This window comes from Lactuca serriola, chromosome 1 (assembly GCF_051521515.1).
Source record: "Lactuca serriola cultivar US96UC23 chromosome 1, Lser_US96UC23_V15, whole genome shotgun sequence".
Classification (NCBI taxonomy): domain Eukaryota; kingdom Viridiplantae; phylum Streptophyta; class Magnoliopsida; order Asterales; family Asteraceae; genus Lactuca; species Lactuca serriola.
Window position 1 is genome coordinate 77,217,228 of NC_136408.1, and position 144,179 is coordinate 77,361,406.

The following is a 144,179-nucleotide window of genomic DNA, read 5'->3' on the forward strand; positions in this document are numbered from 1 at the left end:
CGAAAACAACTGCCTCTAACTCCAAATCATGTGTCGGATAGTTTGCCTCATGAGGCTTCAGCTGCCTCGACGCGTAGGCGATAACATGCCCGCTCTGCATCAATATCGTGCCCAGTCCCGAGATGGACACATTGCAATACACTACAAAATCCTCCACACCCTCTAGCAGGGCTAGGATTAGCGCCTTACACAATCTCTGTATCTCAAATGCGGTCTGCTGCTCAGACCCCCAACGACAGACCAGGACTTTCCTTGTCAACAGGGTCAAGGGCACGACTATCTTGGAGAAGTCCTGAATGAATCTCCGATAATAACCTGCCAATCCCAGGAAGCTCCGAATATCAGATGGAGACCTCAGAACCCCCCACCACATCACGGCCTCTGCCTTGGCCGGGTCAACCGAAATCCCGTTCTGGTTGACAAGGTGCCCAAGAAACTGCACCTCGCGCAAATAGAACTCGCACTTAGAGAACTTGGCATACATTCTCTCCCTCCTCAGAGTATCCAACACCTCTCGTAAGAGCTCCTCATGCTGCTCCTGTGTCTTGGAATAAACCAAGATGTCATCAATGAAAACTATCACAGACCGATCCAACATCGGTCTGCACACGCGGTTCAAGAGATCCATGAACACGACAGGAGCATTGGAGAGCCCGAAAGACATCACCACGAACTCATAGTGACCATATCGCGTCCAAAGGTAGTCTTCTGAACATCCTCCTCTCTGTCCCTCATCTGATGATAACCTTAATGCAGATCGATCTTGGAGAACCAAGATGCTCCCTGAAGTTGGTCAAAGAGATCATCAATCCTCGGGAGTGGGTAACGGTTCTTCACTGTTATGTTATTTAACTGCCGGTAATCTATACACATCCGATGCGACCCATCCTTCTTCTTCACAAATAGAATCGGGGCTCCCCAAGGTGAACTGCTCAGTCTAATGAATCCCTTGTCTAACTGATCCTGCAGCTGTGTAGACAACTCCAGCATCTCAGGAGGATCCATCCGATACGGTGCTTGGCTATCGGAGCTGCACCAGGGACTAGGTCGATCCTGAACTCTACCTGCCTCTCCGGAGGTATTCCAGGCAGCTCCTCTGGAAATACATCTGCGTACTCTCGTACCACCGGCACGCCACTCACCGTCGCCTCGACCGTCTCCCGGGTAACCAAGACATAGGCGACATACCATGTGCACCCCTGTTGGAAGTAGTCTCTAGCTCTCGCTGCTGAATATAAAGCTGGTGCACGTTGTGGCCTTTCGCCCTGAATCCCCAGCTCTCCCCCACTTGGGGTCCTGACCCGGACCAACTGCTGCGAACAATCGATCACCGCCCCATTGGGACTCAACCAATCCATGCCTATAATAACCTTTTCCCCCGCAATGGTATGGGAACCAAGTCTACCAAGTAGCGCTCCTCGAACAACATAAAAACGCAATCCCTGAAAACTTCGGATGCTCGCACTGATTGGTCGTCCGCTATCTCGACCTCTAGATGGCAATCTAACATGGCCGAAGATTCAGGGCTAAGTAGTTAATATCGGTGATTTCCAAGTGGGATATCGGTTATCGGTACTTTTCAAAATAGCGGTGTCAAATATCGGTCCAAAATATCGGACCGCAAATATCAGTGATATTTACCGATATTTACCAATATTTCTAGGCGATTTCCAGGTGGGATATCGGTTAAGTAATTTTACTTGCTTTTTTTAGTGTTAAGTCATGGCTTTAAGTCTTATGGACTTAACTTAACTGAACCTGCTACTATGTTAAGTACTTAATTGTTAGTTTTAGGTCATAGAATCATGTTTTAGGTATTATCCAATCTTATTGTTATGTTAATTGTTACATACTTAAGTGTTAACTTGCTAGTTTCTATAGATTTGATCATGTTGATGTGTTAAGTACATAATTCTTAAATGATGATGATATTAGAGTTGATGTGGATGATCTAGATAAAATAATTGGATGCCTTTATTGATGTGGACTTGGAGGAAGATTCCATGGCTTACATAAGATTATGTTTCAAACACTGACAGTTTTGATTTTTGACTTTTTATATTACTTTTATATATGTTTTATGTTTATATATATTAATTATGCATGATATAAAAATACCGATATCCCACCACGATAACCTATATCCCAAATATTGGCTCTTGACTGATTTTTGATTTTGGACCACTATAACTGCCTAGATTCAGGGAACCTCTTGCTAAGCGCAAGAGAGACAAATGATCAGGTAGCATCCGAATCAAACAACACCTGAACTGGGATACCATTCACATGGAACGTTCCTAAACCATACCCATCACCACATCGGGTAAGGTGCGTGCCTCCTCTGCTGGCAACTGGAAGGCTCGGCTCCTCACCACTGGAGCCTCTGACTTGACCTTCCGGCCATCCGTAACCCGCGTAGTCGCTGGATTTGGCGCCACCACCGGTGCTCCTGCTGCTGCTGTCAACCTGGGGAAGTTGGCCCTTTTATGGCCCCTCTGACTACAATGTAAGCAAATCAGGTATGACATCTGAACAGTGGGACAGGAGTAGTATAATCCCTGCCAAAGTGCCCCGTCTTTCCACACTTGTAGCAGCCTGATGATCCCGCTCTACAAGCTCCCTCATGTGGCCTGACGCATTTCCTGCAACGACTCTGGCCTGGCTAGCCCTTCGAGCTAGTGTTGGATCCTTTAGGTTTCTTCCCCGAAACCCCAGTAACCTGCTCTTCCTCTGCCTTCCTCTTACTAAGGTGCTCCAAATCAATCTCCCTCTCCCTCCCCTGGCAATCATGGACTCTTGGGTCGGGTAGGCTGAGTAGCTGACAAGCTCTCGAATGTCAGCCCTCAACATGTCATGATAGCGGGTCTTCTGCATCTCCTCATCCCCTGCATACTGAGGTATCAACAAATCCCTCCCTCGAAACTTAGCGGCGATCTCTATAGTCTGTCTCATATCAAGAAACTCCTTGGCCAGCTGCTGAAGCTCCACAGCTGGTGTAAACTCAGCCCTGAACCTAGTCACAAAATCCGACCAGGTCATGTCCTCGATAGCTGGGGCTCCTAGTGAGTTACCAACCGACTCCCACCAATCCCTAGCCATGTCTCTCAAACATCCCGCAGCAAAGTGGACCTTTGACCCCTCCGGGCAGAAGCTCGTCAACTACGCAGACTCGATGTCTGCGATCCATCTCCTAGAAGCAATGGGGTGGTTCGCCCCATGAAATTCTGGCGCACCACTCCCCCTGAAGTCCTTAAAGGACAGTGTGCGTGTACCCGACTGGCTAGACGCCACGTCACTCCTGAATGTCTAGAGGCGATCCTCCATCAGCTCAATAATCCCCTCCTTGATCGATCCGAAATGACCGGGGTTGCCTCAAGGATACCTCTCTTGATCTCAGACGCGATGAACTCACATATCCCATCATCAACCTGCTGGGATCCTGCACCCGAGCCTGATCCTGATCCTGATCCAGACCCTAAACCTCCTGCTCCATGTCGCATAATCGCCATACTGAAATAAAACATGTAAACATCAGGGTCATACATACTCTCGAGAGGTCTCACACTCTCTCCAAGTTTCCTGGTTCTATTTAGCCCTCCTTGATTCGAGTACAGATCCTTTGCTTCTAGTAGTACGTGCCCATACTACCTTCCACATCTATCCGTACTTTCCTCAAGGATTTCTTCGACTTTACCAAGTCCCTTCTACTAATACTGCTTTCCAAACTAATCTCATCCTAGGCTTGTCCTAGGGCACTCTCCAACCTACTCTCCACCATCAACTGCACAAGGAGTCCCTACCATCTTTCCATAACTAGCTTGCGAATACTATTACATTTTCGCTTACTAGTTAGTTAAAGCTAGCTGGAACCCCTATAAGCACAAAGCAAGCAACATTCGTGCATTGAGTAACCGTAACCAAGCATAACCTAAGCAGGCTTTCATACTGCTGACTAACCAACCCTAACATATAGCTCAATAAGTTCATATAATAGGCATATAAGGCATCCTTCCTAGATCCTTAGCCCTAACCTAGCATGCAGTTCTCATAATAACATAACAGGCATACAAGGCATCCTCCCTAGATCCTTAGCCCTAGTCTAGCATGCAGATCTCATAATCATATCATATGAAATAACATAACATGTATGGGTATCTTGGGGAAAACTTACTTGAGCTCGGCCGGTCGCACGCATCACACACCTTGTTCTTTCTTAAAACTCCTTATTTTCAAATTTTAGAAAACCATTTTTCTTGTAAAAATCCTTCAAGCCCTCAATTTGAGTCCAGACACCCCCGAGGGTGTGCCTGAATCCCTCAAACCAAGGATCTGATACCAACTTGTAACATCCCAAAAATCAAGACCAAATTTTTTTGTTTTTAATTATAATACTTGTAAAACTAGTTGAGTAAAACATTACCGATATCACATCAAACCACATAACATAGTTACATGTTTCCAAAAATCATAGTGTCAAATAGTATAATGCCAGAGTACAATCCCAGGGTTCTCAAATGCGGAATCATGTGTGTGCGATGCACTGCTACCCTGCCGGCTCCTTCCCCTTAGATGAAGAGGTACCTGAAACCAAAACTGAAAACAATAAGCACAAATCTTAGTAAGTTCCCCCATCATACAAAATACCATACAATCATACATATTGCCAGGCAATTATAGGGTGCCCGACCTACCCATGTCAAGCTATTATGGGGGGACTTACCCATGTCAAGCCATTCTGGGGTGTTGATTTACCCATTTCAGGCCGTTCTGGGGTGCCTGCCTACCCTCAGGTCTATCTCACCCGGTCACGGGGACTATTTCACCCCTACCACTATCACATAATAACATATCATAATCATGATGTCAGACATATCTACGGTGTCCGACCTACCCTTCGGTCCTAACGACCGAATCAAGGGACTATTCCCCTCTTACTACCACTAACACCTATAGCATATCATACATGCATATAGAACACATTAGGTAGTAGCAAACCAGACAATTATCACAAATACAATCATCTCAACTATAATCAACTACTAGTGGGTCGGCCTTGGTGCCTTAGACCCACTTCTACTAGAAGGCAACTCACCTCGACGTCGGGTAGTGTCTGCACCGTTCTCGGTATGGAACCAACTCTCCTGGACTCCTCAATCCCTACACGACAACTTTTCTAAGTTATCAATTCATACTCATAACCCTTAATAGGGTCACTCAAGTCCAAGTCAAAGTAAAGGTCAAAACCTTGGTCAAAGTCAACATCTGGTTGACTCAACTCGCGGAGTTGGTCCACCAACTCGTCGATTCCCCACTTCCACGAAATGCTACAGCCTCGTCCCTACTCATCGAGTCTAGAAAGAGCTCGACGAGTTCTCCTTCAACAAAACATCGAGACCTTCTTCAACTGACTCGCCGAGTTCTTCCTTGAACTTGTCGAGTCCATCTTCATCCGTATGAAGGTGTTCAGTCTATGACTCGCCGAGTTTGTCCTTGAACTCCTCGAGTCCGTCTTCATGTGGTTGGGATATTTCCTTGAACTCACTACTAGAAAAAAGACCTTTAATGACGCGCTTTTTACGACACGCACTGATTAATGATAAGCAAAAGGACGTGCCCTTAAAATAGTGTCATCTCTCCAAAAAAATTAAGGATTTACGTCACGCATTATTACGTGCCCTTAATTTAGTGTCTCAAGAAAAAAAATTAAAAGCACGGAGGGCACTTTATCTTAAACGCACGTCGTCTGTACCTGTCGCTTTATAATTTTAATGAAACGCGCTTTTAGTAGACAAGGGGGGAAACGGAATCCCTAAAATTTTGAAAACCCGCCTCGTTTTTTCTATCTTCTATCCATCTTTCATCCTTACATTCGACTCTCCCCTCTCTGATACTCTCTCCTCTAGATCTCCCTTCATTCTCTACCTCCTGTCTCTCTGTAAACCCTAAGCCATCACCACCTCCTCTCTAGCACGTGCTAGGGTTTTATTTTCTTCCTAGCTTCCGCTTCTCTTGTTTTCTCTGAACCCAGTACGTGTGAGGGTTATGAAATAAAGAAAACCCCCAATGCTCCACAAAGACTCCTTTCTAAAAAAATATCATGTAAAGTCGTAGAGACGGAGTCTGAAATTATCAAGAGGAGAACAAGAAGATAAAGCGAAGGTGAATCATAATTGATCTGCGAGGTCTCCTCATCAATGGCGTCGACCAAATCTAAAACCTCGAATTCTAAAAAATTAGATGGCCGACCTTAACGCATCTGAGAATTTCAACAACAGTAACAACATGGATCTCTTCTCTCGTAGTCGCACTAATCTCCAGCCGCCTCTTCCGACGAATCGGACTGTACGTTTACCCTTTTTTTGTTTTCTAAGTTCTAGTACTAAGACTTGATTCGTATGCTTCGTGTCTTCTATATGATTTCCTACCGGAGTTGTATAAGCAGGATATGGTTTTGTGTTTGTGACGAGAAAGCGTAATTTGAAAACGATAGCTAGAGTATTTTGGGGATGAATCTGGTCTTTTGTAAGATTCTCTACCACGTTCGCTACATCAACTCTCCTCCTGAAGGCGACCTTCAATAACATTCTCTACCTCCAATCACCTCCTGCCGACGACCTCACCTCATCTTTTTCTGCCGGCGACCTTGGGTTCACCTCACATCCCTTCACCTGTACCAACGATGGATAGGTGAGTCCTAAAAGCTTGATGACGAACCCTAGGTCCGATTTCACTAAGGTATTAAAACAATGCTTCTACCCTGCCATATTTCTTCAATTGTTCAACAAATGCACCTATCAAGTAATCTATCTCATACTTATCACAGAAGAACGACAACGAATCTTTCACTGTCAGTACATCAGATATCGACTCCTCTGGCTCACCGGTCCACTTCCCTTCTACCCTACTCCATCTCTCGAGTTCATCATCTCAATCAAGAAAAAAGGCTTATGATTTCAATGCATCTCTTTCATCTCTTCTGTGATTCACCTGGTGTTATCGATCTTTCCTTTGTGAAGTATTTATATACATATTTAACTTTGGTGGATTTTGTCATTAATGGTATTCATGGAACTTAAATGGCAGAAAGTAGCCTTCCTTAGGTTTGTGTTTTGACCTGGACGAAGATGACTTGATTGAATGATTGTTTTTTTGTTGAGTTTTATCATCATATATATTTTGTTGTAAAATCATATCTCATTTTTCGTTGCCTTATTTTATGGTCATTTAGCATGTGTTTAATGTAGGATGTAGAGTATTGGGTATGTCAGCCACGTAACCCATTCTCTCGTGGTATGTTTTTTGTGGGGTGATAGAACAGGGGCACACCAGGTGTTCGACATATGACATATAAACTAATCTTATAAATTTGTGCATGTTTTTGAAAGGAAATTCATTTACTTTGCAACATAAATAGACAAGTGAAAATATGTGTATCTTGATTTAGCTCCAACCCATATAGCACCTGCCAAACAGTAACTGAAAAAGATCAAGAAAAGGATAAAAAAGAAACTGAAAGGAAATGCCATGAGAAAAAGAAAGAAACTGAAAGAAACAAGAAAGGGTTCATGGATCGTGCTCAAAGCTTGAGGTTAAGGTCCAACAACACTTGAAACAGGTCACAGGTCAAAGGGTATAACAGTAAATAGCCATAACAACAAGGGAGCTGTTGGTGGAAGGTATTTGGATCGAATGAGGAGCAACTTCTTTTCATCTTCAAGAACACTTGGCACTGGTGGTTTTTTGGGCAAGGGACAAATTAATGCAAATGTTGGAAACACAAGAGAAAATAGATACATTTCTTATTCGGATCATTCCCAAAATACCCCCAACAAGAGAGATTTTGTGTAGAATGATCGTGGATTTGGGAAATCAAATCCACATCCAGATAATCATAACCATATTCGTCCTATAAGTTTTCTTGTTACCCATTTTTTCTCTAACTCTATAAATTAGACAAATTTAAAACACCATATTTGATTTTTCACTATTTTATTAATCTGACATTTCATTTATTTGCAGGCAGTTTTTGAACTCCAACCTTGTCCTCCTCCTAAAATATCAAATCACTCAAATATTGATGGTTTTACCACCGTGAGATGCCCTACAACACGTAAATAAGATATTACCCAAAAAGATTTTCTAAAAATTTACAAGTAAAAAAAGTAAACAAATTACTTAAATTACATGGACCAATTGTGTAATTATATTCTCAATTCACAAAACAAACAGAAGGAATGATGCATCGACCAATTTAAAATTGAGAACATGCACTAGTTAAAAAGAATTAAATGTCACATATAGTTGTATATAATATTCATATATTCTTTTAAGATTAATTTAAATCAATATCAACGTGAAGAAAGGAGAATATTAAATTGCTTAAATCGCCTTATGAAGACAACAAAAAGTATTACTGGAACAAATGGCTTTCATATATGTATTTTTCTATATCAGGTATTCGGGTATACCCGAACGCCAATAAACATACCTTATACCTAAACTGATATAAAATCGGGTTAACCAAATACCCAAAATTATGATAGGAGAAGCTTCAATGGAAAAGAAACACATTTGCAGCCTCAAAGAGGTTATCCCATTGGTTATATATGTACTTCCACCATATTATTATGTATTCATCCACAAATGTATTTTGGTGAATAATTAATAGTGTTTATCCTCTTAATTTGTGGATTAATTACATAAAACAGTGAGCATCTTAATTTTTATCCTAGAAAAATAAAAATAAATAGAGATATAAGGTCATAATTAGATCTTATTTAAAGATATGTGAGTATGTGTAAGTATGTAAGTGTGTGCAAGTGTTTGTGTATATTTTTGGACTGATTATTCTATTAGTATAGGTTTTGTCTATTAACTTTAGGCATATTTCATCCCTTCTATCATATGCATCAAGGCTAAACCAAGGTATTCACTAAAATACCCCTTATGTTAAATTTGACCAAAATACCTCTCTTTATGACTTAATGTCTAATCTTGTGAAGTTATGTTTATGTCTTTGACTTAATATCTATTTCAGCCATTACATCTCATATACATCATGGCTAAATCAAGGTTTTGACCAAAATACCCGGTATGTTATTTTTTTTCTGTATTACCAATAAATGCTAATTTTTTTTGTAATAGTGTTAACTCATCATTTAAAGTGTTTATATGGAAATTATCTTATGGTGTGTCCAATTTTTCTTACCAATAAATGCTAATTTTTTGTAATAGTGTTAACTCATCATGTTTATATGAATCTAAAGGTTGCATGATTCAAATTTGCAGGTTTTGGGGTGGCATATCCATCTTACAATACAAAACAAAACCACAACAGAGGCTAGAATAATGTTTTAGTGTGTAAATGCATGCAGATCAATGTTGTGTTACATTACATGATATCTTTGTTGTTGTAACCTGTTTACAATTGGCTTTCTTCCACATGATGAAATAGTAACAGTTAAGAGAGGGTTTTTATTTTTATTTTTGAAAATTTGATCATCAACAAGAACAAGGCTGTCTTGTAAGTGTTATTTCATCAAATTGTAGAAACTAGCAACGTACTTGAAATATGGAGCTTGAAACTTAAAAAAGCTTACAAGTTTTGATTGGTGGATTGATTCTTTTTGAGGCTTATTCTACATGAAGTGGTTATCAGGATATATCTCACTTGATAAGGTTTGTTCAAAGTTTTATAGGATTAAAGTACACTAAAAATGTCAAAGGCTAACTTTTTAGGATTTTTCCGTTAAAAATGTGCATAAGCTTATCTTATGCTGCAGTTGCTGCTCATGCAGATCAGACTAGCAGGAGGAAATTAGCACTTTTCCAGGTTCCTTTGTTACTAGGCATTGGGGAAGAAGATATAGCCCTGACTAAGGCAACTGAAAGTGGCGAAACCGATCTTGTTTATCTTGTTCTCTTTCATATATGGTAGAAGGTATTTATTGTTTTCTTATTTGATTAGTTATAAAATAATGGTAAAATTAAGTTCTCAAATTATTGGCTTGTATAGAGACCAACATTGGAATTATTTGGAATGATACAAGCTAGACCTATTGTGCGTGATCTATTCATATAAGACTCAAGATATCATATTTTGGCATGGCTAGAAGCTTTGGAGGAAACGAGACTCTAGCAAAAGTAAACACACAGAGAGTTGTTGGCACATAGTAAGCTAGATGATGCAATTGTATATAAATGAGTTCATTTTTTTATAACATTTACTCACTTTTGGAACAATTATTTGTATTTGACATATTAGTGAAATGAATTATCTTTGTTATTTATGGTATTTTATTTTGTATTATGAGATTTTTAATGTATTATTTAATTTGAAAATTAGTAAATCTATAAATAATATTTTTTTAAAACATTTAAATTTACGATACGCAAAAATATGTGTCATCTTCATTTATGACATGGCCTTTCTTGACAGGGGCTTTCTTGATACGCATTGCATGTCATTAACACGCGTGTCGTAAGGTTACGACACACGAATGCGTGTCATCTTCCTTTATGACAGGGTCTTCCTTGATACGCATTGCGTGTCGTAAACGCGCGTCGTAAATGAGCGTCGTAAATGCGCGTCGTCTCTCTTTATGACAGGGCCTTCCTTGACGCGCATTTGCGCGTCGTCTGAGCCTTTGCTGTTTTTCTAGTAGTGACTCGTCGAGTTCCTCCTTGAACTCGTCGAGTCCTTCGATCTTCAAGTCCATAACAAACCCGAACAGGTTGAATGCCCTTTCCAGTCAACCAAAGACCATTACCAGAAGATATTTGGGGGAAAATGCGACCCGACTCGCTGAGTTTCCCAAGCGACTCGTCAACTCGCAGAGTCCCAGAGCAAAACATGAGTTTACTTTAACTAAAATACATACCAGGAACCGTGTGTTACACTCGACTCCTCCTATTCTTGAGTCCGCCCTTCGACTGTTGAGAGTGATGACCCACCTCCACCAGCCCTCACGAGGTCTACTCGTCCTATCAAGTCCATCAAGCTTCCATATTTTGCTTACTCTACATACACAGGATCATTTGATTCATTTATAGTTAGCATGCACTATCTGCCTAAACCTAAATTGCATAGAGAAGTTGTAATAGATCCTCTTTGGACGAATGTTATAGCTAAGGAACTCATTTCTCTTCAACAGACTCATACATGAGATTTGGTTTCCCTTCCTCTTAGGAAACATATGATTGGTTTTCATTGGGTGTACAAGATAAAAAAAATTGATGGATCTGTTGAGCAGTATAAGGCTATACTTGTAGCAAAAGGATATTCCCAACAATACGGTTTTGACTATGAGGATACCTTTTTCCCAGTGGCAAAGATGATGACAGTCTGTACTATGATTGCGGCTGCATCTGTTAGACAGTGGAAGATATTTCAAATGGATGTCAATAATGTTTTTCTGAATGGTAACCTCCATAAAGAGGTTGTTGAATCTATATGCCCAAGAATCATCATGGAGTGATATTGCTAATAATATATGATCCTATAGGGTCACACCTTTATCAAGTTGGAACATTTTGTATATTTATTATTAATGTGATTATTAATAAATAATATCGATTCTTGTATTTTAATTAGAGAATAATTATTGTTTTATGAAAATAATAATTATAAGAGAGTATAACTAGTTATTATTTCTTATGGTATCAATTAATAAGTCATGCACAGTATTTTGGACTAGTTGGATTCTTTTGTCTTTTACCTAAAGACAAAGTTTATATTTAATAAACTTGAAGTTTATGAAAAATAAAGAATTCATCCTCTTATGAGAGGTATGGCCTATATATATATATATATATATATATATATATATATATATATATATAATATTATGGAGGTTGCTTGTCAACCTCCATGCTTGACCATGCTTCTTGAAAATAAGAGATTTACTTTATATTATTATAATGTAAAGCCCTTACCTTCCATGGTCTATATAAGAGATGCATGATGCTTGCTTTTTGGCCAATTGAAACACTCTCTTCTTCTCCTTTTCTTCTCACCAAAACCATAAGTAACATGGAGCTACTGCTCTTGTTTTTCTTTTGAAGATCATTCAAGTATTTGGTGGTTTAAAGTTCTTCTCCTTTAGTGTTTATTTAAGTTAAGCATTTAAAGGTTTAAGAAGTACTTTATACAAGAAGGAACTAGCATTCCAAGTGCCTTAATCTTGATGGTGGATACTTGTAGAGAAGATTATGTTCTTTGATCTTTACATCTTCATCAACACCCCAAAACGAAGTGGGTTTAAAGGCTTCAAAGGTTATCTCTAAAACATCCTATGGTTTTTTATATTTCATTCTTACCTCTATAAAAGGATCCATGATGGTTTGGTTTTGTTTTGAACTAAAAATAAACTTGTTATTCTTAAAGTCTTCCGTTGCCGGTTTTTGTGAAAAACAAACTTATATTTCGTATCAAAACCCAACACTGGTGTCAGAGCCATCTTTTATATGTTAAAATGATTTTTTATTTTTGATAATCTTTGGTTTTTGGAAAACAAGCATGGATTTCTTTTGGTTAAGAAAAATCCATATTTGTCTTCTTTGGCAACTTCTTTATTAAAATTTTTTATTTTTATATATAACCATTTTTCATGCATTTTGGTTATATAAAAGTTTCCTTAGAAAAAACAAAGAGTTGTTTGTTGTAATATTTGATATGTGGTTTTGTATAAACAAGCCATTTGGACCTTTTGTGTTGTGTTTGCTTGATATTTATTTATTCATAAGATGTAATAGATAAATTGGTATTTTTTTTCATTTGTTGACTTGTTGTAATAAATTAGATAGACTAGTTGTATTTCTTTTTAAATGTAACAGGATGAAGAAATGACATCCTTGAAGATGACTTAACCATTTAATACCATAATCCCAACCACAAGTGTAACACCCTGTTTTGAAAGTATCCGTTATTGGATTTCAGAGGCCCAGGCTTGGGGCATTTTGGTCTTTTATGGGTCTTGAAGTTTTTATTCGAGAGGTTTGGGGTCGGGGTATGTAGCTAAAAGCGTAGGGTTTCTCGCCACCTTTTCGTGGATATTAAGTTCGTCGGAAACAGACTTAGAACGAAGGAGTTATAGCACTTTTAAGTTATTGGAAATATTGGCCCTTAATGGAGAAAGATGGCAAGAAAGGACCATGCATGCAAGGTGGCCTGCACATGAGTATGCCTAGTGTAAGCTGGGGTACGCTCAGTGTAGAGGGGATGAGGAGTCGTGGGTGTTGGAGACGTACGCCCAGAGTCCTTAAACCCTAATTTTTAGGGTGTGTTACTATATAAAGAACATTATACCCTCAAGGGTCAGCCTCCTTCTCACCCTTAGATAGTTTTGACGAAACCATAATCCTCTTTGAGTGTTCTTGGAGATTGGAAGGCTTGGTGAGAGCATTTTGGTGTTTTGGATCCACTCTTCAAGGAAGAAAAGGTCAAGGAAAGGTGTTGGTGCAAAAGAGAAAGTTCAGATCTTGGATTGTTGCTTCACTTCAGACCTTTTTTAAGGTATAAACTCATAAGCTTGATGATTAATCCTTTAGATCTCTTTAGGGTGGGTTTATGGACTCTTTTAGTCCAAAGGATGATTCTTTGTGATGAAATCTCGTTGTGAGCTTAGAGTTGCCACCCTCAGAGCTAAAAGGGTCCCTTAAGCAGTAAAGTTGCCATCTTTGAGGTCTTAATGGGGTTCATGCATGAGTTAAGACCATTTCCATCGAAGTAGAAAGTCATTTTTGGAGTTTGGACTTGTTTGGGGCATGCAAAGTCACCAAGTCAGTGACTTTATGGATTAAGATGTTAAAAAGGACTTAGATTTGTGATTGTAGCTTCTGGATCGGAGTATTAAGCACTTAAATAGAAAAAGGCTTATCAAGGGGGTTATGCTGAGCGTACGTGTAGGTATGCCGAACTTACTCACCATTTACCTAGTACGCTTAGCGTACGTGAGTGTACGCCCCGCGTACTCTGTCAGTTTGGGCTTTGAGTTATTGGGCCTCGGATTGGGCCATGCTTTGAACTTTGGGCCTTAGTGGGCTAGTAGAATTTAGATGATGTGGGCAAAGTAGATGTTTGGGCTTAGGATACAGCCCATTAGAGAGATTGGGCCCGATTTAGCAAATTGGGCCAGTAGTGGGCTTGGGAAGCTTACCTAGTATTGGGCCTTAGTTTTGAGCCTTAGATTTGGACCAAGTTGGACTAGGGTAGACTGGTCATTTTACCCTAAAAAGGATTATTGTATTGGACTAAGTGATGTTTGATATTGGTAGTTCGGGAAGCTGAAGGGTCAGCAGTTCGGGAATTTGCCAGTCAGCAGCCAGAGGAGTATCAGCATGGTTCAACAGTGCGAGGTGAGTCTCCTCACTGTGTGAATGGGTCTACGGCCAAAATGCCAGCCCATGTAGTTTATGAGTAGGAAGAACCGGGGATTCGCCCTAGGCACTGTATGCTAGTATGTGATTCCGGATCAAGGTCCGATGTTGGGCGGGTGCCCGAGGAATGTGTGTATGATAGTTTATACTTATGGTCTGTATGATACTCGTATGTGTCTGGTAGGGAGGTGAGTGTGGGCGAGGTCACGTATCTCACCATTAGCAGAGTATGGACGGGGTTCCGTATCTCATTAGTAGCAGAGCAGGGGTGAGGCCTGAGATCGGAGAGAAGTGAGGGTGGGCGAGGGCCCGTATCTCACTACCAGCAGGAGCATGGACGGGGCTCCATGACTCACCGGTAGCAGGACAAGGGCGGGGCCCAAGATAAGCAAGGCCTTAGTACAAGAATACAGTAGAGTGTGTTTAGCTTAGGTGTTATCGGTTATGTTTTATGTTTGTATGTGTTTAGCGGGAGAGGCCCAGAGACACGCGGGGCTAAGAGAAAAAGATCTGTATATCGGGCGGGGCTCGAAGCCAGGTGGGGCCTGGATCAGGCGAGGCCTAATGCCGGACTCATCCGGAGCCTGGCGGGGCCCGACGTAGCGAGCGAGGCCCAGTGCTTGTAGTATGTAATTAAGTTTGGTATGTGGTAGGTTGGGGAACTCACTAAGCTTCGTGCTTACAGTTTTCAGTTTTGGTTTCAGGTACTTCCGGTAGCGGAGGGAGGAGCTCGGGGTAATCGCATGACACACACCATTGTTTGTTTAGCCTGGGATGTTTTACTCTGATAAAATAAAATAATGTTTTAGACATGATACTCTAATGTGATATGTTTTGAATGAATGGTTGACACTTGTGGTTTTATTCTTAAATTAAAAACGATATTTTTGGTCATGATTTTTGGGATGTTACAACAAGCTTCCACTTTTGGTTTTGGGCTTAATTATAGTCTTAATGGTTTAAGTGTAGCAACTTTCACAACATGAAGATTTGAAGTCCTTTAACAAGCAAGAGCTGACTTGGCAAGTGGGATCTTGAAGACCTTTTGAAGTGTCCCTTAAGTTCTTTAGTAAAGACTTAATAGTTCTTGTGATGGCTCACAAAAATTATTACTAGACATGGCTTAGTTTATACACATTATAATGCATGCTTGTAATGTTTATTTTATGTTAAATATATGTTATGTTTTATGTATAAAAATGGTTTTTACATGTCAAATAACATTTTTTTCATAAGTTAATATCACTTGGAGTTTGAGTAGAAAATATTTAAAAGATAACATAATATGTTTAAAAATGGATATTTATAAAAACGTTTTACTGGTTACCGGTTAAAAGTCAATTTTTTGTTGAAAATAGTTTTATTGTAAAACTTAGAAATACCCAACTTTAAAATATTTGAAATGGTTTAAAATATGTTTAAACATTATATAAACTCCACGTCTTTATAATAAATAAGGAGTTTTTTTATTAAAAAGACTAAAATCGGTTTATAGTCTTATAACGACAAATAATAAAACTAGTGATTATTTTTGCGTCGAAACTTAATATATGATATTGGTGTTTTAAACATAATGTGACATGTTGATATTATGTTTTATGCATGCTAAATGTGATTTAAAACATAAGTATCACCACGCAAGTTTTGGTTAATCAAAATACGACTTTTACCATAAGATGCATAAAATTGAGTTTATAAAATAAAATGAATTTATTCTACAAATTCATGAAGTCATAAGTTTTTTTTATTGTTAAAAGGAAATTTAAAATAGTCATTTTATAACCCGTCCAAAACTCCAAGTCTTAAGTATACAATAAAGTTTTATTAAGACTACTACAGGTTCTTAAAACCGATTTACAACTAAACTTTAAAATACCGGATTTTAGTTTATAATTTATTGCAGTTAATGGAAAATAAAATGAGATTTTATTTGACACCAACATAACCACATAACAAGTGATATGAATTTTACACAAGGGTGCATGAATTTGTTGGATGCATGCAATATTCATGAGACCATGTTTTTATAAACTATAAGGGAAATTGTCAGAAAAGTCCCAATATTTTCAAGAATGTTACACTTTAGTCCCAAGATTTTTTTTGAACATAAAACTCCCAATTATTTGTAAAAGAACGATAATATGTTATTTCCTATTAAAAGAAAAAAAAGATTTTTTTTTGTAAACTTGAGCTAAAATGAAAAAATTGGGACTTTGATGTTCAAAAAAAAAATCTTGGGACTAAAGTGTAACTTTTGTGAAAACATTGGAAATTTTTTGAAAATTTCCCAAACTATAATTATAAAACATATATAAAACCTTTTCTAAAAATGTAAGTCATTGCCGTCCATTTGAAGAACAGTCGTTATCATTTGACGGTCTTAGTGTCACGGGGTCACCTGGTCACTAGGATTGGATTTTGATGTTCGGGGTAGTTTTGTAGTTTTTGGTTTCTAAAGGGTCACCTTGTTACTGGTTAGTTACAATGCTATACGTTGTTTCAAGTAGGATGACTTGATTGAAATCTTATGTGATAAAGGTCACCTAAGCATGAGAGATCTGAGGCATAGATTGGATAAACATGCCAAACTAAGCAATTGTTGTTTAGGATCCCATAATCTATGAGTTACATATCGTATGCAATTGGTAATCGCTACCTGCCGAGTTTGATTAAGTTTATGGGATAAAGGTCACCTAACTATTTACTTGTTTTGTTACTTGGATCCTAGACTTTAATAAATTAATGTTTTAAGAAACAATAAAATGTATTAATTTTTAAAGACTAAATATTGAAAATACTAAGTTAAACTTTGTTAAATTTTGTTAATAACTGTTAAAAATTTTACGCCCTGAAAAACCTCTCTCTTATTGAGTTTCAAGAGACAGTAAATTTTGATGGTTATAACTGGTATAATACCTTGAGGTTCTACCTTTAAGATAAATAGAAATTATATATACTGAAAGATCCCATACCTGTGTAACCTCTACAACCAGTTAGTCTGATCATGATACTTTGATGGAAGTATTATTGTGATGATATTGATGTGTCTCACATCATATTGAAGAAATTAACCATGACTTGCAGAAAGTCTTGGATAATTATGAAACATATCAGATGTCTCGTCAAGTAAAGCAAATATTCAATCAGAACACTAGAAATAGCCTCAAGTCTGTTCAAGCATTGAATAAAAGAAAGTCTAAGAGATTGTGCACTCATATAGATTTATAGTTTAGTTAAGGGAAATACAACATAAACCTAGAAATCAAAAAAGGACCAAATGATTAGTATTGTTTCTATTGTGGAAAAAACTGGACACTAAAGGAGGAATTGCTCCTCTCATCTCATCAAGCTGAAAAGTCTGACTTGGACAAGACTTCAGATATCTATATGATAGAACTATTTATTTTTCCATCAGTCAGTTGAGTATGTAATACTTCATGTGACACTAATAATTGATATTATGTGTTGATGATTGGAAGAAATAATCAACTGATTACAAACGAATGATATTTCATGTTGAAGATATAACATGTGTTGTTATAGTCTTTTATTTAAACAATGGATGTAATGTACCTATCCTTATAGTGACATGTAACAGTTTTAATTTATAAATAAATCTAGATTTACTTATAATTTAATGGATGTTCACATTCATGTTCTGAAACGATGTATTATGTGTTAAAGAATATTTTCTCATAATGTTATTTATGAAGTAAATCTATAATCATTTAATAAATCAATAGTTCTGATCATAATACCTATATAATCAAATGATATTTGATTGGAACTTATCTATGTCATAATCATCATAACAATGTAAACAAGAAATATATATATATATATATATATATATATATATATATATATATATATATATATATATATATATACTAACTTCAAAAAGATGGAATTTTTGAAGGCAAATGAGCTTGATTCATTTGATATATATGAATCCTATTTATATGGGAAGATGATTCACAAGTGTCTTTATCTATTAGTAGTTAAAGAACAAAATGTTTGACAAAGAGTTATACATAATTGATGTATGTGATCTTTTTCAATCCATGAGTAGATTTGGTGATAGATGTTTAGTCAATTTCACTGACAACTTTTATTCATTATTATTGAAACCTTTGATTTGCTCAAATTGTTTCATAGTGAAGATTGAAATACGACTTAATGAGACCATCATTAACGTTTCGTTGTGATAAAGAAAATGAGTTTTGTAAACCAAGTCTTCTTGGAACATCTTAACGTCGTGGAATCGATTCACAACTCATTCCAACAAAAACACTCACTCCTCATTTGTATGTTCCTTGTGGCACATGATCACCTGGTCCCTTGAATCTATCTTTTGTATTCGAAGTAGCCTTCGTATTCTCTAGTGGGATAAGGTCACATGGCCACTAGCTGAATGTCGATAGTACACGTTTTAAAGATGATAAAACATAGACCTTGCAGTCTATAATATAATGTTTTAAAAGAACTATTTACTTTATAAAATTTTGGTATGGAGTCATTGAAATGGTTTATCCTTATCTAAAAGGTATGGAGTCATTTAGCTTATGTTAGACAATAAGATTAACCACTCTATCATCTACTAACTGCATTCATGTAGAATATCCTAAATGATTGTTTAGGATGAAGTTTCTACTAATCCCACTAATTGTCATTCCATAAGACAAGTGATTAGAAAGTGTTTTTTCTAAGTGGGAGCAATTTGGAGATTTAAGAGTTAAAGATCCATAAGCTACATGCATCATAGTTTGGAACTAGCAAGTTTTCAACTGTTGTTGAATCTGCTCAATAGTTGATCAGAAACTAATAAAACACATAGAGATGCATTCATGTATGATTATCAAGTATGTTCTTGATTAATCTTCCTCGATATAGTTTGACTATAAAGAGTAGGTGAGTTTTCAAGGGAGAAAACGTACATGAATGAAAATCATTCCGAGATTTAAGCTAACATCTCAAAGTAAGAATCTTCTTTCTTATAAGTTAATTACATAGTGTGATTTAATTAGGAATCTAGATGACTCTTTTGTTATCTACAAAGCTAGTGGAGCACAGTAACATTCCTAGTCTTATATGTAGTCGACATACTAATTCTTGGAATAAATATCTATATAGATAGACCATGGAAACTTAAAGGATTAAGTAAAATTGCATTAATTGTCAAGGATCTTAAATGAGCTTAAGATAAAGGACTTTGAGAGAGTTATCTTGTCAAATACAACATGACACGATTTTGAGCATTCCTTAAAATCCTAGTACAATGTTTTCAACTACATAGTATGATTGTATTCCATATGTTGCTGTAATTGAATTAATCATCACTACTAGAAAAATAACCTTTTACGACGCACATTTAATGACACACACTGATAGAGGATGCGGATTTGAGCGTGTGTGCCCTAAAAATTAATGCTAGTTTTCCAAAATTTGAAGGATAGAGGACATGCATTTTTGCGTACCCTAAAATTAGTGTCAGAAAAGAAAAAAAAAAGAAATACGGAGGGCACCTATCAAAAAATGCGTGTTGTGTAACTGTGTCGCTTTATGTTTTTTTGGAAAAACGCCTTTTTAGTGGGAAAATAAAATACAAAAAATTAACCCCCGCCTATTCATCCCAAAAATTCCCCGCCTCTTCGAATTAGGGCCTTCGTCTTCATCCACAACTTCCTCAATTCCTCGATCCATCACCTCCACCAAAAACCTAATTCTCGGTTCCAACAAGTTCTTACACTCTTAATTCAACCCTAATGAGCTGAGGATTTAGGGTTCTTACCTCCCAGTTATCAATTTGAGCCGATGATTTAAGGTTCCTAAATCCGACCCTAATTTTTTCTATCTCACTCTCGTATTTCCATCTCATCCCTCTCGCTTGGTTCAAAACACGTAAGGGGCGACGAACACACTATTTCTTTGCGTATTTTGGTCTTCACGAAGATCTCGTTTCCATGTAAGCTTTACGTTTCGAGCCCAAACCATCCTCACGCGATGTCATCAGCTTCTCTTACTTACGCATCTGCACTCGGTGGTTCTTTGTCTAGAAGCACCACTCCCGAACCTCAAATCGTGGCTAGGTTAACTAATCCTCGCATTCCTGCCGCCGGAGGCAGGGTTAACTCTAATCCATCTGAACCATCCAACCTAGCAGCAAGCATGAGTCTATCAGCAGATGGTCTGACAAATCAAGAAAATGAGATTGACGACCAGAACACCCATATCAAACATCCATACTTGACCAACAAAGGTTTGTATCAATTTTAATGTCATGGTACATATATCTTTTCATCCATAGTTACCTAATTCGCTCATAAGGCCACGAACTGCGTACCAAATCGTTTCGTACCCAATCGGGTACGAAAGTGTTCCAAACGTGACCTGGATCGCAAACCGGTACGGTGTCGAGATAGTTCCCAATTGGAATCTAGAACAAGTTTGATTCGGTAATCTAATAGTTCCAAAACACAATTTTAGGTTCAATTTCTGAAATTGGTATTTCGATTTCTGATATTGGTACGCCGATTTTATGGAATGGCGGGAAACTGCCGACTGTTTCCACATCGATTCTTAGACTCGTAATTCTTCTAATTCACTGAACCATCTTACACACTAATGTTCAATTTCTTATTCTGAGTACTATAATTTTGTATATAATACTCAATTTGAAATCATCTTTTAGAATGATTGTTTGTGTAGTCGATTTTTACAAAGTTTATACAGAGTCTATATGTGTCAGACTAGCTATTCAAGTTCTTGTTCAGTGGGATTATTGATCCTGAGCTTGCTATTCAAGTTCTTGTTCAGTTTGATAAGGTCTCTTAACTCTTTAGAGCTTCTTCTTCTTCTTTTTTAACTATGTGTTAATTCAGTGTGAAGGTAGTATGTGTTTTGATGATTATTTAATCTGTGAGATATCATTATCATTTCATGTTTCATTGGTTGTAGTCAATGGATGAAGCTCTGGACAATCAGGTTAAGACCAAGGTCTCTATTAAGGTAAATAATTTACATCTCTTCAATTCTGGTGTGGAGAGAAAATGACCATTATACCCTTTACATTCCAGTTAACAAATTTCATAATATCATGAATTTGAACATGATATAAGTTACATAAGGTAAAGAGTTAATGACTTGATACATTCAGTCTTAGGCTTTGGCTTAAGCATGTAAGAGTTAAATGACAATTATACCCTTGGTGTATGGATGCTGATGATTTGGTTTATATAGTGAGGTGAGGTTTGTATACTCAGATCTGAAACACTAAAATCCATAAGCTTTTTAACAACTGGAAGCTATCCTACCCTAAGTTCTATTTAAACTTTCACACACACACACACACACACATATATATATATATATATATGCATATTTAGTTATTCTATAAGCTGACATGGCATATTTCAGGCGCTTTTGGCTAAACTATGTGAAGGAACAGCAGAAGTGAATGCAAACAATGGCACCATCAGTGGTGTTCTTGTAACTGTGGGATATCTTGCTAGAGTGGTAGGAGATTGTTACATTTTTTTTGTTCTCTTAAGTGTAAAATGTTTGATTTGTTGAGTCTTACTTGTATATGTGTAGGGTGCTTTTGTTATGAGATAATATATCCCTGAACTTATGCCAAGAACTGTTGAAGCTTTGTTGGATGGAGCTACTGCTACTAAACGTGAGGTTTCTGTTGCAACTGTTGGTCAGGTTGTACAGAGCACAGGGTATGTATTCATCTTTACCAATATTACAAGTGACACTACAATGTAGTTCTTTTGCTGGGCTTACTTTTAGTAGTGTGTGATGTCATCGGATTTTGCCATGGCTCAATTCCGTTTTCTGGTCCCTATTTTTTTAGTCCCCGGACACTAGAATTACCAAAGAAAGGGTTACATGATCCTCTATAATTTCTACAGAAACACACTTTTTGTCCTCGTTTTATTCTGGTAACTTCTTCTCTTCATCTCCCTCCAATCAAAAAAACATTCGTTTTCTAATTTCTACAACTCTATACAGGTATGTTTTATTTACGGCATTCACTTAATCAACCGCCATTATTCAATATCTACCTTACAATTGATAATTTAATGGATGTCTTTCACTCTTTTGTTTGATAGACACATTTAGATTCATCAATTGTTCGACATAAGGCTCATATAATGAAGCTAGAGTTGAGGGCTTCATTGATGACTATGTGGAACGACATCAGGTCATCATATACTTTTTTCCCTTTCACATTTTCTCAGTAGTTTCTTTAAGGTTCTCTCCACTATGTGGAACGAAATAAGGACTTCATTGATGATAAAAGAATCTTGGGTTTTCACTTTTCACAAAGCATCTAAAACCACCACAAACCATTTCATCTGCAGGAAGATTTTGATGAGTTTAAGGATGTTGATATGTTATACAACACCTTATCACTACACAAAGTAGAAGCTCTAAAATATCTTGTTATCATTGGTCCACCTGGCCTCGTTAAGGTGACAACATATCTATTGTTCAAAACCCTACTTGCTGAATTTATATTCCATTCATCATCTAGAAACTAGTTCCAATTAGAAACCATGTCAACTTAGTCAAGTTAGTTTGCTTAATTGCCCTATGTAGAAGGAATTCATATGAAGAAAAAATTTCATGAAAATAGTGGTCATCATTTTTATTGTTTTGGCAGGGCGTTGGTGCTACTGTTTATGTCTAATTTCAAATTTAGTATTGATCAAAAGGACTAAAGATCATAAATGGTATAGGCATGACATTTTGTCATCCAATTGATATGCATAATATTTTATCAGATATTGATCCATATGGGTCGTGTGGCAAACCATTATGTCCACCAATTTTGGAACAGGCAGACAAAAAACCATGCATTACTTAAGATGTAATGCTAATTTAGTTCTAAGTCTTTTTACAAGATATTTCATTATATGTTCTCTAAAAGAAAAAAAACTACACTTCTAATGGTATCAATAAAATTGTAACTGGAAATGTGGAAAAGTAAAAAAGAAAACACCTGATGTTGATAATAAGATTGAACTATCAGCAGGATACCTTACAACAGGTGAATGCTCACATTCAGTGACTGAAACAAAAAAACAAATAATAAGCCAACCCATTAGCTTATAAAAATATTACCTTATTAGAATAGTAGAAATCTGGTGGCATTCAAATATAACATAAGCAAAAAGGTTTTTCATATTTTTTTTATCCATTGGACTATAACTTGGTCTTAGAATTACCTTATGTATATCTTCTTGTTGTTCTTGCTGAATCTCCTTGCCAAAATCTTGCAACCTTATACATGAAGTAGACATCATCAATTTCACATCAGGGCTGAATGAGATTAGTGTTCCATGTATCAAAGTGTCAAAGTTCTGTAAAAAATTACCTTATGTTGATTGTCTCCCTGCTCAACTTCTGATCCATTTTACATCAATTTTACCACTTCCTTCTTGTAAACAACATCAAATTGAAACAATAAACTTTTTGACTACCTATAAGCTTTTGATGACTGTAAACAAAAAATGAAAACTTAATTGGATTGTAGAATTCAACAATCTTTTTGATCACCTATAAATTTGCTTACAATAAAATTTAGGGAAAGTAGAAAAAAATGAAACAATGAATAAACGAATCCAACAAAATTGTCACCACAAGATTTTATTTTTATGATTAAATAACCAAACTCGCTTCCTATCTCTTTTTTTTTCTTTTAATCAGAAAATAGCGATGGTCAAAAAATGTTAGCTTCTACTTTAATCCCTCAGCCTATGTCAATAACCAATGCCGGATTCGAAGAGGACACAAAAGTGTCATTTGGAAGGTATTATATATATATATATATATATATATATATATATATTCATTTCTTATAAAAAATCCTCTCATATCATTCTTTATGAACTTTTGTTTTATGTTGCAGCATGCTATTGCATGGCCTTGCCATGAGTGAACATGATGCTGACCTTGAGGTATAATATAAATTGTAACATATGGTTTCATCTTTGAGTAGCAGAATGATGTTGCAAAATGATGACAAGGTATTTCCCAACTCCCCTTTTGTCCCATTTTATAAATTCTTAATTTAGTAAGTAAATCTTTCTTTTGTATTTTAGGTAATTTCTTGCTGTGTTCCTGGGATCCTTGAGGATACGAAGAAATGATCTTTACAAGAATTCTTAGCATAATGAAAAACCACAGGGAGCTATGGCTGTTATGGTAAGGGTTTAGGTGTTTTGGTTGAAATTTAATGGTAAATAATTTTCAAGTTTTGTTAAAATTGTTTCTTTTGTTTTGCGTAGGTTAAACTGAATGATTCTTTACTAAAAGATATTAGTGATGATATTGACTTCTGTTTCAAGCTAGACAAATAGGAATCCATGATTCTTCTTCCAGGCGATTACAATCCTTTTGTAACATTTTGTTGAATTTTATAATGACCTAATAAATATCTTTCTTTTTGGGTGTTGTAGGACTTACTGTAGGTTTGAAAAACTGGATTCGTGTAACTTTTGTTGCATTCTCATCTTCTCTTGAAAAAGCTCTCGATAGAGTGAAGTCTTTTTGCCAAAAGCATTCTCTCATCAGCAAAAGGTTCATATTGATTTAGTATAACATAATTCAAGCAATACATATTTTTTTACTACATAGTCAGTCAATGTAATTACTTTTGCTCACTTGATGTTATCCAATCATGGTTTATATTTGTTTTATCTTTCCATGGAACGATTATTTGTATGACATTAAATTTATGCAATGGATTCTATTTTTTGTATATGATATTTTATTTTCTATTATGAAACATTAAATACAAATTTAATGTGAAAATAAGTAAATCTACAAATTATATTTTTTTAAGCATTTAAAATTATGATACGCAAAAATGTGTGTCATCTTCATTTATGACATGGCCTTTCTTGAAAGGGGCTTTCTTGATATGCATTGCGTTTCATTAACACGCGCAACGTAAGGTTACGACACACGAATGTGTGTCGTCTTCCTTAATGACAGAGCCTTCCTTGATACACATTGCGTGTCGTAAATGCGCGTCGTAATTGCGCGTCGTAAATGAGAGTCGTAATTGCGTTTCATCTATAGACGACGCGTAAAAGCGCGTCGTCTCTCTTTATGATAGGGTCTTCCTTGACGCGCATGTGCGCGTCGTCTGAGCCTTTTACGATGCGCAATGAGCGTCGTAAAAGGCTGTTTTTCTAGTAGTGCATATATGTCATGATTATGTATAAAGGCCAAATGAGTCGTATGCTTAGAGCATGTCAAATGATACCAATATAATCCGAAAACAAGTCACTATTTGACTTATAGAACATTCTAAAGTACTTGCGAGAACTAGACAAATATTCCTAATATGCAGAGTATTTGAAAGAAAGCTATGTTTAAAGTTGTTATATATGTACTAAATTTTCAAATAGATTAAGATGATTAGTAATCACAATCGGGGGTGTCTTCATTATGAATTAAGAGAAAGATATATGGATAGTGTTGTTGGATATAGTGTCTAAGTCCCTAACTTTAATTGGTATGTACTTGACCCGACCCGGCATGGTCCATTTGGGTTGCATGGCATTGCAATACTTGGATAGACTAAATGAGAGAAAGGATACTTTTGATTATTAATATATTATAAGTTCTAATATATTAATAATAGTATTATTTAATTATTATTGATCAAGTATTAATTTGGTGATCAAAGTGAGACTAATTAAATATATAGGGTTGATTATGACAATCATCTAATCTTTTATGGTGGATTAATGATCCATGGTTCATGGATTTGGGTTATAACCATTTGGAGCTCCATGGATAGTTCATGGGAGTTACAAACCCATGGATCATTAGAAATGAAGAGTCATAACAGTTAAGGGCATTCATGTGTAAACCCTAATTGTGACAACACTATAAAAGGAACCCTATAGCTAGCAAAATCGACACTAGTGATATAAGAGGGCATAACCGATTTTTTGAGTGCAATTAAGTGTGTTCTCTCTAGTTATTCCAAGTCTTGTAGTGTTGTGTGAAGCATTTGAGGCACACCATTTTGGGTGCTAGGCTCACAAAGTCTTCAAGGAATCCAAGCAACAGTAAAGGTATGTATTTCTACTAGTTTTTACATTACATATTCCCCATGCCATGCTAGTTAGGAAGTAAACCTTGAAAAATCAAATTTGCATGTATAATAGAGAAAACATAGATTCAAGGTTTATAGGGTTGCATGTACACCATAGGAGTGTTAGAATGCTCAAACCCATCAGTGGTATCAGAGCCTAGGATTGTTTTCTATATGTTTGATGCAAACTGCTTGAAAAATTGAAAAACTGTTCACTGTTCGACTGGACTCACCGAGTGCAAGGGGAGAACTCGACAAGTCTAAGGAAAATTCATCCTACTTGTCGAGTAGGATCATGCACTCGACGAGTAGGTGCGTGTTGGGCAGTTTTCCAAGTTTTGTTGCTGGAAATGGGCTAGAATCATTATCCCAAACTGTTTTTGACTTGTAAATTATGTTTTTCAAAGTGGTAATGATTATGTTAACCCATTTCAAATGACTATTATCGATTTTCAAGTTTTATATGTGTTAATATGATTTCTTGAAATTTTTTGATTTGAATATTTGTTCTTATGAGTTTTAGAAGATCATAGGAATTGTGTGTAACCTACATGCTTGTTTAATTCATGATCTTAATGCTAATGATGGTGTCCATAACTTGTCCTCAAGTTACAGATAACCAAAGGTCACTTTTTTAAAAGTTGTCATTAAAGAACAGGAGGTTTCATAAAATGAAGAGTCTTCAACTTTATGAACCATTAAAACTCATAAGTTACAAATTGAAGAGTCTTGAAATAATTTCAAACCTTGCCCTCAAGTTTTGGAATTTGTAAAGTCTTACACTTTAATACTTTAATTCCAAATTAAACGTTAGTTTTCTAAAAAAGTTTAAAAAACAACACTTATATTAATATTATAATCTTATTTATATAGATATGTATAACAATAAGTCAATCTTACCACAAGTAGGCCTCATTCACGAAGTCGGTCTATAAGGGGGTATAAGGTTGTTGCCTATAAAATGGCAGCTTAATGGGTGTCCGCTCTTACCCACTGCTTCCTTGACTGGTGGAGGGTCGTTAGCCGAACGGGTAGGATAAGATTTTAACTCTCATTAAAAGTATAATGAATTATAAAGTAACTATACATTATTAATTCCCAATCTTAGTTACTTTAGGAAAATGTGAAATAGGTGCTAGCCCATAAATTACACTTTGTACCTTACCAAGTCGTTAGTGGAGCGTGTGTGGTTAACCGGCACACTAACAAGGACTAGTAAGTGTTGCAAAGGGTAACTTGACTTTATTATAGATCGGTGGAGCGTGTGTGGTTAACCGGCACATCGATTAGGTAATATAGTTAAGGGTACAAAGTCAATTTGTATGGTTATTCACACCTTGTTTGTAATCCTCGGCATCCCAGTCACAAACTTGAGAGGGCACAATCGAGATTCAAACATGCCATTGAAAAGTTAGATGTATCTCAAAAGATCTAGGAGTTTCAAATCCAATAAAACCTAATAATAAAATATTTCGTTCTTATGGTGGAAATTGGTAAATCGTCATTTACCTACCTTCAAATATTTTATAGTATGGATTACGGCGTCCCTCTTCCAACTATAAATAGTTTGTTGGATCCTAGCCTTAATATTTCATTTGGGTGACTTATTAAGGATTCTTCATCTAATTAAACTTGTCCTTCTTCATTTCAGATGTCTTCCAACACTACTACTGGCTCAAACCCTATAGGCTCCTTTTCCCTCATGAACTTGTGTGGGAAAGTCACTTTTGGTGGGTCTAATTTCAATGAATGGATTAGAAACATCAAAATGATTACCCGCAATGAGAACAAGGAATATGTCCTTGATAAGGAGCTTAGGGTTATCAATGAGTCCACTGCTACTCCTGAGGAGCTTGCGGAGTACACTACACATGATAGGGATGCTACCAAAGTCTCCTGCATCATGTTGGCTACCATGACTCCCGAATGTTGGATAATTATGGGACCACTTCATAAATATGTACGATATATCATTAAATCAAATTATTATGGTAATAATATAAATTGTTGTTGGACCAATTTATACAATATTTACTTACCATGTGGGTTGAGTTCCCGGTTTGACTCAAGATCCCTTCCATCTCTCACATTAGGGTTTATATCCATCTATAAATACATGTGATGAGCAGCAAATCAAGACACACGAAAATATACTAAGAAATTTGTATGGTTCATTGCTGAGGGATTTTAGAGAGAACTCTTGAGATCAACTGGAAAACTCTTCCTAGTCTCTAGATCCAAAAATCTCAATGGAACAATGTATGTAATCATTCTTTAATGTTTAAGTTTTCTTTTAATCAGATTCGAGATTAAAGATCCAAAATTATGCTTCCGCGTTTTATGTTTTGGTTATGAAAATAACCAACAATTGGTATCAGAGCTTACTTGAATCTGTTACAAGAAAATGTTTGTTTAAGATTTCAGGAACATAAACATACATGTTTCCACTCTCTACGTCAAGATTGCATTTTTCTTCGTTTCAATATATGCTATAGTTTATTGACCGACGTAGAGTTAAAGTAAGCAAGATAAATATGTTTTTTGTTCCGTTCTTGAGGTCTGGATTAATTTACACGGTTTTTTTTACACAAATATATGTTTATCCGGTGATAAGGTTGTTAATTGATCTTACCCTTTGGTTGCTTCATTTGTATATATATTTTTAATTCTTCAATTAGTACCAAAAGGTACATGTTAGGTCGAAGCATTTGTCCACACTGCCTATTAAACTTTTGCATGCGTAGGTTTTGTTGGATAAAAAGAATGTAAACTGCTTCTATTCTATTACTCACAAGATTTTGGCATTTTATTAACCTCTATAGAGATGTAATTCTCTTGTCTTATTGATTATTATTTTTTTTAAGACGTGCCACATAACCTTTCATCTGGTATTTTTTTTAAACCATGTTATGTAGATAAAGTTGAAGATTCAATTGTTTATGCAATTTAAGCGAAAAAAAAAATCATTTAAGTTTTAATAAGGTTAATAAAATTTTCTGGTTGATGAAAGGTGTATCTTTGTGTTTATTATAACCTTATTATATATATGGTCATAATTTTGGGTTTCAAATTGTGGGGATTAAATAATTTTGGGTTGACAATGAAATTGAATTTCATTTTGAGTATAAAATAAGATGAACTTCGAATTTTTTTTTTTTTATTTTCGTTTGCAATTTAATTTAAGTCTAGCAAACGTTGTATGGAACCGTTTTAATATGGTAAACTTGTTTGATAATGTTTTTCATTATATTATCAAATTTTGGTTTCATGAAAACATGCGATAACATTTATGGAAAATTTTAAACGTATTTTGGGTTATTGATAAATTTTATTTATGACATATTATTTATTTTAAGGGTAAATTAATTGACACAATATATCGCCAAAGCGATCTCTTTTGTGAAATTAATTTACAAAGAACTTAAATTTTATGGTTTGTGTTTATTAATGCGGATATTAATCGATCCAAAGGTAGGTTAATATTTGGTCGGATAAACACATGTTTGATGATAAATATGTGACAATTTTTTTGGTTACATGTCATTAATAAGTCAATCCAAAGAGGGACTTATTAGTTGACATGATATATTGTCAATTCTTATTATCAAAATTTTATAGTTTATGTGTTTATTAATGCGGGTATTAGTCGACCCAAAGGTAGACTAATATTTGGTCGAATTAACACATATGTGGTGATAAACATGTGACAATTTTTTGGTTCCATGTGATTAATAAGTCAATCCAAAGAGGGGCTTGTTAATTGACATGATTTATTGTCAATGTTTATCTCTAAAATAAGGATATCTCTTGCAAGTTAGTATTACTGTCCAAAGACTTGATATTAATGTTGTGTTGATACCTTGTAAAGATGTCATAAATTGAAATTATTGATTACGGTTTATGGATTAATGAGCATAAAAGTAGATTTGCCTATATTCTCAAAACAGAAATTTGAATTATGGTATTATACCTGTTAACATTGATCACATTTATGATTCTTACTCAATGATATTAACTTTAAGGAATGCAATGAGGACATTATGTTAGTTCTTAATTGCATGGATATTGACCATTCATTTTGGATAGAGCAATATTAATTGAGGATGTTGAGTTTGGGGGAGAAAGAAGGTTAAAACATTATCCTTAAGAAGGAATCAATCTTGATTCCTATTATTACTTTCGATACTATGCGGATTATAAATCAGTGATCGACAATGTTATTATGTCTCCTATTTAGAATACACAAACTCAACAACCTCAACTTTGGATATCCTATGTGTGGTACCACATTTTCATCAATTTATTATCTCTTTTGGTTTTGAGATAAATACATTAGATGATTTTGTGTGTCACAGATTAAGTGGGAATAAATTTATCTTTCTGGTTTTAGGCAGATATCTACGCAACTCAAGTTTGGATCATAAGAAATCAACCAAATGGATTTGAGATATCTATATATAACAAAAGTCTATATGCTCAACTATAGGAAATATAGATGTTTTGGAGATCATTTTTATTAAGAATCTGATTTTATTAGATGCCAAAATGGTTACTTATCCATATCAGGATACTTTTACATTTTAGCATGATGAGTCACTTCATGGAGTAGACTTCGGTAGTATCTTCCGTAATGGCATCATAATTTATAGCATGGAATATGGTTGCGAAAATTTGTCACGAGGCTACACATTATTGGTATTGAAAGACCATTAAAGTTGTGATATTAAATCAGCAATTAATGTTATATTCCAATAATAGAAGTTCTATTAAGTCAAAGCATATTGACATCAAGTTTCCTTCTGTTAACACAATAGTGCAAAATGGAAATATATAGCACATATGAACAAACTCCATGAAAGCGGATCCGCTCATAAAGGGATTACCTCCCTAGGTCTTTCATGAGCATACTACACACGTTGGTGTGATATTTGGTTTTAGTGGGAGTTTTATGGTGCGTTATGTCTTGTTTAAGAATATGTTTTTCTGTACATAATTAAGAATTTGGTTAACTCCATTATTAGTTGCACTTATTTGAAGTTTGATCTCACTTCAAGTTAAAAAGGAACTCGTTGGAAATCTATTTAGATTTTAAAACCACACTTCATGTTTAATCTATGTCGTTAGTTATATATGTATATGTGACCATTGATAGGTTTAGTTACATAAATTGTAACGAAGGCCGCTTTGATCCTATACTATTATGATTAGCAGACGAGATTGTTTAAGGGTACCAATGTTATAATAACATTAATTAAAGCGCTTATACAGTTATACGTACATTTATATATTCATGGTCCAGTGGGAGATTGTTGGATAATTATGGGACCACTTCATAAATATGTACGATATATCATTAAATCCAATTATTATGGTAATAATATAAATTGTTGATGGACCGATTTATACAATATTTACTTACCATGTGGGTTGAGTTCCCGGTTTGACTCAAGATCCCTTCCATCTCTCACATTAGGGTTTATATCCATCTATAAATACATGTGATGAGGAGCAAATCAAGACACACGAAATATACTAAGAAATTCGTATGGTTCATTGCTGAGGGATTTTAGAGAGAACTCTTGAGATCAACTGGAAAACTCTTCCTAGTCTCTAGATCCAAAAATCTCAATGGAACAAGGTATGTAATCATTCTTTAATGTTTAAGTTTTCTTTTAATCAGATTCGAGATTAAAGATCCAAAATTATGCTTCCGCGTTTTATGTTTTGGTTATGAAAATAACCAACACCAAACTCCAGAAATCCTATGAATATTTCTACCCTTATGAGATGCACCTGGATCTGATGGACAGGTACCATCAGAGCGCGTGTCAAGAGAGGGATGAAATCATCTCCTCCATGATAACGGCTAGGATGAAGGATGGTGAACCCATCACCGGTCACTTGCAGAAATTGCAAAGGTTCGTGGACCGGTTATTGAAGTTGAATGTAGACTTCCCTGAGGACTTGGCGATTGATATCATTCTCCATTCCTTACCTCCTAGTTATGATCAGTTTCATATGACTTATCATATGAACAAGGAGGAAGTTACACTTAGCAAACTTCAAGGACTTTTAAGGACCGTTGAAAGTGGCCTTAAAGGTAAGTCGGCTGTTACTTCTACTCCTACTCCTACAGCAGCCCCTGTTCTTGCAATTGGGCAGGGAAAGGGTAAGAAGAGTAAAATCCCTTCGAAGGGTACCAAAGGTAATCCCTTAGATGGTTCCTCTTCAAGTGGGATAAAGAAAGGTCCCATTACTCCTTCCTCAAACCCAAAGGAAGCACAATGCTTTTATTGCTAGGAAAAGGGGCACTGGAAGCGAAGCTGCCCCAAATACTTGCAAGATGGAAAGGATGGGAAAGTTAAACCCACCCATGCAGGTATTTACACAATATTGTCTAATAACTCATCTAATGCTAATTATTGGGGTACTTGATACAGGTTGTGGTATTCACATTTGTACTGATTTACAAGGCCTAAGAAGAAGTGAGCAAGTAGAGCATGGGAAGATAAACTTAGTCATGGGCAACAGGAAAGCATCACCTGTCACCAAGATAGGAGTTTTTTCTTTATTGCTTAGTAATGGGTTAATGTTAGATTTAAATAAATGTTGTTACTCGCCTGAAATGACGAGAAATGTAATTTCCTTTCATGGCTTTTACAAACAACGGTTTACTTTTTCATTTGATAATAATAATGGTGCTATTAATGTTTATTACAATGATGTATTTTACTTTAAAGCATTACCTTGTGATGGTGTATATGAAGCTGTGAATCTTGTAGATAATCTAGGAAATAATGTGTTGTATATTGATTCTTCAAATAGCTTGGATAAAGCATCCTTGTGGCATTGTCGTCTTGGACATGTCAACAAGAAGCGCATAGGCCAACTCCAAAAGGCTGGAGTCTTGGAATCATTTGACCTAAAGTCAGATGATAGTTGCGAGTCTTGTTTACTTGGAAAAATGACAAAGTCACCCTTCACTGGTACTTGTGAGAGGGGTGAGGGTTTGTTGGACCTCATACACACAGATGTTTGTGGACCCTTCAAATCAGTCACAAGGGATGCTAATCCTTATTATTTGACTTTTACCGATGACTATAGTAGATATGGATATGTCTATTTAATCAAGCATAAGTCAGAGACTTTCGAGAGGTGTAAAGAGTTTAAACAGGAAGTCGAGAATCAATTGGGCAGGAACATCAAGATGCTTCGATCCGATCGTGGGGGTGAGTATCTTAGTACATAGTTCCTCGACTATCTCAAGGAATGTGGAATCATCCCACAATTGAAACCTCCCAGGACACCACAGTTGAATGGTGTGGCTGAGAGGCGTAATCGAACCTTGTTGGATATAGTTTGTTCCATGATGAGTCGAGCTTCGTTACCAATCTCATTCTAGGGTTATGCCTTAGAGACTGCCGCCCATATCCTCAATCTAGTCCCTACTAAAAAGGTTGCCAAAACACCTCACAAGATGTGGACTAGGAAAGTTCCCAATCTAGACCATATCAAGATTTGGGGTTGTGAAGCTTTTGTGAGGAGCGAGTCTCATGACAAGCTTGAACCTCGAAGTGAGAGGTTTATTTTCATCGGCTACCCATAGAGATCCTATGGTTACCTCTTCTACAGACCCAGTGATAATGTGGTCTTTGTAGCAAGAAGAGGAGTCTTTTGTGAGAGAGAATTTATAAGCCAAGGGGACAGTGGGAGGCAAATTGACCTTGAAGAGCTTCAAGAGTCAAGTGGTGAAGGAACCTCAAATACTACCGACTAACTTAAGGAGGAAACTCCTGTTGATCCAATAGATGAGTCCGTACCTCCGAGGCGTTCCACTAGAGTTAGGAACACACCTGAATTTTATTATGGTTATCACATCACCACTGAAGGTGATACATTTATTAGTGATAGTACATTAATAGATTTGGATGAACCTAATAATTACAGGGAAGCCATGGCAGGCTCTGAGTCTGCTAAATGAAAGGAGGCTATGGATAACGAGATTCAGTCCATGTATGACAATCAAGTGTGGGACTTGGTTGACAATGTACCAGGTCGTAAGACAGTTGGGTGCAAATGGATCTTCAAAAAGAAGAGAGACATGGATGGGAAGGTACACACCTATAAAGCAAGACTGGTGGCAAAGGGCTTTACTCAAACTCCGGAAGTTGACTATGATGAGACCTTTCCACCAGTAGCAAAGATTAAGTCTATTAAAGTTTTGCTAGCCATAGCTGCATTTCATGATTATGAAATATGGCAAATGGATGTCAAAACCGCTTTCCTTAATGGAAAGTTGGCTGAGGATGTTTACATGTCTCAGCAAGAGGGTTTTTTCGATGCAAAGTACCATAATAGGGTGTGTAAGCTTGAAAAATCCATTTATGGATTGAAACAAGCATCTCGTAGATGGAATCTTTGCTTCGATGAGAAAGTCAAAGAGTTTGGCTTTTTGAGGAGCGAAGATGAGTCCTGTGTGTATGTTAGGGCTAGTGGGAGTATAGTCAGCTTTCTGGTGTTGTATGTGGATGACATGCTACTCATAGGAAATGACATCCCAACTTTGCAGGAGGTTAAGTCCTGGCTTGGGAAGTGTTTCGCTATGAAGGATCTTGGAGAAGCTGCCTATATACTAGGGATAAGGATAATGAGAGACAAGAGTAAGAGACTAATTGGACTTAGTCAAAGTACCTACTTGGATAAAGTGTTGAAGAGTTTCAGAATGCAAGAATCCAAGAAAGGGGAATTACCTATCCAGAGTAATGCTAAGCTAAGTAAGACTCAGAGTCCGAGTACAGATGCTGAGATAGCTGAGATGAGTTATATACCATATGCTTCCGTTGTAGGCTCTATCATGTATGCTATGACTTGTACTCGCCCTGATGTGGCCTTTGCCTTGAGCATGGTCAGTAGATATCAAGGGAACCCTGGCAAGGCTCACTGGACTGCGGTAAAGAACATTCTCAAGTATCCGCGGAGGACTAAGGACTGGGTCCTTACCCTCGGTGGCTGTGATGAATTGAGAGTGGAAGGATATAGCGATGCTAGCTTTCAGACTGATAGGGATAATTTCCGCTCTCAGTCAGGCTGGGTCTTTATCCTAAATGGAGGGGCAATTACTTGGAAAAGTTCCAAGCAGGAGACGTAGCTGATTCTACTTGTGAATCAGAGTACATAGCAGCGAGTGAAGCGAAAAAGGAGGCGATATGGCTAAGGAACTTCATCGGAGACCTTGGAGTTGTACCAGCTATAAAGGAGCCAATGGAAATTTTCTGTGACAGCGAAAGTGCGGTTGCTTTGGCTAAGGAACCAAGAGATCACGGGAGATCTAGGCACATTGACAGAAAATACCATTTCATCAGACATCGAATAGAAGAAGGACTCCTCATGGAAAAAAGGGTGTCATCAGATGAGAACCCAACATATCCCCTCACGAAGGGACTGAGTAGGGTTAAGAATTTACAGCATGCGAGGCGCATCGGGCTGAAGGATGATATTAGTTTTAATAATCAGATTTCTGAAACTTGTAAATTTTAATTGAGATTCTGATGATTAAATAAAAGTTGTTATTTATTTATGAGTAAAGTGTTACTATCTTATGTTAATTGTTTACTATGGTTTCAATTTTGCATGTTTTGACTTCCAGAATAATTATTTTATTCGAACTCTCCACAGTCGGTCATATGTCTGAAGTAGATATGAATCAAGACTGTCATGAATTTGGTTTGTATGATATGTCTAAAGGGTATTAGACATAGAAATAGTTGCTGCAACATTCATGAGTGCTCATAAGTCCTGAGTATTGGATTCAATCCACGCTCACTTGCATCACTTCATGGAATTTATCTCGAGTGATCGTGAGATGGTAATATCATACAAATCTTTCAAAGTCTCAGTTTCGAGAGACTTTGAAAGAGCTACGATTGCTGGTCGGATCCTAAAGTCATATATGCAAATATAATTATTAGACTTATCCAAGTGAGAGACTGTTGGATATAGTGTCTAAGTCCATAACTTTATTTGGTATGTACTTGACCCAACCCGGCATGGTCCATTTGGGTTGCATGGCATTGCAATACTTGGATAGACTAAATGAGAGAAAGGAAACTTGTGATTATTAATATATTATAAGTTCTAATATATTAATAATAGTATTATTTAATTAGTATTGATCAAGTATTAATTTGGTGATCAAAGTGAGACTAATTAAATATATAGGGTTGATTATGACAATCATCTAATCTTTTATGGTGGATTAATGATCCATGGTTCATGGAGTTGGGTTATAACCATTTGGAGCTCCATGGATAGTTCATGGGAGTTACAAACCCATGGATCATTAGAAAGGAAGAGTCATGACAATTAAGGGCATTCATGTGTAAACCCTAATTGTGACAACACTATAAAAGGAACCCTATAGCTAGCAAAATCGGCACTAGTGATATAAGAGGGCATAACCGATTTTTTGAGTGCAAGTGTGTTCTCTCTAGTTATTCCAGGTCTTGTAGTGTTGTGTGAAGCATTTGAGGCACAACATTTGGGGTTCTAGGCTCACAAAGTCTTCAAGGAATCCAAGCAACAGTAAAGGTATGTATTTCTACTAGTTTTTATATTACATATTCCCCATGCCATGCTAGTTAGGAAGTAAACCTTGAAAAATCAAATTTGCATGTATAATAGAGAAAACATAGATTCAAGGTTTATAGGGTTGCATGTATACCATAAGAGTGTTATAATGCTCAAAACCCATGAAGTGTTTCCATGTAAATTTAATTACAGTTACACATCAGAGTTAGAGTACATTGTGGTTTGGAGAACCACATGCTATGAAGCTTAATGTATGGTTCATTATGACTATTAGTAATCCCATTACGCAAGTATTGGTATCTAAGTCATATTTAAGCATCTAATACATTTTTCATTAGTTTTCTTTTTATATGAGTTGTATATATAAAACTGAAAATGTTTGTGTTCACAAATTTTATACAAATAAAGTTTGTCAAATCTACTTGATAAAGCTCCACCATTAGCTAAAGCATGAAAGTCAAGATGGTGTTATAGGGCCTTGTCGATATAAGTAGATATATTGATTGAAATTTAGTATTTGGATATTGGAACAATAAAGACAACATATATTGTAATGAGTTAAGATATTGGATATGAATCATTCAATATTTGTTGTGTTCTATGTTAGCATGTTTAAATCCTTGAATAACTAGGTTATTCTAAACGTCCATAGTCATTCATAGTTGTAGGATCATCTATGTGGTAAGACTAATATGAGTGGATTATTGGATTCTCATGGAGATGAGAATAGCAAGAGCTGCTACCAACTTCATAGATACTTGATTAGGAGAATAAGTATTGGACTTGACTCGCATCAAAACCACTTTATGGATCGTAGTCAAGAGTGATGTTTTGATCAAGGTTATATCTTTGTATTCTTAGACCTGGGATACATACTTAGGACTTGAAGTGTATGAATTATTGTGCTTTGACATGGTTTAACGTTGTTCTGTAAAAGGGCAGTCATAAGGGCCATCATTAGGTATGACATGAACTAAATTAATGGGCGTATGTAGTTGAGATGGGATTTTTCCCTCTTATTCGTTGAGAGCTAGACATCTAAGGCCTTACTTAAAGTTGAACAGTAAATGAGATTGATGACGATCGATATCTCATGTTTAACATGTTGTCTGAGACAAAGGAATAATTGATACCACACCTTTAGTAACAATTGTAGCTTAGAGCTCCTGGAATTGGTTGTTAATGAGATGACACCTTTCATATATTATTAGGGGCAGTAACCCGTTGCTAGACGTCGGTTATTGTCTATGTCCGTCTATAATGAATCTTGTGCAAGTGGGAGATTGTTGAATCTATATGCCCAAGAATCATTATGGAGTGACATTGCTAATAATATATGATCTTATAGGGTCTCTCCTTTATCAAGTTGACACATTTTGTATATTTATTATTAATGTGATTATTAATAAATAATATTGATTCTTGTATTTTAATTATGGAATAATTATTGTTTTATGAAAATAATAATTATAAGAGAGTATAATTAGTTATTATTTCATATGGTATGAATTAATAAGTCATGCACAATATTTTGGACTAGTTGAATTCTTTTTTCTTTTACCTAAAGACAAAGTTTATATTTTATAAACTTGGAGTTTATAAACAATAAAGAATTCATCCTCTTATGAGAGGTATGGCCTAAACATATATAATATTATGGAGGTTGCTTGTCAACCTCCATGCTTGACAATGCTTCTTGAAAATAGGAGATTTACTTTATATTATTATAATGTAAAGCCCTTACCTTCCATGGCCTATATAAGAGATGCATGAGGCTTGCATTTTGGACAAGTGAAACACTCTCTTTTTCTCCTTTTCTTCTCACCAAAACCGTAAGTAGCATGGAGCTACTTCTCTTGTTTTTCTTCTAAAGATCATTCAAGTCTTTGGTGGTTCAAAGTGCTTCTGTTTTAGTGCTTATTTAAGTTAAGCACATACAGGTTTAAGAAGTACTTTATACACGAAGGAACTAGCATTCCAAGTGCCTTAATCTTGATGGTGGATACTTGTAGAGAAGATCATGTTCTTTGATCTTTACATCTTCATCAACACCCCAAAACCAAGTGGGTTCAAAGGCTTCAAAGGTTATCTCTAAAACATCCTATGGTTGTTTTTATTTCATTCTAACCTCTATAAAAGGATCCATGATGGTTTGGTTTTGTTATGAAATAAAAATAAACTTGTTATTTTTAAAGTCTTCAATTTCCGGTTTTTGTGAAAAACAAACTTATATTTCGTATCAAAACCCAACAGAGGTTTATATGTCTCATCCCCCAGGAATTCAGCACTAGCTGGGTGAGATTTGTCAGCTTTGCAAAATTTATATGGTCTTAAGCAAGCACCTCATGCTTGGTTTGAGAAATTCTCCACAGTGATTACCTATCCTGGATTTGTCCAGAGTATCATGATTCGGCTTTGTTTGTTAGATGCTTGAGGACAAGACAAATTCTTTTGTCCTTATATGTGGATGACATGATTATTACGGGTGATGACCATGGTGGTATTGAGTCTTTGAAGTAAGATCTAGCTCGTTGATTTGCTATGAAGGATTCGGGTTTGTTTCATTATTTCCTGGGTATTGAGGTAGCTCGGTTTAAGAAAGGGTGTCTTTTTTCTCAGACTAAATATATATCTTACTTGTTTACACGTGCAGGAGTCTCGGACAATCGGACTATAGATCCTTCTCTTGAAACCAATGCATGGTACTCTCCTACTGATGGTGTTCCTTTTTCTGATCTGAATCTTTACCGAACAGTTGTGGGAAGCTTGGTTTATATCACAGTTATTTGTCCGTATATTGCTCATGTTGTTCATGTTGTCAGTCGGTTTGTTACTACCCCTATCTCTATTTATTGGGGAGTTGTACTCCGTATTCTGAGATATCTTCGTGTCGCTCAGTTTTAGACGCTCTTGTTTCCCTCGACGTCTTCTCTTGAGTTACGTGCCTATAATGATGCTAATTGGGATGACGATTGTCATGATCATGAAATCACAAACCGAATTTTGCATATTTCTGGGAGAGTCTCTCATTTCATGGAAGAGCAAGAAAAAAGATGTTGTCTCTAGATCTTCCACGAAGGCTGAGTATTGTGTTATGGTTGTGACTACATGTGAGGTTATCTGGTTATGGTGGCTTTTTGCTGATATGTGGGGTTCACATTTCTTTACGTACTCCTCTGCATTGTGATAACAAAAATGCGATACAAATTGCGAAGAGTTTTGTTTTCTATAAGCGGACGAAGCACATTGAGATTGATTGTCACTTCACGCGTCGCTTTAGTTTGTTTTATCAACCTTGCAGCTTGCATATATTTTTACGATGACTCTATTGGCATCTCAGTTTCGTTTTTTGTGTGACAAACTCTCAATACTTATTGATGTGACATTGTGAGTTTAAAGGGAGATGATAGCCTATGTGTTGTTAGCCCACATGTTTATTGGCCCTTTAGGATTTAATCTATTAGGGTTTGGTCTTAGCTAGTATTTAATTTTCTTTTTCTTCTTTGTAGCCTTTATTCTTTTCATTTAGAATACTTATAACTTTTTTTCTCTTTCAATAAGAATATGACTCTATTATCACCAACAATGCAAAAAATTAAAACCATACGAACCAAGAGCATAGACGGCTTCATAATTATACTTAATCAGCTTGTTTTGGTAAGCCACATAAACCAATCTTGTAATTTTGTTTAATTTTTATTATGATATGCAAATTCTCATTTTGTTTTTGTTGGATTATTGGAAACCCTTTAATTAGGGTTGCGTGTATGTATTCGTACTCAATATTCCAATATATAATAAAACAGTTTACAAATGAGTCCATATACTATATATACAAAGTGTATAAACAAAGAACAAATAAATACATAGTTGTCTAACACACCCCTATAGTTGGACTAGAAGGTTTTTAATTGTTTAAACTATCTCTTAAATCTAGAGAGGCTAGTATGAACGACAGTTTTAAAACAGTTCATTCGAAGACCATTTGTACCAATATGATCTGGCCATGAAAAGATGTTAGTGACAACATAAATATTGGGGGGGATAAAAAGAACACCACAAGGCAATATGAATATTATAGAGATTGAGAGACAACCACAAAGCCACATGTTTTCAAATCGCCAAGCCAAGTCACATTTAATAAAAAGATGGTCTTGTGGTTCTCGAACAAAATCACTATCCGGTTTCATGAGGGAATCAATATCCAGACTTCGCTTATACAAATTGTCTCTAGTGGGAAACGATCAAGTGAATTAGCCAAATCAAAATATTGATCACTTCAATAACTTATCTAATAAGTGCATGTATGTTTAGATAAGTTGAAACAAACAATCCTCATATCACTTCCTAAAATGAAACCGTCAATCATTAAGTTTATTATTACATGCATAATAAACCTATCGGGTTAAAAGTCATTTATAAACCCTCTTCTCTAAAAAAATGTTACAATATTTATTAAGTTGTTAAAAGATATTTATAAAGGATGCCATAAGTATGATGAATTACTTTATATGGTTGAGTCACTCATCACATATGTTTGCTTAGCAAGGTGGGCTGTCCCCTCCCTCACTAATATTTAGCGAATTGCCCATAATACCCCTTCAGTACCTTTTTTTTTTTCTGTAAAGAAAGAATCATTTAAACCAAAAAGGTTATAATTAGTTGGGTTACTAGCTCAAATATACTCAAAGCGGTATTTATCTAGGACCAAACATTCTGTAAAATAATATTATATAGTAATAATATAAATATTAACTAAATACTACATAATAGGGTTGTCCATTTGAGTCTAGAGAGCGTTTACTCATGTCTCCCTCTTTTAAGAGGTCAGTCTAGAGGATGTTTATAAATGTCTCCTTCTTTAAAAATTCTTAAATTTAAAGTTTATTTAAAATTTTTTATTTAAATTATTTGTTTAAATTTAAAAGATAAAAACATTTTCATTATAATAATTCATTATTAAAACTTATTTTCTTATAAATTTAAAGTTCTTAAATATTTTGACATTTATATTTAATCATTTTTGCTTAAATTAACCCATATAATACATGAGTCTCACAACTAATAAATAATATTTAAAAAATGTATGTGTTACCGTTTCAAAACAACTAATTTATGATTAATGTTAAAGTAAAATTATGTTATTGGAATTTAAAAAATACAAAAAAAAAGGTGTGTGCCTATGTATATGGATAATTCTTGTTTGTTAGAAAAAGACAAAACTTCAAAAATGGTCCGGTTTTCGAAAATCTGAAGTTTAGTCCCTAAACTTTAAAAACCTCACAGATGGTCCATGTGGTTTCAAAACTTTTAACAAATGGTCATTTTCGCTAACTCCGTTAACTTTTGACCGTTAAGTGAAGAACATTTATGTCTTTACACTACCGAACACTACCAACCATTTATGAAGTTTTGCCCTAATTTAAAAAATAATAATAATAATAATAATTTAATATTAAAGATCTCTCTCTCTCTCTCTCTCTCTCTCTCTCTCTCTCCACCTGCAATTCAAACCCATCTTATTTGTGTGACTATCGACTTCCCTTTTTGCTTCTACTCTCTTCTCCCCTTTCTTGATTAAGCTTTTTGACAACAATAACTAAACCGGTTCCATGATTAGTAGTTTCATCGATGTATTTTCTTGATTAAGCTTTTTGACAACAATAACTAAACCGGTTCCAGGATTAGTAGTTTCATCGATCCAAACCCTTGAAAACCGATTCAAAATCGCCTTCATCCAGGTACACTATCCGTCCGGATTAGGTCGACTTCATCGCCTTCTAAATGGTGTAGATCTGAATCAATTTTTTTTTATCTGAAACCGATGTCTAAACTTGATCTCAATCAATTTCTAATATGCAAATTCATTTTGGAGGAAAGAGGAATAAAAAAATAACCAAGAACATCTTCATAAACTGAAGAACACTCAACAACATCTTTGTATACATGTGTTGATTTCTAATCTACAAATTCATTTTGGAAGGGAAGACGAATAAAAAAAATAACCAAGAACACCTTCATAAACTCAAGAACATCTATGTATACATGTATCACTCGGATTTTCCTTCGATACCCTCAATAAATCTTGTATTCCCAGATGTTAGACTGTGTAGTAGTTTTGCCATTGCAGCAGTCCTGAAAGAAAACTTGCAGAAAATACATCTGATGGAGAAGAAGATGACTCAGAAAAGCTTAATCAAGAAAATACATCGATGAAACTACTAATCCTGGAACCGGTTTAGTAATTGTTGTCAAAAAGCTTAATCAAGAAAGGGGAGAAGAGAGTAGAAGCAAAAAGGGAAGTCGATAGTCACACAAATAAGATGGGTTTGAATTGCAGGTGGAGAGAGAGAGAGAGAGAGAGAGAGAGAGAGAGATCTTTAATATTAAATTATTATTATTATTTTTTTTTAAATAAGAGCAAAACTTCATAAATGGTCCCTGTGGTTGTGAAAAGACGGAAATGCCCTTCACTTTTTTAACGCCAAAAGCTAAGGGAGTTAGCAAAAATGTCCACTTTTTAAAAGTTTTTAAACCACAGGGACCATTTATGAGGTTTTTGAAGTTTAGGGACGAAACTTCAGATTTTCAGAAACCATAGGGACCATTTTTGAAGTTTTGTCTTAGATAAACCAAGACCAAGACATTTAAAAGGCAAAAGTAGTGAGTTCATATGGTGGATTGGCTTTGGCTTTATTAAAAGAAACAAAATAGAAAGCAAAAAATAATTGTTACCACATTGCTTCCTTGTTTCCGTAAGGATGCCCTCTTAAAAAGGGCAGAACTCAACTTTTTCCCTTTCTTATTGTTTTTAATTTTTATGGTTCAAATGACCTTTGAATTGCTTAGCTTGTACGATGACATACATACATGATACATTAATACACACGCATCTAGATGTTGGGAAATTATTTAATTTAATAGGTTGCACTTATTTCGGTGTGCAAATATACACAACAAATACAACTACAAGGGAAAAATATATACAAATAAATAGAAAGATAGGAAAACCCGAAAAAGTAGATAAAATGGTCCAGGATTGTATTGGACGCGATTCCCTCAAAACATGTTCACTCTTTTGCATCTATTTTCAAGGACACAACAATCAGAGATTATGTATATATAGAACCAACTTTGCTTGTCCTTATGCGGTTTTTTGAACAAGTCCGTTTTTTTAAATTGTAAAGATAACAATCCGAGCATTTTTTATTTGATTTTGGTTTTGTCGCTAGCAAACATGAAGTGCTTGAATTACCTTAAAAAGTAACACATTCCTCAACCAAAGCCACTGCTATTTCCGACCATCTTCTCATATGTCACTTTCTCCGGCCAATCATTTTTGGCCAAACAAACTTATTTTTTATTTAACAAAATATGAAAAAATTAGTTTACTGTGCAACATTCAATTCCTCTCTAAGAATTTCATAAGCTTCTCATCATAGTCCTTCATCCCTATATCCACCATTAACAACACATAAGAAACTCTCTTCAAGTAGCATACACCAAATACCATAGCCAAAACATCCACCTATACTCATTAGTTGACACGGCCAAAATGTTTTCCTTACATTCATGCATCTAATGTGTTAACATTTGAGGATTCAAAGAAGCAATGAGGGTTTTAGGAGATTCATGGTGTATCTTTGATAACAATTGGATAACTACCATAACATAATATATTTTCACACGTGTACCTTAATTAACCACATGAGAACCATAATCGAACCTTTTCAATGATTAAAACTCGGGTTACTACTTACTAGTATACATGTTTAGTATGGTACCATATAATACAAGTTGGGTCACTTGCAACTAATCAAATACGTCACAATATCAATGATATTTGAGTATTTTATGGCTACACAAACAATGACAATAACAATCCATACCCATAAAGATAGCAACACCCATTTCCATAAGACTAAATTACACGAATGGTCCCTATGGTTTGGGGTAATTTGCACGCTTGGTCCCTAACTTATTTTTTTAACTCGTAAGGTCCCTATTGTTTGTTTTTGTTACACATTTGGTCCCTACAGTTTGTTTTTGTTACGCGCTTGGTCCATAGCTTACATAAAAAGACTATTATTTAAATAGAGAAAAATGATGAGATAGGTAAGGTAAGATGAAGGGGTGGGGTTGGAGGTGTGTTATTTAAATAAATTAAAAAATCATAGGCAAAATAATCTTTTTAGGTAAGACAGGGACGAAAAGTGTAACAAAAACAAACAGTAGGGACCTTCCAAGTTAAAAATTAAGTTAGGGACAAAACGTGCAAATTACCTAAACTATAATGACCATTCATGTAATTTACACTTTCCATAAAGATAGGGTATAAGATCATCTCCAATCCACCCCCAAATGCCATTTTTTCCTCCATTTTCTCCTTCATTCTTCTCCAACCCTACCCCATTTCTTCCCCCATATTTGGAGATATGAATAGTATCACCCCGTATATGGGGTAATACTATTCATATCTCCAAATATGGGGATGAAGTTTCAGTTGTCGGGTTTAGTCCCTAAGTTTATATATTTATACATTTGTAGTTTATTTTATCTATTAGATTTAATTTAAATATAATGTTTAATATTTATAATATTATGAAATATAATAAATTATATTAATTAATCAAAAATATAAAATTTATTTTTATTTGTTAAAACTAAATTAGTAGAGGTGTGTGTTTGACAATCTATCTAAGTTGGAATAATAGAATATACTTGAAATATACTTTTTGGGGTTAAAAATAAGATAAAAAATAAAGTAGGGTTGGAAATAAAACATTATTTACCCCATTTTTTATTTCATTTTTAAAAGGAAAAAATAAGGATGGATCAGAGATGGTCTAAGGAATAAATTTCATAAAGATAGGTATAGGAGAGGAGGATGGTGGGTAGCGTTAATTGTTTCCATATATAGATGACGTTCGGTATATAAATAAAATAAAACAAAATAATAAAAAGAGTAAATTACAGCAACAATCATTGGGTTTGTTAAAATTCACAGTTATGGTCAAACCTCTAAAAAATTTACAGATCGTGTCCTCGTAGTTTCCAAAAACTTCAACAATCACTGAAAGACTATATTACTCTTAAATACTATGTTTTTCTTTTTTCTTTTCCTTATTTCCAAATTTAAATATTATCAACTACAAAATAAAAAAACATATCTCACATAGCATTCATGTTTCCCTTTGTGTTTGTTTCCCTTTGTGTTTGTTTTTCCCTATTCTCGTAATAACACATCGATTCCCCTAGTTCTCTATTATCATCGTTCATCTCTGCATTATGTTTGTCATTTATTTTTGTCGCATGTCTATGTTTTCTCTTAATACATAAATATTTTCGTTTATGGCCACCATCGTGCACTCCACACCTTTATCGTCAACATGTGGAAGTGGTGGAAATTAACACTCCCAATACCAAATTCCCTAAAATCTAATAAAAGTTAAGGATTTTTGGCTTGTTTTTTCCATCACTGATATTGTTTTGAGAAATTTGATTGATCTTGTCATCTTGGGTTTTTGGTACTTTTCTTCTTTCATCGTTAGAACTAAAAATTTCTAAATATAAATCTCCACTTTCTTCAATTGATAGTCAGTAGATCAATGTAATTGGTTGTAGATTGAAGATTAAATTAACGACATTCTAAAATAGACTCATGTTGTTTTCATTATGTTTACGAACTTTCATTTTTTGTGATTGATGTAATCACAACAAACAACTGGAGATAGATGTCTGGAGATCGATTTCAATTTCAGTTCTAGAGATTTATTTTAATAAGTTTTTCTTTATCCAAAACAAAATTAACCAAATATATAGAGATCATTTTCAAACATCGTGTAACGCCTGGTTTTCCAAATATGTTTATTTGGTGATGTTAACGGAATAGGGTAAGAGAGTTCTTGGAAAAAACTTAAATTGCAACGCGTTCAATGGAAGGTTGCGTCATGTGTCCCGTACTAAGTAGCGATGCAACCAAGTGTAGGTCACGATGCGAATTCGTTTAAAGCCCAAACCCTAATTCCCGGGCGTTTATCCCTATATAAGAACACTAACTTCTAGCGTTTGTCATTTTCTCCAGCCTCTCTCTCAAGAAAAAACCCTAAAGTAAAAACCTAGCCCCCATTGTACTGTTCCCGTGAAGATTCGTACTTTTGATGGTTATTTCCAAGAGTTGGATTGATATAGTGAAGTGGAAAAAGAAAAACATGGTTAGAAATCGGCAAGAAATATGAATAATTATGAGGTTGTAACATGCAATGCTATTGCTACTTCTATGATGTGTTTTGTCATTGATGATGGTCATGTACAAAGAAGAAGCGTATGAGAGGAAAGAAAAAAATGAGATAGGGGTTGCCAATAGGGGTGTATGTGGGATATAGGGTGAGGTGGATCATTTTCTTATTTTTCTACAATTAAATTTATAAACGGATAAAAGAAAAAGAAAAAGAAATATTAGTATGTGTAAAGTAGTCTTTTTATATGGACAGACGGACGGAGACTATAATTTGTTAAAAGCTCATGGATGCAACCTATCAATTTTTGAACTTAGGGACCAAATCTACGAATTTGATCAAACCATAAGGACTAAAACTATAATTTAATCTGATAAAAATATAAAATCAAACAAAAATATTAAAAGATAGATAAACTCTTATTATAAAGACATTATCTAGCCTTGTGTGAACTCGTCCATGATAATCTCTTGCATCTAAAATGTCAGCCCATAATGAAGAGTGGAGGAAATATACAATAGTGGATTGTTAGTAAAATAGAACAATAAATAACCATTAAAATAAAATTCAATGACTAGAATGAGTAAATTGACAAATATTATATGAATGTTATAAGGTTGAATGTAGAAGTAAATATGGACCATATACTAGGAAATAAAAATTGAGAGCAAAGAGGAAAATACACATATGATGGCATAGTCTAAGCAACTGACACACACAATGGGGAAAAGAAACCAACTCCGAGTGTACTCAAATACTACACCACTACCTATTGTACTTAAATTGTAAGAACCTATATTTTTGAGCATATGTATTTTAGAATGTTGTTTTGTGTTGAAGGGCATTTTGGTCCTTTTTGTCATGATTAGATTTGTAGAATGTTAAATGATGCATCTTATGTATTTATTTGATGTTCTGAAGTAATGAAATATGTTATAATGTTGGGAGAATGGATTGGAATTTATAGATATATTTTTGGAGTTGAAATGATTTGAAAAGGCAATGAAAAAGCTAATTTCACTTCTACCACGACGCGGTAAGAGGCTTGCCACAACGTGGTGGCTGATTCGATGATTTGAGAGAGTTTATGTCGTAACTCATAGGCAACGTACTTTGCACCACGACACGACATATGGGTATCTTCGGCATGGTGGTGAAAGTAGGTTTCTATGGAGAAAAGGTCGCCATGGCATGGAGAAGGTCAAACCGCAAGTTCATTTAAGCCACCACAAAATGTTAAGGGTAATACCGCATCTTGGTTTTGATGGGATTTTAGGTTATAAACACAAATTACATGTGGCGGAATAAAACACTTCAATCCTTAAGTTCACATGCAACCTAGAATGGATCTATCTTTTCTCTGTTGATAGCAACTAACTATGAATATCAAGAAAACCCTAGGAGAGAGGCTATGAAATCGAAATTCATACATAAAATTAGGGTTACATACATTTTAATTATTATTATAAATAATTAAAATAGAATCCTTCTTCCAGATCTTGGAAAGCTAGCACCAAAAGAATGGATGCCTTTAATGGCTTGTATCCAAAACTCTAGTAGCAAGAAGACTTGAGGAGAGAGGAGACTAGAGCATAAATTCGGCTCTATGAAAACAAGTAAAGGTGTGCAGAAAATATGGCATCCATGTTGTCCTATTTATACTTGCTTATGGAAACTCCCATGGAAACCAAAGAGTCCTTTGAATGATTAGTTCTAAATAATCTTAGAATTAAATCCAAATTAATTCTAATTAATCAATTAATCATTACTATTTTCAATTAATATTTTAATCATATAATATATTAATAAATCATATATTTCAATTTCCAATTAGTTTATTATTCCTATAATAAACTAACAAATTATCCTCTATCTCCAATTGCCTCGGTCCTGAAGAAGGAAGCTTTAGATATTCCTTGATAACTTTTCTTTCAGCAGAGACACACCGATACATCGATTTAGGAATATAACCAACAAATTCGAACTTGGTTAGATCTGATACAATAATCTTGGTGGTATGAAAAGTGCTGATCGACGATCTGAGTGCATCAGCCATGACAGGAACACTAAACTTCTCAATTGCCCGGTGAGTAATAAGAGTCCAAAATCTGCCACACGATATTTCAGAGTGCCTGGAGGAGGAGTTGAGGCTTTGTACCAATTGCGACCATAAAATCACTCCATAATCCAGATTGATGTCGTAGTAATTCCCATAGAGTAAGGTCATGAGAGATTTGCTAGCCCTGTCTGACCCAACAACTCTTTCAGCAAAGGCCTTGAAGATAAGGGTAATAACCCATTCCACTATGGTGGGAGGTATGACTTCTTGAACTTGGTTACTGTTGTGAGAAAATCAGTATACCCCATGTCATAAAACATCGTGAATAGATGAGATGTAGAAATAGAATCAGGATTCATCAATGAATCATCAGATGCCCGCTTCAACAAGGAACAAAATCGGACTTTAGAAACAGAAGTTTTGTGATTGAAGATCTTGAATAAAATACGTTCCTTGGTTTGTCATAGGAGGCTGTTGTATATACTTGGGATAGCAAGGACATTGGAACAGATTCAACTTAAGTCATGGCGATTACACGTGGTGAATATTTGAGGCATTCAACCACTTGGAGCATATAAGCATCGTAAAGGAAGGGATTCAAATCGATGATGATGTTTTGGTTGGGTTTGATGGTTAACAAAGAAGATGAGGCAATTTGTTCGTGAACAGATGAAGATTCAACCATTGTTGTAGAAATGAAGAAGATGATGAACAATAAAAATTCACCTGAGTGTGCTTGAGAAAATTTAGAAGTGGTAAAGTGGTACAAGAGATGTGAGAGAACCTTATATACCGTTCCCAGGAGAGAGAAAGAATCATGAGTAAAGATGATACGATCTTCTGAATCGGCACCTGTAAAAGCGTGATTTGACAGTTGTGTTTCCCTAGGAAGATGTCATCAAGCGAAATGTCAGGAATCGTTTCAAATTCACGCGCCCTTTGCAATTCTTATCCATTGACTCGGTTTGAAATCTTATCTTATTACCGCCGTTTCAACTTCGAAAACGATTCAAATTCGTTTGCAAACTGTGACTCATCCTTTCGCTTCATATAGAACTATTAGTGTTCGTGCCTTAACATAATGCATCAATTCTGAAAAAATTGCCATTAGTACCATGAACAAGAATTGGGAAAATCATAAAGATTTTCATGCAAGAGTGTGCCAAATGAAAATAAATAAAGCAAACTATTTGTGAGATTTAAGTGATTTCTATATAGACACGAAACTATAAATCCCGGGCACGAATCGCTTCCTTCAAAGTCAAGAGAGACTTAGAGGTGTCTGTGTGGTTTTCTGTTGAAATATGATCAAATGTTTATTAAGAAACATTGAAATGCATCTTTTCATATGTAAGCTATAATGGGTGGCTCCGCTTCAACCGAACTTCAGGACTTGACATAAGACCGAAAGTTGGATGAAGTACTTGTGAGACAGAAGAGTCCTATTGAACAAGTAGGTGAGATAATATATGTAGTGACTCGGTGAGAGAGATGTTGAAATCTTAAAAATAAAAACTGGATCTTTTGAGAAGAAAAGTCTTGGTGTTATACAATTCATAAAGTCGCACAAAAATAAAAAAAAAATTTCAAATTGTAGACCGTCAATTCATTTAAGGCATTGGTTTTTGGGTCTCACTTAGCACGTGGTTGTAACGCCCGCAAATCCGAGCTAGTCAATTTAGAGAAAATAAACATCAAAAATGAGTTTTTGATGAAAGATTATGTAGAAGGTTTAATCTTAACCAAGTTATAGTATATGTTACAAGGGTTCAATACATATAAAGAACGCCGAAATCCGAGTTATAACAAAGAAGTTATGACCCGTCGAAGTTTTTCGGCAAAACCAGCACGGCAACGGGAGACGTAAATAGTGAATTTATGATAGAGGACTTTTTAGCCTTAGAAATATAAACAAAAATTTTAGTATACATTAAACCAAGAAAATACAAAAAAAGAACGCCCAAATCTGACTTCGTATGAGGAGGTTATGAATTTTCTAAGATTTGGCTTAGCAGTGCACAACCCGAAACTCAAATTTTAAATCGAACGGTTTTTGGCCTGCGCGACCTAAATGATAATTGAAGATCTCATTAATAGGAACTCAACGGTAAAAATACAGACGAAAACAGAGTCCGTATGTAGAAGTTATGAATTTTACGCGGACATTTAACAGTATAATCTTCTCGTACTATTAAATTTAAGATCGCTCGATAATTAGCCGACAGAGTCAAAAATGAAAGTTGTAGATCTTATTTTTACCTACACGTGGATATAAAGAACGTCGAAAACGGGGCTCGTATGTGAAAGTTACGGATTTTAGAAGTTGGAAGTATGTTGTGCCAAAATGGGTGACGTGACACAATCTTGGCCATTGCTTTCTCCCCAAGTCTTGCCACCAGATGGTGACATGTGGCACCAAGTTCAACAATATTTCACCCTATAAATAGAACCTCTCCCACCCTCATTTTTTCACATATTTCCCATTTGTTCTTCTCTTTACTCTCTCTCTAGAACCAAAACCCCCCCGAAAAGCCTAGGGAACCTCCCTAGCACGAGGCGGAAGCCCCGGAGTGCTTGACAGCTCCGAGAAGAAGAGTTTTTCAGCTCGGGAACTCTGCTCCAATCAAAACCCGATTTTCTATAAAACCCGCTGTAAGTGAGCTACGCCTATGCTATTTTTAATATAGCTTTTATTTAGTTATAGTAACGTTATTAGGAACTTATAATAAGTACTTGGGCTATTATTATGGGTTATATAAGTATTGTTTAATACTTATATAATAATAATAATAGCTAGACTATTAATTAGTCACGGCGAATAATAGACTAAACTCTAGTGGTAATAATACTAGGTTTCGTCGAATGAAATTATTTTTAAGAAGCGAAGCACTGTCTGAGTTCGGATTCACCACCTTTTCAAGTGAGTGCATGGTCCCTTTCATCTTACACATAGATATGAAGTATTTTATATAAATTACGTGCTATGTGTGCATATTATCTGAATACTTGCTATCTATGATGGATGAATGATTTTATACATGTTTTAAATGATTTAAATATATATTTTATATCTACGAATATGTTGGGATAAAACATGGGTAGATGAAATAGTTGATGTGTGATGAAATAAAATGATGAGAGATAGGTGATGATAATTAGGTGATGGATAGGTGATGATGAATCGGTGATGTAGGATGAAAGATACTATAACCTTGTCCGGCAATTTGGAGATGTAGTCATCTACTAGAGTATAGATGGCGACCACGGACTATTCTAGACAACCCGTGGAAACACCAGCAGAGTTATAACCTGTAGGTGATGAATTACGAGTCTAGGTGATGTTGTGACTGTATATTCATGTGATGATACTCTAACCCTTACTATGAATTACAAGTTCAGGCGACGTTGTAACTACGTATTCATGCCTTAGGAACGAGCATATAAGGAAATGTAAGGTAAAAAGATGAGAGGTAAATATGATATAGGAGATGACCCTTAAGATAATTCTTTAAGGAATATTAAAGAGGATAACGGGGATGGGTAATCGGGTTGATTGTTTGATGTTTAAATATAATAATTATATTATTGTGGGTTGAAAACCCTATGTACTCACCAAGTTTCCCAATCTGACCCACTCCAGCTTATTTGTATCACAGGTGTCGATACGAAGATACTTTGCACTGAGAGATTTAAAAGAGATGTAGATCACTAGTGTAAATGAATGTAAGTTCTGTTTATGCTTATGTTTCTATATTGACAATGACATCCAAAATGTTTTAAATGAATAAAAATACATTTCTTCGGAAATGCTTTGATAACGTATTTATCATGTTTTTCTGGGAACAAATTCCGCAACATTTTTATTAAAATAAGTACTCTGATTTTTATAAAGCATAAACAAAATCAGTCTTTTCTGGCTGTGAAAATGGGGATGTCACAGTGGTGAAACGAAACTAAGATCATCAACACAGATGTTGAGTAACCATAAACCTCAGTGGTAAATGCTGAGAGTCTTAAGGGTTACGATTATGAGCCGAAATGAGATGGAGAAATAGTAATAGGTGGTTAAAGAACCGAAAGTACCTCTGCTAAAAATAGACTAAGCAGATAACTCTTAACCCGATGTGAGAAGAGTAAGGTAGCTCATGACATGAGTGATATTATCAGTCTAATTGGGAAGAGACGATTGGTATAAATCGAATCATTAAGGCTTCACTCAAAGTCTTGGAGGCTTCGGTCGATATGCAACAATACGTTTCTAGGGACACTTATCTAGTACATAGTTAGAGAGTTTATACCGGCCCCAGCTCCATCATGAGATTGCTTCTGTGATATGAAATTAAAAAATATATATATTTTGGATTTTAAGAGTTTTCTGAAAAAGAAATAAAAACAGAAAAAAAAATATTTTTGTGTTTTTGGAATTTTCTGAAAAAGAAATAAAAACAGAAAAAAAATATTTTATTGTTTTTGGAATTTTTTGAAAAAGAAATAAAAACAGAATTTTTTTTTTTTGAGTTGTATGACTTTAAAGATATAAAGATATAACATAATATACAAAGGATATGAGAGTTCCAAACCAGACGATAAAACAATCGCTCGCTTTAAAGAAAAATTATAATAAGTGAAATAGACCGAGCCTTTGGTTCATTTCGGTTCCTGAAAATTAGGAGCCAAAATAGACTAAGCGTTCGGCTCATTTTGGCTATAAAAAAAACTTAAAGAAAGTGAAAGTGAAAGTTATACTTAATGAAACGAATGTGGTTTTGGAACCGACTCAGCTTCCATCATTCCTAAGCCTTGTAGTATTTTATTAAATGATGCTTCAAGAAAGGCCTTAGTAAAGATGTCAGCCAATTGATCAGAGGACTGAACGAAGTGAATTTCAACATTCTCGTCTTCTACACGATCCTTGATAAAGTGATATCGCAGTGCTATGTGTTTCATCTTGGAGTGTTGCACTGGATTATGACAGATCCTAATGGCGCTTTCAGAGTCGCAATAAAGTGGAATCTTCTTCATGTTAAGACCATAATCCCTTAGTTCTCTTTGGATCCAAATGACCTGAGAAGTGTAAGATGCTACAACGATATATTCAGCTTCGGCTGTAGAGAGAGAAACACATGTTTGTTTCTTGGACTGCCAACTGACAAGTTTACCATCGAGAAATTGGCATCCGCCTGTAGTACTCTTTCGGTCCAGACCGCATCCTCCAAGATCAGCATCAGAGAATGCTTGTACAAAAAATCCTGATTTAGCAGGATACCACAAACCGAGAGAAGAGGCTCGCTTCAAATATCTGAAGATATTTTTAACAGCCACCATATGAGGTTCGTCTGGATTAGCTTGGAACCTAGCACAATAATAGACAAAAAACGTTATGTCTCGTCGACTAGCTGTTAGATACATAAGTGAGCCTATCATTTGACGATAAAGAGTCATATCAAGAACCAGTTTCTCCAAAGATGGTGTTAACTTCTTTCCAAACGCCATGGGCACCTTTACTTTGGAATCACCCATCATGCCAAACTTCGCTAGCAGTGTCTTCGTGTAGGCCTCCTGGTTGATAAATATTCCTTCTGGTCCCTGTCTAATATTCAAGCCAAGAAAAAAGTTAATTGGACCCATTGAGCTCATCTCAAACTTAGTCTCCATCAACTTCCTGAATTTAGCTGTTAGGCTGGGATTCGTGGAACCAAAGATGATGTCATCGACGTAAATTTGAACGATCATTAAATGGTCACCCTCTTTCTTACGAAAGAATGTTGGGTCAACCGAATCTTGTTTAAACTTTGACATTTTTAGAAAACGAGTAAGGGTTTCATACCAGGCTCTAGGAGCTTGTTTCAACCCATAGACGGCTTTATCTAGAATATAGCAGTGATCAGGGAACCTTTTGTTCACGAAACTTGGTGGTTTCTCAACATATACGGTCTCCTCTAGTTCACCATTCAGGAATGCGCACTTGACATCCATTTGAAACACCTCAAAGTTTTTATGTGCCGAATATGCCAGAAAGATTCGCACGGATTCTAACCTTGCCACTAGAGCAAAGGTTTCTTCATAGTCGATACTTTCTTCCTGACAATATCCCTTCACAACCAGCCTCGCTTTATTACGAATCACATTCCCTTATTTGTCCATTTTATTTCTGAACACCCATTTTAGGCCAATGACAGATGCATCCTTTGGTGTGGGAATAAGTCTCCAAACTCGATTTCGTTCGAACTCATGGAGTTTGTCTTGCATTGCCTGTACCCAATCTGAGTGATCGAGTGCAATGTTAACCGTTTTTGGTTCTATCTTTGAGACAAATGAGTTAAACATGTAAAATTCAACCTTAGAGAACAGAGCAGTTCGCGTCGCTTTTATTTAAGTCCGAGTAAGGACTCCTTCAGATGCTTCACCAATTACTTGCGATTTAGGATGATCTCTTGTCCATTTTACGAGAGGAGGGTAGTTCGGATCACAGGCTGGATCCAATTCAGCATTAATTTCGTCTTCCAATTCTGATTGAAAATCCGAATCATCATTCGTTATGATTCTCCCCCTCGAATGATGAGACGACTTCAACATCAGGATCAGAATGCTCCCCCTCGAAAGATACGTCTTGAGTCTTTGTTGGTGATGAATTTTCGTCTTGGAAAGACGAGTCAGTGTTATCTAATGTCGATGAACTCCCCCTGGATTATAGAACTTTCTTTTGGAGGTTCGCTTGGACCTAGTTGTTCGATTGGTTCGTGATGTTCTCTTTCCATTTCTTTTGCTGCTTCATCTATAACTTTCTTTAAGTTGTCGATCTTATTGTCAGTTGCCTTTGTCTCAAAATTTGTTGCTCTCTCTGGTTCATCAAATAGCAACATATATTCGTCAAATAGATTGGAAATAGGGACCGAGACTTGACCTGAAGCTGAAATGATTTCCTCTGTTGGTCCGTTGCTGGATTGAAGTTTCTTCACATAATCATCATCAAAGGTGACATAATAGGTTTCTTCAATTTTCTTTGAATGCTTGTTCAGAACCCTATATCCCTTTGAAGTTAGTAAGTAACCGAGGAAGATCCCTTTATCTGCCTTTACGTCAAACTTGTTTCGGTTCTCCTTAGAATTGAAAATAAAGCATCTTGAAATGAACACATGGAAGAATTTGACATTTGGTTTGCGATTATTCAAGATCTCATATGGAGTGATGGAAAAGTGCTTGTTGAGGAAGGATCGGTTCTGGGTATATAGCATCAGCCCAGAAGTACAAAGGTAATGAAGCGAAGCTAAGCATGGTTTGGGCTGCCTCACACAAAGAGCGGTTTCGCCTTTCAACAATTCCTTTCTGTTGTGGAGTGTAGGGAGTTGAGAAATTGTGAGTTACTCCCTTATCAACCAAAAATTCTACGAATTCTTGATTCTTGAATTCCAGCCCGTTGTCACTTCTGATGTTTCTAACCATCTTTCGCAGTTGAAGCTCCACTTGCTTTATAAACGCTTTGAGCTTAAGAGTCGCCTCTGATTTCTATTTAAGAAAGAACACCCAAGTGAAACGTGAAAAGTCATCTACAATAACTAGGATGTACTTACTTCCACCGATGCTTTCGATTGCTAAAGGACCGCACAAGTCAATGTGTAGTAGTTCAAGTGGTTCAATAATATTTGTATTAACACGTGTAGGATGACTCTTTCGGCTTTGCTTTCCCATTTCGCATGCAGCACACAAGTATTCCTTATCAAATTTGAGAAGAGGAAGTCCTCATACATGATCAACGATAACCAACTTATTGATATCCTTAAAGTTGAGATGTGAGAGCCTTCGGTGCCAGAGCCAACTTTCGTCAGAGTTTGCTTTTAACAAAAGACAAATGTCTGGCTTTCCTCAAATAGGGTTGAGATTTAAAGGATACATCTCTCCTTTTCGCTTGGATTTCAATAGGACAGTCTTCGTCTTCTTTTCGACAATCTTAGAACCTTCATCATCGAATGAAACTTTTAATCCAGTTCTCATGACTAGTTGAGAAACACTCATGAGATTGTGCTACAGCCCTTCAACGTATGCAACCTTCCTGATTGAGAATTCTCCGTTTGTTATCATTCCACAGCCTTTGATTGTGCCATATAAATTATTCCCGTATTTGACACATCCACCATCCTTGAGGGACCGAAACTCCCTTAGCTCTTCCTTCCTTCTTGTCATGTGACGTGAGCAACCACTATCAATGTACCATTCGTCGACGAACTGCTCGTTACTTATAACCTGCAAAAAATTAAGCAGATTTAGGAACCCAAAGTTTCTTGGGTCCTCGTGAGCCTTTTACTGGATAAGGAATTGCAACAGAAAGATCAACCATATAAGTTCTCTTTATTTACGTGGTTTTATCTTTTCTTTTAATGGTGAAGACTTTGATTTTGTTATTTTCTTGATTTGATTAACCCAAAACGAACTATTTGTTTTTGCTTAGATTTGCAATTGAGCTTGTTTTTGGATTCCTAGGGTTAGCTAACATCTTCTTGACATGAATTTCAGGATGTGAGACTAGCTTTCCCTTTCCTTTGATGTCCTTGACGGAATTAGGCTTCGGTTGTTGATTGACTTTAGGACTGAAGCTGCATTTTTGGTTCATATTCCTGCTTGATTCAGCTCCGAAACTATCTCTTTGGTTTGTTGGTTTCCAAGACTGACAGTGAGTGCATGGAACTTTGTTCGTCTGAGGAATTGTTTTTGCCTGTGGACTCGATACTTTGGGAATGTAATTAGCATTTTGGGAATTCCATAACCGTTTTCTCTCTTTGAGATTCTTCTTATACCTTCTGTTCCTTTGTCGTGCTTGCTCAGCAAGTTGCTTTTGAGATTTGTGAATATATGCCCTTGGTTTCGGTTTGTCTTCACAAGCTTCGCTTGGATATGATTCTTCAGATGCTTTTTCCTTTTCGCTTGGAATTTATTTAGTGTCACTTGTACTTGGCTTATCAAAGCTTGAAGGCTTGTTGAGAGGTTCAGCCACATATCTACCTTTGACTCTCCTCGAGGTTTGATCTGACAGACCAACTATTCTTCTGCATTGTCAATGGGAGCTGACCAGAAAAAGTTGTCACACCCATCAACATTGTCTTCATCAACCAAGGAAGTCAGTTCAGCTGTTTGCTTTTTGGTAACTCCGGTGGTGGTATAAACTTGATTAGGTACCGTTTGCACCTTTTTGAATACCACTGTTTTTTCTTTAAGGACTTTGGACTTGTCCTTTGACATACGAGCGAAAGCAACTAAGTTTTCAGATATGAGTGGTTTTGCTTGTTTGGGTTCGCTTTTGAGGAATTCAGAGCAGTCAACCTCATCCTCAACAGAAATTTAACTCATATCGGTGTCCTCATCAAATTCAGAAGAATTTTCCACATTTATTTTGTTTTCTGAACCTAATTTGGTACTCAGCGAGTCAAATTTTTGCATGGTTTCAGTCTTTATGTTTAATTTGTCATTTTCGTCCAACAAATTCCTAAGCATGTCCTTATGGTATTTGGACTTTATAAAGGACTCAATTTTGTCCAGACCTATCCTGTAAGCATTTGAAACCTCATCTGATGATATAATTGATTCACAACTGTAGCAATCCACATCCGCTTCATCCTCTTTAAATTCAAGAAATGGCAAGATCATTTTGTGAACCATTTTGCCAATATCACAATTTAAGTGCAACTGAGTAATATTAGAGTAAAGACGTTTAGCTATTAAACAAAAAATATTCCATTGTTTTAAAAACTTTGAATAGTCTCACTGTAAGTAAATCAACTCATCTCTCGACCTAATTAACTCTAACTCCTTCTTCTTGATCCACATCCTTCGCTCCTCACTCTTGGATGTCGCCCTGCTAAGTTGATCGGTTAAGTTAGCATTTGTGAGGCGAGTTTGCATTAGGCTTCTACTTAAACTAGAAAAATTAAAATTTAATTCGTTTAATTCCTTTTCATAGTTTGTTAAAGGTATTTTAAGTGATTCGAGAATAGATTGTACCTTCTTGATCAACTGATCGCAGTCGTTGATCCTTTCACTCACAGGCTTGGCCACGAAACACTTGTCCTCCTTTTGATTCGCCTCGTCATGCTTACCTTCGGTTGTATATCCCCTCATCTGTGACACTTTAGCTGTCACCATCAAGCATCTTCCAGCGAACTCAGTACCACCTTCTTTCGCCACAAACGCCTTGCCATGTGAGGTTTTACGTACCTCTTCATCTTCTGAGTCTGTAGACCAAACTTCTACGCCACCGAACTTTTCATCCATGACATTCTCCTGCACAACCAAAGCATTCATGGAATTTTTAGTAGCTTTCTTCTTCTTTATTTCCTCCAGGTTTTGCATATGATAGGCTTCATCATCTTCACTCTCCTTCTTCTATGATAGCTTTCTTAACATGCAGTCTTTGGCAAAGTGGTTTTTGCCATGGCAGAAATTACAATCATATCCTGAGTCTCCCACCAGTTTACTCTCCTTCTTCTCTTATTCTTTTGGAGGACTGCTTTTGTTATCCTCTTTCGCCTTATCTGAGTTGTAGCTTCCCTGCCAGCTTCGGTTTTTGGAAATAGGGAACTTTTTGCGAGCAAACCTCTTTGGGTTGGAAACCATCATAACATATTCTTTGCTTGTCATATCGCATTCTGACATCTCTGATTCCTCTTCATCTTTTGCCACATTCTTCGCCTTAGAGAGAAGGGCCACGGATCCCATACCAGACACCACTTTTGCTTCTTTTGTCACAACACTTTCGTGAGATTTGAGAATACCCATTCGGGTCATGAGCTTTCACGGTTGACGCCATGAGCTTTCACAGTTGACGCCAAAGCCATCCATTCGGGTCTTAAACCGTTTAAAAATGTGACTTTTGTTCGATCAATTCTCTTCTAATGTCATGCTTGATCATTTTTCTCAGAAGATGGTTGAAACGATCGAAAGTATGAATTAGTTTTTCATCCGGCTTTTGTTGGAAGGAACCGAACTCCGAAAGTAATAGAGTTTGGATGGAGTGCTCCAGGTCTTCATCAGTTGAATATAACTCTTTGAGTCTCATCTAGATCTCTTTTGCTGTGGTGCACGTGCTTACCAGTCGAAAGGTATCAGACTGCAACGCGAACCTTATCATTCTCATGACTTTTACGTTGCACAATAACTTTTCTTTTTCGTCTTGAGGAATCTTCTCCACGTCAGTTAAGAGTTGATTGTACTCCTTTTGAGTATTTATTATTCTATTTGTTCCAGAATGAACAAAAGAACCCAATGTTATTGCATCCCATATAAGATAGCCATTGTCTTCAGAACCGACGACGTAGTCTTCAAAGTGATGCGTCCAAACTTCATAATCTTGAGTGTAAATAATAGGAATTCTAGTTGTGGATCCAATGCATTTGGAGATATTGATCGAATTGGTTTGAGAATCGTCAAGAGACATGATGACCTTTTTAGATATCTGATAAGAATCAGACTTGCAAAAGATGAATTAGGGTTTTATCAAAGTCAAGAAACAATGTCAATGAAGATACGACGGCTCCTATAGATTCAATAAAAGCGGAAACCATAGAATCGTTCTTCCAACATAAGAGATGTGTATTTATTACACAGTCTCCTGCTCTGATACCAATTGATGAGAATAATATTCTCTTATATCGATAGATTGATCAGATAAATGAAGAATAACGACAGGAATGCAAAACAATGAACACAATAATAAATCAAACGAGTGTCGAATGATTAATATGCTCTATCTTAGAAGAAATCAATGTGAATTGCTACTGTGGAGATAGGCTAGGGTTACAATACGATAAGCGAAGTAACTATCAAAAGTGTTATCAATATAATGCATGCATGCACTATATATATATACTAAACCCTAAGTTGAAAACACGGTTGGACAGGCCCAGACCGAGAATACTAATGGACCGAACTACAAAGCCCAATGACGCAATCACTTGGAATCAACAATGATCAACTTTATAATGGAGCTCAAGGGGCCTATTTATCGGCGTTGGAAAAGCCCATGACATGGTTTGAACAATCAGGTGTTGACATGCCATCATGACTTTGTCATTAGTTGACAACTTTTCCCTACTTAACAGAGAATGGATGGAATATTCCAATTTTGTTAGTATTCCCTTAGGGTTCCATCCAAGTTTTGAGTCTTCATATTTATTGAGCCTTGTTGATCAACATTGAAAGTATGATGAACATCATGAGCATTATGTTTCTCCATTATCTTTTAAGATGTCATCAACTTCTAGAATTTTAATTGATCAAGTTGAGTTGTTTATCGAATGTTGGAATTTGTCTTGAACATGAAGATGTAAAAACATGAAACATGTGTCATGTGTAATCTTGTTTATCCATCAACATCTTAATGATGTTCCGTTGACTTGAGATGAGCCACAAATATTCATGTCAGCCATTAACATCTTGACGCTCCACATATGGTCTTGATGTGCCATCTGAGATCATGATGGTCCAACTTGCTTTTAGCAAGTGCTCCATGTAAGCTGCAAGTGCTCCGTGTTCAGCAAGTGCTCCATGTCAACTACAAGTGTTCCATGTTCGACAAGTGCTCCATGTAAAATTCAAGTGCTCCAACATCAGATTCTTCAAACACTTATTGAATTTTCAGGATCTTCTTGACCTAAGACATTCTGATAATGTTTATTAGAAAATGTAAATCAATACTCAAGTGATTTCAAGTGACAAACACATAAAAACATTTCCAACAATTCGCTCAGGACAACTTAATGGTTTAAGCTCTTAATCCTTCAAGCCAAGCAACAAAACTTTCTAGAAGGATTTCTCTATTTCAAAATACCATAAAAATTATAGTTGTTTAGACATGTATGTCTAATGCATATCTTACAAAAAAGCTAGGTCAAAATGAAGGGAAAATGAGATCAAACCCTGTAACATCCCGACTCCGAAAAGTTGAAGGTTGAGAAGCTTGGAACGGGAAGGAGCTTGTAGATCCAACATCTACAACTTTCGGGCATCCATTTGAAGGTAACAAGATGTTACCTTGATCATTCTAGCATTAGATCCCCTTTTTCTTAGGTTTAAGGCCATTTTTATTATATTTGTGGAGCATTTCGGGTGTTGGGTAAGATCTGGAGTGGTAACTTCAGATTTGGGCTCCTTAAAGTCCCTATAGTCATAAAGTTATCAGATTTAGTAAGCCTTGGCCTTTCTCTTTGGTTTAAACCTTTCCCTAAGCTTGGTTTTGGCATTTAGGACCATGCATGTACGTAAAGTTTGCAACTTTACGTGGAAACCATGTGCTAGGAGGTTAGATCTAAAATTTGGAGCTTTGGGGTAGCTTAAAAACGTCTGAATGAGAAATAGGCTGAAGGGACTCGATGAGTTACAAGGTCAACTCGACGATTCAGATGAAGATTGGCCGTTATGGGTTTCTGCATGGACTCGGCGAGTCAGTGAGACGACTCGACGAGTTAGTTTGGGTTTTCTCGACATTTGGACACACATGGACTTAACAAGTTCTCTGGAAACTCGATGAGTCAACTAGGGTTTTTCATGATTTCTCAAGTTCTGGAAGGACTCGACGAGTCAGTGAGTTGCACTCGACTAGTTGGGTCAACATGGACTGTTGACCTTGACCGTTGAGTTTGACTTTGACTAAGGGTTGATCAATTTGACTTCTGGGGGTATTTTAGTAAATTGGGAATTTATGGAAGTGGTTCTATGGTGAATATAGGTGGTGGAGTACGTGGCTGTGATTCGAGAGTTTGATCTTATCACTATAGTTCGATAGTTGTGAGGTGAGTTTTGCTCACTATACTCAAGGGTCTAAGGCAACAAGGCTGGCCCTTTTGGATTGTTATCCTGATATGTTATATGATCGAGTATGGTATAATCTGTTAGATTAGTATATTGGTAGATAGGATGGTATTATGCTGTTATGATCTGTTAGATCAGTTTCCTGGTAGATAGGATGGTATTATGCTGTTATGATCTGTTAGATCGGTATCCTGGTAGATAGGATGCTACGATGCTGTTATGATCTGTTAGATCGGGTTGTCTGTATATAGAGTGTTATGTGGTTATCTGACGTATGTGTACATGTTTGATTTGTGGTTGAGGCTTATCTGCTTTTTGTGAGAGCCAACAGACCTGGGCATTCCAACCCGATGGTTGTGGGTCATGAGTATTCCATCCCGAGGATTATTAGACTCGTAGTATGTGGGCATTCCAACCCGATGGTTGTGGGCCAATGGTATTCCATCCTGAGGATGACTAGACCCATAGTATGTTGGCATTCCAACCCAGAGGTTGAGGGCCTGGGGTATTCCAACCCGATGGTTGATTGGACCCATAATATGTTGTTTATGATTATATGTATATTGTTGTGTGTGTGGATATTTTGGGGGAAACTCACTAAGCTTCGGGATTACAGTTTTGGATTTTGTTTCAGGTACTTCAGATGACCGCGGGAAGGCAAAGGCATGATCATAAACCTCCTCACATTTTTATGATCTGGATTTCTAGGATACTCTGATGCTTAAACTATTTTGAAAACACTTTGTAATAACTTAATGGTATTGAATGGTTGAAAAAGTTTTAAATTGGCTTGATTTTAAAGAGTGTTACTAATGGGTTTGAGCATTTTAACACTTCCTAAGTGTACATGCAACCCTAATAACCTTGAATCTATGTTTTCTCTATATACATGCAAATTTCTTTTCAAGGTTATTTCCTAACTAGCATGGCATGGGGAATATATAAAACATAAAACTAGTAGAAATACATACCTTGTTGTTGCTTGGATTCCTTCAAGACTTTGTGAGCCTAGCACCCCAAATGTTGTGCCTCAAATGCTTCACACAACACTACAAACTTGGAATAACTTGAGATAATGTTACTTAGCCTCAAAATTCGGTTATGCCCTCTTATGAATACCCTAGTCCCTATTTTGCATGCCATAGGGTTTCTTTTATAGTGTGTCATAATTAGGAGTTACAAATGTAAACCCTAATTGTCATGACTCTTCATTTCTCATGACCCATGGGTTTGTAACTACCATGGATTATCCATGGAGCTCCATATGGTTATAACCAAACCCATAAACCATGGATCATTAATCCACCATAAAAGAATTGATGATTGTCATAATCAACCCTATATATTTAATTAGTCTCACTTTGATCACCAAATTAATACTAGATTAATACTTGATTAATACTAATTAAATAATACTATTATTAATATATTAGAACTTATAATATATTAATAATCACAAGTGTACTTTCTCTCATTTTGTCTATCCAAGTATTGCAATGCCATGCAACCCAAATGGACCATGTCGGGTCAGTTCAAGTACATACCAAATAAAGTTATGGACTTAGACACTATATCCAACAATCTCCCACTTGGATAAGTCTAATAACTATATTTGCAAATATGACTTCAAAATCCGACTAGCAATCGTAGCTCTTTCAAAGTCCCTCAGAACTGAGATGATGATGATACGCCATTTAAGATAAGTGATCATATAATCATCTGTTCTCATGATATCAGCCGGACAAACACATGGAACATGGACTTACTTATTCTCCAGCATTTGTTTCTCGATCTCTGATTTGTTTCGACATAGAACTAAATTTAACACATCAATTAGGTTCTCACCGGGTCCGGTACATAGGTCAAAACCAAATCATCGAGGGGGCCAGATATCGCTTCTATTTCTAGAAGGAATAGACAAACTTCAACTGATATGCTTGTACTAACTACTTGTTGAATTATTCACAAAGGCATGTTTTATAACATCGAGTTACCAATGCGTTTTCGTACAATCAATGAATAACCAACTCATAGTCAACAACTCATATCTCTAGGCTTGAAGATTTATATGATATTACCGTCTCACGATCACTCGAGATAAATTCCATGAAGTGATGCAAGTGAGCGTGGGTTGAATCTAATACTCAACCCTTATGAGTACTCATGAATGTTGTAGCAACCATTGCATTGTCTAAAGCACTTTAGACAAATCATACAAGCCAAATTCATGACAGTCTTGATTCATATCTACTTCCAACATATGACTGACTGTGGATGGTTTGAATAAGTTAGTCATTCAGGAAGAACGACCTAGTTATTCTGGAAGTCAAAACATGCAAAGTGAAACACAAGAAAAATACTTAATCCTATATGGCCCCAACACTTGGGTGTAAATAAAACAACTTTTATCTAAGCACCATATTGATTAGTCATTATTTATGTTTTGATTTATCAACTTAATACTTGAATTAAAACAATAGTCATGCCATGCTCCAAGCATGCACACTATGTTTTTCCAAACAACAATTATGCCATACTCCAAGTATGCATACTATGTTTACATATGGTCCTCTCTTTGTGAAATAAATCAATTGACAATATTCCAATAATGCTCATTTCACAATTCCAATCCTTGTTGTAAATGCAAGAATATCAAACTCTTGCCATTTACTGTAATCTGTCAGATTCTAAACTTATATGCAATGATCCCCTTGTAATGACTATGCACAAAAGTCACAAAGACTTGGCAATAGACATTACAAAGTATTCCAATGGAAAACAATTCCATGGAAATGAAGTCTCAAATTCAAAATACATTCCTTTGAACATCTTTCTTAGCATTAAGTTCTTTAATCTTACACAGATTCAAACACTAACTTCCACCTATGGAAACAATTCCATATTCCCATTTTGACCATCACTTCTGAACAAGAGTTGCCTCTTTTCAAAATATGTCAATATGGTCCTTACTCTATACTTCCAATTGTCCATGAGCAACCAATATTTGGTAAACCTCAGATTGTTCTCGACAATTGCTTAATCATTTTAGTCATATCCAGTTCTATTCCTTTTCCCCTCATAATTCCCCATGCATTTGAAAATTTTAGAATGAATAAATATTATAGCACATATAATCGAACCTATATCCAAAACATATGGGACATGATTTATGCTATAAATTTTTTATTTTCCATGTTTTCATAATTCGAACTATGAAGAGGGATGCCGTAATCATAATCGAATTTTGAGAACGCAACATATATAGAATTTCCTTATGTTGAACCATTCTAACATAACATTCATATATATTCTTGACTAAAGTAGATTAAATTCTCAATCTAAGCTTGTAGAATTGGAGTGAAGTATAAAATCCTCTCCCTTAATTATAGCAAAACAACTTTTTCAAGGCGAATTGAAACTTTTGTTTTCTATAATTAATATTGCTGACTTGCAACACTTAACATAATAATCATGCTCCCACTAGCATAATGATTATTATCTTACTAGCATAACACTTATGCTCCCACTAGCTTTGACATGTATCTAGAGATCAGCTGGACTTTTAGAAACCAACACTTTATTGACTTTTCTACCAAAGTTTAGATTTGTGATATGTAATTTCTTTGATAAGACTTTATCAAAACCATACACCTTTCCTTGGATAGCTCACTTGTGTGTCTAAACAATTATGAAGAGGGATGTCGTAATCATAATGTTTAGATCTTTTGTCATTCTCACAATTGTTATCTACTCAAAATCTACTTAGTGAAAGAGTTTCCTTACCATCATTTTCATGAATCGAAGAGAAACCTTATGACACTTAGATTTTTATGATGTATGTGTTCCTATCCATGTGAATTTTGATGGGTTTTATACAAACAATCCTATGTGTGCATGCAACCCTAGAGTTGGATCTATGTTATCACTATTAGTTACACAACATTATGAACACATAAAGAAACCCTAATGTGGCCTACAATTTTCGAAATTCATATAGAAGGTTAGAACACATACCTCTTGTTGTTATATTGCAATAACAACTTAAGTCTTCAAACCCTAAGTCTTGAAAGCAAGTACCACAAGTGTAGTACCTCTAATGGCTTACAAACACCACAAGCAATTGGAGAAGATATAGAGAGAGAAGAGGAAGTATGAAATCGGCCCTAAGAACCCTTTTGGAAGCATGGACGAATTCTTATAGCCTTAGGGGTCTTTATATATGTGTAGAGATTAGGGTTTCAGTCCTTATCCTTATCTAGTTGCTTGCCCACCAAGCAATCATAAGATAAGCCTTGAAATCCCTTATCCTTTATCCTTTGGATGATTTCAAGGATATCTTATCCCTTGAATTCGTCCAACCCATATCTAGGATAACCATTACCATATTTTGTAACTATCTCATAATTACAATCCAGCCCCTCTAGTTTAATTAATTACACTTGATCACTAAATTAATTCTCAATTAATTATTGACCAATATTAATTAAACAAATATGATTTCTCCTTTAATATATTATTCTTATAACATATTAATAAATCATAATAACCTCTTTCTCTATTATTTCTCCAGTCAAGTTGCTTTGGTGAAGGCAACCCAAAAGGACCATGCACAATCGGGTCAAGTACTTGACAAATATGGTTACGGGCTTAGACACTAATCCAACAAATTTGTCATAACCATAATCACAAGAAAATGTTAGTGACAAATCCAAACTCATATAGACTGAACTTGTTTAATCTTAATTTCTTGCCACCAGGTAGCACAATGCCCACCATGCTTCCGGGTTGTTATGCAAACAATTGAGAACTCATAGAACTCACAAGCATAATCAACTTTTAACTGGAATAGACACAGAAATATGAATATGTCAACATGATAGGTTACAAACCTCAAGTCGTGGGCTAGTGATTAACAAAACTCTTGATTAGTTCTTGAACCTATCTTAAGATCTTTTAGACTCCCACTGTCCTCTTGACATATAAGACTCTCTTGCCAAATATTCAAGAGATAGTGCGGAATCTTTTACAAACACTTCACACAATCGGCCTTAGTCGGTCTTTGTTTTATCCAAAGCATCACAACTTACCAATTTCAAATGTACAAGAGTAAGAAAACATTTTACTCTACATTTGACAAGTGTTTTAAACCTTTCTTAAGATTATGTCACTCAAGGCTCAATCTTGGAGTATAACTCCAGGATTTGTTTTTGGAACGAAGTATGAATTATCTTTTGATTTAACCATTTCAACAATTCACGATTCCTCTCCTCAGGCAACAAACACACTAATGTGTCCGTAGAGGATCAATTGTGATTTGGTTCCATAATCGCTAAGATAATCATAAAACAAAATACACAAGTACTCTCCCATCTCTTCAGATTGGAGAAACTTTTATCTTTCTGCCTTATTTGATTCTTCTTATTCATTCTGCCATACATTGAAACTTTTTCAATGTTTCAGAATTATAATTAAACTCGTAAGCATAACCATATTTACTAAAATTTAGTAAATGATAAAGGATAATCTTATCTACCTTTGTGGTGGACCTGACTAGTGCACAACTTAATGTACCCGATCCTTTAGTCCTTCGCCTGACTCACATGCGAATGTGAACAAGGAATTAGTCTTAATTTACCAAAGATGAAAATTCTCATTCATCACACAATACAACTTGCATGACTCCAAGTTTCTATCCAACTGAAACTTGGGTGATGAGAATCTTTCCTTATTTGGTAAATTATGACACTACCACTAATGAAATAATCAAATCCATTTACCCATATTGCTTATCAAAACATATAAGCAACAACCTTTTTCACAAAATCCATTGTAAGGATACTTAAAATAAATAAAATCAAAACCATTTTCTTTTATTTTAAAACTTTGCAGAAAACGTATCCTTACAATCCATACGGAAAACTTGTTGTTATCAATTCCTAAGCAATATATCATAACTCTTAAGTAACAACTCAAAATTCTGATCACTGAACCATGTGATCGAAATCCATCTTCACGATCAGAATCAGCATATACTTCCTTTAAGTTTCTTCACTCTTATTTGATTCTTAAAACATCAATATGTGACCCAGTCACATCATGCAATAAGAATCTCAGTATAGAAATTTAATAAAGTTAGATGAAGTCCATTATCTAAACTAGACATCTATAATTGGATAAATTCAAGTTAGATGATTTAAAGTCCTTAATATAGCACCCAATATGAAATATTAAGGCTAGGGTCCAACAACCTATTTATAACTGGAAGAGGGATGCCGTAATCCAAGTTATAAAATAGGTTAAGGTAGGTAAATGACGATTTACCAATTTCCACCATGAAAAACGAAATATAATTAAGTTTTAATTGGATTTGAAACTCCTAGATCTTTTGAGATACATTGAGCTTTCAATGGCATGTTTGAATCTCGATTGTTCCCTCTCAAGTTTGTGACTGGGATGCCGAGGATCAGAAACAAGGTGTGAATAACCATACAAATTGACTTGGTACCCTTAACTTTATCACCTAATCGATGTGCCGGTTAGCCACATAGCTCCACCAATCTATAATAAGGTCAAGTTACCCCTTGCCACACTTACTAGTCCTTGTTAGTGTGCCTATTAACCACACACGCTCCACTAACGACTTGGTAAGGTACAAAGTGCAATTTTATGGGTTAGCACCAAATTCACATTTTCCTAAAGTAACTAAGATTGGGAATTATTAAGGTATAGTTACTTTATAAATTCATTATACTTTTAATGAGGATTAAGGTCCTATCCTACATTTTTCGGCTAACGACCCTCCACCAGTCAAGGAAGCGGTGGGTGAGAGTGGACACCCATTAAACGTCATTTTATAGGCAGTAACCTTATACCCCCCCTTATAGACCGGCTTCGTGAATGAGGCATACTAATGGTAAGATTGACTTATTCTTATACATATCTATATAATTAAAATTATAATAATAGTATAAGGGTGTATTTTAAACATTTAAAATACTTGGTGGTTTAATATATTAATTAAACTATACTCTTAATTTAATTAAACTTAAACCATGTCTTTATGGAATTATTAACTCTTTTAATTAAACACTTTAATTAATTTAATGAAGTCCATAAAGTTTGAATTTTTAACCTTTTAAAAAAATGATTTAATTTGGAATTAAAGTGTAAGACTTTACAAATTCCAAAACTTGAGGGCAAATTTTGAAACTATTTCAAGACTCTTCAAATTTGTAACTTATGAGTTTTAATGGTTCATAAAGTTGAAGACTCTTCATTTTATGAAACCTACTATTCTTTAACGACAACTTTGAAAGAAGTGACTTTTGGTTATCCATGACTTGAGGACAAGTTATGGAAACCATCATTAACATTAAGATCATGAATTAAACAAGCATATAGGTTACACACAATTCCTATGATCTTCTAAAACTCATAAGAACAAATATTAATATCAAATAATTTCAAGAAATCATATTAACACATATAAAACTTGAAAATTGATAATAGTCATTTAAAATGGGTTAACATAATCATTACCACTTTGAAAAACAATTTTTTTTACAAGTCCAAAACAGTTTGGGATAATGATTTTAATCCATTTCCAGCAACAAAACTCGAAAAACTGCCCAACACGCTCCTACTCGTTGAGTGCAAGAACCTACTCGACAAGTAGGATGAATTTTTTCATGGACTCGGCGAGTCCTCTACATGAACTCGGCGAGTCCAGTCGTCAGTGAGCAGATTTTTCGATTTTTAAGCAGTTTTGCATCAAGTATACAGAAAACAATCCTAGGCTCTGATACCACTGATGGGTTTTGAGCATTCTAACACTTCCTAAGTGTACATGCAACCCTAATAACCTTGAATCTATGTTTTCTCTATATACATGCAAATTTCTTTTCAAGGTTATTTCCTAACTAGCATGGCATGGGGAATATATAAAACATAAAACTAGTAGAAATGCATACCTTGTTGTTGCTTGGATTCCTTCAAGACTTTGTGAGCCTAGCACCCCAAATGTTGTGCCTCAAATGCTTCACACAACACTACAAACTTGGAATAACTTGAGATAATGTCACTTAGCCTCAAAATTCGGTTATGCCCTCTTATGAATACCCTAGTCCCGATTTTTCATGCCATAGGGTTTCTTTTATAATGTGTCATAATTAGGAGTTACAAATTTAAACCCTGATTTTCATGACTCTTCTTTTCGCATGACCCATGGGTTTGTAACTCCCATGGACTATCCATGGAGCTCCATATGGTTATAACCAAACCCATAAACCATGGATCATTAATCCACCATAAAAGAATTGATGATTGTCATAATCAACCCTATATATTTAATTAGTCTCACTTTGATCACCAAATTAATACTAGATTAATACTTGATCAATACTAATTAAATAATACAATTATTAATATATTAGAACTTATAATATATTAATAATCACAAGTGTACTTTCTCTCATTTTGTCTATCCAAGTATTGTAATGCCATGCAACCCAAATGGATCATGCCGGGTCGGGTCAAGTACATACCAAATAAAGTTATGGACTTAGACACTATATGAAACAGTTACAAGTTGGTATCAGAGCCTTAGTTTGAGTGAATTGGAGGAGCACTCGTGTGAATCCCGTCTCAAACTAAGGAAAATATTTTCAAAATGGCTTTCAAAATGTTTTCAAAACAAATAAAGGAGGATGCGTAGTGTACAATCAGTCGGAGCCAGTAAGTAGACCCCAAAATACCATGCAGTTATTTGGTATTGAGATATGTTAGAACAACATGCCACTACTAGGCTAGGGATCTTTAGAAATTGCTTGATAGAATTGCCTGATTATATGATGCCTGATAGCCTAGGATTTTCCTTATATGAAATTGACATCATTACTGTAGTTGCTCAGTGTATGCCTCATAGGTTGTACATAATTAAGATCTTATAGCCTTAGAATATTTGATTTAGCTTTGTTTCATGTTCCTTGTCTGGTTGTGGGCATAGAGTAGGACCGAGTATTTGAATGTCTATAGGGTCCAACATTATGTATGGCTAGCATGCACTAGTGTTGTAGGGTTGTTGGAAGTTTCATGGATGGTTGAGTTATGTGGGGTCAGTAGGCCAGTTATGAGATAGTTAGCCTTCCTCTAGGAGTAAGGATTGAGCGCGCATCATGCATATGTATATTGTTAGGGCGTTGTGATGATACTTGAGACAAATATGGGTAGGTGTGGAAGGTAGTATGGGCCCGTACTACTGAAAGCACAGGACCCATATGTGTAGCAAGGAAGTCACAACCCCTAGGGTTTAGTTGGGAGTTGGTTCCCTATTATTTATTCAGATTATTTGATATCCTCCTGGTGTATTTTCAGTATGGTGGTTACAAGGCGCTTTGTGACTCGATCTGGATCAGGATCAAGAGGGCAGTCAGGGTGCCCCGACAGCACCCGAGACTATCGTTCATGATAGGCCAGCATTGATAGAGGATCGTGTCAGGAGATTATCCATGAGGAGGTGGTCGAGATTGGCCGAGGTCAGATTCCGGAGTTGTTAGGGTCTATAAAGACCACCATGATGGAGTATTTTGATGACAGATATGCAGCCCTTGCTGAGACGGTTGTTGTAGTGGCACAGGGATAAGCTAGTCGGGCTTCTCAGTACCGGGACTTCAATAACACGAAGCCCTCGACTTTTGATGGGACTCAAGATCTGATCATAGCCATGAAGTGGTTGTCTGACATGGATGGATGTTTCTTCACGTGCTTATGTCCTGTTGACCAGAAGGTCAGATGTGCCCTGAGCTTGCTAAGGTCAGGGGCAAAGGACTGGTGGAGGTTGATGATTGGGTCATATACGGATGATTAGAGAGATGTAGTTACTTGGGAGCAGTTCAGGGAGATGTTCCGTGCTCGCTACATTCCATGGGTCGAGCGCGAGCAGCAGTCACAAGAGTTTTTGGATCTGAGACAGGGTACGGAGTCAGTGACGGATATCACGCACATGTTCACTGAGAGGGTGATGTTTTTCCTGGAGTTTGCTTCCGAGCAGGCTTAGATGACACGCTATCTGAGCATGCTCAAGACTGATATGCATCAGTTTGTTGCTACCCAACGATGTGATACACTGCTGGAGTTACAGGAGGCCGCTAGGCGGCGTGAGCTGGAGATTGAGTTACAGTTACGGGAGCAGAGGCAGGCCCTGGCACAGTCACAGACGGTGTCGAAGCGGTCCAAGAAGGGTCATTTGGGTGTTTTCCGATTAGGGAGCGAGTGCCACAAGTGTGACAAGCAAGGTCATCTTGCTTGGGATTGCAGGAAGCAGACTCCAGCTTCCGGAGTCAGAATTTGTTAGCATTGTGAGTAGGTGGGCCATATGGAGGCCAGTGTCCCTTACTAGCCGCAGGCCGGCGCAGGCTCCTGCGCCGGCTACACTGAGGATTACTGACGGGAGTCAGGGTTGAGCAGCGCCCCCCGAGGGCTCATGGACGTGCCTTCCGGCTTACATCAGAGGAGGCTAGGGCAGCACCAGACATGGTTGCTGGCATGTATCTATCCCTTACCTTACTGATTATATTTGTTTTATGCTTATATGTGTTGTACCATGTTAGGTACATTCTTAATGAACTCCTTACCTGTTTTGGTATTATTTGACTCGAGGGTGAGTCGGTCGTTTGTGTCTCAGACATTTAGTAGGGAGTTCGGTTTGCCAATAGGATAGCTAGAGTGTCCATTGCGAGTCTCTATCGCCAACGAACACGGGGTTTCTGCTTCTTTAGTCTATCGAGGTTGCGTGTTAGAGATATGACAATAGTCAATTTCGGGTCAAGTCTAAGTCGAACAAAGCCATCGAGTCAAACTGGTCAACTAAATTAAACCTTGTATATTAGGGTTTGTGTTATGTAATTACTGTATAACTCACTATTTTAATGAGAAAACATCACTTGGAAAATTCGTGTGTTTAATTTTCCTTAGCCTTAGTGCTAAACAATGAACAAAAACGATAAAACAATGTTGCATACTCATCGGGAGTGTGTAAGATCCTAAAACCTGGCTTAACGGGGTTCACGGACCTTGCGTTGTAGAGCCAAACACTCACAATTGTCACACATGAAACCTTTCTCAATCGTTTTCACTCTATCTCTCTATTTTGAAATCTCTCCCAAATCGCTCTAAGGATGTCAAATCTCTCTTTATATGTGAAATCTCTCCAAGAATGTCAAATCTCTCTAAGTATGTCAAATCTCTCCCAAATCTCTCTTTGTATGTGAAATCTCTCCAAGAATGTCAAATCTCTCTAAGTATGTGAAATATCTCCCAAATCTCTCTTTGTAGGTGAAATCTCTCCAAGAATGTCAAATCTCTCCCAAATCTCTCTTTGTATGTGAAATCTCTCCAAGAATGTCAAATCTCTCCCAAATCTCTCTAAGTATGTCAAATCTCTCCCAAATCTCTCTTTGTATGTGAAATCTCTCCAAGAATGTCAAATCTCTCCCAAATCTCTCTCAAAAGTTCCTTAAACTTTTTGTAGTCTTTCGGGCCATCCCGACCCTTAACCGGGTCAAAAACCGCTTAAAACGGGGCAAAAACGGACAAAAAAGGCTTAAGGACCCAAAACCCCTCTTAAGGAGCTGAACCCTCTTAAGGACCCGAAACCCCTCTTAGGAACCAAACTTGTCAGAAGCGAACCTGTCAGAAGCGAAGGCATCAGAAGCGAACCTCCCCTTCGGACCGAGCCTCGCATAAGGGACCGAACCCTCCCCTTCGGTGCATTTCGGTCTATTTCGCTCCATTTCACGTCTTACACCTTCGCCCCATTTCGCCTTCGGCCCTTGATCAGAAGGGACCGAACCTCGGCCAGGACCGAGAGGTCTCGTAGGGAAGCTTATTTTCTCCCGGTTTTCGACTAGTTTTGCGTTTTAGGCCCGTTTTTAATGATTTTAATGCGGAATTTTCACCCAAAACTTTATTTTAACATATAAGGCCTCATATTTATTAATTATCCACGTTTTTGGGGATAAACCTTATCCAAGAAGAGTGGGTGAAGTACAAGAGGTGGAGTGTTGACTTTTCTTTATTCTATGACACAAGCAACCCCCATACCCACTCCATGTCTAACCCACACTCCTCCCCACCATACCTTGTCACTTCCTTGTACTTTTTACCTCTCTCACAAGTCATCCCCACATTTTTAGAGCTGGTCACTCAACCTCTCTCCTCATTTTCTTTCACTTGCTCTCATTTCACCAAAAATCAAACACAACTTTTCTCTCAAACTTTTTCTCTCTATTTTCAAGACTCCAAGGCTGATCTTCAAGCTTTATTCTTCTCTAGGTAAGTATAATTCATCCTCCTTGTGATTTTTACACTTCATTCTACTCCAATCATCGATTGCTTACACCAACCCCATCTCTTTAATGTTAGATTCTCAAAAATCTTCAAGGCATCTTCAAGTGTTCTTGAGTTGAACACTTCCATTATTCAACAATCATCTACTGAAATCACTCAAGGTGAGTTCATACCCCTACATTTTCATGTTTTCTTAAGTTTGTAGGGGGAATACAAGTTAAAACATCAAGAACATAACTAAACTTTTCTAACAGCTTTCATCAGAAAAGTTGGACTCCATTCACGGACTGTTTTGGACAACTTAAACATTTTATTTTTCAAAACTGTATTAGGTGAAAATAGCTCAAGTTCTTAGCTTTAAAATGAATACTTGCACATCTCCATATGATTTTTCTACAATTTATCATGATTTTTACAAAACTGCCTATCATTTCAAATATCAATCCGGACCAGTCTATGATTATGTACTTTTTCAAACAAGTTGAAGGTCATCAAAAATCATGATAAAAATTATGAATAAACTACACACATTTTAGGAACTCTCAGAATTTACGGATTTAGTTTTCGACTTTGTATGATTTTTCCATGATCTTTCTAAAACAGTGTAGAAAAGTTAAAAACTAGTTAACAGCTTATAACTTTTAACACGCTTTGTATTATGTTGAGCAAAGTGTATAACCATGAGTTCTAAATATTGAATGTGTTTCCTTGTTAGTTTATCATCATAAACTGAAACTTAGTCATTCATGATAAGATTATTCATTCATTTAGAACACATATATTAAGTTATAATAAGCATAATTTATGGGTTTATAACACTAATGTGTTTTCATAAAAGAGTACTTATACATTACAAATATTTCGGATAAACTATAATAGGTATAGTTTATGTATCATTTACTTCTCAAACTTATTATTTAAAGGTCTTCAGTTTAGTTCACGTAAATCTGTTAATGAATAAATTTGTGAGTCATTTACTTCGGGTTACTTCCAAAGTAACAAAGTCAAAAAGTCCTGTAAATTGTAACAAGAGAATCTTGTAGGGAGAACGTGATAGTTGTGTATAGATCTATATTGGGTTTGACAAACCCACACCTTAGCTGCTTGCAACAGCTAGACCGGCAGGTCTGTGGTGACAAGTATCATTTAACGGCGACGCCTGAAGAACGTCGTATTACGAGGCCGTATATGTCAAGTATGGTTATGATAGCTCACATGTGGTATTAACAAATGATAAGATTTACGGGTTCTAACTTCAAATTAGCGAGTTATGTCGATTTAGCTCACAAAAATTACTTTAAGTATAAAAAAAATACTTGTACACTTTCATATCAAAAAGGGTTTTATGCCGATTTAAAACCACGGTTATATCATTAAGTATGGAAAATACTTATTCATTCTTGGTTCTGGGATTTAGGACCTCATAACTTTTTAAAGGAAAATATTGGATTTTTCTTGGTGACACACAACACATTACAAAGAACGGTTTCCAAACTCTTTATCTCAAAAACTTATGAACTCACCAACCTTTGTGTTGACACTTTTTCAAACAACTTGTATTCTCAGGAAATCACTAAACAGGAAATCAAGTGCATTTTGAGGATGGGACGTTAAGGCGTCAAACATTTCATATTTTGTACAACATATTGTAATTGATTTTGAAACATGTAATTTATACAATGATGTAACTCTTTCAATTATATATATGTTGGTTGTGTTTGCTTAAATCGCTATTGCAATTGTGGTTATGATACTATACATGAAGTCCTCCACCCCCGGACGTTTCCGCCATCCTTGGTTTGGGGGTGTGACAAGAGATCTTCGGGGTATCTTTCCCGATAGACTTGATTATGATTCCCATGGGGGATGTGTGTGTGATCGTGGATATAGACTGGCTTTGTCGCTTCAGTTCCATGATCGACTGCAAGGGTCAGCGAGTGGTAGTTCGAAACCTAAGTGGGGGAGAACTGATTGTCTATGGCAAGGGCACCGGATTGGGGTCAGGGTTTTGTTCGGCTGCCATGGCTCGGCAGTACATTCAGCACGAGTGAGCGGGTTATTTAGCGTACGTGGTGGATATGCGGGTTGGAGATCATATTTCAGTTTCATAGGTTCCGGTAGTCAAGGAGTTTGTTGACGTATTCCCGGAGGAGATGTCATCACAGTTGCAGGAACTGCTGGGTAAGGAGTTCATTCGTCCGAGCAGTTCTTCATGGGGAGCGTCGATCCTCTTCGTCAGGAAGAGGATCGTTCACACTAAATGTGCATTGAATACCGAGAGTTGAACAAGTTGAAGGTGAAGAACCGTTATCCACTCCCGAGGATAGTTGATCTTTTCGATCAGTTGCAGGGAGCATCTTGGTTCTCCAAGATAGACCTGTGGTCCGGGTACCATCAGGTCAGGGTTAGGGAGGAGGACATGGAGAATACCGCATTCTGGACTCGTTATGGACATTACGAGTTCGTGGTGATGCCGTTTGGGCTCACCAATGCATCAATGATATTTATGGACCTGATGAATCTGGTATGCAGACCGATGCTCGATTTCTCAGTCATTGTGTTCATATACGATATCTTGGTGTATTCCATGACTCGAGAGCAATATCAGGAGCATCCTCGGGAGCTATTCGGAGTTTTGAGATGAGAACGGATTTATGTCAAGTTCTCGAAGTGTGAGTTTTGGTTACGAGAGGTTCAGTTCTTTGGACACCTCGCTAACCAAGAGGGGACTTTGGTCGATCCAGCTAAAATTGAGGCAGTTATGCAGTCGGAGGTTCCGAAATCTCCCTTGGATATTAGGAGCTTCTTGGGATTGGCTAGGTACTACCAGAGATTCATATAAGATTTCTCCAAGATTGCAGTACCCCTCACTCGTCTGACGAGGAAGGGGGTGGATTTTCGGTGGGGCCCCGAGCAGCAGATGGCATATGAGACCCTCAGACAACGACTTTAGGAGGCTCCAGTCTTGACCCTCCCGGAGGGATTTGAGGATTTTGTAGTGTTCTGTGATGCATCCATCACAGGACTGGGAGCGGTCCTCACACAAAAAGGATGGGTGATAGCCTACGCATTGTGGCAGCTGAAGCCGCACGAGACGAGATTCCCTACTCATGATTTGGAGTTGGGAGCGGTGGTATTCGCTCTTAAGATTTAGAGACATTATCTCTATGGGGTATGCTATACCATATAAACGGATGACAAGAGTTAGAGACACATCATGGATTAGCTGAACCTGAACATGAGACAACACAGGTGGCTGGATGTAGTCAAGGACTACGACAATGAGATCCTTTTACCACCTAGGTAAAGCGAACGTGGTTTCGGACGCTTTGAGCTGCAAGTCAGCTGGATCTTCTACTCTGGTGATATGTATGAGGATATCAGTGGATTCTCCATTAGTGAGTTTGATCAGGGAAGCTCAGGCTGAGGGTATGTGACAGGAGAATTGGAAGCTTTACAAGATTAGAGGTGAGAACACTCGGTTTGTGCAGGATAGCCAGAGATTATTGAGCCATTGCGGTCGGGTCTGGGTCCTGATGTCTGGTGGGGTCAGACAGATTGTTCTGGAGGAGGCTCATAAGTCTCGCTTCTCTATTCACCTGGGGGCCACCAATATGTACTGGGATCTGCGATTGAGTTACTGGTGGCCATGCATGAAGACGGAGACTGTATGGTATGTTAAGAGATGCTTGACCTACCGGATGGTCAAGGCCGAGCATCAGAGGCCGCATGGTTAGCTATAGCCTCTGGAGATTCCCATGTGGAAATGGGAGCATATCACAATGGGTTTTATCACCAAGCTACCGAGGACGGCGAAGGGTTTCGACGTTGTTTGGGTTATTGTGGATCAATTGACCAAGAATGCCCACTTTTTACCGATACGGGAGAGTTCATCGGCCGAGAAGCTGGCCGAATTCTATATCCGTGAGATCGTTGCTCACCATGGGGTGCTAGTCTCTATTTTCTCAGACCCCGATGTTCGGTTCACCTCTCGTTTCTGGCAAACGTTCCACGAGGAACTGGGCATGCTGCTGCACTTCAGTACTGTCTATCATCCATAGACAGACATCCAAAGTGAGTAGACCATATAGACTCTCAAGGATACGCTGAGAGCCTGTGTTATTAACTTCGAGATCGTTGCTCACCATGGGACTCCTACATACCCCTTGCAGAGTTCTCCTACAACAACAACTTTCATTCCAGTATTGGTGCTCCACCATATGAGTTGTTGTATGGATGGAGATGTCGCACCCTGGTCTGTTGGGGTGAGATTGAACACAGGGTTATGGGACGAACATAGGTAGTTTTGCAAACTATCGAGAGGATTCAACAGATTAGACAACGGCTGCAGATTGCTCAGAGTCGGCAGAAGAGTTACGTTGACAGACGCCGATCTTAGTTGAAAAACCAGGTGGGTGACATGGTACTCCTGAAGGTCTCACCATGGAAGGATGTATCCGCTTTAAGAAGAGGGGGAAATTGGGTCCCCGATACATTAGGCCATTCAGGATCGTTGCCAGGGTTGGCAAGGTGGTGTATATATTGGATCTCCCGGAGGAGCTTAGTCAGGTCCACAACACTTTCCATGTGTCACAGTTGCGAAAGTGCATACTGGATGAGGAGGCGGTAATGTCTCTAAATGGTATTTAGGTCGATAAGCGCCTGAATTATGTGGAAAGGCCAGTGGCCGTTCTTGAAAGGAAGGTAAAGGTTCTACAGAACATGAAAGTACCTTTGGTAAAGATATAGTGGTAGCACCGGAGGGGATCCGAGTGGACGTGGGAGCCAGAGGCAGAGATGCGGGAGCATTACCCCGAGTTGTTTACCATAACAGACTTCGAGGATGAAGTCTAGTTCAAGTAGGGGAGAATTATAACACCCCGACTCCCAGAAGTTCAAGATTGAGAAGCTTGGAATGGGAAGGAGCTTGTAGATTCCGCATCTACAACGTTTGGGCATCCATTTGAAGGTAACAAGATGCTACCTTGATCATTTTAGCATTAGATCCCCTTTTTATTGGGTTTAAGGCCATTTTTAGTATATTTGTGGAGCATTTCAGGTGTTAGGTAAGATCTGGAGTTGTAACTTCAGATCTGGGCTCCTCTAAGTCCCTTTAGTCATAAAGTTATCAGATTTAGCAAGCCTTGGCCTTTCTCTTTGGTTTAAACCTTTCCCTTAGCTTGGTTTTGAAATTTAGGACCATGCATGTACGTAAAGTTTGAAACTTTACACGAAAACCATGTCGTAGGAGGTTAGATATGCAATTTGGAGCTTTAGGGTAGCTTAAAACTGTTTGAGTGAGAAATTGAGCGAAGGGACTCGACGTGTTGCATGGTCAACTCGATGAGTCAGATGAAGATTGGTCGTTGTGGGTTTCTACATGGACTCATCGAGTTACTGAGACGACTTGATGAGCCAGTTTGAGTTTACCTGATATTTGGACACGAATGGACTCGACGAGTTGTCTTGAAACTTGGCGAGTCAACTAGGGTTTTCATGATTTCTTGAGTTCTAGAAGGACTCGACGAGTCAGGGAGATGCACTCCACGAGTTGGATGAACATGGACTGTTGACCTTGACTGTTGACTATTGACTTTGACAAAGGGTTGACCAGTATGACTTCTGGGGGTATTTTAGTAAACTAGAAATTTATGGAAGTGGTCCTATGGTGAATATAGGTGGTGGAGTTTCTGGATGTGATTTAAGAGTTTGATCTTATCATTACAGTTCGACAATTGTGAGGTGAGTTTTCCTCACTATACTCAAGAGTCTAAGGCACCAACGCTTGCCATTTTGGATTCTTATCCTGATATGTTATATGCTCGAGTATTGTGACAACCCGATATTCCAAGTCAATGTAATGTTCAAAAGTCTCAATTGGGATACATAAAATGATAGATATCACGTCAAGGTTTATAGAAATATAAAGAACACTCAAGTCCGAGTTATAACGAAATAGTTATGACCGATCAAAGATTCGCGACTAAACCGGTAAAACACTGTTGAGCGTAAACAGTGAAAGTTCAATAAAAGACTTTTTAGCCTTATTTATCTAAATGAAAGTCGTAGATAATAACAAACCGTGAGCATACATAAAAAGAACGTCCAAATCTGACTTCGTATGAGGAAGTTATGATTTTTATAAGTTTCAGAATAGCAGTAGACAGCTAAAAACTCGAAATAAAGATTGAACGATATTTAGCCGACGCAACCTAAACAAGAATTGAAGATCTCGACAATATTAGTACAACAGTAAAAAGAAAGTCGAAAATGGACATCAGATGAAGAAGTCATGAAATTTTAACGGATTTATCCTGTCCCGGCCTGTTAAAAATATATAATTAAAATTAATGTCAAAATTAGCCAACGGAGTCTAAACGAAAGTTGTAGAGTATATTCTCTCTTACGTATGGATATAAAGAACGTCAAAAACATAGCTCGTACGCGAAAATTAAGGATTTTACAAGTTCGAGGTGCACAAACCGAGACGATTTACGCCCAACGTACCCTCATACGCCCGATGTACTCGGGTGCTAGGCTTCGGATCATCCACGTCACCCCTCTATGTCTCTATGCCCCTGTCCAATCTGAAGAACGGAGACTAAGGATGCGGTCATGCATGACGTCCGATACGTGCCACGTAACTCCGCTGGTACGCCTCGCGTACGCGAGGGTTCCAACCTTTATAAAAGGGATGCGAGAGTTACGGGTTCCATTGCTCATTTTCTCTCTTTCTCTCGCGTTTTTACCTCGTTTTGTGTGCAAATAATATCTTAAAGTCCGGTTTCATATCCAAGTCCCAACGAAGGTCCGAAGCTCCGAGATTCCCGAAAAACTCACCACTTCCCGGTCGAAGTGTTGCCTGTGGAAAAATCCTGTTTTCATCAAATCACCACACTTTCCAGGTGAGTTCATACTCCTACATTTTCCCGTTTCCTTTAGTTTTCAGGGGGGGGGGGGGAAATACAAGTTAAAACGCCAAAATATATTTGAAACTTAACTTGACAGCGTACAACTGTAAGTCCCTAATCTGCCTGTGTATCAGTCAGATCTGTTTGATGGTGCGGAATCCCAATCAAACGGATGATGTCAGATCAAATAGAAGAGAAGGAGAAGAAGAATAATATGAATCTTTGTATGTATTGATATGAATGAAGATCCGGATACAAAGGATTCACACACACATAAAAGCTCCTGTTTCTCTCTGGCCGTAAACTCCTTAGGGTTCATCAAACTCTACTCCTCACCCTAACACCTCTATTTATACTTGAATATGGGCCGGACACACATGAGCCGTAAATGAGTTTACGGCCGTAAGGTGTTTACGGCCATAAACTCAGCCGTAAACTAGACCATAAATTCATAAAATATTACACAAAAATATAATTGCCCAGAAAAGTAAAGTATAAACCATATTTTGACCCAACAATCTCCCCCTTGGTTTATAGCTTTCTTTTCTTAATGCCCCAACAAGTTCCCCCTAAAAAGTAGCTGGCTTTCTTGATAATCTTCATTGGGAGCTTTGGCTTCAACTTTAATCTTCGAATTCTTCACGACTTCAAGATGAACTTGATGAATCTTCAATAATTGACTTCATCTTGAGCAGTTGGGCTTTTCTTCAGAGTTTGGCATTGATCGCACATTGGGTGAGGAGGCTTGACGTACTGATTCTTGAAAGATAACGCTTTCAACTTGAGAATCTTCAGAGAGAACATCAGAGAGAACAAATCTTCTAGATCACTTCAGCAGGTACAACAATAGCAGCAGACTGATTGAGGAGGCTTCAATGTAATCCGTCACATAATCTTCAATTGCAGCTTCACCTTGCTTCTGGGGTTGAAGGATTGAATGTTGAAAGAATGATCTTCATTTCTTGCTCCTTCGAATGCGAATTCTTCAATGCTCACGGACGAAGCCTTTGGCTCAGAAATCTTCAACACAAACTCCATGAGTCTTATCTATACCTGAAATCACTTTTCAAGACAAAACAAAACTAAAAGAAAACTTAGCACACAAATTAAAACAGAAACAAAAATATTTTTGGATTTTTTTTGATTTTTCTGAACAAGAAATAAAACAGAAATAACACTATTTTTGGATTTTTTAATTTTTCTGATTTTTTTTATTTTTAATTTTTAATTCTCCCCTAATATTTAAATTAGAAGAAACTATAATAAATTTAACAAAAATAAAAATGATATCTAACTTTAAGAGTGATTTGGGATCAAAGTTTTTAGACAGCTTTTATCCACTTGTCGGTACCTTCCATATTCACATCTTTGTCTGGTCGATCGTCGGTATTGTGGTCCACTTAAACACAAAAAATTTGTGACAGATTTAGGACATACTATTTGTTACAAGACAAGGTGAACTTAAGTTCCTAAAAAATTATATCTGATCCTAATTCCTTAAATACTATATCTTAAGGACCATTCATTTGACGACGACCAGGGATATTGTTGTCCACCCAAATTGAGCAGCGAGATCTACAGACAATCTGTATGAGTTCAATTTTAAGTGTACTAGAACGTGTTTCCCGCTTCCTGATATGCCCCAGCCATCAAGAACTTCCAGAGTACTCCTTACACCGGGTGAGCAGACAACCATTCAGAGAGAGAAGAGATTCAAAATTCTATTGCTAACTACTTCAGAGGGGTTGAGAAGAAGAAGGTTGCATATGCTGTGTACCAGGTCGGATTAGAAGTCGCGCAAAGGAGACAGCATATGGCTAACAGATAAGAAGTATTTCACACATTTATATATAGCCTGTAGAGAAATAGAGTTGCATATGTTGTGTACCAGGTCGGATTGGAAGTCACGCAAATGAGACAACATATGACTAACAGACGGAAAGAAAGAAAATGATATTCTACAGACCTAATTTATCGGAATTTACCAGTCGCCCCATCCAACCGAAATTAAGGACAGAATCCGCACATCGAGGAAAAGTTAAACCACGGTTCCAAGTACGGGTTCAATTAATGTGACGAGTAGATTCCCATATATATCTCCCTGCTCAATCTATCCGAGCGTCAAATTGTCAGGCTGAACGTATCTAACTAGGTCAAGATTTGTCAAGTCTATAAATTTCCTAAGTTCAACTCTCCCTAGTCAAGTCCATTTAAAAATTTTCGTGCCTACCAACGCATCAAACCAGAGCATAGACCCTTCAACTTCGGGTACGTTACGCAGACTCAGGTTGCCTGTTATCACTTGATAATATCACTTCCCAAAACATCTCCCTCAAACACATTTCATAACCAATATATTTTTTATTTTCTGATTTTTTGATGTTTTTGGATTTTTGAAAATTTTCTAATTTTTGTTTTGTTTTTATTTCTCCCCCTAAATTTGTGCATAAGAGAGAAACGAAAGTAAATGCGCAAATTTAAACTATCCTAAAACAAAAATTAGTCTTTAAAGCGAATCAGGTTAAGAAAAACTTAGGAGTATAGAGAAGAAAACGCAAACCATAATTCACTGATTGAATCTGCATCCAGATGGTCTGAGAACAGCATGCATAATCTCAGAACAGATCCGAAAACTCTTCATATCATTAAGCACTAACCCCATGTGATCCCTTCTTTTCTTCCTTTCCCGCAAAAGGACATATGCTCTCAAACAATGTTATGAGTGTTGTACAGTTGAGATATGTCTCCTATCAAGTGCCAGGAGCAACCACTACCAACAAACCGAAGTCTGATGATATGCCTCCATAGCTGCTCTGACACAGAGCGGGATCAGTTGGTCTTTGGAACCCAGTCCATTTTAAAACTGGGTCGACCTTTGTCATCCTTACACGTTACTCTCTCCCATGACATGTCCTGTTTATCACAAACAGAAGACATAGAAATATTAGAATTGTTAGTCGATTTGGGAGATTGATCCTTCGGAACCCATTTGTAGTTGGGTTTAACCCATTTCTTTTTCGATCCAATGGGTGGCTCAGTACTTGCTTTGGAACTTGAAGCCGATCGTCGAGATGACTTTGATTTTAGCTTCACGGGAGCATCTCTTGGATTGGACTTCTTGGCCGACATTCCCTTCTTGCCCTTGAGATTCGGATTCTTGGCCTTGGAAGATTGATTATTGGCCTTCTGCGCGTTCCAATCGCTATTGTCTAAACGTGACCTTGAGGGGTTTCTTTTGGAGTATCTCCCTCTTGGCGCGTTTTTCCATCCTTGTGCGTAGTAGGGAACATACGCACGATTAGGACAATTTCTGGCAATGTGTCCAGGTGTTCCACAATGAAAACATGTCCTTTTCTTCACTGGGGAGTTGTCTCTTCCTGCCCCTGGTGGCATATCTTTGCCTTGACTCTTATTTTTCCCACATGCACAGTTGCAACAGGCACTCTGTTTAGCTTGAAATGGTGGGTTGTATTTACCAACGGGAGGTTGATTAGAAGCAACAGATTCAGAGTTCAAGGGGTCGTTTGTTTGTTCAGAAGAACTCTCCTTGTTCTCAACCTCTATTACTTTGCCTGCACAAGAAGTAGCAACGTTAGAATCTTCAATATTAATAACTCCTCCTGACACAAATCCAACTGGTTTTCCGTATTTAAGATGTGCCTCCCTGCGAATTTCTTCTTGTTTCATAGGGATGGATGTGTAGTTATGATTATAAGGAGGAGGTACACTATCATACCCTAGACCCTTGTTTTGATTCCATTTAAACTGCATGCTTTGGTCTATCATATTTGCAACCACCTCACTTGAGAAATCATATTTTCTAACATCAAGTTTGGTGGTTTCAAACTTTCCTTTCAAAGATTCAACTTCAGCCACTAGCTCAGCATTTTGTTTGACTACATAATCATAGTTTTCACATTTGTTACTGTAGTCTTCCTGAAGTTTCCTAAAGTCCTAGGTTTTTGCTTCCAACTCAACCTTCAGGGGTTTCTGTCCTTTCCTGAGTTGATATCCTTCATATCTCAGGTCCTCAACTTCTCTTTTAAATAAATCAATTTGATCCCGAAGAAATTTAATCGTATCTTCACATGATTGAGAACATGAAACTTCACATGAATGAGAACATGACACTTTGTAACACTCATGTTTCTAGCCTAGGCATTTATATTGAGTTGATAGTCTAGGTTAACCTTTGTAACTCATTTTGAAGAAATGAAAAGGAGTTATGTGAATATTATGTGAATTATGTGTTTTATGCTTAATTATTAGGGCTTAATTAATTAAGAATAAAAATAAGCATAAAAATTAAAGTGTGAGATAAGCCCGATATCTTTACATAAAGTTGTAGTGCTCGAAACAAGGATTTCGGGGATATAAAGAATACCAAAATCCGAGTTATAACGAAGAAGTTATGACCTGTCGAAGTTTCGCGACAAAACCGGCACGGGGCTGAATGTCGTAAAAAGTGATTTTTTGATAAACTACTTTTTAGCCATAGTAATCTAAACGAAAGTCGTAGTATTTGTTAAACCGAGAAGTTCGATAAAAAGAACGCCCAAATCTGACTTCGTATGAGAAAGTTATGATTTTTCGAAGTTTCAGCATAGCAGTAGACAGCTAAAAACTCGAATTTTAGATCGAGCGATTTTTAGCCGACACAACCTAAACGAGAATAGAAGGTCTCGTCATTAGGAGCACAACGGTAAAAAGTCTGACGAAAACGGACGTCGGATGATGAAGTTATGAATTTTTAACGGATTTCCTGTCCCGGTCTGTTAAAAATAATAATATAAAATTTAAAGTCAAAATTAGCCGACAAAGTCTAAACGAAAGTTGTAGATCGTAATTTTAGCTACGCATGCATATAAAGAACATCAAAAACGGAGCTCGTATGCGAAAGTTATGGATTTTAGAAGTTTTGGCGCGAAAACCGAGAAATTTCGCATAGTCACAATTGCCACGTCACCCTCGCTTAGAAAGTGACACGTGTCCTGCTGAGTCACCTGGTTGCTGAGTCATTAGGCTGCTGAGTCACCAAGGTTGCTGAGTCATGCGAGCCACGTGTCCTCTTCTGATTCGACCGAGGAGGAGGCCTAATGCGAAGCAGCCAGCTCCCTAGCCGAAGCTTCGCCCAGCTGCAGCGTGTGTCCGAGCCTCGCATAGCCTAGCTCCGAGCCTCGCAGGTGCGCCAGCAAGCCGCGGTCGACTTAGAAGCCGCCAGCGAGCCCTCGCATGTGCGAGCCATGCGAGGCATGTGCGAAGCCACCCCCTGCGAGCCGTCGGATCTCCGAAGCGTGCCATCTTCTCAGCCGTTGGATCAAACTCCGGACCCTATAAATAGAAGGGTACCTGCGAGGGTTTCCGGTTACTTTTGGAATTTTGCCACTTTTAGCCCCTTTCTCCATATTTTCTTCATCTTAACATCCCGCAAAGCCCCAGTATCGATTGTAAAGTCCGATATACCCCACGAAGTGCCCGAGAAGCCCGGAAAATTTATCTTTTCGGTTTCGAAGCCCGACCTTTCGCAGAGCCCGGTTTCTCAATAAAACTCCCGGTTTTATTAGAAACGATCGTTTTAGGAAACGAATTGCTGCCCGATTTTCACCAAAATATGTGAGTGTGTAGTTACTTTCAATTTACACATAGATATGAAGTATTTACCTTGAAATACATGTTATGTGTAAATATGCTAATTGTTTATTCGAGGTGACTGTTGAATTGATGTGTTATACAAGTTTTAAACTGTATATGCTTTTTATCTACAAAATATGTTGGGTAGAACATGGGTAGATGAAATAGTTGATGTGTGTTAAAATGGTGAGATGCCTCGATGTCGATGTTGTTGTTGTTGTTGTTGTAGTCATCTAGCGAAGTATAGATGATGACCACAGACTTTCTAGATAATCCAGTGGAACACTAGCAGGTTCGCAACTTGTAGGTGTTGATGAATTAAATGTTCATTGGCGTACTTCATCCCCCTCATGGTTGCCTTAAGGACATGTATGGCTGAGGAAACCCCTTAGCAGTAGTGTCCATCCCGATGATAATCCTTAGGCTAGGTCCCTTGTGATAGGTGTTTAGGGACGTAAAGTGAGGACAACGGGAATGGGTAATCAGGGTTATTGTTGATTGGTGAACTTAATAAGTATATTATTATTGTGGGTTGAAAACCCTATATGCTCACTAGGCTCCCAAGCCTGACCCATCAGTTTTATGATTACAGGTAGTGGACCCCGAGCATAGTCGGAGGATGACGAGAGATTTTTGGATTATAGGCCAGTAGTTGTAAATAACTGTTGAAAGGCTTATAATGTCTTGTTTATGCTTTTGATCTGTATCGGAACATGACATCCCGAGGTTTTGATATATATATGGAAAATATATACCTTCTTAATGAAGGATTTTGATAAACTTTTATCATATATTGTTTGGGGCCAATTCCGCAATATCTTATAAAAAGATTTCTCTGATTTTATTTTAAAAACCATAAATGAAATCGGTCTTTTCTGGCCGAGAAATTTGGGGATGTCACACACTTCATTGACCGGAAGGTTTACAGAACTCTTTAAAGCGTCAAGCTCTTCAATTACTTCAGCAATACTAAGACGATTGAGATCTTTTGTTTTCTTGATGACAGCTACATTCATATCCCACGATTTTGGAAGTGAATTTAGCAGCTTTTTGTTTATCTCGGACTTAGTCAAGAAGATCTTGGCTATATTCATCTCAGTAGTAAGTGTAGTGAATCGCTGCAACTGAGTTTCGAGGGTTTCTCCAGCGACATAATCAAAAAAGTTGAAATTTTGTCTTAACATATCCTGACGACTTTCTTTCATGTTTTCAACTCCCTCGTAGACCTTAAAATTATGTGAAAAAAAACTAGAAGCTAAAATAAAACTTAAAAGTCAAATTTAAAAAAATCAAACTCAAAAGTCAAACATGAAAAAGTGAACCTTGAAAAAGTCAAACTTGAAAAAATCAAACTTGAAAGTCAAACCAAAAAGTTAAATTTGAAAATTTTAAAAATTAAATGAAAAGGTCAAAGTTTAAAGTCAAAGGTCAAACTTGAAAGTCAAAGTCAAAATTTGAAATAAAAAGTCAAAAATAAAAGTCAAAAATAAAAACAATTATTATTATTATTATTATTATTATTATTATTATTATTACTATTATTATTATTATTATTATTATTATTTTATTTTTATTATTATTTTTTTATTTTGGATGAAAATAGAATTTAAAACTAAAAAAAAGTGAATTTTGGGTTAAAAGTGTCAAAAATGCAAAATTAGAACCGAGAAAGAAGCTTTATGAATTAAATTCGGAAGGGTTAAACCAAGATGCAGCGTGGAAGACTTGGTTAAACGCGTGGACTAGTAGGGAGGAGACCCGGGTTCGATCCCCGGCACCTCCACCTTCGCTTGCTATTTTTATATATGCGAAGGGTTGCTACTGTTGCGAGGTTGCGAAGGGTTGCTACTGCTGTGAGGTTGCTGCGAAGCGATGACAAGGACCGAGGTGCGAGGTGAAGACCGAGACTGCTGGACCGCAAAATCCAAGGCCGCAAGCTCGGACCGTGAACCTCAGGCCGCAAACTCCGGACCGTGAATCTCAGGCCATGAACTCCGAAACCCTAGCCGACGGCCGCCACCCCCTCGCTGGTTACGACTAAAAACACCGTTTTTTGCCCTTTTTTGCTCCAAAACTCGATCAAAAATCCGTTTTTATGAAAAACACGAAGAACAAACCCCCCTTATTTTTTAGAGATCTATCCAAAAACGCAAGAATATTTTGAAAATAAGATCAAATAATGCCCCAAATCTGACAAATTGACTGATACAATCTAGCTCTGATACCAATTGTAAGTCCCTAATCTGCCTGTGTATCAGTCAGATCCGTTTGATGGTGCGGAATCCCAATCAAACGGATGATGTCAGATCAAATAGAAGAGAAGGAGAAGAAGAATAATATGAATCTTTGTATGTATTGATATGAATGAAGATCCGGATACAAAGGATTCACACACACATAAAAGCTCCTGTTTCTCTCTGGCCGTAAACTCCTTAGGGTTCATCAAACTCTACTCCTCACCCTAACACCTCTATTTATACTTGAATATGGGCCAGACACACATGAGCCGTAAATGAGTTTACGGCCGTAAGGTGTTTACGGCCATAAACTCAGCCGTAAACTAGACCATAAATTCATAAAATATTACACAAAAATATAATTGCCCAGAAAAGTAAAGTATAAACCATATTTTGACCCAACAACAACAACAAAGTTGTAGCCTGTTTACAGGTTATTTTAGCCAACCTAAACCTGATATTTTTACAAAACTGTCGAGTACATGTTTTAAGAGTTATCCACACCTTGTAACATGCTGAGGAAGGTGTGTATGGTTTACACTCATTATTTCAAATGAGATTTTATGGAAATATAATGACTTGCATAACAAGGTTTCATTTAAACACACACAACACTTTTGATAAACTATAATAGGTATAGTTTGAACACTTCGTTTGACAAAAAAATAGTAACTCAATCGACTTACAAAATAAATATTTCATTGCACACTACGTGAACTTGTTAATAAATAAACTTGCGAGACATTCTCCTTCGGGGTACTCCTAAGTACCACAGAAAAGTCCTGTAGTTATAATCAGAATCTCCTAGAGGGAGAACGTGATAGTTGTGTATAGATCTATATTGGGTCTGAAAAACCCGCACCTAAGCTGCTTGCAACAGCTAGACCGGCAGGTCTGGGGTGACAAGTGTCATAACGTTTCGACGCCTGAAGAACGTCGCATACGAGGTCTTCTAGTCTTTAGTATGGTTATAACTTCTCACATGGGGTATTAACAAAACATAAAGTTCATGGAAATTCTAAGATTTTGCACAAAAGAGTTTTATTTAAATATAAAACCATACATAAGTATGATGATTTACTTACATATACAAAGTCTCGGTTCAGTTGAGACTACAACAAACCTTTTTGAAAATATTGGATTTTCTGGTAACAAACTTGTAACAAACTTAAAGGAGCTACATTCATTCTTCACTCATAAATTGCTTATGAACTCACCAGCTTTATGCTGATACTCTCTTTTCAAAACAACTTGTATTCTCAGGTAATCAGTAATACAGGTAACCACAAGATTTCTGAAGTCAAGACGCTAAGGCGTAGATTCTTTTGCTATATTTTGAACATCATATGTAATTTTTTTGGAAACAATGTCCTTTTAAATTATATCTATGATGGTTGTGTTTTACTTTCTTCACTATGGTTATGATACTGAGCATGACATCCTCCGCCCCGAACGTTTTCATCGTTCAAGTTTGGGGGTGTGATAGATTGGTATCAGAGCTTTGTTTATAGTGAACTAAGTATATCAAACCACATAAGATATACAAACTATAAATGCAATGGGACAAAACTCCTCTAACGTAACTTTTCAAAAATACTATAAAAATAAAAATTTGTATTTTTATAAAAAATATTCGTACAATCGACTCACTAGTTCAGTATCACAATGGCAATAACATAAAAGTATGGAGACAAGTCGGACACCATGATCCAACTTTGGAGTATGAAGTCATATCTTCGATAAATATAGCCTGATCAACTATATTTAGCCAAGGTATGACCAGCATATGCCGAAGAAGAATCATGATGAACAACAAGTCTTCAACTTACCAAAAAACTTGAGAATCAAACATTAAAATACTATAGGAGTATTATAGAACAAATAATCACAATATATATTTACGATAACTAATTTCTTATACCAAATTCCCACGCAATATCGTTCTTATCCCTATTCTCGTATAGGCATGATGGCAGAATTTCACTTGTCGGGTGATCCCTACTTTTCTAACCAAGGGAATGTCGGTTGGATTGTGGAAGACCCAGAGGAGGATTATGAAGAGGAACCCATGGAGGATGAGGAACCTATGGAGGATGAGGAACCTATGGAAGAGGAAGAATCCGTAGACGGTGAAGAGGAAGATGACTCAGATGGAACCGACTCAGAACCCGAGGTTTACAACCCATACCCTGCCCCTATCCCTCCGCAATGCTTCCAAGACCCAACACCCCAATGGGCCGAAACTATACATCGACGGAGCCGAGAGCAAGGTCAACGACCTCCCTATGGCATGGAACGAAGTTTCTATGATCTTAACAGAGGAGGGTCAGCCGACCGAGCCCTTCCCATCATACTTCACCGTGTCACACGCCACGAGGAACAAACAAGAGTTAACATCCGCCACCTCATGGAAGTTGGAGCAACTAGCCAAGTCAACTCCGTTCGCATTCGCCGGTTGGATGATGACCACGATCCAACTCGAGACCGCACCGAGCTGCTTCAACGGGAAATGGCCGCAACCCGAGTTGAAGTGCAAGAACTTCGAGAACACCGAGCCACTCTAGAAGGACGTCTGACAGATGCAGAACGCCAGGCGGCTGAATCCAGAGCCGATATGAGGAGCCTTGTGTCTTCACTTCGTGATCCTCAGAGCTTCAACCCCCACAAGTAGTGTTGTACTACTCGCTTCAGTCTAATCTAATTTTGTGGATAAATACTACTATTATTTTCTCGTATTTTATGTACGATCTCGCGACTTAAGTGTTTACACTTCCGGGATCTGTTAGGCGGTCAAAGTTTTGCCATACATTGATGTAACAAAGACCCCTTGTAGGGTCAAAATTTCCCCAATATTGTATACTAAATTATATCAATGAAATTGACACGCTATTTGCTTTATTACATCAAGTTCATGACATGAATTTTTTTCAAACTAAATTTACGGGTATCCGATTTATGATCGTTTGATGTATAAATCAAATTATATATAATTAAGACTATGTCGACCTAGAAATGGTGGTTCCGCCATGGATCATGTTCCTTGTTTGGTTGTGGGCCCAGGGCAGACCCATTAGATTCGAAAATTTATTTAATCTTAATTATATGTAAATATTATACATCAAACGATTGATAGATGGGCTCGGTATGGATTCTATCACAGACATTTCAGGGGAATCAAATCTAGCAGCATTCATAAAGCCTATATTTTATTATCTCTAGACCTATAGTATGGATGGATTCATACAACATCTTTACAAATCGGAATCACGATGCACATAAAGAACTAATAATGTTTAGCTTAACTCTCGACTTTTGAGCGCTATCGAAGACTTATTGTCTTTTCATTCTTAATATGGAAAAAAATGCCACCTCGTAGTAACCCTAGATGTGGCGGTGCCACAGGAGCTGTACCACCACCACCACCACCTCTACCACCCCTCAGTTCAACCCAATAATGTTCCAGTCTGCGTGACAGCCGCAATAGCAGTCGCAATGTCCCAAATCAGCACCAATAATGTGGGTGGTGCAGGTAATGGTGCCACCAATTCTAACCAAGGGGATAGCCAGGAACACTCGAGAGAGTGTACCTACAAAGACTTTACAAATGCCAAACCCAAAACCTTCAATGGAAGCGCAGGTGTCATAGCATTGCTGCAATGGTTCGAGAAAACCGAATCCATCTTTGAAATATGTGCATGCTTGGAAGCAAGCAAGGTCAAATTTGCAGCATGCACGTTCTCTGAAAGGGCCCTCACCTGGTGGAATGGCCACGTCAAAGCATTGACACTTCCGGTGGCTAACCTGCTCAAGAAAGTTCCGGAACCAGAAGATGGGTCAACCTGCTCAAGAACCTGCCAAAAAGCAACAAGTGGTTGCGTTGCACGCTGCCACAACCACTGCCAACCCAAATCCGATAAGGCAATATGTCGGGAACCTACCCAAGTGCAGCTTTCACCACAACGATGCATGCCGAGAAATGCACTGCACCAACTATAACAAAAAGGGGAACACCACTCGGTTTTGTAGAACTCTAGTCCCACAGAACACACAAGCTGCCAACACCGGAGCTAGCCGAACCTGCTACGGATGTGGAGAAGCAGGACACTTCAAACGTAACTGCCTGAAGACAAGAAACCCCAACCCTGAGAAGTGGGCAGAGTGCTAGCGATAGGTCAAGAGGAAGCAGTTGCAGACCCAATTGTGGTCACCGGTATGTTTCTCCTCAATAATACATACGCATGCATTCTTTTCGATAGTGGCGCAGTGAAAAGCTTCGTGAGCCATCAGTTTAAATGCTTGCTTAAACAAAAACCAAACACTAAAAGACACCTTCACCGTAGAAATGGCTAACGGAAAAACAGAGAACACTAAGGACACTTACACCGAGTGTACCCTCACCCTAAACAATCACTCTTTCCAAATAGACCTTATGTCGGTCACCATAAAAAGTTTTGATGTCATCATTGGCATGGATTGGTTGTGCCTTCACCATGCTGAAATCCTATGTCACGAAAAGGTCGTTCGCCTTAATCTGCCAAATGGTGAAACTCTTGTTGTTTATGGCGACAAACCTAGCTTAAGCTTTCAGATCATCTCTTGAGTCAAGGCTCAAAAGTATCTCCACAAGGAGTACCACGCCTTCCTAGCCCACGTCATAGACACAAAAAAAGAAGCGAAAAACATCAAGGACATTCCGGAGGTCTGTAATTTCCCCGACGTATTCCCAGAAGACCTTCCCGGAGTGCCTCCTGCTAGACAAGTCGAATTCCGAATCGACCTAATTCCTGGGGCTACTGTAACGCCCGCAAATCCGGGCTAGTCAAATTAGAGGCAATAGGGGTCGAAAACGACTTTTCAACAAAAGATTATTTAGAATAAATAATCTTAACCAAGTTGTAGAGTATGTTACAAGGTTTCCATACATATAAAGAACGCCGAAATCCGAGTTATAACGAAGAAGTTATGACCCGTCGAAGTTTCGCGTCAGAACCGGCACGGTACCGGGAAGCGTAAATAGTGAATTTACGATAGAGTGAGATTTAGCCTTAGCGATCTAAACTAAAGTCGTAGAACATGTTAAACTAAAAACATCGATAAAAAGAACGCCCAAATCTGACTTCGTATGAAGAAGTTATGATTTTTTGAAGTTTCGAGTTAGCAGTGTACAGCCCGAAATTCGAATATTAGATCGAGTGATTTTTAGCCGACACAACCTAAACGAGAATCGAAGATCTCGTTGAGAGAAGCGTAACGAGAAAAAGATGGGCGAAAACGGATGTCGGATGAAGAAGTTATGAGGATTTAACGGACCAATCCTGTCCCGGCCCGTTAATAATATAAAACTTAAAATCAAGCCAAAATTAGCCAACGGAGTCTAAACGAAAGTTGTATAGTACGTTCCCACCTTCACGTGGATATAAAGAACGTCGAAAACCGAGGTCGTACGCGAAAGTTACGAATTTTTAAAGATGAGCATACAAATTGAGAAATCTGATGCGAGATAGATGACATGGCCTCATCACAGCCGTCCATCGTCGATCAACAGAGCGCCCTTCGGATCACGCCACGTCGCCTCGCTTCGCCTTACGCCCCGCATCGGAGTTCGGTACGCCCAGCGTACCCTCGGTCCTTATCCTCTTCCGAAGTGCGAGCCAGCTGGTGCGAGCTGGCGACCCAATCCGAGATTACGCTCAGCGTAGCTGCTGGACGCGCCGCGTAGTCCGAGGCTGCTGGGGCTATAAATAGCATGCGAGCCATTCCGAGTTTTTCACTCCAAATCCACTTCTTTCTCTCACTAGTTTCTCTCTCTAGCTCATCTAAAGCCCCCTAAACCCTAGAAAAACCCCTTAGCACCCTAGGGAAGCCCCGAGGCTCCTGGAGTCCTGAGAAAAAGGAGTTTTTCGGTTTCGAAACGCGGCCCCAATTAAGTCCCGGTTTTCGATAAAATTCACTGTAAGTGTGCTACGCTTACGCAATTTTTAATATAGCTTTCAAATAATTATAGGAATGTTATTAGGTCCTTAAAATAATTATTTGGGCTATTATTATGAGTTATATCGAGTATTATTAACGCTTAATAATACTCGGGCTAATTAATTTGTCGCGGTTATCGTTAAACTAAACCCTAGTGGTATCGATACTAGGTTTTATCGAAGGAATATTGTTTTGAGAGTATCGAAGCGTTGTCCGAGTGCTGAGTCACCACCTAATCAAGTGAGTGCATAGTTACTTTCAGCTTACACATAGATATGAAGTATTTTATACAAATTACGTGTTGTGTGTGTATATTATCTGTATACTTGCTATCTATGCTGGATGAACATTTTATACATGTTTTTAATGATTTAAACTGTATATGTATTTTATATCTACAAAATGTGTTGGGTAAAACATGGGTAGATGTAATAGTTGCTGTGTGACAAAATAAAATAATGAGAGGCCTCGTTATAGCTGTTCTTGATGATCTAGTCATCTAGCGGAGTATAAATGACGACCACAGACTATTCTAGACAGTCCAGTGGAACACTAGCAGGCTCGCAACCTGTAGGTGTTTATTCGAACTGTGTGTTTATTTGAACTGTGTGTTTATTCGAACTGTGTGTTCATTCGAACTGTGTGAACTGTGTGCTCACCAGGTACACTCCATCCTAATGATAGTCCTTTGACTAAGTCCCTTGTGTTAGATGTTTTAGGGACGTAATGTGAGGATAACGGGAATGGGTAATTGGGTTGATTGCTTGATGTTTAAAAATAATAACTATATTATTGTGGGTTGAAAACCCTATGTGCTCACCAGGTTTCCCAACCTGACCCACTCAGATTATTTATATCACAGGTGTTGATATGAAGTGACATTACACTGAGAGATTTAAAGAGATGTAGATCACTAGTGTAAATAATTGTAAGTTTTGTTTATGCTTATGTTTCTGTATTAACGATGACATCCCAAACGTTTTAAAATGAAATAAATACGTTTCTTCGAAAATGTTTTAATAACGTATTTACCATGTTTTTCTGGGAACAAATTCCGCAACATTTTTATAAAATGAAGTACTCTGATTTTTATAAAGCATAAACAAAATCGGTCTTTTCTGGCCGTGAAAATGGGGATGTCACAGCTACCCCCGTAGCCAGATCGCCATACCGTCTAGCCCAAGCCGAGGTGCAGGAATTGTCCAGTCAATTGAATGAACTGCTAAACAAAGGTTTCATTAGGCCAAGCTTCTCACCTTGGGGAGCACCGGTCTTATTTGTCAAGAAAAAGGATGGATCGTTCCGTATGTGCATCGACTACCGTGAATTAAACAAACTTACCATTAAAACCGATACCCTTTGCCTCGAATCGATGACCTCTTCGACCAGCTACAAGGAGCAAGTTTCTTCTCAAAGATTGACCTTAGATCAGGGTACCATCAACTACGAGTTCAAGAGGATGATATTCCCAAGATAGCCTTCAGAACGCGCTATGGTCACTATGAGTTTGTAGTGATGCCTTTCGGCTTAACAAATTCACCCACAGTGTTTATGGACCTGATGAATCGGGTGTGTCGACCTTACTTAGACAAGTTCATAATTGTTTTCATCGATGATATACTAGTCTACTCCAGAAGTGAGGAAGAACACAACCAACATTTACATCAAGTCCTGGAGACACTGAGGGCGGAGAATTTGTACGCAAAGTTCTCAAAGTGCGAGTTCTGGATTCGAGAAGTGGATTTCCTCGGACATATAGTCAGCAAGGAAAGAATACATGTGGACCTTCAAAGATCAAGGCAATCGAAAGCTCGGCAGCGTCAAGAACACCCACAGAGATCCGACAGTTTTCAGGACTCGTTGGTTACTACCGAAGATTCATTCAAAACTTCTCCAAAATCACGAAACCACTCACCACCTTGACTCAAAAAGGAGTGACCTTTGTCTTTGGGGATAAGCAAGAGGCTGTGTTCCAAATGCTGAAAAGAACCCTATGCAGTGCTCCGATCTTGTCCTTGCCAGATGGAACAGAGGACTTTGTGGTTTATTGCGATGCATCAAACCAAGGTCTAGGATGTGTGTTAATGCAATGGGGAAAAGTCATTGCCTACGCTTCAAGGCAGCTGAAGACACATGAGGTAAACTACACGACACACGATCTCGAACTAGGAGCAGTAATTTTCGCCCTAAAAATCTGGAGACATTACCTCTACGACACTAAGTGCACTATCTTCACCGACCACAAAAGCCTTCAACATATCCTCAATCAAAAAGAACTCAACATGAGGCAAAGACGATGGGTGGAATTACTAAATGATTACGAATGCGAGATTCGTTATCACCCCTGAAAAGCCAACGTGGTTGCAGACGCCCTGAGCAGAAAGAAATACTTGAGCCGCTGAGTAAAGACGTTAACCATGACCATCCATTCACACCTATCCGCACAAATCAAAGGAGCATAGGAATAAGCCTTAAACCAGAGAACGTGGCAGGTGAAGCATTGAGAGGAATGGACAAAAATCTTGAAGTTAGGGATGACGGAGTTCGTTGTCTCATGAAACGGATCTGGACACCAAAATTTGGTGGGTTCAGGGATGTTGTCATGAACGAAGCTCATAAAACTCGTTACTCCGTGCCTCCCGGCTCAGACAAGATGTATTTAGACCTTAATAAGTTGTATTAGTGGCCGAACATGAAAGCCGAAATAGCTACCTTTGTGGGCAAGTGTCTGACCTGCGCTAAGGTTAAGGTGGAATATTAGAAGCCCTCGGGACTACTTCAGCAGCCAGAGATACCCGAGTGGAAGTGGGAGTGGATTACAATGGATTTCATTACCAAATTAACCAAGACAACGGGTGGACTTGACACCATTTAGATAATTGTCCATAGATTAACCAGATCTGCACACTTCCTACCAATAAAAGAGACAGGCAAAATGGAGAAACTAACAAGGATCTACATTAAAGAAGTGGTGCAACTTCACGGGGTACCGATATCCATTATCTATGATAGACATAGTCAGTTCACGTCACGGTTATAGCAGTCCCTACAGAAAGCTTTGGGAACTAGGCTAGACATGAGTACAGCCTACCACCTACAGACCGACGGGCAGAGTGAAAGGAACATTTAGACATTAGAGGACATGCTAAGAGCTTGTGTGATAGACTTTGGTAAAGCTTGGGATGCTCATTTACCCCATATCGAATTCTCATACAATAATAGATATCACACTAGCATCAAAATCGCTCCGTTCGAAGCCCTCTATGGTTGTAAGTGCAGATCACCCCTGTGCTGGGCTGAGGTGGGCGTGTGACATCCCCATTTTCACGGCCAGAAAAGACCGATAAACACGTTATCAAAACATTTTCGAAGAAACGTATTTTATTCATTTTGAAACCTTTGGGATGTCATTGTCAATACAGGAACATAAGCATAAACGGAACTTACATTTATTTACACTAGTGATCTACATCTCTTTTAGTCTCTCAGTGTAATGTCACTTCATATCGTCACCTGTGATATAAATAAACTGAGTGGGTCAGGTTGGGAAACCTGGTGAGTACATAGGGTTTTCAACCCATAATAATATAATTATTATGTTTAAACAATCAAATAATCAACCCAATTACCCATCCCCATTATCTTCTTTATCCTTAGGGTCTACCCTAAGAATCAGTTATTTCTCGTTCATTTATTCCTCAGGAATATCCTAAGGAATAGGTACGAAATCCATCATTGTAAATGACCCATCTGTCAAACACAACTACTAATTCTGTCACTAGGGCGCAATTGCCAAAATTGTGACATTCTCTATGGGGCGCATCCGCCGGAATAGTCCTTAAGGCGCATATGCCGGGATTATGAGGTTCTCTATTAGGCGCTTCTGCCGGTAGAGTCCTTTAGGCGCTTCTGCCGGGTTTTATTGACAGTATCGTTTTCGAGAGTCCACTTGCAATACATATCAATGGGTTTTTAGAGTACACCAGTGAACACATCGTTCACAACACCTACAGGTTGCGAGCCTGCTAGTGTTCCACTGGACTGTCTAGAATAGTCCGTGGTTGTCATCCATACTCTGTTGAATGATGGGGCCATCATTTGGGAAAAAGGCTTCTCACATCGTCCACCTCTCACCCTCACCTTACGGTCTATTTCACCTCTCAACTCATCATCCAACTCATATTTCATCTATTACATCTACCCATGTATTATCCCAACATTTTTGTAGATATAAAATACATATACAGTTTAATTCGTTTAAAACATGTATAAAATCGTTCACCGAACATAGACAGCAAGTAAACAGACAATATGCACACATAGCACGTAGTAAATACTTCATATCTATGTGTAAGTTGAAGGGGACCATGCACTCACCTGAAAGGTGATGACTCAGCACTCGGACAGCGCTTCAATACTCTCAAAACAATTTCCTTCGATAAAACCTAGTACCAATACCACTAGGGTTTAGTCTAACGATAACCGCGACAAATTAATTAGTCTGACTATTATTATTATTATATAAGCGTTAATAACACTCAATATAATTCATAATAATAGCCCAAATAATTATTTTAAGGACCTAATAACATTCCTATAGTTATTTGAAAGCTATACTAAAAATTGCGTAAGCGTAGCACACTTACAGCGAATTTGATCGAAACCAGAACTTAATTGGAGCAGCGTTTCGAAACCGAAAGGCTCTTTTTCTCGGGACTCCGGGAGCCTCGGGGCTTCCCTCAGGAGCTAAGGGGTTTAACTAGGGCTTAGGGGGGTTAGAAACCCTAGAGAGAGAAAGAAATCTAGAGAGAGAAGGAAAATTGTGTGAAAAATGCGGAGACCCTCCCCCCTTTTTATACCCTGCGAGGCCTCGGACTACGTTGGGCGTAATCCTTTGCTACGCGGGGCGTAACTTCGGATAGGAGTTCCAGCTGTCTCGCACGTGGCTTGCACTCGTTGGATGGATAAGAATCGGAGTACGATGCGCGTACTTGGCCTCGGACCCTGGGCATAGCGAAGCGAGGCGTGTCCGAATCCGAAGCATTCACTGATCAGCGATGGACGGCCCACAACGCGCCACTTCATCAAGTCCTTATCAGCCTACGCAAATTTGATCATAAACTTTAAAAATTCGTAACTTTCGCGTACGACCTCCGTTTTCAACGTTCTTTATATCCACACGAAGGTGGGAACGTACTCTACAACTTTCGTTTAGAGTTCGTCGGCTAACTTTGAATTGATTTTAAATTTTATATTATTCACAAGTCGGGACATGATTGGTCCGTTAAATTCTCATAACTTCTTCATCCGACGTCCGTTTTCGCTCATCTTTTTCTCGTTATGCTACTCTTATCGAGATCTTCGATTCTCTTTTAGGTCGTGTCGGCCAAAACCCGCTCGATCTAATATTCGAATTTCGGGCTGTACACTGCTAGTCCGAAACTTCGAAAAATCATAACTTCTTCATACGAAGTCAGATTTGGGCGTTCTTTTTATCGATGTTCTTTGTTTAACATATTCTATGACTTTAGTTTATATCGGTAAGGCTAAATCTCGCTCTATCGTAAATTCACTATTTACGCTTCCCGGTGCCGTGCTGGTTCGGTCGCGAAACTTCGACAGGTCATAACTTTTTCGTTATAACTCGGATTTTGGCGTTCTTTATATGTACGGAAACCTTGTGAAATATTCTAAAACTTGGTTAAGATTATTTATTTTAAATAATCTTTTATTGAAAAGTCATTTTCGACCCCTATTGCCTCTAATTTGACTAGCCTGGATTTGCGGGCGTTACAGGGCGATACACAACTAGCAAAAGGACAAGTTCCTAATAGCGCACTCACTGGCCCGGAGATCATAAGGGAAACAATCGAGAAGATCGTCCAAATGCGAGAAAGAATGAAGGCTTCACAAGACCGACAAAAAGCTACGCGGATAAAAGACTTAAACCTTTGGAGTTCCAAGTTGGGGATCGAGTACTTCTGAAAGCATCACCTTGGAAGGGATTAATACGTTTTGGAAAACGTGGGAAGCTAAATCTAAGGTATATCGGATCATTCGAAATCCTCTCCAGGATTGGCCTGGTGGCATACAAGCTACAATTACCCCAGGAACTCGATCACGTTCATCCTACCTTTCATGTGTCAAACCTAAAGAAACGTCTGTCCGATGAGACTCTCATCATCCCTCTGGACGAAATTGAAATCAACGAGAGTCTCCACTTCGTAGAAGAGCCTGTAGAAATCATGGATCAGGAAATTAAAAGAACAAAACAAAGTCGCATACCCATTGTATAGGTCCGTTGGAATGCCAAGTGAGGACCTGAATATACCTGGGAGCGTGAAGATCAAATGAAACAGAAATACCCGCATCTCTTCCCTAGTCCATAAATACTTAATGTAGAATTAATTTCGAGACGAAATTCCCTCTAACGGGGGGATGATGTGACAACCCAATATTCCAAGTCAATGTAATGTTCAAAAGTCTCAATTGGGATACATAAAATGTTAGATATCGCGTCAAAGTTTTCAGAAATATAAAGAACAATCAAATCCGAGTTATAACGAAGTAGTTATGACCGATCAAAGATTCGCGACTAAACCGTTAAAACACTGTTGAGCGTAAAAAGTGAAATTTCAATAAAAGACTTTTTAGCCTTATGTATCTCATCGAAAGTCGTAGATAATAACAAATCATGAGCATACATAAAAAGAACGTCCAAATCTGACTTCGTATGAGGAAGTTATGATTTTTATAAGTTTCAGAACAGCAGTAGACAGCTAAAAACTTGAAACAAAGATCGAACGATTTTTAGCTGACGCAACCTAAACGAGAATTGAAGATCTCAACAATATTAGTACAATAGTAAAAAGACAGACGAAAATGGACATCGGATGAAGAAGTTATGAATTTTTAACGGATTTATCCTGTCCCGGCCTGTTAAAAATATATAATTAAAATTAATTTCAAAATTTGCCGACATAGTCTAAACGAAAGTTGTAGAGTATATTCCCACCTACACGTGGATATAAAGAACGTCAAAAACGGAGCTCATATGCGAAAGTTACGAATTTTACAAGTTCGAGGTGCACAAACCGAGACGATTTACGCCCAACGTACTCGGGTGCTAGGCTTCGGATCGTCCACGTCTCCCCTCTACGCCTCTATGCCCCTGTTAAATCCGAAGAATGGCGAACAAGGATACGGTCACGCATGACGTCCGGTACACGCCACGTAACTCCGCTGGTATGCCCTGCGTACGCGAGGGTTCCAGCCCATATAAAAGGGATGCGAGAGTTATGGGTTCCATTGCTCATTTTCTCTTTCTATCGCGTTTTTACCTCGTTTTGCGTGCAAATAATATCCCGAAGTACTGGTTTCATATCCAAGCCCCGACGAAGGTCCGAAGCTCCGAGATTCCCGAAAAACTCACCACTTCCCGGTCGAAGTGTTGCCTGTGGAAAAATCCTGTTTTCGTCAAATTACCACACTTTCCAGGTGAGTTCATACTCCTACATTTTCCCGTTTTCTTTAGTTTTCAGAGGGGGGGGGGGAATACAAGTTAAAACACCAAAATGTATTTGAAACTTAACTTGACAGCGTACAACAGCAAAGTTGTAGCCTGTTTATAGGTTATTTTAGCCAACCTAAACCTGATATTTTTACAAAACTGTCGAGTACACGTTTTAAGAGTTATCCACACCTTGTAACATGTTGAGCAAGGTGTGTACAGTTTACACTCATTATTTCAAATGACATTTTATGGAAATACAATGACTTTCATAACAAGGTTTCATTCAAACACGCACGCCGCTTTTGATAAACTATAATAGGTATAGTTTGAACACTTCGTTTGACAAAGAAATAGTAACTCAATCGACTTAAAAAATAAATATTTCATTGCACACTACGTGAACTTGTTAATAGATAAACTTGTGAGACATTCTCCTTCGGGGTACTGCTAAGTACAACAGAAAAGTCTTGTAGTTATAATCAGAATCTCTTGGAGGGAAAACGTGATAGCTGTGTATAGATCTATACTGGGTCTGACAAACCAGGACCTAAGATCCTTGCAACAGCTAGACCGGCAGGTCTGGGGTGACAAGTGTCATAACGTTCCAACGCCTGAAGAACGTCGCATACGATGTCTTCTAGTCTTTAGCATGGTTATAACATCTCACATGGGGTATTAACAAAACATAAAGTTCACAAAAATTCAAAGATTTTGCACAAAAGAGTTTTATTTAAATATAAAACCATACATAAGTATGACGATTTACTTACATATACTAAGTCTCGGTTCAGTTGAGCCTACACCAAACCTTTTTGAAAATATTGGATTTTCTGGTAACAAACTTGTAACAAACTTAAAGGAACTACATTCATTATTCACTCATAAATTGCTTATGAACTCACCAGCTTTATGCTGATACTCTCTTTTCCAAACAACTTGTATTCTCAGGTAATCAGTAATACAGGTAACCACAAGATTTCTGAAGTCAAGATGCTAAGGCATAGATTCATTTGCTATATTTTGAACATCATTTGTAATTTATTTGGAAACATGTATTTTGGAAACAATGTAACCTTTAAAATTATATCTATGATGGTTGTGTTTTACTTTATTCACTATGGTTATGATACTGAGCATGACATCCTCTGCCCCCGAACATTTCCGTCGTTCAGGTTTGGGGGTGTGACAAGTATCCTATGATCTGATAGATCAGTATCCTGGTAGATAGGATGGTATTATGATGTTATGATCTGTTAGATCAGTATCTTGGTAGATAGGATGATATTATGTTGTTATGATCTGTTAGATCGGTATCCTAATAGATAGGATGTTAGTATGCTGTTATGATCTGTTAGATCGGGTTGTCTGTCTATAGACTGTTATGTGATTATCTGACATATGTGCACTTGTTTGATTGGTGTTTGAGGTTTATCTGCTTTGTATGAGAGCCAACAAACATGGGCATTCCAACCCGATGGTTGTGGGCCGTGAGTATTTCATCCTGAGGATGATTGGATTCGTAGTATGTGGGCATTCCAACCCGATGGTTGTGGGCCGAGGGTATTCCATCCCGAGGATGACTGGACCGATAGTATGTTGGCATTCCAACCCAATAGTTGAGGGCTTGGGGTATTCCAACCCGATGGTTGATTGGACCCATAGTATGTTGTTTGTGATTATATGTATATTGTTGTGTGTATAGGTATTTTGGGGGAAACTCACTAAGCTTCAGGCTTACAGTTTTGGATTCTGTTTCAGGTAGTTCAGATGGTCGTGGGAAGGCGAAGGCATGATCGTACATCTCCTCACATTTTTATGATTTGGATTTCTGGGATACTCTGATGTTTAATCTAGTTTAAAAACACTTTGTAATAACTTAATGGATATGAATGGTTGAAAAAGTTTTAAATTGGCTTGATTTTTAAGGGTGTTACAAATCCCATTCACGAAACCTAAAGCTCACTAATATTCCAGATCCAGGATAAAGGGTATCAAAGGAGTCTTAAGAACTCATAAAGTTGCCAACTTTATGAGATTTCAACACCCAAACTTCCTCAAATGTTGAGAAAAGTGGACCAAACTCTATATCTAACATGCTTGAGCTAAAAAGGTAGGAGCTTGTGGACTTAAAAGAGTCCTAATGCAGCTCAAGATGATGAGGGAGTGGCTTGCTAGCTGAGATGATGCACTAAAATCCATTCCCTTGTTCTTCAAGGCTTAAAATCAACAAAATGGAGCTCATAATCAACAATGGAGGATTAGGGTTTTCTTGAGGGTGAAGGGAGGCGATGGAGGCTAAGGGTGTGCAAACCTTAACACCCACTTCCCTTAACTAGGTTCACAAACTGCGACATTAGGGTTTTGCTCAGAAGGGCTGTCATGTCGTGACTAACATGTTGTCATGTCATGACAACCAATGAAATATGCGTTCCTTCCCGGGCAACGTGACGTTGTGACACACATATGCTCACGACATGACCAAGGTTTTCATGAAAGACTTAATTGATAATATCAGAAGTGATGCTTACCTGGAACTCGGTGTTACAAAGTATGTGACATCCCCATTTTCACGGCCAGAAAAGACCGATTTTGTTTATGCTTTGTTTGAAAATCAGAGTAACATTTTAAATAAAAGTGTTGCGGAATTTGTCCCAAAACAAAATATGATAAAGATTTATCAAAAGCGTTTCCAAGGAAATGTATTTCATTAAAAGACTTGGGATGTCATGTCTGATACAGATCAAAAGCATAAACAGTACAATATAAGCCTTACTACATTATTTCGTATCTACAGGCCTACATCCGTAATCCCTCATCCCAAAACATCACATCTATGCTCATGCGCCACTACCTGTAATACAAGAAACTGAATGGGTCAGGCTGGGGAGCCTGGTGAGCACATAGGGTTTTCAATCCACAATAAATAAGTTTATTAATTTCATCAATCAACAATAACCCGATTACCCATTCCCATTATACTCACTTTACGTCCCTAAACACCTATCATAAGGGACCTAGCCTAAGGATCATCATCGGGATGGACACTACCGCTAAGGGGATTCCTTAGCAATAAATTTCCTAAAGGCAGCCATGTAGGGGATGGAGTACACCGGTGAACACATCGTTCACAAACACCTACAGGTTGCGAGCCTGCTAGCATTCCATTGGACTGTCTAAAAGAGTCCGTGGTCGTCATCCATACTCCGCTAGATGACAGAATCAACAACATCAACATCGAGGCCTCTCATCATTTTATCACACATCACCTATTACATCTACCCATGTTTTACCCCAACATTTTCGTAGATATAAAATACATATACAGTTTAAATCATTGAAAACATGTATAAAAACGTTCATCCAGCATAGATAGCAAGTATTCAGATAATATGCACACATAGCATGTAATTTATATAAAATACTTCATATCTATGTGTAAGCTGAAAGTAACTATGCACTCACCTGAAAGGTGGTGACTCAGCACTTGGACAGCGCTTCGATACTCTCAAAACAATTTTCCTTCGATAAACCTAGTACCAATACCACTAGGGTTTAGTCAAACTATAACCGCGACAAATTAATAGTATGACTATTATTATTATTATATAAGTGTTAAATAACACTCAGTATAACTCATAATAATAGCCCAAATAATTATTTCAAGGACCTAATAACATTCCTATAATTATTTGAAAGCTATATTAAAAATTGCGTAAGCGTAGCTCACTTACAGCGGGTTTTAACGAAAATCGGAACTTTATTTGGAGCAGCGTTTCGAAACCGAAAGACTCTTTTTCTCGGGACTCCGGGAGCCTCGGGGCTTCCCTCGGGAGCTAGGGGTTTTATCTAGGGCTTAGGGGGGTTTAGAGGAGTTAGAGAGAGAAACTAGTGAGAGAAAGAAGGTGGAAAGGTGCAAGAAATGAGGCTGCCCTCAGTTCCCTTTTATAGGCTGCGAGGCCTCGGTACGCTGGGCGTAGTGGTTCGGATAAGATCAGCAGGTGGCAATCTCCGAACGGTGCGACGTGGCTCAAGCTGGACAGCAGGAGGCTGAAGTACGCGAGGCGTTCCGACCTCGCACACGGCGCGTAAGGAGAACACTGGGCATCCGATGCAAATGCTGGGCATCCAAGAGGCGACGTGTCCTTCATCCGAAGCGAGCCGTGATCAGCAAGCGACGGCTGGGATCTTGCCACGTCATCGTTCTAGCATCAAACTTCGCAAATTGCACTCTCAACTTTTAAAAATCATAACTTTCACATACGAGCTCTGTTTTCGACATTCTTTATATCCACGCGAAGGTGGGAGCGTACTCTACAACTTTCGTTTAGACTCCGTTGGCTAATCTTGAATCGATTTTAAATTTTTTATTATTAACAGGTCGGGACTGGATTGGTCCGTAAAATCCTCATAACTTCTTCATCCAACGTCCGTTTTCGCTCATCTTTTTCTCGTTATGCCACTTTTAACGAGATCTTCAATTCTCGTTTAGGTCGTGTCAGCTAATGCTCGATCTAATATTCGAATTTCGGGCTATACACTGCTACTCCGAAACTTCGAAAAATCATAACTTCTTCATACGAAGTCAGACTTGAGCGTTCTTTTTATCGATGTTCTTAGTTTAACATATTCTACGAATTTCGTTTAGATCGCTAAGGCTAAATCTCGCTCTATCGTAAATTCACTATTTACGCTTCCCGGTATCGTGTCGGTTCCGTCGCGAAACTTCAACGGGTCATAACTTCTTTGTTATAACTCGGATTTCGGCATTCTTTATATCCCCGGAATCCTTGTTTCGACCGCTACAACTTTATATAAAGATATCGGGCTTATCTCATACTTTAATTTTGACGCTTATTTTTATTCTTTATTAATTATACATTTATAATTAAATAATAAGCACATAAATACACATAATTCACATAATACTCAAATATTTCACCTTTATTACTTCAAAAACAGTTACAATAGTTGACCTAGACTATTACATCGTCAAAAATGCTTAGCCTTGAAACCCGGGCGTTACAATTCTCTCCCCCTTAGGATGATTCCGTCCCGGAATCATGCATCAGCAAATAGATGTGGATAGCGGCTCATCGTGTCATCCTCTGTTTCCCAAGTGAGATTTGGCCCATTCGAATGTTTCCATCGGACTAGCACCAAGTCGACCATCTTGCGTCATAACTTCTTAGTCTTATGGTCAACAATTGCCTCGGGCTCTTCGATTAGCCTTTTGTTCTCATCCATCCTTAACTCTGAGATTGGAATTATATCGGGAACATCTCCCGTGAATTTCCTCAAATAACACACATGGAAGGTGTTATGAATACCATTGAGTTCTTCGGGAAATTCTAGCTTGTAAGCTTGGTTCCCAATCTTCTGAAGAGCTTTGAAGGGTCCAATAAACCTTGGACTCAACTTTCCTCGTTTCCCGAATCTTATAAGTCCCTTTCATGGTGAGACTTTAAGCAAAACCGAATCCCCAACTTCGAAGGTTATCGGTCGTCTTTTCTTGTCAGCATAGCTCTTCTGACGATCTTGAGCTGCTAACATCCTTTCCCTAATCACCTTTAGTTTCTCAGCAGTCTCATGGACTATCTCAGGGCCCATAAACTGCTTATCTCCGGCTTCAAGCCAACAAGACGACGTACGACACTTCTGTCCGTACAAAGCTTGGTAGGGTGCCATCTTGATGCTCGAGTGGAAACTGTTGTTGTACGAAAATTCTACTAGAGGTAAGTGCTCGTCCCAATTCCCTTGGAACTTGAGGGTACATGCTCTCAGCATATCTTCCAGTGTTTGAATCGTTCTTTCGCTCTAGCCATTGGTTTGCGGATGGTAAGCAGTACTCAAACATAACTTTGTACCCAACTCCTCTTGTAGACTCTTCCAAAACCTTGATGTGAAACGACTGTCACAATCTGATACGATTGTAAGAGGAACACCGTGAAGTCTCACAATTTCCTTCACGTAAGCATTTGCAAGCTTATCCATAGACACTTCTCGTTGGCTGCTATGTAGTGTGCACTCTTAGTGAAACGATCCACGACCACCCAAATCATGTCGTGTCCGTTCTTCGTCCTGGGCAGTTTGGTCACAAAATCCATGGTGATGTCCTCCCATTTACCCATGGGTACGGGTAAAGGTTCCAAACTCCCATACGGTTTTTGATGGTGTGCCTTAACTCTCGCACATGTTACACACTCGACCACATACTTCGCAACGTCGAGTTTCATCGTCGGCCACTAGTAGTAGGGTTTTAGGTCCCTATACATTTTAGTGCTCCCAGGATAAATCGAGTACATGGTCTTGTGTGCTTCTTCCATCAGAAGATCTCTTATTCCTCCCATCTTAGGTACCCAAATCCGATCTTGGAATACCTTCAGTCCTTGACTGTTTGCACCGAACACTAACATTTTGCCCAATCGTTCTTCCTTTCGGTCATTCTTCTCTAAATCTTCTTCTTGAGCTTTCCTAATACTTTCCACAATCGTCGAGACGACTTCAAATCTCAATGCTCTTGGCCTTTTCCTTTCAAGGTTGACTCTCCGACTGAGAGCATCAACAACAACATTTGCTTTACCTGGATGGTAAAGTATCTCACAGTCGTAGTCCTTGAGTAGTTCTAGCCAGCGTTGTTGCCTCATGTTCAACTCCTTCTGATTAAAGAGATACTGGAGACTCTTATGATCAGTGAAGAGCTTGTACTTCGTGCCGTAGAGATAATGCCTCCATATCTTTAGAGCAAATACTACCTCCACCAACTCCAAATCGTGAGTGGGGTAGTTCTTTTCATGCTCTTTCAATTGCCGAGATGCGTATGCTATCACCTTTTCTCTTTGGGTCAGAACACAACCCAACCCAACTCCAGAAGCGTCACTATAAACTGCGAAATCTTCAATTCCATCGGGTAGAGAAAGTATCGGTGCTTCACATAACTTCTTCTTTAGCTTCTCGAATGCCTCATCGTGTTTTTCACTCCACGTATACGTAGCTCCTTTATGGGTCAAAGCTTTTAATGGAGCAGCTATCGAAGAAAAGCCTTGGATAAATCATCGATAATATCCGGCTAATCCTAGAAAGCTTTGAATCTCCGTGGGACTCTTCGGACGTTCCCACTTCAACACAGCCTCGATCTTTGCGGGGTCAACCATTATCCTTTCCTGGTTAACCACGTGACCCAAGAACTGGACCTCTCGTATCCAAAAGTCGCATTTGGAGAACTTAGCGTAAAGCTTCTCCTTTTTCAATACTTCCAACACTTCTCGTAGATGCTTCCCATGCTCCTCCTGGCTTTTCGAATAGATGAGAATGTCGTCGATGAACACTATCAAAGATTTATCGAGGAATGGTTTACAAACCCTGTTCATCAAATCCATGAACGCTGCTAGAGCATTGGTTAGTCCGAGCGACATAACCAAGAACTCGTAGTGTCCATATCTCGTTCTGAATGCTGTCTTCTCAATATCCTGCTCTCTTACCTTCAGCTGATGATATCTTGACCTAAGATCGATCTTTGAGAAGTATCTCGAACCTTGCAGTTGATCGAATAGGTCATCAATCCTTGGCAAGGGATACTTGTTCTTCACCGTTGCCTTATTCAGCTCTCGGTAGTCTATGCACATCCTCATGCTTCCGTCCTTCTTCTTCACGAATAACACTGGAGCTCCCCAGGGTGATGAACTAGGTTGAATGAAACCGTTGTCCAACAGCTCCTGAAGTTGCGTCATAAGCTCCTTCATCTCCGTCGGTGCTAATCGGTAAGGTGCCTTCGCTATCGGTGTTGTTCCTGGTAACAAGTCTATACGAAACTCTACTTGCCTATTAGGTGGTAATCCGGGAAGATCTTCGGGAAAGACTTCCGGATAATCACATACAACCGGTATATTCTGCACCTCTTTCTTTTCTTTCTTAGTATCGATTACGAATGCTAAGTATGATGCACATCCTTTGGAAAAACATTTTCTGGCTTTCATCAGGGAGATGATTCCAAAATTCACTCTGCGTTTGTCCCCGTACACCATAAATGATTCCTTTCCGGGTGGGTTTACCCTTACTATCTTCTTTCGGCATTGAATCTCAACATCGTTGGCGCTAAGCCAATCCATACCCAAAACGATGTCGAAACCGTTTAACTCTATGGGTAATAACTCCTCATGGAATTCGTTTCCGTTTAGGTCGATGACGATGTTCCTAATATGATCACTAACAGGTACGAATTTGCCACTGACAACTTCTACAATCAGGGCATTATCAAGTTTTTCTACAGGCAATGCTAATTTCCCACCAAATTTATGCGACACAAAGGAGTAGTTGGCTCCGGAATCAAATAGTATATTTGCAGGCAAACCATTTACAAGAAAGGTACCTGAAGAGACGTCTGCTACCTCCTTCGCAGCCTCAAGCGTCATCTGGAAGGCTCTCGCCTTCGGCTTCGGTGGTATGTTGGGTCTTCTTGCCTCCTTCTTCTTCGGGCAATCCTTCAAAATGTTCCCTTCTTCATTACACCCATAACATGCCTTCTAGGTGAGGGTGCATTCATTGGCATAGTGCCCAGGCTTTCCGCATTTGAAACAAGTGACCCCTCCGTCACACTTCCTAGAGTGCTTCTTCTTACACTTGTCACACCACTTCGCTTCTGATCCTCCTCCTCTCGAACCAGACTTTGAGAATCTACTCTTCTTGTTGGACTTCGAGGATCCATCGAACTTCCGTTTCTCACCAACCTCAGCCCTTTCCAGACCTCTTTCCTTTTGTTGGGTCTCCACATTCTTAGCTACTCAAACGGCTTATTTCAGAGTGGTTGCCATCTTGACTGTTGGGCCAAAGTCAGCCGACAGTCCTTTTGCGAACTTCTCAATTTTGGAAAGTTCGGTTGGCACTAGGTATGGGAACAACTTCATCTTTTCCGTGAATGCAACAACATAGTCATCGATGCTCATTCTCCCCTTCTTCAAATTTTGGAATGCATTGTTCAGATCTATCTCTGAACAATATTGCGCCTTCAGTTGTTCCAAGAACTCATCCCATGACATTCTCAGAGGTTCTCCTCGCGGCATTGTATCTGCCAATAGCTTCCACTAGCTCAAGACTCTAGTTTTCAATTGTCTCACAGGTAAGACAGTCTTCTGCTTCTCGCTGCAATCGCAGCTCTCAAACACCATCTCTATCTCAGAGATCCAGTCCATAATCTCAACAAACTTTGGGCTTCCTTAGAGACTTGGTGGTTTCTCACCCAAGAAATTTTTGTACATCCGCCCATCCTTGTTGTTTCTCCCTTCTGGGCCATCCCTTTACTCACCTTGAGTCCCTACTTGACTCACTTGGCGGCTGTAATTCCCTTCCTCAGATTGCTCGGGAACTGGCTCCATCGGTTCAACATATATGGTAGGTTCGTCCCTATTTTCGTGGAGCATCTGTCTAATTTCTTCCCTTTGTTCAGCTAGCATAGCCCGAATCATGGCTTGAACTCCAGCCATGGTGACTGGCTTAGGTGCAACTTCTTCTACAACAGGTATTTGCTGAACCACTGGGGGTTGGTTCCTATCTCTATTTGCGTTTACGTTTCCACTACGGGTCCTTGCCATCTTGATCTATACACTGAATAAGGTGAATTTAGATCTTTATTTAGGATAGACGTTTAAATCGTCCTTATCACTCCAAAACGTTTACATGCTAGTTATAATATCGTAGTCGTATGTTTAGAATCCTAAACACGTAAGGTTTCCAGATCCAGTCGGCAACAGACCATAGATCCGAACAAATAACAACATATCATGCACAAAGCATTTAGCACATAAAAGCATTTTAGGCACAATTCCTAAAATAAGCTAGTGCTCACACCTCACAATCATCGCTTACAATTCTAAGTTTAAGTCTAGAAATCCTACAAATTCCTAGTTCGCTTAAACTAATGCTCTGATACCAACTGTGACATCCCCATTTTCACGGCCAGAAAAAACCGATTTTCTTTATGCTTTGTTTGAAAATCAGAGTAACATTTTAAATCAAAGTGTTGCGGAATTTGTCCCAAAAGAAAATATGATAAAGATTTATCAAAAGCATTTCCAAGGAAATGTATTTCATTAAAAGACTTGGGATGTCATGTTTGATATAGATCAAAATCATAAACAGTACAATATAAGCCTTACTACATTATTTCGTATCTACAGGCCTATATCCGTAATCCCTCATCCCAAAACATCACATCTATGCTCATGTGCCACTACCTGTAATACAAGAAACTGAGTGGGTCAGGCTGGGGAGCCTGGTGAGCACATAGGGTTTTCAACCCATAATAAATAAGTTTATTAATTTCATCAATCAACAATAACCCGATTACCCATTCCCGTTATCCCCACTTTACGTCCCTAAACACCTATCGTAAGGGACCTAGCCTAAGGATCATCATCGGGATGGACACTACTGCTAAGGGGATTCCTTAGCAATAAATGTCCTAAAGGCAACCATGTGGGGGATGGAGTATACCGGTGAACACATCGTTCACAAACACCTACAGGTTGCGAGCCTGCTAGCGTTCCACTGGACTATCTAGAAGAGTCTGTGGTCGTCATCTATACTCCGCTAGATGACAGAATCAACAACATCAACATCGAGGCCTCTCATCATTTTATCACACATCACCTATTACATCTACCCATGTTTTACCCCAACATTTTCGTAGATATAAAATACATATACAGTTTAAATCATTGAAAACATGTATAAAAACGTTCATCCAGCATAGATAGCAAGTATTCAGATAATATGCACATATAGCATGTAATTTATATAAAATACTTCATATCTATGTGTAAGCTAAAAGTAACTATGCACTCACCTGAAAGGTGGAGACTCAGCACTCGGACAACGCTTCGATACTCTCAAAACAATTTTCCTTCGATAAAACCTAGTACCAATACCACTAGGGTTTAGTCTAACGATAACCGCGATAAATTAATAGTCTGACTATTATTATTATATAAGTGTTAAATAACACTCAATATAACTTATAATAATAGCCCAAATAATTATTTCAAGGACCTAATAACATTCCTATAATTATTTGAAAGCTATATTAAAAATTGCGTAAGCGTAGCTCACATACAGCGGGTTTTAACGAAAACCGGGACTTTATTTGGAGCAGCATTTCGAAACCGAAAGACTCTTTTTCTCGGGACTCCGGGAGCCTTGGGGCTTCCCTCGGGAGCTAGGGGTTTTATCTAGGGCTTAAGGGGGGGGGGGGGGGGGTTTAAAGGAGCTAGAGAGAGAAACTAGTGAGAGAAAGAAGGTGGAAAGGTGCAAGAAATAAGGCTGCCCCCGGTTCTCTTTTATAGGCTGCGAGGCCTCGGTACGCTGGGTGTACCTCGGACCTACGCTGGGCGTAGTGGCTCAGATAAGATCAGCAGGTGGCAATCTCCGAACGGTGCGACGTGGCTCAAGCTGGACCGCAGGAGGCTGAAGTACGCGCATAAGGAGAATGTTGGGCGTCCGATGCGAACGTTGGGCATCCGAGAGGCGACGTTTCCTTCATCCGAAGCGAGCCGTGATTAGCAAGCGACGGCTGGGATCTTGCCACGTCATCGTTCTAGCATCAGATTTCGCAAATTGCACTCTCAACTTCTAAAAATCATAACTTTCACATACGAGCTCCGTTTTCGACGTTCTTTATATCCACGCGAAGTTGGGAACGTACTCTACAACTGTCGTTTAAACTTCGTCGGCTAATTTTGACTCGATTTTAAATTTTATATTATTAACAGGCCGGGACAGGATTGGTCCGTTAAATCCTCATAACTTCTTCATCCGACGTCCGTTTTCGCCCATCTTTTTCTCGTTACGCTATTTTTAACGAGATCTTCGATTCTCGTTTAGGTCGTGTCGGCTAAAAATCGCTCGATCTAATATTCGAATTTCAGGCTGTACACTGCTAATCCGAAACTTCGAAAAATCATAACTTCTTCATACGGAGTCAGACTTGGGCGTTCTTTTTATCGATGTTCTTAGTTTAACATATTCTACAAATTTCGTTTAGATTGCTAAGGCTAAATCTCGCTCTATCGTAAATTCACTATTTAAGCTTCCCGGTATCGTGTCGGTTCCGTCGCGAAACTTCAATGGGTCATAACTTCTTTGTTATAACTCGGATTTCGGCATTTTTTATATCCCCTGAATCCTTGTTTCGACCACTACAACTTTATATAAAGATATCGGGCTTATCTCATACTTTAATTTTGACGCTTATTTTTATTCTTTATTAATTATACATTTATAATTAAATAATAAGCACATAAATACACATAATTCACATAATACTCAAATATTTCATCTTTATTACTTCAAAAAGAGTTACAAGAGTTGACCTAGACTATTACATCGTCAAAAATGCTTAGCCCTGAAACCCGGTCGTTACAAAGTAATATATAACACGAATGAAAATATTTAAGGTCAAAGTTGAAGAATAAAAACTTTAAAAATGAAAAGTGGACAGTAAATATGGGATGGAAGGAGTATATATTTCTCTTCAAGTGTATATTATCTTTTCCATATATAATTTTTCTTTATAACAAACACGGTAGTTTACTAAAATTTCTACTTATATATGTAAAATAACAAATAAAGGGCAAATATATGTACACATATAGTTATAACTAGGTGGGGAGCCCCCGTGTTGCGGGGGTCGGATGCGACAATTTTTTCCGCTGTTTGTTCCTTGTAAATGTTATTTGATGAACTATCTGTTTATAGTTTGAGTATTGTTATATGGTAGTTTTTTTTAACATAATTGGCAGTGTTTATGATGATAAATAGAAAACATGCTTACACTTTTAGATGACGATATAAGATTATTGTTTGGTCGGTCTTATGTAGCTACTCTTGCATACACAATTTGTTTATACAACCTGATGACTCAACTATCAATTATGTGCAAAATATTTACTTTTTAGGAAACTCTTAACAATAAAATGCAGTGTAATTTGGAAAAAAAGGTGATAAAAATAACAAATAAACAAAATCAACAAATATGCAAATTCACAAACCAGAATCGTCCTTTTCTTCAATAACAGCAAACAAAAACGATTTGTTGGTGACAATTCTGATTAAATCTTTATGTCCAGATGGCACCAAATCGAAGTTTTTGATTCAAAATATGGATAGCCTCAACATTGGCATCATAACATATTTTCAAACTATTAATTAGGCTAATTTTGCCAACGTTAGGTAGGCTAATTACACCCACATTTATCAATTTTTAATCTGCATCAATGTGTATGCCATCAGTAAAAATTTTATAAGATAACACCACATAAAAGACTATAGAAACGTCAAAATGTCTACCTCATGATTTCTTCTGTAATTTTTGAGTAGCTTTATAAGACTTTCGGTTAAAGAATACTCTTTTTTTTTCAGCCTTTGAGGATTTCCATCCCAGTTTAGATTTATGTGTGTGATTGCTACACTTGCTTTGCTTTGTAATACAGAGACAATAAACACAACAAACATAAGAAGACAAAAAACACATAAAACAAAATAACCTCCTTCCTATGTAATATCATATTTCAAAACATTGATATTGTCCCATAGAAGGTGCATATGTTCGTGAAGCAGTTACTGTACGTTCAGTCTCATCATCCTTTGGCATAATTCTGAATCTCAAATTCCAATGGCTTCAAACTGCAACGCATACACGATTTAATTAGTCATACATATAAATAAAATCTAATTACTCATGTATATATATGTATCATTTGTAGACAAATGGGTGCCCAATCACAAAGACTGAATTATAAAGTTAAAGAGTATAACAAAAATACACCATACAAAAATATAGGTTGAAGATGCATAAAAGGAATCATACCTTGATGCAGATGATACATCATTATCTTTTCCACCTTTATTTAATGAGAAATAAACATCAAAGACCGATATCAGGCCGCATCTTTCTGTCAAAGGTCGGTTACCTTGAAGCAACTAACCATTTAAAATTGCAATACTTGCAATATCAGTAGATGACAACAAAAAAAAACAACTTACCAAATTAGTATCATCCATTAAAGTAAAGACAGCCGTGAGAAGAAGAGGGGTTGGTTTTGAAGAGTCCCATTTGAAGAGTCCCATTTGAAAGAAGAAAAAGGTCTATGTTTGATATACGAAGGGTATTTACGTCTTTTTCCCATCAACATCGATCACAGCTCATTGTATGTCAAACACAGTACAAAATTACCAGTCTTCCCAAATTGGGCTTAAATTTGTTGAAATAAACCCTAAAAGTTTATAAACAAAGAGTACCTATCCACTTTCCTCATCTACTTCATACTTTGACTTGTTAGCTTCCTCATCAACATCATAGTCCTGTTTATTGTTGTATGCATTCATCAATTTTTCATACTCAGATTTTCTTTTTGTAGCTTTGGATTCAAATAGAGCTTCTTCCTGAAAAGGAGATTAAATATATAAGTGATCCCTTAAACACAAAACACCAATCATAGTAAAATTTCAGATCACAAATACTTATAGATGCACTCATACATTTCCATTTCTCTCCACCAGCTTTCCCAACCTAGAAATCGCATAAAATCAAGATTAAAACGATGTCAAAACCTTTTATGGATGAGTGAAAGAGCATACAGCTGAAACAACCTTTATGTTGGGGTTTTCTTTCTTGAATATCACCTTGAATCCCTCACTACAATGATAATACATTAATATGTCCTCAATTAGCAGCTATATTTGAGCTCCATGATAACATGAAAAAAGAAACTATACACATACAGGAAAACAAAGAAAGCACTTGGAGGCCTTTTGGCTTGTTTGGATCTTTTTCTACTTTCCCTCCTTTAGCCTTACCTTTTCCAACAGCCTTTTTCTTCCCCACCTTTCTGAAAAAGAGAAGATTTTACGTTTATAAAACATAATATAAGTTAAATTTTGAAAGAAGAGTTATAACAACAAATTGGAAAGGACTATTCATTGAGTTGATTGATAGCTAAAAATCACTTTTGTGATATGCAACAATACTAACTTGTCATCAACAGGTTTCAATGTGTCTTTGTTTGTTGCACCTTTACCTTTTGCACCTTTCATATCCACAAACCAAACAAAATCGCTTCAAATATTAGAAATTTGCTTTGAGAATTGAGATCAAAACAACCTTTCATAATTCATGTGCAATGTATCAGCAAAAGGAACACAAACAGTGATATAACACTGATTACACATTTAACAACCCTATAAATCAACAAAAGTTGAAATAAAAGAAGAAAGGAAAACGAAGTGAATCGATTACGAAAAACAACTTGGAATGAAAACCTAATTAAGCTTTTACAACTACTTAAAAATACATATAGAGGAACTATAAACACTAAAGACGACCAAACCGTTGTTAGATTTTCGGGGTATAGATATACTTGGATCAGTGAGAGTTGTGAAACACTTTCAGATTAAAGCATTTCGAGGGTACACTCAAAATCTCTAATCGGATGAAACTCACTAATTTTGTAGAATATAGAATGAAGAAGATGTTATGAATCTATACCCAAAAGAGAATCCGAAATTGATCATATATAACAGAAAACTAACTTTCTGTCTTAAAACTGCCATATGGTAGTTATATATCTAAATAACTTCCTGTCCAAAAACGGTCATATTACCTGTCATAAACTACCATAAAACCGGGTCTATTAAAAGGATCACAAAATCGGGTGTTTTTAACAAAATACGACCCCAGCCAGGGGCTCTGCCCCTTGGACCCCGCTCCCAGGGGCGATGCCCCCGGACCCCCGTCAGTTCAGGGGCTTCACCTCTAAATAGCAATATACTTTCAACAATGACAAAATCAAACAAATGTGCACTCCGCACCATACTAATTTGTTCAATAATTGTCAAAGTGACATTGATCAACAAATTAACCCCATTACACTTAAATAATATTAGTGATATAAAATCACCAACAAACCTCCCCCATTTAAGTGTAATCTTGATTAACTTAAAATAAATCATAACAACAACAAACTGATGCATAAATGAAATATCGTAACGATTGAATTTCACATTAGTATAGTATTCATTCCAAATATTCGAATATCAGAGTGTCACTTAGGATTGAACCCTTTCTATTCTAAGTGAATACATGAAGATAATATACACAACAGTTTTCATTCTCAAAATTCTAACTTGACACTATATTTTACTAGCTTGTGTCCCATCCTTCAATAAGCATATCAAAGCCAAGTCCCAATTTCTTGAAGCAACTAAACTTCATGCTTATATAGGTAGTTCTTTTGTTCTTGCACTTGCATATGCAATTTTTCAAAGAACTATTAAGAAATTAAATTTCAACCTCCTTAACTTGCAGTACTGAACACATACCTTGGGATGATGATAACAATGTGTTCCAATATTCAAATATCAAGCTTTCCACACTGAATTCAGCATCTAATGTTGTATTAGATGGGAATTGGGTATCTTAATATAAAAGATTTTAGGTGGACTTTAAACCCATCCCTACAACCGCCTTGTGCACAAGATCTCTAGCTAACCCTTTGGTTAAATGATCGGCTAGGTTCATCTGAGTTCTCACAAACTCCACAGATATCACACCAGTCATGATGAGCTCACGAATCATGCTATGTCTAACACCTAAATGTCTAGACTTCCCATTATACATTTGACTATAAGCCTTAGCCAAGGTTGCAGCACTATCACACCTGATAGAAATGGTAGATATCGGTTTTGGCCAGAGTGGAATTTCATAAATCAAATTCCTTAGCCACTCAGCTTCTTTACCAGCAGCAGACAATGCAACAAACTCAGATTCCATGGTTGAGTTAGTAATACAAGTCTGTTTCTTGGATCCCCAAGAAATAGCACGTCCTCCAAGAAGAAAAACCCAACCACTTGTAGAGGAGTGATCCTCTAAGTTGTTAATCCAGCTGGCATCTGAATAACCTTCCAAAACAGAAGGATATCCACTATAAGTTAAACCATAATTCATGGTCCCTTTCAAGTACTTGAACACTCTACTCACAGCTTGCCAATGATGTGAACTGGGATTACTAGTATATCTACTAAGCCTTCCCACAACATATGCTATATCATGCCTAGTACTAATCATGGCATACATTAGACAACCAATAGCCCTTGAGTATTCAAGTTGAGACACTGGAGATCCTTTATTAGGTAGAAGCTTAAGACTAGGATCTATAGGAGTGCTAACAGGAGAACAATTCTCAAAGTTAAACTTTTTCAATATCTTCTCAATATAATGTGATTAAGAAATTGAAATCCCATTTTTTCCTTTTCTAATTCTTATACCAAGAATTACCTCAGCCTCCCCCATGTCTTTCATATCAAAACTAGATGATAAGAATTTCTTGGTTTTATCAACTTCTTCTAAATCAGTACCAAAAATCAACATATCATCTACATATAAACAAATCATGACTCCTTTACCAGAAGTATCCAATTTGCTATATACACACTTGTCAGCTTGGTTTAATGCAAAACCATTAGACAAGACAACATCATCAAACTTTTGATGTCATTGTTTTGGTGCTTGTTTCAAACCATATAATGATTTCTTCAACTTGCACACTTTGTGTTCATTTCCAGGCATCACAAACCCTTCAGGTTGTTTCATGTATATTTCTTCATCCAAGTCACCATTCAAGAATGCAGTTTTCACATCCATTTGGTGAATTACAAGATTATGTATAGCTGCAAGAGCTAATAATAATCTAATAGTAGAAATTCTGGCAACAGGAGCATAAGTATCAAAGAAATCAATGCCTTCCTTTTGTCTAAAGCCTTGGATAACCAATCTGGCTTTGTACTTATCTATTGTGCCATCCACCTTCATTTTTCTTTTGAGGATCCATTTACATCCTAATGCCTTGCAACCAGGAGGTAAATCAGCCAATACCCAAGTATTGTTATGCATGATAGAATCAATCTCATCATGAATTGCCTCTTTCCAGAAATGTACATCCCTAGAAGCCATAGCTTCACTGAAAGTCTTTGGATCCTCTTCAATATTAAAACAATATTGATGTTGAGAAATAGTCTCATTCCTTGTTCCTTCAACTAAATATAGTTGAAAATCAGATCTAAAAGACTTAGCTTTTCTAGCTCTGGTGCTTTTCCTAGGTTCAGGTACAGAACTTGCACCACCAGAAACATCTTCAGCTTGATTAGCACTCTTGCTGGAAGATTGATGAATCATGTCCCTTGGTCTAGGTATAGATGTAAATCTTTCTTCATCAAAAATAGCATCTCTTGACTCTATCACTGTGTTTACAGACACAGAGTCATTAGATTCTAAAACATAGAATCTATATGCTTTGGAATGCTCAGCATATCCAATAAAGATACAATCTATACCTCTCTCACCCAACGTTTTCCTTTTGGGTTCAGTGAGCCTTACAACTGCTCTACATCCCCAAACTTTGAGATAACTCAAATTTGGTACCTTTTTACACCAAAGTTCATAAGGAGTATTCTTACTCCTTTTATTTGGAGTTCTATTCAAGATGTAACATGCAGTTAACATTGCCTCGCCCCAAAACCCTTCACTTAAACCAAAATACGACAACATGGAATTAACCATTTCTTTCAAAGTCCTATTCTTCCTTTCAGCTACACCATTTTGTTGTGGTGTATATGGAGCTGTGGTTTGATGTATTATTCTAGTTGATTCAAAATAAAGTGGATCATAATACTCACCACCTCTATCAGTACGCAATACTTTTATTAATTCATTTTTATGAAGCTCAACTTGTTGTTTATAAATTTTAAATTTATCAAGTGCTTCATCTTTAGAATGTAGCAAATAGATATAACAATATCTAGATGCATCATCAATAAAAGTAACAACATACTTCTTGTTTCCAAGGGAAGGTGTTGCATGAAAATCACATAAATCACTATGTATAAGATCCAACACCTTGCTTTCCCTAACAACATCTTTGAAAGGTTGTCTAGTGATTTTAGTTAGCATGGATGTTTTACATTTTTCATTATTTTGCATATCAAAAGCAGGAATTAAACTCATTTTAGACATGTCTTTTATTCTCTTGTATGAATGTGTCCTAGTCTAGCATGCCATAATTCAGATTTATGAAAATTATTGATAGTACTACTAGAAACCATGCAAACAGAATTATCAATAGAAGGATAATTAATATTAAGCCTAATCATTCCATTACATATATAGCCAAATCCCATAAAAGAACCATGTCTTGACAAGATATACTTGTCACTTTCTAACACTTGTTTGTAACCACAATTATTTAATACAATTTCAGACACGAGATTCTTACGAATCCCTGGAACATATAAAACATTGTTCAAACACAAACATTTCCCATAAGTAAAAGTAAGTAAAACAGATCCTATGCCCTTGATTGGTTCAGTTGCAACATTTCCCATCTTCACAATAGATCCATCATTAATTGGTTGAAAGTCCTTGAACCAATATAGATCTTTGCAAACATGACTTGTTGCTCCCGAATCAACCCACCATGCAACATTATCATCCTGCACATAAAATGCTTCAGAAATCACAGAAATATAATTCTGAATATATTTAGAATTCTGCATGAATACAGAAATCTAACCTTGTTGCTTTTCTGGATCCTTGGATCCACTCGGTCCTGCACCATCCTTGTTCACTTTACGCAAACGACAATCTTTCTTGAAGTGACCCGGTTTGTTACAATTCCAACACACCACTTTAGCCTTCTAGTTGGAAGACTTGTCATCCTTTCCTTTAAACTTCCTTTTTCCATTAGACTTCTTTTGATTCTTTGATCCTTCTCCATCCACCATGTTCACAGAAGAGGAACCAACTTGGTTCTTGCCTTTGGGATTGTTATCAAGTTCTTGAGTCCTTAAGGACTCTTCAATCCGTAAATGGCTTCCAAGTTGAGTCAAAGTCAATTCCTCTTTGTTATGTTTCAGATTGTGTTTAAAATCCTTCCAGGAAGGGGGCAGTTTGTCAATGATCACAGCCACAGCAATGGCTTCATCCATTTTCAGATTATGTTGAGTAAACTGTCCCAAGATCCTTAACATTTCATGGTATTGTTCCATAACAGGCCTGGAGTCAATCATCTTGTAACCCATAAAGTTACTGACAAGAAACTTCTTGCTAGAAGCATCTTCATCCATATACTTGGATTCAAGAGAATCCCATAGTTCTTTTGCAGATTCGAAATTTTGATAGATATCAAAAAGAGAGTCAGACATACCATTGAGAATATGACCATGACATATGTAATCATCATTTTCCCACTTTGATCTTCTTCTTGTTGCCTCCAAATGTTCATCTTCAACAGATTCTGGTAAGACTGGCATGGGTGTACTCAGAACATACACCACTTTCAGAGTGGTAAGGCGAAACTTCATCTTCTTCTGCCATCTACGAAAATCTTGCCCTTCAAATTTGTTCAGTTTTTCAAAATTACTAGTCATTTCCTTCACAGAATCACCACTTGTCATGATCACAGAATGCTTTAATCTTTGTTAGATTGTCGGGGTATAGATATACTTGGATCAGTGAGAGTTGTGAAACACTTTCAGATTAAATCATTTCGAGGGTACACTCAAAATCTCTAATCGGATGAAACTCACTAATTTTGTAGAATATAGAATGAAGAAGATGTTATGAATCTGTACCCAAAAGAGAATCCGAAATTGATCATATATAACAGAAAACTAACTTTCTGTCTTAAAACTGCCATATGGTAGTTATATATCTAAATAACTTCTTGTCCAAAAACGGTCATATTACCTATCATAAACTACCATAAAACCGGGTCTATTAAAAGGATCACAAAATCGGGTGTTTTTAACAAAATACGACCCCAGCCAGGGGCTCTGCCCCTTGGACCCCGCCAGGGGCTGCCGCCCCTTGGACCCCGCTCCCAGGGGCGCTGCCCTCGGACCCCCGTCAGTTCAAGGGCTTCACCTCTAAATAGCAGTATACTTTCAACAATGACAAAATCAAACAAATGTGCACTCTGCACCATACTAATTTGTTCAATAATTGTCAAAGTGACATTGATCAACAAATTAACCCCCATTACACTTAAATAATATTAGTGATATAAAATCACCAACAACCGTCAATCGAAAAGAGTGACAAAATGGAAACTCAAGCAGGTCAATAACACTTTCAATTTAAGTCAATAGTTGATGAAAGTACCTTTTTAGAAGACTCTGGGGATAATTGACGAACATCCAATTTCCAAACTCAGCCGGTTCTATGTACATAAGAAACAAAGGAACTCAGAAATGTTAAACCAAATTAAGAACCAAACACAAATTTAGAAACCAATGAACAAAAAAACATTAATACCTTTATCTGAGACCAAAATCTTCGTGTTGAACATTCGATGGTGGCAACATCCCTCAACGGCTTCTTTATCAGCAACCATATATGTGTCGCAGTCGACAATCGTTGCTTCCGAATTCCAAAAGACAGCTGGAGATATTGAAGCCATGAACCAGACCTTCAGCAATGGCGACCCGACATATTCATTGATTCGAAATATAAATACAGAAAAAAATAAAAAGCGGTAGGAGTTCCACCCACATAAAAATAAGAAGCAGAGATGGCGAAGTAAATGGCGGTGGCGGTGGAGATGAATATTGTGATGAATGAAGAATTGGAACTAAAATCCATCAACATCTTCATCTATTACCTGAATAGAATACGCAGTGACCGACGATGGCTAGGAAGACGGTGATTCAGATCTCGCGTGCTTTTTCTTCATCGGACTGTCGACACTGTTTCCCATTAAACCATACTCGAATAGAAAAACCCTCCGGGTCGATCTATTGCCTCTGTGTAGGCTCGAAACCTGATTAGAAAAAAGAAGACAATCAAAAGGACAGGTGGACAAAGGTGATGGAGACAAACGATCGAAGTGAACTCAACGATCTGTGGCGGAGCCGGAGTCAGCGGCGTCGGCTATGGCGGAGTCGACAACTCAAAACTCGTATTAGTTCGATTTGTGGATAAGGAAGTTTGTGGATAAGGATAAGGAATGATGGATGGAAGAACTGGATTACAGATATTGACATAAAACGACCCTAAACATGCACCACTCTTAATAATTTAAGAGACCAAATTGTCAATATCACAATCTTTAGTGCCAAAATCTGAACCATTAAAAATATAAAAAAGTCATGGGCCATCTTTGCTAAAAAATCAAGATGATCACTATTGCTAAAAAGTGGCCATCTTTTATATATATATATATATATATATATATATATATATATATATATATATATATATATATATATATATATATATATATATATATATATATATATAAAAGAATAGGGTTAATTTGGTAAATTAGTTTAAATATGTTATATGTTATATGCTATTTTAGATAAGCTAGAACGAACTTATCAAAATCTCATTATTTAAGTCAATAAACACTTATAGTTTTTGGCTCTATTGAGAAAAAAGTCACCAATGTTTTTTTTTTTTTTTTTTTTCAATTTATCAATTGAAACCTTTAAATACTTGCAAAACAACCATTGTATCCGGTTAGTATCGGTTTTAAAAGTTAAATTGCAATAATAATAATAATAATAATAATAATAATAATAATAATTGATGTCTTTTTCGTTAATAAGGTTAAATAATAATTGATGTCTTTTTCGTTAATATGGTTAAAGTTTAAAGACTTTTTTGGAGATTTTATTTCTATATATACTAAATTTATTTGAAGAAATATTATATTTATTTATTAAAAAACATAAATAAAGATACAATCCACGTCCACTTTGCTATAAGGCTAATATTTTTTTATTAAAAAAAACAATAATGATAATTTATATTTGATTTTTTGGGATTTTTTGTGAGTCTTTTTAATAAACATCATTAGTACAATCATAAATATACAATCTAAATACAATTCATAAATAGAACTCCTTGATATATGTGTCCTAGAAAGGCATTCCTTACGACAAATCAACAGGTCATATTAATTGGATTTAACATGTGTTTTTATAATTATTGTAGCTTTTATATTTGAGTTATTTCCAAAAAAGCCCTCTTATATTAGGGTTGTAAAAAAAAGAATAGTAGATGAACGATGGTGATGATGGTGGGTCGGAAATGAAGAATATAGAAGCTTAGTTGGAGATGATGTTGATGGGGGCTACCGATGTTTTATGGTGATGATGGTTTTGTTGGTGGTAAATGATGGTAGTGGTGATTTGTATATATCAGGGCTTTTATGGCAATGATGACCGAATAAGAGAGTGCAAAACTTGATTAAAGGTTAAAATGAATTTTTTTTGACAAATATGAAGCATTGATGAAGATGAAAACCGATTTTTGTTTTTTTGTAGTAAGAAATGTGTTTCTAGGCCACATCGTATATATAATGAAGTTCCATTTAATAATATCAATGTCTGATAAGCTTTTATTTTTTTTTAAGCGTCTTTCGATTGTGAAATGAGCTTCAATAAGTTATTTTTTTTATGGTAAACGTTTTACACCTATGACCTAACACTTCAACATTAAAGTATTATTTGACATAGAAATACACTTCTTGGGACAAATCAACAAAGTATTCTTAAGTTATATAGAATATAGATGATATCTTTATATTTGTAGTGATTATATTTATTCAAGAGAATCATAAAAAATTCCAAAAATGATATATAAATTATTATTGTGTTTTTTTAATAAAAAATGACTTTATTTCGAGTTTTTAAAAAAATAAATATAAGTTTTCTTCGAATAAAATTAGTAAATATAAAAAAGAAAATTTTCAAAAAACTTCTCAAACTTTAACCTTATTAACGAAAAACTCATCCACGTTTTTTTTTTTCTTCTAGTTTAACTCTTAAAGTTGATACTAAATTGTTCCAATGATTATTTTGCAAATATTTTTTTTTACAACTTTTAACGATTAAATTGCAAAAATAAAATCAAAGGTGATTTTTTTGTTTGTAGAGCCCAAATATATGATTTTTTTTATTTTTTTTTTTAATTTTTTTTTTTATAGATTTCCTAACAATAAAAAAAATAAAAATTAGTTATTAACGATGTTAAATGGTAATAAGCTAGCAAACACTTAAAATAAACAAATCCAAAACACGCCTTAACTATCAATATTTAGGTATTTTATGTTGATGTTTTTTATTGATGGAAAATAATAACTTCATCGGCTTGGATCTAGGAATATCAAAACACCTATTTAGCAAAACAATTTAATTTACAAAGTCAACTCGGCACAAAATTTCTTTTCCAACATATGTATCTTTTAGGATCGTAATAGTGCGGATACCACTTCGTGACATGTATAAAAAAAATGATGTTAAATTTTATTTAATAGAAAGTTTCTAGAGTTATCAAAAGGCTTCTAGTCTAGCGGCGTCTGGTGTCGTTCTTCCTCTTTTAGGTTGAGGATTGGTCCCGTCGTGGATATATGCGAAGTTAAAGAGTAGTTTAAGAGTAGATTAGATTTGCATTTAAAAAAAAGTCTAGAGTTAAAACATTTACTTTGAATCCTTGTAGGGCTGACAATTCTCGACATGACCCACAACACGACACGAAATAAATGGGTTTGAGTTGAGTTTTTCAACCCGCCAACCCATCAACCCGTTTATTAAATGGGTCTTATATGAGTTTCTCAAAAAATAAACGGGTTGACCCGCCAACCAGTTTATATATATATATATATATATATATATATATATATATATATATATATATATATATATATATATATATATATATATATATATATATATATACGTTCAGATTTATTTGAGACCATTCTAATTTTGTGAGTCCGTGAGACCAAATCTAAAAATAATTTTAAAATGCAAAATAAATAGAAAAATCCAAAAATTCTTTTTTTTAAATATTATTTTCGAAACTTGAATTAACTAAAAAAAAAATCTCGTTTTTTTTTTTTTTTTTAAATACGTGAAATATTCTAATAGAATATTACACTGTACATATTCTAAAAAATAAGTTTAAAACGCAAAATAAATGAAAAAATCTAAAAATTCTTTTTTTAAATATTATTTTCGGAACTTGAGTTAACTAAAAAAAATAAAAAAAAATCCTCTTTTTTTTTTAAAATACGTGAAATATTCTAAAATAATATTACACTTTATTTATTCTAAAAAATAATTTTAAAATGCAAAATAAATGGAAAAATCCAAAAATTCTTTTTTTAAATATTATTTTCGGAACTTGAATTAACTAAAAAAAATAAAAAAATGCGTCTCACGGTCTCACAAAATTAGGTCGTCTCACATGAACCTAACCCTATATATATATATATATTATTTTTAAATGTATTTATGTATCAAATATCAATAATTAATAAGTATTATCTATGTTTGTATTAATGTTTAGTTTGAACATGTTTCTATGAATGTTTTTAATTCTTATTTGGATGGTTAATATTTAAGTAGTTAAGTGTCTAATATTCAGATATGTTTGCATCAACCATTAAGAATTTATTCATGTTTAATTGTCAATTTTATTTATGGAATCTGACCCACGAACCCAAATCTGATCCACGAACCCGCCAACCTGTGAACTCGTATAAATAAATGGGTTGGCAGGTCATATATGAGTTTATGTTCCAAACCCGCCAACTCGTGACCTGTATATTTAAATGAGTCGTGTTTGGGTTAACATATTTTGACCTACTAACCCACCAACCCACGACATGATTGCCAGGCCTAAATCCTTATTTATTCTTGCAAAGAAGGTAGTCATATTAATAATTGTTTAAGATGTAGATACCATTTATTTGTAAATTTAAATGGTATGGTTGTTAATAAATACAAAAATGTAAAAATCATATATACAAGCAAATAAGCATGAGAAAGTAGTCATATTGAGACCACCACTCATAATTCACATTGGCTTTAAGTCTAGAACACAACCGAGTGTTCACATCGGCTTTAATCATAAACGCAACGTACGCACTACCAAATGGGTCTTTCAATCACAATCCACTACCTTATGTTTTTGTTAATACATGATGTATTAATCTAATAATAATAATAATAATAATAATAATAATAATAATAATAATAATGCAATATATTTTTTGATTGTACACATTTGGTTATTGAATTTTTTCGTATACATTATCTCTTCAACTTGTTACATATTCAGTCTTTTTGACCGGATACTTCAAATAAGTTGAAAAATGATTTAATAAGATAATATATTTCTCATATCTACACATTTAGTCCTTAATAATTTTTTTGTATATTTAGTCCTTAACATTTTTCTGTTGTAAAATAAATCTTTATTATTTTTGTAAACATTCAGTACTTAAGACCGGTTTCTTTAAGTTTTTCATATGGTATTCTACGTTAGACAATCATTATTGAGGTATCTGAGGCTCTTGATGGTTATGATCATTGCGTCATAGGTTTCTTAGGTTTTGTGGTTTAACTTAGGTCTTGTGTTCTAAACGTCGTAACTTTCTTCTTACAATATGGAATTTTAAAGATCTTTATATCTACACGTTCATATTTGAGTCTACTACAACTTCCGTTTAGATTACTCCCGTTTTTATTTACATTTTTATAAAAATAATGTTCATACATATATTTATAAAGAATGCATGTATATAAAGATCATAAATAATAATATATTACTTTTTAACAGGAACAATTAAAACAAAAGTTATAGTAGACTCAAATACGAACTTGTGGATATAAAGCTCGTTAAAATTCTAGATTCGATAAAGAAGCTATGATGCTCATAACACAAGATCTAATCAACCAAGTTGTTGAGCACACGTTGACTATAAGTATCAACAACCCCAAACACAAGACCTAATCAACAAGGACTTATTTTGCAAATAAAAATTTTAAGGACTAAATGTGAAAAAAAAATATTAAGAAGTAAATGTTTATATAGTGAGAAATATATTACACTATTAAGTCATTTTTTCCGACTTGCCTGGAGTAACCGATCATAAGGATTGGATATGTATAGTTAAACAAGTTGAATGGGCAAATGTAGACGAAAAAAACTTAGTAATCGAATGTGTACAAATCAAAAAATATATTACCCTTTTTAGTCAACAACACCAATAATAATAATAATAATAATAATAATAATAATAATAATATCATCGATTTGCTAAATATTCTTTAATGTTTAAACACTTTTGTGATCATTGTTTTTGTTGCCATGAGTGGCTAAGTACTTTATTTTAGTTGACTTGGGCTAAAACCCCTGAATATTTATGAGTTTTGAAGGATTCAAGTTTTTTTTGTCATTTAGCTTATGCCAATGGTTCATAGTTCTTCATTTTATGCTAGGTATTGATGAGTAATTGTTAGTTTATTTGTTTTATTAAGTAATGTATCATTGAATTGATATAGAGCAAGTGCTTTATGATTGTAGAAATCATCTCTAGATTATGATTAATGACTCTTTTAAGGTTGTGTAAACATTGACATCCTCTAGGAATTCAGAATTCATTCATTCTTAAGGTTAATCAATTTTCTTGGGTTCAATTGCTTCAACAGAATCCTTGATTTTGATTAAGAAGGAGTGTTGTGGGCTTCCCCAACCTCCATACTACCTTAGATGAATTTTGATATATCATAATTCATGATTTCTTATACCAATTTGGGTTGAATGGTATGCTTACATATTAAATCCTAATGATAAAAAAAGTAAGTATTCATGGTGTTGAATTGCATTAATTGGAAAATTCTCTATAATATTTGACAATATCACCGTCTGGCTTAATTGCAAACATTTTAAATTCTTCAAGTCTCTTAGTTTTCAAACAAATCACAACACCCTACCCCCTTTAGTTTAATTTTGGTTGTCTAGTTTTACTTCGCTTGAAAAAATTAGCTATACATGCGAATTTGTTACCGACATAGCAATGAATCAAACTCCACCTCACAATCCCAACCCAAAAAATCAAGATGCCAGCACCCCACCCTAACAACAAATACAACAACAACACCAAGTACCTCTCATAGATGTGCCACCACGTTGAAATTATGAGAATCCTAAATTCCCCCTCCTAACCCAAATCAACCAAATTACCAACAACCACAAAACCATCACAACCACCAAAACAACCAACCTCAAACCAAGTTCTTCAAGTTCAACAACATCAATCCATCCACATCAACAACAAAAACAACTCATTTACCAACAACCTCAAATGTACCAATATACTATATACCCACAATAATAACCCCTCTACAACCAATACCCTAACTATCAAACTTATCCACCATAAATTCTCAATCACCTACAACAATACCCATACCCGCCATACCAACAAACTCCCAATTATATGCAACAAAATCCCAACCCCTTTACCCAATCACCCTCAAGAGTTGACACATAGAAAAATGATGGAGACAGATACTACTCACACACCTCTAGGTATTGTTTATCCCGCAAATTGTCGAGGGATCGAATTGAAATCGAGTTTCTTACATCAACTGACCAAGTTCCATGGTTTATATAGATAAGATCCTCAAAGGAACTTGAATTCGTTTCATATGATATGTATTAGTATGTTGCTCGAACATGTGAAATTGGATGATTTCAAATTAACCTCATTTCCACTCACCTTGGAAGATAAAGTTGGAGAGCGGTTGTTCAACTTACCACCAAGATCTATCCATAAATGGAAAGAGTTACTTAAAGCTTTCAATATCAAGTTTTATCCTACTTCTCGAATATCAAGTCAAATGAGTGACATTCTAGGGATTCGTCAAGGGGAGAATGAGACATTTCATGATTTATGGAAGCGACTCAACAACTTATGCATGAGTTGTCCTATGGACAATATACCCAGACAACTACTTCTTCAATAACTTTATAAGGGTATGAATGAAAAGGATTTGAGGATGATTGATGCTTCAAGTGGTAGTGACATGTTTAACAAGACAGCACCAGAAATACGATCTCTTTTTGGTACCATTTCTCAAAATCAAAGAAACTTTGGAGCTTGAAATGATATGAATAGAAGTTCTCCACAAGTTATTGGTGAAGTTATCCACTCCTAACATTTGGAATCAAAGCTCTTAGTTTGACTAACGTGTTGAGTTAAATAGTGCCGGGTAGTTGTCAACAATTGATGGTTTGTGGTCTTTGTAAAGGAAAGTCCCTTATACAGATAAGTGTCCCATATTTGGGAGTGAACGAAAGGATGTTAATGTAATGGGCTGATATCAGGGTCAACCATGATCCATAGGATTTCAAAACACATACAATTCAGATGGGAGGAATAACCCAAAAAACCAATACCCACCAAAGCAAGCTCCACAACATGCTTTGATGAGATCCCAATATCCATAATATTCATTATAAAACCTCCTTACCCACAACATGCTTAACCACAATATACAACAACAAAAACACCTTACCTCCTGCATATTACCAACAACCAAAGAAACAAGCACAAAAGAGTGGTACCAATCAAATGAGTCTTCAAGAATTTGTTACTTCTCTTGCTCAAAGTTAAATGCAATTACAACAAGAGACAAATAATACCTTCTATAACATACAAGCTCAAATAGGAGACTTAGCTACCACTATCAGCAAGATGGAACAACATGGTAAACTTCCACATTAAAACTAAAAAGAATCCAAATGTTAATGCAATAACTTTGAGAAGTGGAAAAACTCTACTAGAAAGCAACCTCAAGAGTGCCTTATGAAAAAGAAGATTATGAAATTGTTATTGAACCTAAAAAGGAAGTAGTTCCTCTAAAGGAATTGATTGTGAAGAACATTGATCAATCTGAATTAACCAACAAGTCTATCAAACCATTGGCCATACCACCAATATTTCCCTCTCAATTATCCGTATCAAAGAAGAAACAATAAAAGGACTTCCTTAAAACTTTCCACGAGTTCCAAATCAACATTCCACTATTGGACGCCAATAAAAAATCCTTTGTTATGAAAAGTTCCTCAAGGAGTTGTGCAACAACATATTCAAGGCAAATAAAAAGGTTCAAGTTAATGGAAACGTGTTGGCGGTTATACAAAATAAATTACCTCCCAAATGCAAGGATCCATGAATTGTTATGATCCCTTGTACTATTGGTGATTTGCATGTTGATAGTGCCATGTTAGACCTTAGGGCCTTGGTCAATGTGATGCCATATTCGGTCTTTCAGTTTCTTAATGTTGGACCCTTGGAAGAAACCAGAGTAATCATCCAACTAGTGGACAAGTCAAGCATGTTTCCAATAGGAGTGTTGGGGGATATGTTAGTATAAGTAAATCAACTTGTTTTTTTCTGTTGATTTCTATATTATTGATCTTGAAAAAAAGACACCTTCCATACAATCCTCCTTAGAAGACATTTCATGATGTAACAACAAGATTTTTCATAAATGTTATAAACAAATACACCTAAGTTTTTTGAAATATTATACATCAAACTACTGGGTTTAGTTAAGTATTTACAAACAAAAGTTAATACATACAAACACATATTAAAACTGCACCCAAAATATGTTTGGTGTCATAAAGTTTTATACAAAAGATGATAGTATATATAAAAGGATCATGACTTAAAAGGGTAATATAGTTTTTTATTTGTATAAATTTGGTCACTAAGTTTTTTTTTCATCCACATTTGTTGTAAGTCCCGAATTCAATGATCCAAACCAGTGATCAAATAGATAGCAATCAATCAGAATAAGAATCGAGTAGAGGAAAGATTAAACCAAGCATGCACACGTTAATATCATAAAAACGTCAGGTACACCTTGGATACACACATATACGTCACCCTAAAACTGACACATACACACTCTATTTATAGGACCACCATCTGTGCACAAGTGTACAGTCGTACACCCATGTATGGCCGTACACAGGGCGTACAACCGTACACACAAGTCCGGTCGTTCATAGCCACACAAAAAGCTACAAACACCATTACAAAGCCCAAAATCCTACCAAGACCTATACAAGATGGATACTCAGCCCAAACCACTATATCATGACCTATCAATCTCCTCATTGGTTTGAGGCTAGCATAGACTTGGTCTTCAATCTTTCGGTTTCTCGAAAAGCCTTAGGTCAAATTTTCCCATAGATCCCAACCAGAGCCTATCCTTGATAATTGTGGCAACCATTCCTATAAATTCTTTTATAGAATCGTCTATGATCTCCCTCATACACACAATTTGATTACGGGCCAAAGTGTGAATGTCTCTCTCTCTCTCTCTCTCTGAATCTTAGAAGATCCTTAACGCTAACGAGCCTGAGAACTCCTCTGTTTTTGAATTTTATGGTTGCAGTTGCGGTTTCATCATCAAAGGCCCAAAAATCCATATCATCAAGATATCCATCATGAAAATGTTGTGGGATTGAAATCTCCTTCAATTGGTTTGTAGTTGGCCACAACATTACCTTCATCGGTTTGTCAGTTTTAGGATCAAGAATATCTTTGTCTTTTCTAACCAAAGCTTTCGCTGTCTTCATCATGGGGAAATTATCCCACACCTATCTATCTAAAATCTGTTTGAAGTTGAAAGCACTAGGATTTTTTGAAGTATTGTGGAATGGAGCCCTTAAGAGTTTAGAGAGATTAACCTTTGTCCAAGAGTTGAAGTCATGAATGCTTTTGTAGTACTCTGTATTTCTAGAAATTCTCTTAACCATCCACAATTTAAGTTCATGATCATAGGCCCACATTTTGATCCCTGTACGATCACCAAATCGATCACTAAATTTTCTCTTTTCAAGATCTGTCACGGTGAGTTGAGGTTCATTTGCTTTACGATTCTCATTTGAGTTCTTCATGAAGAGTAAACCTACTTTATTCTCATATGTGGCTGCTCTCTTTCCATGTTTAACTGTGATATGGGGATTGGCATTCACAGGCTCTTTCTCAAACAGATTGACAATTCTTGTTGTTCTTGGGGTTGGTTTATCAACGGGATTTTCTCTTTCGTAAGGCTGGACGGGAGCACTGGGAGGATCTTCAATACCATGAGGCTGTTGAAACAAGGACCAGAAGTTGTCACCAAAAGCTTCAAACAATTTGTTCTTCAAGCTGAAGTAGAAAGCAGTTAAGGATCCAAGATTAGTTTGCAAATCAGAAATCTGTTTTGACTTCAATGCATTGTCTGCTTCAAGTTCAACGATCCTGACATCATGTTTCCCAATCAAAATGTCCTTCTCAATATTTTGCTGACAGAAAATGCCAATTTCTTCTTTGAGCTTGGACACAACAGGATCAACATCCCCTGAATGACCTTCCTCAATAGATATTCGTTTTCCATGTGAGGAAGGTACTAGACTGAGTTGTTGTGATAAGTGCTTTGCTAGCCTGATAAAGGCTTCATCTAGCGAAGGCCTTGTGGGGGAATATCCTTGAAAAACTGAAGATCCTCCAGTTTCATATATAGTACTTGGGCCTTGTTGGGTCGGTACAGGTGGCGCAGTAACAAATGTAGTTGTGATTGTGGATTGATCTGGTCGTGCTTGTTCTTGGATTAGTGCTCCCTGCCTCGGATCAAGTTGTCTTCTTTTCACAAGAGGCTGGGAGGTTTGTGTCAGTATCTGATCACTCATCGATGGCATAGATGTTAAAATAGCACCAAAAAGGGGAGAAATCCCTAAAGTTGCATCCATTTGACCTGAGATATCATCTATCAGTTTTTATATAGGAGGCATTGTTTCAAGATCATCATCAACAACCCTACTCTCTGTTGTTGTTTGAGCAAATTCATTGACATTGATAAAGAACTTGTCGAGGAACTCTGAACTTGGAACAAGGTCGTCATGCTCAAGATCAAAATTAAGTGGAATGTCATCATTGTTAAAACCAGACAAATCCATTCCATCAAAAAATTCATCATTCTCTTCATCGTCATTCACTGATACATGGTCCATCAAATTTTCTTCAAAATCATCCTCATCCTCATCATCACCATCTCCATCGTAATCACTCCAAACCTCCACATTTTGTAGTTTTTTCATGCTCCTCTGCTACGATTGTGACAGGAGGAACACGATCTTCTTCGTTTTCATGCTCTGAAGCTGAGATAACAACATCTTGGGTTTCCTTGCGGCTTGAGAGATCATCAGAATCAGAGTGATCATTCTGTTCAACAAAGATGCCAAACTTGATCAGAGGATACTTTCCTTCAAAATTAAACTTTCCTTTTCCATTTTGCTTCATCAATCCAAAGGCACTTGAACCAACAAACTTAAGGTCCAAGGTCTCTCCTCCTCTTTCTAACAGTGCCTTCATGACATTGAAGATTAACTGTAGGAATCTTGGATACATGAGGAACTTATCTCTTTTGTTTCCTTCAATGTTCACAATCATATCGTGCAAAATGAACTTTGAGAAGTTAAACTATATTCCTGAAGCTAAAGCAGCAATTGCACCGGTGTTGACTAGAGAGATTTCATCGGCTCCTGATTTCCGATCGGAGATATAGCTCACAAATACATAAGCTAAGTATCTCAAGTACGGAGGCAATAATTTCTTGAGAGTGGGAGGGAAAATCCCTTCGTATCCCATTTGATCCAGAATCTCTTGATTCTGATCTAGATCAATCTCCTTTGGGAATTCAGGTTCGTCACTGATCTGCAAAGTTTCTCGAAGAATTTGTTCAGTAACCAAGACTTTCTTTCCTTGCACAGAAGCTTCAAGATATTTTGTTCCCTTATCATCCTTTATCACAACTGCGTTTCTCCGAAACTCCTTAACCAATCATTGATAGATGACCGGACTGGTGGTGAGAGCAGTGAACAAGCAGCATCTTCTTAAGCCATTGACTATGAATTGGAAATCGGAGTGATCCTTTGGAGGATCAAATACGTAAATGGCCAAGTTGTGAACTTTAGCAAATTCAAGACCTGTCATATTGATCTGCAAAAAACTAGCTAAGTGAGAAAAACACAAAAAAAAATTATCAATAAACATCAGGTGTTTTCCCGTTTGACTGTTAAATTAAGCTTTCAATGGAGAAATTCCATTTTTAGGGCAAAATTTGGGTGTACGGCCGTACACGGGAGTCCAGTTGTACACGAATGTGCAACCGTACACGGGTGTCCATCCGTACACTTCAACCTAACACTCCAAACGTACACTTCAACAATGTACTTCAACCAGACACTCCAACCGTTCACATGATTACAGTCAAGGATCTTGAATGGAGTACGGCCATAAATGCTTCAACTAAGCTCAACCGTACACACTGGGTTTAACCGTACACACCAAAAACACTTAAATTTCTGAGTAAGTTTTGATTCTAAGCCTTTGAATGTTGATCAAAAGTAGAAACTCAATAGGTAATCTCGAATTAGTCTAAAAAATGATGAAGTTTTCTGGCCGTACACACACAGAGGTCCAATTTGACACTGATTTGGCTCTGATACCAATTGTATGTCCGAATTCAATGATTCAAACTAGTGATCAAAGAGATAGCAATCAATCAAAATAAGAATGGAGTAGAGGAAAGATTAAACCAAGCATGCACACGTTAATATCATAAAAACTGTTGGATTAGTGTCTAAGTCGATAACTATTTTGGTATGTACTTGACCCGATGGTGCATGGTCCTTTTGGGTTGCCTTCACCAAAGCAACTTGATAGGATGAATTAAGGAGAGAAAGGATTAAATATGATTTATTAATATATTATGTGTATAATATATTAAAGGAGAAATCATATTGTTTAATTAATATTAGTCAAGAATTAATAAGAATTAAGTTTGTGACTAAAAGAGATTAATTAAACTTAATGGATTGGAATTGTAATTATAAGATAATTGCAATTGGGCCATGGATTGCCTTATATTATAAGGTGGTCGAATTCTATGGGGAAACCCATTAGAAATCGTCCAAGGCCTTTAAGGAAAGGAGTCCATGGGTTGCTTAGGGCTTAAGCATCCAAATTAGGGTTTCCTTGTTAGATAACCCTAATAGCCTCACTATATATATAGTCCTTATGCCCCAAAAACGTGGACAAGCTTCCTTCTAGGGTTTCCACACGTTTTTGAGAGCCTCCTTCTCTTCTCTTCTTCATCCTCTTCCTCTTGGTGTTTGTGAACCATTAGAGGAGTGACATTTGTGACTCTAAGCTTTCTAAAGTCATTACAAGGAGGATTTGAGATTGTTATTGCTACATAACAATCAAGGTATGATCTAAACCCTAGTTATATGTTATATTGATTATCATATGCTAGATCTAGGGTTTATAGTCTTGGATAAATTGCATGTACAATAGAGAAACCTAGATCCAAGCATTAGGGTTTGTATGAGCACATAGGATGTTCTTATGAACAAAACCCATCAGTGGTATCAGAGCCTTGATTGGTTTCTATTGTATTGATGCCTTGTATGTTTGTTCAAGTTGAAAATTTTGTTTTTTGTGAAACTGCCTGATGAACTCGGTGAGTCCCATTGTGGACTCGGCGAGTAGGCCCCTACTCAGCGAGTCCATATGGGTACTCGGTGAGTTCGAACGTCAGAAAGAGGGGATTTCAGGATTTCTTGCTGTTTTTTCTCATGGATACTTGCCTTATCTGTTTTAGATCATTAAAATCCGATTTTATTCATTTTTTGAGTATCTCCTTGATTAAACAAAAGATAATTACCAATTGATTAGATAATAACTTCCTTATATGATTAAAGTTGATTATTTGTATTAATTGGGTAACTTATTTTGCAAGTAATTGAAATTAGGTCAAATATAGATAATGATGAAATTAATTGTTTAATTTATATTATTTATTATTTGATCCTTGTGTTATGAAAAGTTTCAGTTTTCCCCTTTAGGTTTTATAGTTTAAATTTGAACTCAAAGGTTTAGTTTTGAAATTTAAATAGTTGAAACCCTAATGTTTGAAAAGGTTTCAAAACTTGCCCTCAAGTTTTGGAATTTAAATTTTGATTAAAAGTTTAATGTATATTTAAATTCTAAACCTAAATGTTTTGAAATGTTTCAAAACTTGCCCTCAAGTTTTGGAATTTAAAAGTTGATTAAGAGTTTAATCTAGGAATGTTAAATTCTAAAACCCTAGTCATGTTTTGAAAAAGATTCAAATCACACCCTTATGGTTTTATTAATTAATTAAGGTGTATAATTAAAAGAGATTTAATAAATCCATAAAAGTTTTGGTTTATATTTAATTGAATTAAAAGTATAATCGTTAAATTTGACCACTTAGTATTTTAAAAGTGTAAAATACACCTTATACTATATATAACATTAAAAGTCTAACATTATATATATGTATGGGTAAAAGTCAGTCTTACCGTTAGTAGGCCTCATTCATGAAGCTGGTCTATAAGAGGTGTTTAAGGAGATTGCCTATAAAATGGCGATTGAATGGGTATCCACTCTTACCCACCGCACTCTTGACTAGTGGAGGGTCGTTAGCCGAACGGGTAGGATAGGACAAAACCTTCCATTATAAGTATAATGAAGTACAAAAGTAACTAAATGTTTTTCAAATTCCCAATCTTAGTTACTTAGGCAAAAGTGAATTGATGCAATTCCATGAAATTACACTTTGTGCCCTTGCGAAGACGTTAGTGGAGCGTGTGTGGTTTACCAGCACACTAAATGGTTCAAAGCAAAGGTAGCAAAGGGTGACTCAATGTTTGTCATAGTTCGGTGGAGCGTGTGTGGTTTACTGGCACATCGAATAGGTGACTGTAACATGTGAGGGCACCATGTAAGTTTGCATGGTTATTCACACCTGCTTTGTGATCCTCGGCATCCCAGTCACAAACTAGAGGGGCATATCGAGATTTAAACATGCCATTGAAATGTTCAATGAATCTCAAAGGATCTAGGAGTTTTCATAGATTTAAAACTTTAATTTCTTTTTGTTTTTAATGGTGGAAATTAGTGAATCGTCATTCACTTACCTTCAAATATTCTACAACTAGATAACGACATCCCTTTTCTAGGTTGTAGCGTATTGTGTTGGGTCCTAGCCTTAGTATCTCATTTGGGTGATTTACTAAAGACTCAATCAATCAACTAACCTGAATTTGTTTTCTCCCGTTTTGTAGATGTCAAAGTACGACAACTATGGTCTTACCAAATCCCGTGGAACAAGCTTTCCACATGAAGATGATATTCCACGATTCGATCGAGGAACAAGAAATCATGCTTCACTTCCTCCACCTCCTCCAATTATTCTCCCTAACCCACAAGTTTGAAGGCTTAAAAAGTTCAAGCTCACTCAAGCCCTTTTGGCAAGTAAACATGAAAAGGGAAAGTCGGTGTGTGCACACGTCCTAGGGATGAAGTCACACATTGATAGGTTAAGAATGTTGGGATCCGTTGTCTGTGAGGAGATGGCTGTTGATTGTGTTCTTCAGTCACTTCCTAACTCATATAGTGAGTTCGTAAGAGAGTACTATATGATGAACTGCGACGTGACCCTTATAGATCTCATCTATATGCTTATTGCTGCTGAATCAGCAATGGTTTGGCGCAATAGAAAAGCAAAGTTGATTGGTGAATCTGCCTTCAAGACCTCCATGGATATAGACAATGGCAACGAAAGACATGCTATGATCAAAAAGTTTGATCATAAGAGAAAGGCAATGTCTGAAGTAGTTCCATGTCCTGTTCCAAAAGAGTCAATTTGCTTTTATTGCCAAGAGAAGGGGCATTGGAGACGAAGCTGCCCTATTTACCTAAGAGATCTAAGAGATGGGAGAGTCAAAACGTATGGCTCTGCTTTAGGTAAAATCCATTGACTAACTCTTTTAAGCTTCTATTCTAGATTCTTAATACATAATGTGATAAGATTACAATTGATGTTTTGTAGGATCAAAGAAAAGAGAGGAAGTTTAAGGGAGGAAGTAAGCAGAATCTAACCGTGAAGAAATGGATTTCAATCGCATTGCTTGAAGATTAGATTCTTGAGCTACTACTTAGAGTTAGAATTAGATTGCTAAGAAATATGTATTAGCATAGTTTTTCAATGAATTGCATTGTAAGGACAAATTTTTTTCCGCAATAAAATAAATTTTGACTTTATATTATTTATTTATCCTTGCAATGGCGTGTATGAAAAATTGATGTTTAAATGTTTCTAATATTAGCAATAATGGATTTGATTCTTAGTTGTGTTGTTTGTGGAAATGTCGAGAATTTACCAAATAGGGATAGTTTCTCATCGCCCAAGTTTCAATTGGACAGAAACTTGGAATCATGCAACTTGGTTGCACGATGAATGAGAAATTTCATATCTGGAAATTAGACTAATTCATTGACAAAGTGTCAAGTGAAGGACTAGGAGATCAAGTACACAAAGTTGCGTGTTGATCAAGACCACCATAAGAGTAACCAAGATATTCGTCATGATTTACTAAAGGTTTAGTAAATATGATTATACTTATAAGATTAAGTGTAATTCTGAATTGATTGAAAATGTTTAAATCAATAGCAGAACGAACAAGAAGAATCAAGTAGGCAGAAAGATAAAAGGTTCTCCATTCTAAGAAGAAGGGAGAGTACCTTTTATGCTTTATGATAGGTCTTAATGATTAAGAACCATATCTTAATTGATCCTCTAAGTGAGTCTTAGTACAATTGTATGTCTAAGAAGAGGAATCAAGAATTGAAGAAATGGTTAAATCAAGAAGTCAATCATACTTCGTTCCAAAACAAGTCTTAGAGTTAAGATTGTGACATTAAGTGAAAAGGATTAAAAAGGTTTATAGCATTCATCAAATGTGGAAAGTTATGATGTCTTGGATAAGACAAAGACCAACTAGGACCAATTTATGAAGTGTTTTAAACTACACTAACTCTTGAATATTTGTTTGTCAAGAACTGTTTATTGACAAGAGAATCTTATATGTCAAGGAGCCAGTGGGAGTCTTAATGGTCTTGAAAGGTTTCAAGAACAAATAAAAATAAACCTTATCGATCATCACTAGCACACGAGTTGAGGATTACAACCTATCGTGTTGACACTATTTTGTTTCTGTGCCATTCCAATTGAGTCAATTATGCATGTGAGTTCTATGAGTTCTCATTTGAACGCATAAAAGGCAGGCACCTTGATCAATGGAAGGTACATTGATAGGAAAGGGTGAGCTGCTTAACCACTTGGAAGACATGGTGGGCAGCTGTGCTACCATAAGGCAAGAAATCAAGATTAAGAAAGTTCGGTCCATATGAGTTTGAATTTGTCATAAACCTTGGTTTTGACAAATTCACATGGATAGGAACACATACACCATTAAAATCTAAGTGTCATAAGATTTTTCCTTGATGAAAATGACTGTGAGAAAAATGCTTTCACTAAAAGAGATTTTAAGCACATAGCAATTGTAAAATTGCATTCTTAAATTTGATTATGGTTACGGTATCCCTCTCCATGATTCGAATTGTGAGATTTGGCAATTAGTCTGAGTTGTTTAGACACACATATGAGCTATCTAAAGGAAAGGTGTATAAGCTTAGATAAAGGATTATCAAAGCATTAGGTATTAGAAACATGAAATTAAGAAATTCAACAAGTATTGTTTTTCTGGAAGTTAAGTTGGTTTCTGAATACATGTCAAAGCTAATGGGAGCATAAGTGTTATGTTTATAATAATCATCATGATAGTGGGAGCATAAATGTTATGATTGTATGATTATTATGGAAAGTATTGCAAGTTAGCAATATTAATTATAGAAAACAAGAGTTATACTTTGCAAAGTCGCAATAGTTGAAAAGTTGTTTTGCTATAATTAAGGGAGAGAATATTATGCTTCATTTCAAATCTAAAGGCTTAGGTTGTGGAATGTTAATGATTCAGTCAAGGAAACATAGTGTGTTCACAAATTTCGATTATGATTACGACATTCCTCTTCATAGTTCGAATTTTGAGAACGTAGCATATAAAATATTATGACAGAAGATTGATAAAGTATCAAATCTTTATGTAAGACGTTATGCATCGTGTCCCATACACTTCGGGTATAGGATCGATTGCAAATTCTATAATATTTGACCATTCTAAAATTTGCCAAATGTCTAGCGCATTTAGAGGGAAAAGGACAAGAATCGGTTTTGACTAAGATAATTAAACAACTATCAAAGGACAATCCAAAGTTCGCCGAGGATTGGTCACTTGTGAGTAGTTGGAAGTATAGTATTGAATGGACCATATCGACATTATTATGAATAGATAAGATTCTATTAAGAATGAGTTGTCATATAGAAAATATGGAAACGTGTCCATATTGGGAATTGAATATTGAAAATATATGTCTAGATTAGAAACTTTTATGCAAAAGGATGTTCAAAGGAATGTACTTTGAGTGAGAGACATCATATCTAAGGAATTGTATTGTAACAATCTCCGATAGAGGACTTTGTAATATCGTTGGCAATAGTCTTTATGA

The 144,179-nt window shown here is 37.0% G+C and overlaps 1 pseudogene; it reads right to left on the minus strand.

Annotated features, from left to right (window-relative positions):
• Positions 1 to 117,395: 117,395 nt before the first annotated feature.
• On the minus strand, positions 117,396 to 118,869 carry LOC145057445 (HMG1/2-like protein; annotated as a pseudogene).
• Between the last annotated feature and the right edge of the window lie 25,310 nt (positions 118,870 to 144,179).